Genomic DNA, 144,179 nt, shown 5'->3' on the forward strand with positions numbered 1-144,179 from the left:
TGATGATTATAACTGACAACTAATGAAAGTCCCAAATTCAGTATCTCGGTAAATTAGAATATCATTTAAGACCAATGCAAAAAAAGGATTTTTAGAAATGTTGGCTAACTGAAAGGTATGAACATGAACAGTATGAGCATGTACAGCACTCAATATTTAGTTGGGGCTCCTTTGGCCTGGATTACTGCAGCAATGCGGCGTGGCATGGAGTCGATCAGTCTGTGGCACTGCTCAGGTGTTATGAGAGCCCATGTTGCTCTGATGGTGGCCTTCAGCTCTTCTGAATTGTTGGGTCTGGCGTATTGCATCTTCCTCTTTACAATACCCCATAGATTTTCTATGGGGTTAAGGTCAGGCGAGTTTGCTGGCCAATCAAGAACAGGGATACCATGGTCCTTAAACCAGGTACTGGTAGCTTTGGCACTGTGTGCAGGTGCCAGGTCCTGTTGGAAAATGAAATCTGCATCTCCATAAAGTTCGTCAGCAGCAGGAAGCATGAAGTGCTCTAAAACTTCCTGGTAGACGGCTGCGTTGACCTTGGACCTCAGAAAACACAATGGACCAACACCAGCAGATGACATGGCACCCCAAACAATCACTGACTGTGGAAACTTCACACTGGACCTCACGCAACGTGGATTCTGTGCCTCTCCTCTCTTCCTCCAGACTCTGGGACCTTGATTTCCAAAGGAAATGCAAAATTTACTTTCATCAGAGAACATAACTTTGGACCACTCAGCAGCAGTCCAAAGGCGAGACGCTTCTGACGCTGTCTCTTGTTCAAGAGTGGCTTGCTTGACACAAGGAATGCGACAGCTGAAACCCATGATACGTCTGTGCCTGGTGGTTCTTGAAGCACTGACTCCAGCTGCAGTCCACTCTTTGTGAATCTCCCCCACATTTTTGAATGGGTTTTGTTTCACAATCCTCTTCAGGGTGCGGTTATCCCTATTGCTTGTACACTTTTTTCTACCACATCTTGTCCTTCCCTTCGCCTCTCTATTAATGTGTTTGGACACAGAGCTATGTGAACAGCCAGCCTCTTTAGCAATGACCTTTTGTGTCTTGCCCTCCTTGTACAAGGTGTCAATGGTCGTCTTTTGGACAACTGTCAAGTCGGCAGTCTTCTCCATGATTGTGTAGCCTACAGAACTCGACTGAGAGACCATTTAAAGGCTTTTGCAGGTGTTTTGAGTTAATTAGCTGATTAGAGTGTGGCACCAGGTGTCTTCAATATTGAACCTTTTCACAATATTCTAATTTTCCGAGATACTGAATTTGGGACTTTCATTAGTTGTCAGTTATAATCATCAACATTAACAGAAATAAACATTTGAAATACATCAGTCTGTGTGTAATGAATGAATCTAATATACAAGTTTCACTTTTTGAATGGAATTACTGAAATAAATCAACTTTGTCATGATATTCTAATTTTATGACCAGCACCTGTACTTCGTACACGAGAAAGTAAGAGTTTAACGCTGCACCGACTTTTTGCAGGTTTGTAAAATAAACATTTATCCCCACCTGTTGGCAGTGCTGTGCATGAACGAGTTCAAAAGAGCACGTTCATTGAAGTAGCTCATTTTTTCTAAGAACGGTGAACTTAACGTTACGTATTTGCAAGTTAAGAACTTGAAGGTCAGCTAGTTCAGTTTAATGTGACATTCTGGATCTGGTTTAGGTCCGCATTAAAATGTTTTGCCTTACCCTGTAATGTAGGTGTGGAGCCGAATCTGAATACGGTATTCGGATAAGCACAAATAGTGGATTTTTACGAATATTTATTTCGTACGAATCTTTTGCCATTTATTTGTATTCGGAAAAAATAATGTAAAATCGGCATTGTCTGTGTCTGCCTGCTTGTGCTTAAGCTGCACACCCGCTGACACGAGCACGCGGTCGAGCTCCGTTTCGCTTTTAGGAAAACGTTGTACTTTCCGAGGTCACTTTATATTTGTGTCACACGGTTGGAAAAAAAAAACGGCCGTTAATTTATATGTAAACTTGCACCTGTTTAATTACTTTTTTGACCGGGAGGATATTAGCATATATGGTTATAAGTGTTTGTTGCTGGGTATAACTCACTATTAAGTATATTTAAATAAAAGATGTCTTCATTTCATTTTTTTCAAGAACACTGTAATAGCCTAATATAAGGCATGCAAAATTGAAAAAGGTAAACTCATGGGTCATTTATTCTCACTCCTTAAATACAAAATTAGCTGAACATGAACTAGTTCAAAATTGAAATGGTGAACTATGAACGTGAATTTATTCCTTTTAATCTGTGTGAACTGAACATTGAGCTAATTCTTGTGAACTTGCACAACACTGCCTGTTGGCCTTATATATGGTGTTTTATTTGCTACGTACCTGTAACAGTGGAATGATTAACAAGTCAGGCTCAAAACAATCCATCCTCAGCAGGGAATCAGCAACGAAAGAGGAGGACAACAGGAAGAGCGCCCGAATATCGCGCCTAGCAGACAAGTCTAATCAATCCCTCAATCACCCATCAATCCAGAACCAAATCCAGGCGTGCAAAGCTTGTAGCAACTTACCCAGGATGATTCAAAACCGGAATTAATGCCCCAGGGGAATTCTATTAAGTAATGAATTAGGGGTCTCAATACTGATATGAATGAGAGATATCAGTTTTAGAGTTTTAATACATTTGCTAGTCTTTCTAATAACACATTTTCACTATGCCATTGTAAGTTTTGACAGGCAAAAGTGGCACATTTATCCATTTAAAATGAAATCTACAACACAATAAAGTGTGCAGGAAGTAAAGGCATATGTACTGTAGTTGCCTGTAATCTGCACATTTTGGGATGTGGGGGACACCAGAATACCCGGAAGAAGCCCACACAGGCAATGACCAAGAGCAGGTGTTGAATACGGATGTGTGAAGTAGTCTGGCAGTAATTCTCGCCACTACTCCATCCGCAGATTAAAGGTATAGATTTCAAATAAAGCCTGACCGGGACTGTTATTAGCCAGTCTTCAGTGGGCCAAAGTGTAAGGAGAGCCCTGGAATTCCCCTCTGACTGCAGGAAGCTGCCGACGTCGACAAATCTTTAGAGGGGACACACTAATCTCTGCTAATTAGCTGTTAAAATGCAGGGCTCAATGTGCAGGTCAATGCTAGTAAATATTGAAGAGGCATATTACGCCTTAGCTGTCGATACACTTTGATCCAAAGCGTTTTTCACCAAGAGAAGAGCTCTGCATTTTAAATGTGGCTGGTTCACAGGCGGCGTACATTCATTTAAAGAGGAACTAAATCTGAGAAGATGAAGTCTATCCATCAATTGACTCTTCATGTTACTACTGTATGAATGCCTTTCATTGCATGCCACACTTTGCGGTTACCTACTGTAGAAACTCTAGATTGGTGATTCCCAACATGGGGTGCACGCCCCACTCGGGGGTAATTAGATTTCTTAGGGTGGCAATTCAAGAATTTATGTACTGTGACAGATAGGGGGCGCTATCGCTCCCTTGAACCCTCAGACCAGACACCAGACACCACATAAAAGTCCAATAATTGTTTTTATTCGGACAATACAGTGCACAAAGCACCCTCCACTCCCCTATACTCATCTTAATACATAATTCGTCTACCTCCTCACTCACTCATGTCCGTCCGAAGCCGAATGCGCAGTCGCCTTCTGCGCAGCTGCCCGAAAAACCTTACGAGACCGACATCCAACCCCAACATCGTGGCAGGCGGCGGATTTACAGCCACAAAAATTCAAAGAGAAAGGCGACTTCGATTAAAGCTCTAGAGGCCTGAAAGGCGATTTCGACTACAGCTTGAGGCCTAATTACGCATTCTGATTCAATTACGCATTCATTCAATACACCTATATCAGGTTTGTAGTGCTTACTGTATACTTATTACTATTCCATATTGTACTGGAACATTCATCATTCAATATTATACTATAGGCCTGGAAAATTCATCAACTAACAGTACAAGCCTGTACAGTAACGAGTAAAGCGGACTACAATCATTACAAAACAACTTTTTCGTTACTTATCATTTGTTCTTCATACACTGCTGACACAAACTCGTGCCCGTTTCATCTTACATTGTCGATACGGGCTCTTTGTCTAGTAAATCAATAATCAAATACAATAAACAATAACAATCCTCCACTCCCAGACACATTGCCAGTCTTCCTCCCGACTCAGCTCACCCGTCTGGGATCTCTCACAGTCTTTTATAGTCCTTGACCCGGAAGTGCTTCTGATCCCTCAGTCCATGTGAATTCCCAGCACTTCCGGGTCAGGTGAAAACTCCTCTTCTTCATCCCGGATGTACGTCATTTCCTCTGTCGCTGTGACTAAGATGTACTTCCGGGTTATATGGAAAATAACAGTCCCTGCTCCTTCCTGCAGCGTCCCCTGGAGGCCCCCATGGTATCCAGCAGGGCTGTGATGTAAAACTCCACTGTCCATGATGCCCTGCTGGAACTCGGGGCACCTCTATGTTGCACGAAGGGCTCCACTTGGTGGCCTGGGGGTATTGGCCAGGATGAACGGCCGGCCATATCCCATTGTATGTTAAACAATTTATAAAATGAAAAAACAGAAATTCATTGTTAAAAATGATAGAAAAAAATATTTTTTATTTTTTACAGGGACATTTATATATTTATATAAACATAGAAGGGATGGTGAAGAACTCTTTAACTTATTATTTTACAACTGGCTAGGGTTTTTCTACTTAGAAATCATATTTTTAGCATTAAAAAATTATGAATTGTAACAATGATTATAAAATTTTGCAATATAGCCAAAATATAAAATAATCAAAATATTTCAGAAAAAGCTGTCATTAAAGTTATTTTATATTTATGAATATAACATCCCTTATTATATGTTTTCAAAACTGTATTTCAGTCAGTCATTGTCCAACCCGCTATATCCTAAAATAGGGTCACGGGGGTCTGCTGGAGCCAATCCCATCCAACACAAGGCACAAGGCAGGTCGCCAGCCCACTGCAGCAAAACTATATTTGCTGTATTTAATATTACTTCATATTATATTATTTTTTAACATTTTCTTAGTGATTTCTTTGTCAGTACTTCAACTATCTTTTCCCTCTTTTGTTTCCATGTTCTTTGGAAGCTTGTTAAGACCAAATTAATGACATTCTGGGCTTCCTCCACGTGAGTAGGAGTTCACTTTTTGAATAGGTAATAATAAGAATAAGGTATATGTTACAATGAGGGACATCATGATTTTAGAGAGGTCTAGGTGGGGCATAGCCAAAAAAAGGTTGGGAACCACTGCTCTAGATGAAGAACTCTCTCCGCCTTATGGATTTTTAAAATTTTGATATACTTTAGAGGGGGAATAGGACAGCATCTAAGGCAGGGCTCCCCAACTCCTGGAGGGCACCAGTGACTGCAGGTTTTCATTCTAACCCTTTTCTTAATCAGTGACCTGTTTTTGCTTCTAATTAACTTCTTCTCCAGGACGCTAGATGGCGGCTTCCCTGCAGCATAGCGGTGCCCCAGATTCCTACAGGGCACCACGGGATCTGGAATTCGGCTTCACAGCCCTGCTGGGTACCATGGGTGCCACCAGGAAATGCTGCAGGGAGACCTGGGAGTCTCTACTTTCTATATAGCTTATTTGGTTGTGCTTATTTACCTGTCTTTATATGGTGGCTGTGGTGCTTCGAGGGCACTATATTTATAAAAGAAAGGAATTAAAAATACCTTTTTGTACTTTTACCTTGTGTCCTGGACGTCTGTCTGTCGGGTTAGAGGAGCGACAGTGCCCTCTATTGTCACAATATACCATAGCAGTAACAGCGCACTGACACACTTGACTTGAGAATTCGTAGTTTTCCTCCTCTTTCTCTGTACGTTTATCATTCGTTTGCTCAGAGGTTGATGCGCTTGCTGCTTCCTGAGCGGCTCTTCTCTTCTCCACCCTAGCGCCCCGCTTCTTCTCTTCTTCCGTTGGCATCTTTTCACGTTAAAACTGATTTCACTGAAACTGAAGTCAGTGTAAGTGTTGCAATTACATAGTACGTTTTCTTTAATTTTTCACTTAAGCTGGCACTTAAGTTCTCAATCTGCCTCAAGAATAATTTAAGATATGAAGAGGCAGGGGAAGTGACGGCAAAGGTGGTTGGGATGAGAACGGCGCCGGCACACATGCACCGCATGGCTGCCCTGCTGGCTGCTACTGAGAGTTGATTCTTCAATAAAATAAAATAAAAATAAAAAGAGGAATAACTTTGGTGGTGAATCAACATCCCGAAGCAGATAGTAGACGTCACATAGTATATGTGTACCAAATTTCAGGTCAATAGGTCAAATGACTTGCGAGCTACAGGTGATTTAAAATCCTGGACAGACAAACAAACAGCCACGGTAGCGTATTATATAAGAAGATATACACGCAGATAAGTTCTCCTACGGATAAGTCGGGGCTTGATTTTACTGTATAATTTCTGGTATTTTATAATGTCAGTTGTATAAGTAGAATGCGGAAAACTCCCGTTATTGATCCAAGAGATTACGATATTCTAACGCCCACCTGAGAGAGTCACCACGGAGCTCACTGCCTTTATTTTCTCTGTATTATGCCTATTGTGCCTATACCTGAACTATTCCGAAGTGACGTTTGCACCGATTTGTGTTTTTTGTACCTCACACCCTCATACACCTTTATCGTAAGAGCATCCCTTATCTGTGATGGAGCGATCGATCAGAAGAAAATATGAAGCTGTTTTTTAAATTAAACGTCGTTGAAGTAGCGAAAGAAATTGGTAACTGTGCTGCTGCAACAAAATTCAATGTGTCTGAGAAACTGATGAGAGATTGGAGGAGGCAAGAAGATGGAGAAAAATAAATAAATAAGCGTCGTATTTTTGAACAGGCGTATAAGTCGTGGTATGATTTTATGATTGATTTTTTGGGTTTCAAGACCCGACTTATACGTGAGTATACACGGTATATATGTATATGTGTATATGTATATTATATATGTATAAGTATGTATATACATATATACTGTAAGTCAGGGGTCCTCAATTATAGTCCTGGAGGGCTGCCGTGGCTGCAGGTTTTTGTTTTAACCCAGTTGCTTAATTAGAAAGCAATTCTTGCCAATAATTTAATTTCATGGCTTGTTAGTTGCTTTAACTCTACCATGTCAGGTCATTCTCATATCCTAGATTTTCTTCCCCTTTCTAAGGATATCATCCAAATGATCTGAAGGGTAAAATGGATGAGTAATTCTCAGTCCTTCACTTTACTCTCTTCACTTTCCTTCCAAGTATTTAATTAAACCCATGCATGATAAATACACACAGAGGCGTTAATGGAAACAAGCTAAATGGAGAAATGCAGGTCTCTTTTGTCATTTGCATGTTACTGCTAATTAGGAGCAATTAAAAAACAAGAAAACAGCTTTTTAAGACTAAAATAAGCAATAAGGGTTCAAAATCTTAACAAGCGAGACCACTAAAGTGAAGCAGAAGTGTTACTGGTGCTTCTTATTAATTAAGCAATTGGGTTGGAGCAAAAACCTGCAGCCACTGCGGCCCTCCAGGACCGTGATTGAGGACCCCTGCTGTAAGTATATGTTGTCACACATGTGCGCATGGCAGGCAGCTAGAAGGACCAAAAGAAAGTAATTCCACACCAGGCCAGGGGGTGGAATAAACTTCTCTCTTTTATCCCTTCAGACCAAAGATGGGAAATTCTGCCTGGGACTGATGACGTCACTTCCTGTTCCGGCCCCGATGATGTGCCTTAAAAGCCAGACAACTTCCCTCTGTGAATTCAGTTGTGTTTTGGACTCGATCTCCACACTACTGTACTACCAATCTTCACTTTTTGCAGCCTTATTCAAGTATACGGGTGGCTGCCCCAAACCTTTTTCCTGTGTCGAAGCGTTTCATTTCACAATGTACAGGTATGTATAATATAATATAAGTATGTTTCCCTGTTAAGTTTTCCTTTATAAATCCCAATATTTTGAGCATTCTCAAGCTTTATAAATGAGGCCCTTGGACTGTTATCTCCTTTAGTAGTCCCATCTCCTGGCCCATTCCTTGAATTTATCTTTAAGCCTCGGGTATTTGCTCATTTTTCTGAATCCTTCAAAACATTTATAAATGATAAACAGCTGCAGTGATGAGTATGCAGTTTTGTGAAATTGCCCCTAAAATTTTGTCTAGTATGTCATGTCACGTTGAAATGAGATTTTAATGTGTTTGTGAAGTTTTTTTTGGAATAGAAAGCATGCATATCACTTCCTAAGGGTTATTCCACTGTCATTTCCCTCCGCTCCCCTCTACCACCGATCCCAAAGTTCCACAGCTCCTTCCACACGGGGCTCCACATGATGTCATTCCAATGCCTGCCTGCACATTCACACTGCCACTTCTGCCTTGGACCACTCATTTAGGAAGAGAGGTAACACCATCTGTGCTCAGTTTTCCCAGTTCCATAAGCCGATCCAAGCCAGGATCCTTTTTAAAAGGGTCAGCGGTGGCCACAAAACCAGACCAGGTGTGCTAATCACCAAGGATCTCACCTCTCGGATGACTTTGATTGTGCTACAGTATGATTTCCATCCATCTTCCAAGTCCACTTACACTGAGTAGGTTTGTAGAGAAGTTAGAGCATCAGGCACATGACAGGAACAATCCTTGACAGTCTTTGGCATGGCAAACAAACACACACACACTCACACACACACACACACACACACATGCAGAATCAAACACGCACGACAGCCAATTTAGCATCACAGATCCACATAACCTGCATATCTTTGGTCTGTTGAAGAATACTGAAGCACCCAAAGGGAACACACATGAACACAAGGAGGGCATGCAAACTCCACGCAAGGAGTACATGGAACATAAATTTCAGTCTGCTTACTGAGAAGCAGCAGAGTGACCACTGTGCTATCGTGCCACCTTCAGTATGATTTCAGTCATTTGCTTTGTCCTGAACAGGGTCACAGGGGTTGCTGGTGCCTATCACATATAGCACAGGGTACAAAGCATGAACAAACACTGCCAGGGCGCCAGTCCATTGCAGGGCAAACACACAGACACACACATTTGGTATTGCCAATCCACCTATCTTGCATGTATTTGGAGGAAACTGGAACACCCGGAGGAAGCCTACTGTAGGAGGAGAACAGGCATCCTGGGTGAGACGATGAAATATACACTACCTGGACAGGAGGCCAGAGCGACGAAGAAAGCATATTGGCCAGCGAACCAGAGAAATACCGTCATGTCTAGCCAGCAGGAGTTCTTCCATGCCCTGTATGCTAGGTGGCAGTGGTCCTCATATGGGAGCCCAGTCAGGACACCCATAGGGATACTTGAGAATTGGAGTGAAGAAGTGCAGCCCTGTCGGGGTCCTTACATGTCGACAGAGGGTACTGTCGGAGGCGGACCTCCCTACTTTTCTTACGGCCCAGAAGTGTTTCCCAGAGGATATGACGTGGCAATGGAAACACCCCCGGGTCCGACATAAAAGGAAGCCCGTTGCCACACCTGGTTGAATCAGAGTTGGGTGGCAGTGGGCAACATTCAGCTGGAGGATGGAAGGAGGAAGAATTGTTTGATTTGTGTTTGATTTATTGTATACTTGTGACACATCATCTATGAAGGTGTATTGAGAAATAAATATCCTTTATTTTATTTTGTTAATGTGTGGTGTAGTGTTGGGTGTTTCATTTGGGGTTCTCTGGTGTCCCATTGTGGTTACACTGCTCAGACACGGGGAGAACATGCAAGCTCCATGCAGGGAGGACTTGGGATGCAAACCCTGGTCTCCTTACTGTGAGGCAGCAGTGCTACCACTGCGCCACCGTGCCACCCACCTCAGTATGATTTGAAATACACAACTAAGAAGGTGAAAGGTTTTACCTTTTTATTAGTATTATTTGTGGCTGCCTGACGAGCAGTAGGAGTCCCGCCCGAGGTTTTTATCTTTTCTGTCTCTTGTCCTAACATTCCCACCTTAAGTAAAACATTCTAAAGCTGAAACTCCACATACAACAATAAATAATGCTATTGAAAATGTAAAACTAAAATCCGGTAATTCTGAGATTTTGATAACCCCTTCTTCTTGCAGACGTGCCGTTGACATGTAAAAAGGTGGCAAATGCTGTTTGGTTTTATTCACTTCTTTGACAGCAACACAGTGGGCAAGACATGATTTCATAGTTCACTTAAGTTATCCTTTAATTTAATTAAATTCAAAGAAAATGTAAAAATGTTGATATGAAGATAAGATGAATAATTATCCACAGGTCATTTTGTTTGGGTTGGCTGTACAAATTTCCTCGCGCACATGTGGGAACACGGTGGGTTCAGTTGCAGTTTACTCTCCAGTGAAGATGGTCCTGTGCTGATCTGCTCCTAGTCCATATTTACGATAACAAGATTAACTTTTAGTGTTATTGCAGCGCACCCCAGAGCTGCGGACTAGCAGCAGACCAAGACTGAGGCTAAGTGCTGGCGCAGTGGGCTTCTTAGAGTCGGAGAAGGGGAAAAAAGTTGTGTACTAAATTAGACCACCCATGAGCAGGTCTAACAGACGGAAAATGAATTCCATGCACAGACAGTCCATTAAAGCACACATACTATGTCATTTTAAAAATATGGAAACCATGTTTTATATTTATATTTGGACTAAAGTATAGCATTGGAATGGCCCTATACAAATAACATGCATTATTATTTATTATAGCGTGATACTCAATCAAACATAGTTAACTCAATACCATAGAAAAAGACAAGTGACACATGGAAATAGTTATATTGCATATATACAGCAGCCATAGCACCTGCACTTCAGAAGAGGTCACCCACCTGAAGCTAAGCATGGTCAGGCCCGGCCAGTACTTGGATGGAAGACCAAGCAGTTCCTGGGGATCCCAATGCCCCAGTGCGGTGACAGGGACACTGTGCAGTAAAAACAGTGCCATCCTTCAGATGAGACATAAAACTGAAGTCCTGATTCTCTGTGGTCATAAAAGATCCCTGGGTAAAGAGTAAGGTCCTGGTCATTCTGGCCCCCTAATCATCCCTCGATCTCTAATTGGCTAACTATCTCTCACCCCTTCAACAGATAATGTGCGATGAGTGTACTGGCACAAAATGGTTCATCCAGGGAGATGGATGCTACACATTTGTGGTGGTTGATATGGCTCCCCACTCACTATGAGTAGTGAGAAAAGTGCTATATACAGTAAATGTAAAGAATTATTATTATATAAGAAATAGAAAAATTCGGTACAAAATACATTTAACCATTAATCTTCAGTAAAAAAAGAAGCACAGTTGGTATCCCTAATTAAGAAATCACTTGGCTGCCGGTTCAGAAAGTGTACCGATTAATTTTTCCATAATGTGCTCCTAACTCGAGTGTCTTGAAGATATCATTGCAGTTGTCCTCCAGGTCTGATATGAGATCTCTCACCATGTGTATGATGTCGAGCTTGTGCTCTACTGTGAAGTTTCCACTATGATGAAACATTCTTTATGAATATTGTCCTGCCTCTGACTATGTATTTCATACACTTTGGAGACTGTTGGATTAATTTGGTTATTAGGAATATTGCTGACAAGTTTTAAGTCTTCTGTATTATCTACATAATTGGGAAATTAGTTAAAGAGAGACAATTATGCACCAGATACAGTTCTACTAATGTGTACCTCTACTAGTGGTTACTTTCTATATAGGGATTTCAATGTGCTTCTGTATGCTCAAAGTGAATAACGTCTACAATATCAACAGCAACCCTCATTTCAATCTAAAGTTGCTTAAAGATTGCAACTAATTTTTATTACGTGTACACAAGGATGTACTTTTTGCATGTTTCACGTGCCTATAAGTTGAGAGGAATGTTTAGCAGCATGTCGGTAATTGAGAATGGGTGAGACACCATTAACATGCAATCAGACAGCCTGAGGAGAAACACAACACTAAAACAAGACTAGCTGCAGATTAGTTAACCTCCTTAGCATTATTGTTTATTCCAGGAAAAATGGGCCAAAAACATTGAAAATTTTACAACAAGACAAAAATGTTATCACGTGGAAGAGAAACAGGTAATAGCAAAACTTCAACATAAAAACAGTAAGAAAGGTATGTCAAGTGTCTACTGTTGTACTGATGCAGATTTAGGACACATCCTTCATGCTTTGAGACAGTCAAAACGCACAGCCTGATGTTGCAATCAGGACAGTAAAAGTGTGTTATGGTAACTCATCAATATTCATGAGTTGGGCAGAACTTCCAACGGAACACACAATGACTAACAAAAAGCCAATAAGGCAGTTTTATGAAAAACTGAAATTGAATCATTGTTCATATCAAGTGATAGTGATGGCTATGTGATTTGGTCATCAGATGTGACACGAAAAGTGATAATATGGCACTGTATGATCGAACCACCATGATGTACCCGTTGGGGTTGGACCCCAAATCTTTTTCTTTGTCTTGTCATTCTCTTCCACACTACAAAATGCATTATTACACATCAACCAAAGTGTGACTCGGGATTAACCGTAATTGCACAGAATTTCTAGCCCAAGTCATGCTCAGTGTTAGTGCCAAGGAGGATAAACTATGGACTGATCTTGTTCCACTGTCCACTGAGACAGCACTTAAACCTGTGGATCATCTCCTCTTAGTAACATATGATTGGTTTTAGTCTTGATCTACTGCTAGTATGGTACGGTCTCAGTAACACTGCAACTGACCCAGTGTGTCTGTGGTCATAGAGGTAAAGTTGTGACCTTAATCAATAAAAGTAAACATGGTCACTCTGCTCTCTGTTTGCCCCAAACAAGCGCAACAAGCAGTGATCCCCTTTGTATGTAATTCATGGAAGGTTTTCTGCACAATATGGAGACAGTGTTTTACCATAGTGGAGTTTTTAGGCTGAGAAGTTCAAAAATGGACAGACTAATGTTAAGCCTGAAATAGGAGTGGGACAGCCAACCACAACCACTACAGATGAGAATATCGAGCAAGTTCATACCGTGATTCTGATGAACCAATGAGATTTTCAACCTCTGGTACACCTTCAACCCATAAAAAGCAGATCACTACTCGCTGCTAACTAATCAAGTTGGAAACTGTAACATCATGACCACAGTCATATCATATTTCCAGATGTGCGCGAGGAAAGCTGTACAATCAACCCAAACAAAATTAGCACAGAAGTGCAGATAATTATTAACTTGTAGGTCTTCTGATATTTGTGTACCCCAACGCCCCCTAAATGCTCCCTAAATTAGAATCTTGTATTCAGGTTAGGAATCTTTCCCGAAAAGTATAAATAGACCATTTTTTTCTTTAAACAATTCACCAAAAGCTTGCATTTACAAAATGGATCTTCCAGCCAATACATTAAATCATTCAAAACAGAGAGCTCTTTACAAGAAGCGGCAACACAAAAAAAAAAGTAAGAAATAAGAGTCACACTAACATAAGTGAGGCTTTCATTTCAAACGTCGAGCATAAAGTCACAGGAACCCTTGAAAGCAACAGTATGAGAGTTTCTGTAAAGTGTTGCATATTTTAAATAAAAACGTGAAAACAGGCAAAGGGAGAAGTGGCCTGCTTTGGGTCCACATGCAGCATGCATAAGGTTTAGTAGAACTGGTAAAGGTTTTCGTATACGACAAAGGCATTTGCTGCGTAAGGCGCTATAAAATGACCAAGTGCTTCTGTATTTTTTTGGCCTCCTCAATTCAGAGTCATATGAAGTATAATAAAAGCATCCCAAAGTTGTTAAAAAGTTTTTGGAAAATAGAAGAAAAAAATCATAAATCTGTGTATCGTAAAGCTTGCCATTTACCCCCTTTTAAGGCAATGATTTGAGAAAGCGTTTTCAGTGTTATGGCAGATCTCTGACTTTACAAAATTCAAATTAAAAAAAAAAGATTTTCTTCTGACTATTTCCACATGGGCCTCTGTGTTTTAGGCGTGGGTGGAGTTCGACTCAGTTCTCTTCCCTGCGCAAAAGATCGCTCCGAAAAGCTGCTCCCTTTCCGCGAAGGCTCCCGTTTGGGAGGAGGAGGAGTCTGACTGCGCTGCTCAACCCCGCTGCCAACTCGCATGCTCTGCACCCTCCTCAAGAAAAGAGGTGACTTTTCTCCATCTTGATGCACAGAAGTGGTCTTGCTAGCAGATTGCCTCAGAGGGCCGGTTCTTGTCAGGGTGGACTTTTTCGAAGGGGTAGGGGGATTCGAATCAGGGGCCAACTCCTTTTTGGTCCGTCGAGAGGAGGAGGCCACTGTATTCCTTGCAAACCTGGGCATGAAAGTTGCAGACTTATTACCAGATTGGTCCATTTTTGGAGATCTACCAGCCTCACATGCAGCTTGGTCTTGGGCCAAAGCCTTCATTGTGGCTCGACACATTTTTTCCTCCGGTTTGGGAATGTTTCGCACTGGCTTGGCACTGGGTTTTTTGACTGAGTTCTTACGTGGAGTAACCTCCTTGATCACCCTGGAGGAGGAACGTGCCGGTGATTCGCGATGGAACTTAAGACTTTCTGCAGGAAGACTTGCACGCCGAGGGGACCTAGGAGTGTGGTCAGCCTTTGCTGACAAATTACTCTTTTCTCGCTGGGGGCGTCTCATCTCAGCATTGCTGCTCTCCCTAACAGATAAACGTTCTGTTCTTTTTGTACTGGTTGCTGGACGGCTTGCCTTGGGGATGGGTACTACTTTTCGCATGTTCTGGCTTTCGGAAGGGTTCAGTGTCCTTACAGGTCTTGTGCCAGTAGCAGGGTGAGATCCATGGCCTTTTGACGATGCCTTCTCCTTACTCACTTTCTTCAATGCATTATCCTTCCTATCCACATTACCTGATTTTGAGGTCCTCGAGTCTCTCTGGTCCTCTGCATTGGATTGGGTGGCAGAGGGAACATTGCTTGATTCTGATGGAGAAATTTGATCTTTCGTGTTACTGGAATCCATAGTCTCTGTATCCATGCTCTCAGGAGCATCCACCTTGTCATCATTTGTCATTATCGGTTGTTCACCCTCTTCAGAGTAATCCAATGTTATGGAACAGTCAGTCTCCGTGCAGTCCACAATGTAAAACACTGGCCTCCTGCCTTCTAGTGGGGTGCCACAGGTGGTCGATGAAACATCCGTGCTGTGATTATCTTCCTCCTCCTTACGGGATGAAGATTTGGCGGTGGTTGAGTTCATATAATCATTATCCCTGTCATGAAACTGACCAGAAGGATTCAAATTTGGGTCTGAGATACTGGTGGCCCTCATTTTGTCACCTATCATCTCAAGGTCTGCAATCCTATGGTTCCTTAAGCAGTTATTGTTATTATTGGGCAGTGACATCGTGTCAAACGCTTGAAGCCCTGTGACTAAAGTGTGTCTTTCCACAGTAACGTTCATTTGGCTGCAGTTTGGAGCCGTTGTCTTTTGGGTGCTGTTTCTGCCTTGCTGCCAGCTATTGACAGTAACAGTTTGTTGGTTATTATTTCCACATGCATCTTCATCAGTCTTCCTTTCCTTGCCGTAACTAACAGAGGGAATTTGAAGTTCATTTTCATTCTTTTTCCAATGATGAGTTGTTTGGTTTCTATTTAAGTTTGGGCTGAACTGACCTGCCATTTCTCGATTGTCGTTTTTATAATCTAGCCATGGAATGCTCTTCCTTGAATGATGCCCACGTGACCGGGGAAGGCTGTTGAATCTGACTGGCTCCGGGGAAGCGGAGACTTCAAGGAAACTTTGCAGCTCTCTGTCTGCCATCACAGCAAGTGAATGCCTGGAGCGCCTCACGCTGGAAGTACGAGAAAGAGGACTCTGAGGCCGTTGCTGTAGAAAATCGAGAAGTCCTTCCTTTGTGAGCATCTGCACATCATTTTCACTACTGCTCCTACCAAAGCAGCTGCTCCGTTCACCCGCAGCCCAGGAGTGACGCTTCTCTTCCAGTTCTCTCAGTCGCTTCTGCCGTGCGATTTCCTTCATTTCCCATTCCCAGTTGTCCTGCAGAAGAAAGGAAGAAATCCAAAACAGAATTACAGACGCTGTTAATATAAAAAGCTCAAAAAAATTAAAGGAACACATTGAAAACACATCAGATCTCAATGGGAAAACAAATCCTGCTGGCTATCTCTACTGATATGGACTGATATGGTAATGTGTTAGGAAGGAAAGGATAGAACATTGTTTGATGAAAATGAAAATGATCAACCAACAGAGGGCTGAATTCAAAGACACCCTGCAAATCAAAGTAAAAAAATGATGCAGCAGGCAGGCTCGTTCATTTGGATGAAATTCCATTGCAGCAACTCCAAATCATACTCAGTAGTTTGTTTGGCTCCCACGTGCTTGAATGCATGTCTGACAATGTCTTAATGAGACGAAGGATGGTGTCCTGGGGGATCTCCTCCCAGATCTGGACCAGGGCATCACTGAGCTCCTGGACAGTCTGAGGCGTCAGATGGACTGAAACATAATGTCACACCCAGAGGTGTTCTATTGGATTGAGGTCAGGCGAGCAGAGCGTGGGGGCCAGTCAATGGTATCAGTTCCTTCACCCTCTCGCCACATGAGGCCGGGCATTGTCATGCACCAGGAGGAACCCAGGAGCCACTGCACTAGCATAGGGTCTGACAATGGGTCCAAGGATTTCTTCCCAATATCTAATGGCAGTCAAGGTGCCGTTGTCTAGCCTGTAGAGGTCTGTGCGTCCTTCCATGGATATGCCTCCCCAGATATATCATCACTGAACCACCACCAAACCGGTCATGCTGAACGATGTTACAGGCAGCATAACGTTCTCCACAGCTTCTCCAGACCCTTTCACGTCTGTCACATGTGCTCAGGGTGAACCTGCTCTCATCTGTGAAAAGCACAGGGCGCCTGTGGTGGACCTGCCAATTCTGGTATTCTATGGCAAATGCCAATTGAGCTCCATGGTACCAGGCAGTGAGCACAGGGCCCACTAGAGGATGTCGGGCCCTCAGGCCACCCTCATGAAGTCTGTGTCTGATTGTTTGGTCAGAGACATTCACACCAATGGCCTGCCTGCTTGAGGTCATTTTGTAAGCTCTGGTAGTGCTCATCCTGTTCCTCCTTGGCCAAAGGAGCAGATACTGGTGGGTCCTGCTGATGGCTTAAGGACCTTCTATGAGTGGCCCTGTCCAGCTCTCCTAGAGGAACTGCCTGTCTCCTGGAATCTCCTCCATGCCCTTAAGACTGTGCTAGGAGACACAGCAAACCTGGCTCTGAGGCTAAGGATCTGCGCTGGCATCCAGAAGGTTGCTGGTTCAAATCCCTGTCACTGCCAAAAGAGATCCTACTCTGCTGGGCCCTTGAGCAAGACCCTTAACCTGTAATTGCTCCAGGGGCGCTGTACAATGGCTGACCCTGCGCTCTGACCCCAAGGGGTATGGGAAAACTAACAAATTCCTAATACAAGAAATTGTATAAGGCAAAATAAAGAACAAAACAAAAAAACAAAAAAAAAAACCTTCTGGCAATGCCACGTATTGATGTGCCATCCTGGAGAAGTTGGACGACTTGTGCCACCTCTGTAGGGTCCAGGTATCACCTCATGCTACCATTAGTGACACTGACCGAATGCCAAATGCAAAATAAGTGAAAAAACAGATGAGGAGGGAAAAATGTCAGTGGGCTCCCTCCACTTGTTAGACCTGTTTTGGGGGTCATCTCATTGTTGCCCCTGTATTGCACCTGTTTGTTAATTTCATGCCTTTTTGGCAAAGCAGCTGAAACTGATTAACAAGCCCTATTTGCCCTACTGCTACTTAACGGACCAGGTCAAGCAGCCCAGAAGTTTCATTGACTTGAAGCTATACTCTGATTCAAAAGTGTCCCTTTAATTTTTTGAGCAGTATATTTATTAAAGCAAACATCTAGGTCAAGGTAAACATAACCATGACACTATATAGTTGAATGGGACTGCCTATTCACCACATTCACCAAATTTGGTTCAGCCTAAACCATATCTGCATGGATCACACTATACTAGACTAGTCCAGGAGCCTCAGTTTGCATTAACAACATTACTTCAGACAACTTCAAACTAGAATGTGGTACTCGACAAGATGCCCCCTATCTCCTTGGCTCTTTGCAATCGCCATTGAGCCATTGCCTGTTTACTTTCGAAATGCATCAGAGATAAAGGGGATTACCAGCGAAGATCTTGAATAGAAAAGATCATTATATGCAGATGATGTTGATTACTAACCGAGAATAAAGCGGATATGGACGCAGTTACACAGCGATGGGACCATGAGACATAGTGCGCAGGCACGTACAGCACGTGTCTCATAAACCACAAGCGAAGTGTGATCCACCGCGAATGAAGGAGTCACGGCCCAAAAACGAAAGAGCTCAACTAACAAAAATAAGACATGAAGCAACAACGCGCCCATAGCTAACGACTAACGACACAGCCACACAAAAAAGAGGATTCTGCGCTGCACCCCAGAGTCAAACGGAGGAGGCTACGGAGGCCCCACAGGTCCAAAAAGATAGTACGGAAGGCGCGGGAAAGTACGACAGGCGCAGGCGCCTACAATGGGTCAGGGTAATAAGAATAAACGAACTCTCCGTATTAAACGTATGGCATCCTCACACGTCCAAACCATGTGTCACAGCTCAAAAACGAAAGAGCTCAACTAACGAAGGAGTCACGGCTTAAAAACCAATTTGGGGGAGATGATCTATTTGGACCAGAGGCTCCCCCCGATACACTTAGAGGGATTAGGATTCCCACACATACACCCGCAGGGTATGCTGGAATCTGTAGTATTGTGGGGCAGTCCTTTTGGGTTCTGTGGGGGCTGCCAGGGGGAGCTGTCGGGATTAGTAATCCCTAATTTTTAGGGACTTTCGATTGACCCAGAAGTGCTTCCAGCGGGTTATGCTCTAACACAGAGATAAAAGGCGAGCTGGAGTCGGGTGTGGAGGACGGACAAATCTCAACTGGGAGGAAAAGGTTGTATTTGCACCTGGGATTTGTGTCTGTGTGGTAGTGTCTGGGGTTTGGGATGTTGCAACGCCCCCTACAGGTCACAATATTGACCTCAATCAATACTTTCCATCAGGGCCGGGACAAGGGTGAGGGAAACAAGGCACTTGCCTCGGGTGAAAAATGGAAAAGGGCGCCAAATTGATGAAAAATGAAAACTGATAAATTGCAAAATAAAAAAAAGAAGATAAAAGCCGAATGTATTTTGCAATGTTCGTCAAATACCTTAAGCCAACTGAAAATATGCATCAGATGCTCTCGCTTGATACTCTCGTGCATAAGTTATTTAATTGATTTGAAAAATGAGCAATCATTGCAACATGCTGAAATTGAAAGCATATTGAAACAAATACATTTTAAATTCTTATGTATGTTATCTACATGGAATTTAATATTGCAAGAAGTTGATAAAATATACAAAGCTTTGCAATCAAAAATGATAACAATAATTAAAACTTCATGTTTAATAGAAGGATTATATAATTCCTTGCAGCAAATGTGAGACACCATATGGGAAAATATTTTTTCTAAGAGTGAAAATTTGGCTTCAGAAATTGAATTATCTACAGATTTTGAAAACAATCGAAGAAAAATCATTAAATTAGATGATCAATCTCAGAAATCAGTTCCTTATAATGGTAAATATTTATTTACAGTGGAAATGAAAGGAGTAATAGATATTTTAATATCACAACTTAGATTGAGATATGAAAAACTATATGGGATTTCTTCTGATTTCGGATTTTTAACAGGTGAAAAATTAAAGTCGATGGATACAGAAAATTTAAAAAAAGCAGAATTCTTATCAGAAATAATCAGTTTCAAAAATCAGGCAATGACATTAATTCCAGACCTTAAAGCAGCTACAAGTTTAGATCTTTTAAAAACGATTCATGAATATAGTTTAGTTCAGTCCTATCCAAATTTAGAAGTTGCATTGAGAATATTCCTAAGGGTGGCACGGTGGCGCAGTGGTAGCGCTGCTGCCTCGTAGTTAGTAGACCTGTGTTCACTTTCCAGGGTCCTCCCTGCGTGGAGTCTGCATGTTCTCCCCGTATCTGTGTGGCTTTCCTCCCATAGTCCAAAGACATGCAGGTTAGGTGCATTGGCAATCCTAAATTGTCCCTAATGTGTGCTTGGTGTGTGTGCCCTGTGGTGTGCTGGCGCCCTGCCTGGGGTTTGTTTCCTGCCTTGCACCCTGTGTTAGCTGGGATTGGCTCCAGCAGACCCCCGTGACCCTGTAGTTAGGATATAGCAGGTTGGATAATGGATGGATGGATATTCCTAACGCTTCCTGTTACTGTAGTTTCTGGTGAAAGATGCTTTAGCAAACTCCAAATTATCAAAACATATTTAAGATCGTCACTTGCTCAAGAAAAATGATCAAATATGGCAATTTTATCAATCGAACAGGAATTGACAAAACAAATTCATTTTGAAAAAATAATTGATGAATTTGCTTCCCTAAAAGCAAGAAAAGTAAAACTTTAAAAAAAGATTTTATATTGGACATTGATTTAATTATTTATTCATTGTAATTATAGAAATTTTTGTTTTGTCTAAAGTATTATTGATGTTATTTTGTCTCTATAATTAAATTAAATTTCTGAAAAATTTGTAATATTCTAATTCATCTCATTTGTAGGGCGGCATGGTGGTGCAGTGGGTAGCGCTGCTGCCTCACAGTTAGGAGACCTGGGTTCGCTTCCCGGGTCCTCCCTGCGTGGAGTTTGCATGTTCTCCCCGTGTCTGCTTTTGTTTCCTCCCACAGTCCAAAGACATGCAGGTTAGGTGGATTGGCGATTCTAAATTGGCCCTAGTGTGTGCTTGGTGTGTGTGTGTTTGTGTGTGTCCTGCGGTGGGTTGGCACCCTGCCCGAGATTGGTTCCTGCCTTGTGCCCTGTGTTGGCTGGGATTGGCTCCAGCAGACCCCCGTGACCCTGTGTTCGGATTCAGCGGGTTGGAAAATGGATGGATGGATGGATCTCATTTGTAATATTTATTTAGTTTTTCTTTTGTTAAGGTTGGTGGGATTTTATTTTTAATACCGTGTTCCCCCGAAAATAAGCCCTACTCCGAATATAAGCCCTAGTCAAGATCGTCAGCTGAAAAGTAAGGTTTATACTTCACGCGATACGACGCGTGTGCCCGTAACATCCATTAAATTCCGAGGACACCTTGCCACAATATCTCTGAAAAGGATGTTTAATGATTACATCCATCAATCCGGGGATGTGCCCATTCCAGCAGAAACAAAATCTCTGGACGGGGCATCAGCTCATCGCAAGGTGAACACAAGCACACACACATACACTGGCATCACTGTAAGCTTCACCAAATCCCCAAACCTTCATGTCTTTGAATGGAAAACTGAGCCCACTGTGGAAACCCACCAGGAAAACATGCAAACTCCAGACAGGGATCACAAGGGACGTGACTCCCTGCGAGACAGCAGCGCTACCGCTCTACCACCGTGCCACCCAATATGTGTAACTATTAGCAGTATTCATTATTTAAACAAAGTTAACGATTTATCTGTAAAATGTAGCATACATACTTTAATGCATTTCATCATGAAAGTGATATCAAGTATAAATCTAAGAATTCTAAATGTGCAGAGAGCTGGAATATTATAAATTTAATATGTTCTGTGTGGTGATCTATGGCTGCTTGCCGCTGCTGTCAGGACAGGAGGAAGCCACAGCGATTAACAGCTGGGTTAGTTTTAAGGTGACGTTTACGACGATCTGCTTTAATGATAAAGTAAACTACAAGGTTAAATTGGACATTTCAAGTTTAAAGCTGAAATTTCCACTTTTATCACACAATAGACATTTTCATTATGTCCTTAATATTTTTTTCTCTATTATAAATATCTGTCTATATACATTCTATTCTATTGCTATTGTGAAGGTGCAAAAAAAAAAAAAAAAAGACGGCACAGAACATGGTGAGACTTTTAAAATGTATTGCGTCGTTACTTTGGGGAATATGCGACGCTTGAATATAAAAGGGGCGGCACGGTGGCGCAGTGGGTAGTTCGCTTCCCGGGTCCTCCCTGCGTGGAGTTTGCATGTTCTCCCCGTGTCTGCGTGGGTTTCCTCCCACAGTCCAAAGACATGCAGGTTAGGTGCACTGGAGATTCTAAATTGTCCCTAATTTGTGCCTAGTGTGTGTGTGTGTGTGTGTGTGCGTGTGTGCCCTTCGGTGGGCTGATGTCCTGCCCAGGGTTTGTTTTCGGGCCTGTGTTGGCTGGGATTGGCTCCAGCAGACACCCGTGACCCTGTAGTTAGGATATGGCGGGTTGGATAATGGATGGATGGATGAATGTAAAAGCTACAGTACATGAATAAATTTGTATGTCAGCATTTTGCTTCACCACATCAAACCGTTCATCAAACATCGAAGTACGCACATCGATCACGGAGGATCCTAAAAGTGGCTGGAATAGCAAGAAATTCAGGGTTTGAATGAGGAGAGTTATAACGATATTCCAGAAGAAGATGACATGAATGTATTTGGATAAATGTATATTGTTGTAGATGAATAAATATAAGAACATATCCCCTGAAAATAAGCCCTAGTGCATCTTTTGGAGCAAAAGTTAATATAAGACCCGGTCTTATTTTTTGGGGAAACACGGTATGTGCAATTTTATGTTCCTATTGCTATTGTACTATTACTGCGTTCTGTGATTTTTTTATTTAATACTTAATAAATGTATTTTGTTCTCAAAATCATTTATTTTTATTTAATTATTATTAGTAATAAAAAACTATATACATAAGGGTACAGATTTATCCTCCTGCCTCAAGTGAAAATACCTCTAGGCCCGGCTCTGCTTTCCATAGGCCTGTGAAGAAGTAAAGGCCCGACGGGTGTTGTTGTGTGCGTGCCTATGCCCTTCTTTCTTCCCTGAACCTAATTCAGCCAGGATCGGAGCATGCTTTGCTTCAAATACCTTAACTGCCTTGTTAAATCGGAGGCAGAAGTCCTGGAATATTCTAAAGCATTCATCCAGCTTCATGGTGTCTTTATCTTCGCAAAAGAAGTCAATGAGCGCAGCTCCCTCCATCTGCATAGTCTTCATTTGACGTTCCAGTTCCTCCAGGGTCTTGGCGGCACTCTGCAAGCAAAGCAAACAAAAGCAGACAATCAGTGAGTCCTGACACCACCTTCAGCAAACAAGATGTGGGCTCAAGGGATACTCGGAAAAAAAATCTATCTGTAGGGCTCCAAAAATGTCAATATTAAATGGAACAATAAAGGAGCAGCAGGAAGTGAACCACGCTGGCGACTTCCTACCCTGGCTGGCCATTATCTGTCAGAGGCTACAAAATGATAATAAAAAGATGGATAAATATATCCAGACTAATGGCAGGTGGCTGAATTCACCTGGAAATCTCCTGGAGGATTCAAGCCATCCAGTTTCAACGCTACAGATTGGCCATTCTAATAGTCGTATCAGTGAAGGGGCCTCATAGGACTGAGTGTGGTGTAAAATGTGAGTTAAATGGGGCGGTCAGGGCAAGTCAAATATTACTTATAGAGAAAATTTAAAAACAACAAGAAGTGATGGACTGCAAACTAATCCAAGACTGGTTCCTGTCTTGCGGCCTAATGCTGCCAGGGTGGGCTATGGCACCCTGCAATCCTGAACTGGATGAAACAGGTTTCTGCATCTTACATTCTTTGCAGTGCCTTCACAAAGTATTCAGAGCCCTTCCAATTTTTCACATTTTGTTAATAATAATAATAAGTCTTTACATTTATATAGCACTTTTCTCACTACTCAAAGTGCTTTTTGTAGTGAGTGGGAAGCCACTTCAACTACCGCTAATGTGTGTCACCCACCTGGATGATGTGATGGCAGCCATTTTTGCTCCAGTACACTCACTACAAATGTGCTGTTAGGTGGTGATGTGGAGAGAAATAGTTAGCCAGTTTGAGACAGGGGGTGAATAAGGGGCCAGAATGAGTGGGCCGTGGTGGGCAATTTAGCCAGGACATCGGGATACACCCTGCTCTTTATGAAGGATACCCATAGGTCCCGGGCCGTCTTACCAGCATCAAAGGATCCCGGGTTAAATTATTGCACTGGGGTCCCTGCTTTGATAGGAAAACAGAAATATACATAGACATCACAAGCATTGTGGGTCCCTGTGCTCCTGGGGCCCCTGGTCAGTGACCATACATGAAGAGGGCCCTGCAGGGGTCTTTTATAACCACAGAGAGTCAGGACCTCAGTTTAACGTCTCCTCTGAAGGACGCCACCACTTTTTTACAGTATGGTGTCCCCGTCACTGCACTGGGGTGTTGATATTCACATTCAGACCACAGGGTAAGCACCCCCTGCTGGCCTTCCAGCAGCAACCCAAGCTTTTCCCTATCTGGGGTGTCAAACTCTGGTCCTGGTGGGCCGTAGTGGCTGCAGGTTTTCATTCTAACCATCTTCTTCATTAGTGACCAGTATTTGCTGCTAATAACGTTAACATTATACAAAGTTACTGTCTGTTGTACCTGCATTGTTATCACTCTTTAATTTAATATTGTCTTTTATCAGTATGCTGCTGCTGGAGTATGTGAATTTCCCCTTGGGATTAATAAAGTATCTATCTATCTATCTATCTATCTATCTATCTATCTATCTATCTATCTATCTATCTATCTATCTATCTATCTATCTATCTATCTATCTATCTATCTATCTATCTATCTATCTATCTATCTATCTATCTATCTATCTATCTATCTATCTATCTATCTAATTAACTTTTTTTGCCTTAGTTTTAATTCACTTGACTCAGGCACCTTAGTTATTTCCTTTTCTTTAACTCTTTAGGGGTGGATGTCGACTTTTGTTGACATCCAGGGGCAGAGGTCAACAATCAACTGTAAACATCAACAGAATTCACTGGCCCTCTTTGCTAGGAGGACTGTTAGACTTGTTGACTTGATGTCGCATCTCTGCATGTACGTGAGTAGCACAGAATAAACGACATCTAGAATGGCATCAGCATCGGGTGAGCAGAGCGAAGCAACCGCGCAAGGCAAAATTCTCTGTATGTATTATTTATTTATTGTTTTGTTTTTGCATATTATTGCTGAATCGGACTCTGACTTATCGAACTCAGATTTTGATGCAAGCGATCTGGAAATCGAAAACGAAAGACAGGCAGCTGTTTCTTTTTTTTTTTTTTCTTTTTCAGAAAGTGCCTTTCAGTTTATGAGTGATGAGACAAACAGGTATGTAATAATTACGTATTAAGTGTGTGATTTTATATACTGTAGAGACTCATAGAACAAGAGTGACATCTCCCTATTATAATAAAAAAATCTTGGGACGAGATGTGACTTTTTGAAGAGACTTTTTGGAAGGAAGTCCCGCGAGATGGAGACTTTTGCCATGAGATTCTTTCAAGTCATGCCCTACTTACAACTATTTTCAATCAAGACCACGGTCATCAGGTGCATTCTGGCTGTAGCTGCCAAAGGATAAGGCAGCGGTTCTTAAACTGTGGGGCACGCCCCCCTGGGAGGGCGCTGAAGCTGTACAAGGGGGGCGTCGAATAAATGAACAAGACATCAAAATTAATTTTTCACATTTTTATTTCAAATTTAAATTTGCAAGCATATAATCACAATGAATGCATTATAACTAAAATTAAAATAAAACATTTCTAAGGCATAGATCTAATGACTAATATGTGCCTGCTTTAAAGTGCGAGACGTATCGGTACCTGTCGCGAACATTCAGGTAACAGTAGATCAGGTGATAATGCGGTGCGACTGCACCACATTGGCAACGTAGCCAATATTGCCAAATTGAGTTAAATAATTTACTGCGTATTGGGTTATTTTCATGATACAACTAACAGTGGTATAATATTTGTCGGACAAAAATACGTTCGTCTCGTGCAGATTTACTTCATCGGTGTCCTTGTTTATGAGATTTTTTAAAATTAAAACATATTTAATCGTTTCTTTACATAAAAAAATAATTAAATAAGAATAAATAATTTATTCTTTGTTTTTGGGATTAGAATTACGGTACTACCAAAAACGACACAAGGCATTTTAACAGTTATTAAAGCACTTTAAAAAAAAATAAATTGCAAATATTTAATCGAAGTTAGCCGAACACATGCAAATCTTATGGAAGTAAAAATGATAGGATACCGCGACACCGTACGAGTATCATACCTTTGTTAGTTGTATCATGGGTTATTCTCATCTATCTTATATTATGCAGGGGGCGCAGAATTATTCCAGGTAGAAAAGGGGGGGCGCGAAATACGAAAGTTTGAGAACCGCTGGTATAAGGCAAGTTCACGCACGGGTAAAACGAAAGAAATCTCTTAGTCCAAAAGTTTGTTTTAAAAATATTTAGTGAAAATTAAAAGCAAATATTTCACACAAGAATAAATAAAAAAGTAGTTACACACGAAGAATAAAAGGTAAAAAAAAAGAAAAAAATGTATCTTCTCTAAACGTAGCTTTTCTTGGGAAACTTTAGTTATTTCTGTACTTAAAAGTTCGTAATTTCTTCTTCTGTACGCCTTAAGTGTACGGCTCTGCACTTAAATAAGCGCGTTGTCTTATGACTTACTTCACACACTCAAAAGGCCCGTAGGCCCCTAGGCACGGTTTAAAACCATGTGCTCTCTACACCTTACACATGGCAAGGCTGGTCACTAACTGAGAATAATGTTTAGTCAGAGCTGTTAGAAATGGCAAGAATATACCAATACAATTCTACTAATGGGGGTTATAGGAACCTCCCATAGATTTTGCATGGTCATTTAGTAAGACATTTATGAATCTTATGTAACTAGGAAATTACACCGGCACTTAACCTGGACAGACAACAATTCATTAAAGGGCTTACTTATGAACACACACACACTGAAGATACAGTTTAGAATCACCCATTCATCTAAATATGGCAGCGAGAAATGATGAAGTCAAACGGATTAACGCGAAAATTGTCAATCAGTTACACGGCAAATTGATTAAATGTGTATCAATAGACTACGCTAAAGCAATTGATGGTGATGGTGTGGAAGATGAAGACATCAACTTACAATTTCCCGAAGAATATCTATAACCGTTAACAACGTCTGGTCTTACACCGGCAGAATTACTGTAGAAAGAAGGATGTATCGTAATGGTATTGCATGATTTATATCTGAGTGATGGGCTGTGCAATAGGATAAGATTAGTAGTATTAAAAATTGGTCAAACAATTCTAACATGTAAAATTTTAACAGGCGACAAGACAGGTAATGTAGTCCATCTTCAGGGATAACATTAGACGCCAAAGGAGATCTTGATATGCCATTCGTATTAAAACATTAACAATTTCCCGTTAGAATAGCTTTGACAATTAACAAATCACAAGGACAAACATTCGAAAAAGTCGGTTTATTTATTAGAGAGAAAGAAACGAAATTCACTCACGGGCAGTTATGCGTTGCGTTGTCACGATGTAAGTCCAAACACGGAATCAAAATTCAACGCGTTAATTCCAATTATTGTTTTAACTGAAGTTTTAAAGTAAAAGTGAAAATACATGCATCTGTAACAATTCCCTTGAAAATAACAATCTTTTTAAATTGTATATCTGGTTAACCAAACCCAGGGGTTGGCGAGCGAAGCAAGCAGGGGGCGGAGCCGTGTAGTTTGTCATAAATACATATTTTATGTTGATTTTTGTGTGAAACCATTGCTTTGTGTGCTTTTTGGAAAATTGAGTTTTTTGGAAAAATTTTCAGCTCTGTGAGAAAAGGATAAACAAAAAAGAGCCCTAAAAGAGTTAATTAGCAGCCAAACAATAATGAGACACAAAACAAGTCGCCTCACGACCAGATCACCTGTGCCCATCACACAATATCTGACAATAAAGAAAGGTGATGGTCTCAGTAAGGCTGATCTCTCAGCTCACCAAAACATCTTGACGGTGTTCTTAGAAAAAGTGTTGGAAATGTCTGCTATGGTAGAACGAGAGCAGCAACAAGCCGCGGAATTAAATAACGGGGTTAATTAAAGCAGAAAGAATTGTCTTCTCATTAAGAAACTGATTGAAGTGAAATTGGTTTGGAGTTTGAAGGCACAGTTCATCTGTTGGCTCGTTTCACATCTCATTTCTGTTTGGCTGTCATCTAATGAAGAAACAAATCAATTCAGAGGACCGAATCCTTAAAAACAGGGCTATTAAAATGAATGGAAAAAGAAGTTAATTAGCAGTGAAAACAGGTCACTGATTAAGAAGATGGTTAGAATGGAAACCTGCAGCCACTGCGGCCCTCCAGGACCAGAGTTCGACACCCCTGCCCTACATGGTCTCCCATCCAAGACCTGCCTTGTGCAAAAATCATTTCTATTCATTTCTTTCTCTCATTAAGCAATACTCGATATCCCGGAATGACAAAGTGGAAACAGAATTTTAGACATTTTTACAAATTTATTACAAACACAAAACTGACATATGACATTTAACGCAAGTTTTCACATCCTTTGCTATGAAACTAGGAGTTTGGCTCAGGAGCTTCCCATTCTATTGTTCATCACTGATATGTTTCCACATCTTCTTTGGGGTCCGACAGTTCAGCTGACTGCACGTGATTAGTAAAGGTGCACACAGCTGTCTGTAGGAGGTGCCACAACTGAGCAAAAACCAAGCCATGGCGCCAAAGGCATTTCCCGCAGAGCTTAGAAACACAATGGTGTCAAGGCACAGATATGGAAGGCTACAAAAAATCCCTGCAGCACTTATAGTTCTGAAGAATTCTCGGATTAGCCGGGTCCTACTACCAGTTCGTACCACGGTTTTCGGAGAGAGCGGCGCCCTTGATAGATCTGACAAAGAAGAGGGCCTCTAATGATGTGGTGTGGACTGATACGACGGACGCTGCATTCTGTAACTTAAAACAGGCTTTTACTTCAGCACCAATACTAAAAGCTCCTAATTTTTCTCTCCCTTTTACTCTCCAGACGGACGCTTTGGACACAGTCCTGGGGGCCGTGCTGAGCCAAAGCATTGATGGTGTTGAACACCCCTTCATGTACCTGAGCCAGAAACTGTTGGATCAGGAGACCAGGTATGCAGCGGTGGAAAGGGAAGCCCTTGCGATTAAATGGGCGATTACGCAGTTGAGGTACTACCTCATGGGCCGGGAGTTCACTCTGGTGACGGATCATGCACCCCTATAGTGGACGGCCCTTCACAAAGAGTCGAATTCACGGGTCACTAGGTGGTTTCTTGACCTCCAACCTTACAAGTTTTCACTAATTCATCGTAAGGGCTCTCTCCATGCTAATGCTCTCTCGTGCCCACAACCTCTAGGTGCAGGATGCCCGACTCAATGGGTCTGGGCTGAGGGGCGGGCCTTGTCACATACGTGCGACTAGGAGGCAGCTAAAGGGCCTGAGTAATTGTAATAAAACATCCGACCAGGGGGTGGCCTGGAAATCCTGCAAGGTCCCGGCGCCTCAGAAGACATCACTTCTGGTGCCAGCCCCTTTGTTGACGTCACTTCCAGACTAGAAGACATCACTTCCGGTGCCAGCCCCTTTGATGATGTCACTTCCTTTACAGGCCTTTAAAGCCTCCATCTTTGTCTATTATAATTAGTTCTGTTTTGGACTCTGTTCTATGCACATTGTGCTTAAAAATTTGACTTTTGCACCTGGGAAAACAATATACGGGTGGCTGCCCCACATCTTTATGATGCCTGTGTTGCATAATTGTCACACTATCTATCTATCTATCTATCTATCTATCTATCTATCTATCTATCTATCTATCTATCTATCTAAAATAAAAATAAAACTTCTTAAATATATACGCGTATGAAATGATAGGCATATAAATAGACAATAGAAACAGCAGAAAATCATACATAAGATAAAAATATCCACAATAATATCAAATCACTAATTCTGGTATTAGAAAGTGGTAACATGTTGCATGTTGATTAGCACATACAAATAAATATTTTACTGTACAATGCAGATGTGACAATAAGGTCCCTATAAACCTATAATTAAACAAAAGTAAAATGAAAATGTATAAAAAATTAAATATAACAATAAATCAAACTCTTAATACAATGATTGTATAGAAATTGCCAAGATAATGACAAAGCAATCAAAAATATTGAAATATTTTGAATATTAAATGAATTTTGAAAGCTGCTGTTCAGTGTTGCCACGAATCAGGCGCTACTGCCACCCCAAAGCTGCCAATCCCTACGGATGGCTGGCACACTTCCACTGACCTGGATAAACACCTCCGTCTGCTGTAGGAGCTCAGTGTCCTCTTTTATCTGCTTTTCTATTGATTTGGTTCTGGAGGACAATGATTGGAACTCAGCTTCTATGTTTTCCACTGAAATTCTGCCAAAGGAATAGACATGGTTATCATCTTGTGCTCTATGTCTGCTCAGATGGTTTTTAAATCTTTGTTTTATTGATCTTGCCAGCTTCTGAAATGACACCAAATGCGGTAAGAAATAGGGTTTTATTGGAGAAAACTGGGGCGGCACGGTGGTGCAGTGGGTAGCGCAGCTGCCTCGCAGTTAGGAGACCCGGCTTCGCTTCCCAGGTCCTCCCTGCGTGGAGTTTGCATGTTCTCCCCGTCTCTGCGTGGGTTTCCTCCCACAGTCCAAAGACATGCAGGTTAGGTGGATTGGTGATTCTAAATTGTACCTAGTGTGTGCTTGGTGTGTGTGTGTGTGTGTGTGTGTGTGTGTGTGTGTGTGTGCCCTGCGGTGGGCTGGCGCCCTGCCCGGGGTTTGTTTCCTGCCTTGCACCCTGTGTTGGCTGGGATTGGCTCCAGCAGACCCCCGTGACTTTGTAGTTAGCATATAGCGGGTTGGATGATGGATGGATGGAGAAAACTGGTTAGCTGTTCCAGACTGACATCCCAGCATTTAAGCTGTTGTCTCTTGGGTGACAGTCAGGCCAAATTCCAGCCATCCATCATGTCTCTCTGGCTGGACTAAGAACTCACCTGGCAGCATTCTGAACATGGAGCAGCTTCTGAGGAAAACCTAAGAGGTTCTCCTCTCTCTTCTGGGACTCCTGGGTAAAGGAAACAGAATGAACAATTACAAATTAACCACTTGCCTTACTCCATCTGCATAAAATGAGGAAAGCCACCATCCAGAGAGCAACTAGCAGACAGAAAGTGCTTAAGACTTTCAGAAGTAAAATTGTTATAAATGACATTGAGGCCTAATCATTGAGGTCTGAGTCCAATTCCAGGCCTAGTTACTACTTGTGCACAGGAGATCAACCAGGTGTATCCCAGGACTTCAGTACTTGTCCTGCTCTGACAGACGCAGAGAATTAAACCTGTTTAGTCTCGAGCAGAGGAGATCGCATGGATACCTAATCCAGATCACCAAAATCCTCAAAGACATTGAACAAGAAGATCCAGCAGAATTCTTTCAAATTAACAGTGACTCACATACTGGAGGACATATGTGGAAATTAACGTGGAAATGCATTTAGGACATGTTTACGCAAAGAGTTGTGGGAATCTGAAAGAAACTACAGAGAGATGGAGTTGAAGCAGAAACCTTAATAACCTTTAAGAAGTACCTGGATGAGATATTGGGACAGCTGAGCTATTAGCTACGCAAACAAGTGACAAGTGGACTGGATGGTCTCCTTTCGTTTGTTAAATTTCTTATGTTCCTACATGAGTGTGGAGTTTATATTTTGTTTCTAAGTGTGTGTTGTTTTTATTGGGTAGATAGATAGATAGATAGATAGATAGATAGATAGATAGATAGATAGATAGATAGATAGATAGATAGATAGATAGATAGATAGATAGATAGATAGATAGATAGATAGACTCCGAATTTCCTGCCATAACCCCAAGAAGTGTACACGAATGGGCTCTTTAGTAAACCAGCCTTCTGTTAGATTGGGTGAGCTCTGGCCCCAAGAAAACTCAACTGGATTAAGCAGATTTGAAATTAGATGGATGCATAGCTAAACAAAAGGGTGTAAGAAGAACTCTTGGAGAGAAATAAAACCTGTAAAGTGAACGCAGTGGGGCAGCAACTCAGCAAATCTACTGAAGAAGTAACGACAGAGAGAAACTGGTATAGAATTTGGTCAGGAGCACAAAACACCTTACTATCACATCCCACTTCTTACACCATCCGTGTAATCATCTGTAGTGTTGAGTGGCAAAATTTACCAAAGTGTTTTTCAGAACCAAATTGGTTGATTTTGCCAGTGACTTTTTCTCCAAACAATTCACTCTGCAGCTGGCTTTTGCAAACTTTTCTTTCCCAGTGTCCCATGATGCTATAGCAGCCATTTTGGATGTCTATGTCACTACCCAATCTGTGCTGATTTGTGTTGCACATGTGCAAAACCTTCATTCACGCATACTGTAAGTGGACTCCACCTCACACTTTATGGGACTACGTGATTTGACTTGTGCATGCATGAATAATGTACGGTGTATCCATGATGTTACTACCTGATTGGTACTCCAGCTGGAATTGCACCACGTATGTGCTGAAAATAAAAAAATAATAAACTTGCAGTGTTTTCATTTGGGGCGGCATGGTGGCGCAGTGGTAGTGCTGCTGCCTCACAGTTAGGAGACCCGGGTTCACTTCCTGGGTCCTCCCTGCGTGGAGTTTGCATGTTCTCCCCGTGTCTGCGTGGGTTTCCTCCGGGTGCTCCGGTTTCCTCCCACAGTCCAAAGACATGCAGGCTAGGTGGATTGGTAATTCTAAATTGGACCTAGTGTGTGCTTGGTGTGTTTGTGTGTGTCCTGCGGTGGGTTGGCACCCTGCCCGGGATTGGTTCCTGCCTTGTGCCCTGTGTTGGCTGGGATTGGCTCCAGCAGACCCCCGTGACCCTGTGTTCGGATTCAGCGGGTTGGAAAATGGATGGATGGATGTTTTCATTTGAGGTGTACATTAGCTAACCATAATGCAAATACTATAAAAATACTTCATTATTCCGCATTGTGTCTTTAGTACTGGGTTAAGCATGTTATGCTCCTTGATATGTGTTGGAAGACTGGGAAGTGACAGGGACAGCTGCCCCCGAGTATAATGCTGATCCCTTGCATCACAGTCTCTATGGGCGTTAGTCAAAGTGATAGGCAAATACGTGGGGCACAGGCAGGAAGAACACCTTGCCAATTCGGTTTCTCGGCTTGCCACCTAACTCTTTAAATTTAGACTGCAGAACTGACAGCTTGGCCTTACAGTATGTATGTCATTTGCTCCCACATGGACATGACAACTGGATCCACCCAGAGGCTATCCACCCTTGCATGGAGGTCTCCTACCTTTGCACCGATAAGAAATACACTGCACAAGACTCTCTGTCTCTGAGACAAACCTTCATCTCAATCCCCCCCCGTAATGATTGAGACTCTCACTATCACAACCTTTGTCTCGATGCATGCTCAATAATCCAGGTAAGGAAATCCTAGAAATTTGATTCTGTTCATCTGGACAAAGTTTTTAAGTGGGAGAAATATTTCGAGACTTATCCAAGTCTCTTCCTCAGTCTCAATTGACTGCAGGTTTCCCCAACCTTATAAACAGTACCTTTGCTTAATCACAGAAACTAGCACCTTTGACAAAGGGCCAGTTGATCAGTGATATGCAAATTGTCCACTGATTAGTAGACGTGTGATCCATTCATAGAGGGTTGAGGAATGGCTGCAATCACAGCATTGTAAGATGGAGCTAGCCTTCCTAGACTGTGAAATTTCCATCGTCAACGGGGGACATTTGAAAGTGGATGTGTACCGCAAACCCACACATACGGACCAGTATCTAAGGTTTGACTCTCACCATCCACTAGAGCACAAACTAGGTGTCATTAGGACTCTACAACACAGAGCTAACACCATTCCCACAGACTCAGAGGCCAGGGAAGCAGAAGAACACCACGTCAAAAAGGCCCTGAGTAAATGTGGATATCCCAGCTGGTCCTTTGTCAAAGCAGGGAGGACACCTAAAGAACGCTCCAAGCGATTCATGAGAGAGGAAGGACATCCACTGCCTAAGCGAAAACCCTTAGTGATCCCGTATGTGTCAGGAGTATCGGAACAGCTGAGTCGCATTTTCTCGACACACCAGGTCTCAGTGGCTTTCAAACCCCAAAACACGCTACGCTAAAGATTGGTCCATCCCAAGGATCGGGTCCCACGGCACAAACAGAGTAACATAGTTTACGCAGTTAAGTGCCAGGAGGAGTACTGTGAATTGTACATCGGGGAAACCAAGCAGCCACTGGCTAAGCGCATGTCACAACACAGAAGAGCTTCCTCGTCAGGCCAGGACTCCGCAGTCTATTTACATCTACAGGATAGTGGTCACTCCTTTAAAGATGAAGAGGTGCACATCCTGGACAGGGAGGAGTGCTGGTTTGAGAGAGGAATCAAGGAGGCCATTTACGTGAAAAAGGAACGACCATCTCTGAACAGAGGAGGGGGCCTAAGGGTACATCTGTCGCCATCTTACAATACTGTGATTGCAGCCATTCCTTAACCCTCTATGAATGGATCACACGTCTACTAATCAGTGGACAATTTGCATATCACTGATCAACTGGCCCTTTGTCAATGGTGCTAGTCTCTGTGATTAAGCAAAGGTACTGTTTATAAGGTTGGGGAAACCTGCAGTCAATTGAGACTGAGGAAGAGACTTGGATAAGTCTCGAAATATTTCTCCCACTTAAAAACTTTGTCCAGATGAACAGAATCAAATTTCTAGTATCACAACCTTTCTCTTTCTTTGGAGTGGTTTTAAGATGACCAGTTGGGACTCCTTGTGCCCACCTACCACCTCAGAGTTTTCAAAGTCACCAGCCAGTTCTGTAAGATCCTGAGAATGGTCTGACACATCTAACTCTGGGCTTAATGCCCCTGGGACAGTGTGCACCCTTAACCTTGTGCTTATGTCTGACTGTGACCCACCTACCTCAACCTCTCTGATCTGGAGTCTCCTCCTGCACCACCACAGGGATACACATCATCTCCATAAAGGACCTGTGAGGCAGCAGCCCTTACTACTGTGCTGCGATGCCATCTTTGGCTCAGTGTATGGTTGAAGTGGCAAACCCCTCCAGCTATTTATGGATCCATTTGTTTTTGAAGCCCTGCTTTGGAGGGGTGCTACACAGTATAATCGAGTCACACACATATGAAAAGGGTAAATACTGGCTTTGTTAAATTTAGTCTACCATGAGGCCTTTAATGAAGTGTCCCGCTAGTCCACTCTGACATACCAGGGCCACAAAGTGCAGCAGGTTCATGCCGGGTTTGTTTGCTCTGGTATCTGCCAGTTTCAGTAAGGATGACAGTTTGAATCCAACAGCATTGCCAGCGTATCCTCCCTGCGAATAAATAAAGAAGAGCAAATTAGTGAGCCCTTCTGCCTAAGACACCAAAGGGATGAACGAGAGACCACTTACCGAATTCATGATGTTCCCTGCCTGAAGGACCAGGTGCAGAACGGCATGGAGCTCCTCACAGGACATGAGTTCTGCAAAGAGTTAATTGAGAGGGCATCTTAAGGATTAAACAAAAGAAGAAGGCACTGCCAGAGACACATTATAAGTGCCAAGACTAGAAGGAGAGAGAGAAAGAAACAACTGCCAAAGAGAAGACCACTCGGTCAGACTTTGCCAACTACAGACTGCCTCTTTGGTCCCAAGCACCTTGCCTGGTTTAAGAAACCAAAGACTGCAACAAACCAAAGCCATAGCCACCTGAAATAAAGTTTGCTGTGTGACCCTGATTTGAATCGTTCAGGCTACATGTTTTCATATCTAACATTTTGCCTGGCTGGGATGCCTCGATGATGGAAGAACCGTGAGAGAGGCTATACCTCCCCTGGGACATGAGAATGTAGCCCCTTTGGATTGCCTCGAGGCCACGGGCTTGGAGCCTGGAAGCTCAACCCTGCTGGGGCCTGTGGCTGCTGCCAGTGGGTGCCTGGACAGTTTCAGAGCCCTGAAGTGCGGCCAAGAGAGGATCTAGGAGCTCATGCTGCAAGAAGTGCTGCCGGATGATCGTCAGGGAACACCTGGAGCGCTTCATGGTGCAGTATGAAAAGGGCCGCCTCACTCCATTCGAGGAGCCAGAGTCGGGAAGTGGAAGACAAAGCTTGCTGGAGAGGAGTGGAGGCGGCAGAAGAAAAGAAAGAAAGAGATGAGAAAAAGAAAAGCGAGAAAAGGACTGGGCATTAACTTCTGTGGAGAATTGTGGGCATTGTGTGCTGTGAAAAGGCAACAAAAGGAAAATAAAAGCGCCTGTGCTTTTGGACTTGTGTGGTCTGCCTGTCTGTGTTCAGGTTAGGGGGCTGTCCGACTTTACACCCAATTTCTCCTTCAAATAAAAATAATGAAATGTTATTAAATAATTCAAAATAATTAATGATTGAAATAGCTTTGCTAAAGTTGTTCTTTTGTTTGCTGACATTTAGCAGTGACCAACGAGTATTAGTTAAACGAACCGTGTCCATTTAGGTTACGTACTCTCTGGGGTAGTGATCAGCCCCTTGGCTTCTGTTAGACCACGGGTGTCAAACTCTGGTCCTGGAGGGCCGCAGTGGCTGAAGGTTTTCATTCTAACCATCTTCTTAATTAGTGACCAGTTTTTGCTGCTAATTAACTTCTTTTGCCTTAGTTTTAACAAGGGGGCTCCGCCCCCTGCTCACTTCGCTCACCTACCCCCGGCGTTGGGTATCCTGAAATACATTAGTCGAGCTCGTTCGTTTTGCAGCCGTGCCCGCTTTGCCCGCGGCATTTCAGACGCGCGTTGTAGGCGCCTGCGTTCATTGATTTTATCCAGGCGGGCTCGTGTTTGTATATCTGTCAGTCGAGCTCGTTCGTTTTGAACCTGTGCCTGCTTTGCTTCTGCAGTTTCAGACGCATGTTGTAGGCGCCCGCGTTCATTGATCTTATCCAGGTGGGCTCGTGTTTGTATCGTTGAGCTGTATTGTGTTTGAATTTGGTGTAAAGCGTTCAGCGGTTTGTACAATCCCAAGCAGCACATTATTCCTAACTTCACTCCACAGTAGTGCCACACACAATATGGCGGTGACGCCTGCGCCTTCACTCCGCAGTAGTGCCACTCACAATATGGCGCTGACGCCTATGCCTTCCGTACTATGTCGGGTTTCACTATGCTGTGTAGGCGCCTTTGCCTTTCGTACTTTCCCGCGCCTTCCGTACCATCTTTGTGGACCTGTGGGGCCTTCGTAGCCTCTTCCGTTTGACTCTGCGCTGCAGCGCAGAATCCTCTTGTTTGTGTGGCTGTGTCGTTAGTCGTTAGCTATGGGCGCGTTGTTGCTTCATTTCTCATTCACATCAGTTGAGCTCTTTCGTTTTTGGGCCGTGACTCCTTCGTTCGCGGTGGATCAGACTTCGCTTGCGGTTTATGAGACGTGCGCTGTACGCGCCTGCGCAGTACGTCTCATGGTCTCATCGCCATGTACCTGCGGCCATGCCATCCGGTTTACCATTCTCGGTTAGTAATATGGATTAACTTGACTCAAGTCCCTTAGTTGTCTCTGTTTCCTTAATTAGCAGCCAAACAATAATGAGACACAAAACAAGCCACCACATGACCAGTTCACCTGTGCCCATCACACAATATCTGAAAAATAAAGAAAGGTGATGGTTTCGGTAGGGTTGATCTCTCAGGTCACCAAAACATTTTGATGGTGGACTTAGAAAAAACAGAAAAGCCAACAGTTTTGGAAATGTCTGCTGTGGCAGAATGAGAGCAGAAACGAGCCATGGAATTAAGAATAAGCTTCTCATTAATAGATTGGTTGGAGTGAAATTGGTTGGAGTTTGAAGCTCCCATTTAGCTGGTCATCTGTTGGCTCGTTTCACGTCTCATTTCTGTTTGGCTGCCATTTAATGAAGAAAGGAATAAATTCAGAGGACTGAATCCTTATAAACAGGGCTATGAAAATGAAGGGAAAAGAAGTTAATCAGCAGTGAAAATTGGTCACTGATTAGGAAAAGGGTTAGAATGAAAACCTGCAGTCACTGCGGCCCACCAGGCCCGGAGTGTGACACCTCTGAGTTAGACTGTGTAATCCTTACAAAGGTAGCCACTGGGATACTAAAGCCCGACAGTAGAAGCCGTTCCTGGCTTTTTGCTTGGGTATTCTGAAGTGTAGCCCATTCAGGGGAAGCAATCTGAAGACCGATTGATACATAAGGGCTCATTTATACTTCATGCTCAGAATACGTACGCGCACACATCATGTCTGCCACGCGTTCCCAGCACCCATTTGACGTCCTCAGAAATTAACATGTGACGTCAGAGTCTCAGTTTACTATCTACATGTGACAAAAAGCTGCTTTGAGAATCCAACCGGATCGATGTGCATGCCTCGATGTTTGATGAATGGTTTAATGAGGTGAAGCAAAATGTTGACATACAAATGCATTCACTGTGCTTTTATATTCAAGCGTCGCAATAATTCCCCATCTTAATGACACAATACATTTTAAAAGTCTCACATACCATCTTCTGTGCCGTCTTTTTTTTTTGGCATCTTCACAACAGCATCAGAACGTACGGCGGCGTATTTGAGCCACAGAGAAAAAAATGAAGGACACGGTGAAAAGGTGTGTTTTGTGATTAAAGTGCAAATGTCAGCTTTAATCTCGAAAAGTCCACTTTAACCTCAGTCGCAGGTGGCTGGGTCGCCCCGGAGGACCGGAAGAGGGCTTACACCCTCTTAAGACAACGTGGGGGTGACCGCCCTGGTTCCTTTGGGGGCCACGGGTACAGGGCTGTGAAGCTCAACCCTGTAGGGGCCCGTGGTCACCGACAAATGGCGCCCCAATGCCTTGGGAGCCCTGGACCTCAGCACTTCCGCCACACCCGGAAGTGCTGGGGGGAAGAAGAGCAGGGACACCTGGAGTGCTTCTGGGGATGCAGCCGGCACTTCCGCCACACTGGGGCGTGTTGGTGGAAGATTGCCGGGAAACACCTGGAGCACATCCGGGTGATTATAAAAGGGGTCGCCTCCCTTCATAGGTTGACTTGAGTCGGGTGGAAGGAGGACGAAGTCTCTAGAGGAGGCAAGGAAGCGGCCTGAAGAGAGTGTAAGGCATTCGTAGTTGGCCTGGACTTATGGGGACTTTTGGGGTTTCAGTGCACTTTATTCTAAACTAGCCATGTGCGCCCAACTACGTTGCGCGTGTTAAAGTTGGTTGTGAATGGCTCCCTGTTTAAATGCGGCTGCCAGTTGTGAACTGGGCCCTTCGTTGCACAGCATTATGATTTTTTATAAGGGAAACAAAATTACAAAAGAAAACCCTTGGACATTGATTCGATAGGAACGGCCTACTCTGAATCACTGTCCGAATAGTAATTATGTGGTGGTGGAGGAGCATTTCTGCTTCTCTCCGTTCACAGTCCGTCTCGTTTTCACGACGCTGTCGTTTCCTCTCACGATCTCTTCTCAACCTTTCTCCAATCTCGCAGGTTGCTTTGTGGCATTCCAAAGAGTAAGGCAATATACACGGAGCAATGGTTGTAAAAGGGGGACACATAGGTATCCAGGCTCTTTAAAACATGAATATGGATCACTTCACTGAGCAAGCCATGGTACAACTGTGAGACGCGCGGCACTCGCCGGCTACAACGTAACAATAATAATTTCCGGAACGTGCTGTTACGTTGTCATTCATTTTACCCACTGTCTTTCTTTCATTCATATGTTACGTAGGCACGTACCTTTTATCTTCGGCAATGTCATTCTCTAACCAGGCCTCAGGAGCTAACCAGCGTAACACTGTCCACCACCCCTTTCGTTATTCCGGCACATTGTTGACATCCGTGAGTAACAACAACGTACTAAACTGGAAGGTGGTCTACACATGCGTGGAATTCGCGGACAAACAAAGATCAAGATCCAAATGAAGATTATATATAAAGATTAGTTAATTTAAAGCACAACAATTTGTTTAGTTTGAATGTCTGTGTTTTGAGGTGTGACTGGAGTACTACAGTCTTCAGTAGTATAAGCCTGGAGGAGATTCTTAATGCAATGCCTATGTTTTAGCTGTCTCTCTACTGCCATCTAGTGCTGCTTCTTCTAATTCATTCGCGGACAAACAAAGATCAAGATCCAAATGAAGATTATATATAGAGAGAGTAATGTATAATAAATGTGTGTTGGGTGACATGAAGATGTCCGCCTGTCTGTGTCTGGGCCGGCTTCCACACCTCGTAGTTTACTTAATCATTAAAGCAGACCGTCGTAAACGTCATCTTACAACCGACCCATTTGTTAATCGCTGTGTGCTTCTGGGGCTTCCTCCTGACTTGACAGCAGCAATCGCCACACAGAACACGTTACATTTATGATATTCCAACTCTCTGCACATTTAGAATCTTTAGATTTATACTTGATATCACTTTCATGATGAAATGCATTAAAGTATGTATGTTACATTTGACAGATAAATCGTTAATTTAGTTTAAATAATGAATATTGTTAATAATGACACACATAGGGGTGACACGGTGGCAGAACGGTAGCGCTGCTGTCTCGCAGTATGGAGTCACGACCTTCTGTTCTCTGCCTGCATTTTGCATGTTTTCATGGTGGGTTTCCACAGTGTGCTCGTTCGTTTCGTTCCAAAGACATGAAGGTGTGGGGATTTGGTGACGCTAAAATGATGCCAGTGTGTGTGAGTGCTTGTGTTCGCCTTGCGATGAGCTGATGCCCCATCCAGGGATTGTTTCTGCTTTGTGCCCGATGCTTGCTGGAATGGGCACATCCCTGGACTGATGGATTTAATCATTAAACATCCATCTTTTTCAGAGACATTGCGGCAAGGTATCCTGGGAATTCAATGGATGTTTCAGGCAATTCACAACACAGCGAAGCTGAACGTTTTCTCATCGTGATGATTTCTCGCACTGCCACCTGGTGGAATCTTCCAGATTTATGAAAAGTAGGGGAGCAAGTATAAACTGTACACCGCTTGTGTAGCAGTAGTGTCCGCTGGAGCAAGCGTCGCATCGCGTGAAGTATAAACCTGGCCTTAGTGAATCCTGGCAGGGACGACTCGTGAGCGGAGTGGCTTCTAGCCCCTGGTAAGGTATTGAAGTTAAGGTGGTCGGCCTTGGCCACTGTTGAAATATTCTTGCTTGGTTTTCTTTGCTGAGTGAATATTGAATAGGTAAGTTTTTGCAGGACATATGTATGAATCAAGGCTAACAGTTTACTGTTACTGATAACTGTTTACTGGTTTTCCAGTATTAACTTTGTCACCAATATAAAAAGAACCTTAGAGTTTAAAGTGCCTTTTCTAGACCCTTTTACACCACAAAACAACATTACGGGGTGCTGTTCATAAGAAAACTGCTACTAAAACCCTCTCCTGTGCCGTTATCTAGTGACCACTTTATCCTAGTTGGGGATATGCACACTTCAAGTATTTTTTTTTTACTAGAGGTCTTTATTTAAATACTAAATGACAAGCAGTCGCATGTAGAACTAATGTATGAAAACGCTTCCCAACGTCAACTAAACAACGGCATGAATGATATCTGGTGAATATCTTTGCAAAGCAAAACAAAAACTTTTGCTGACAAGTCAATTCACACAAATGGTTTCGCTCATTGCTAGAGCTATCTTATATATAAATGTCTACACGAGGAAGTGTGTGCGTCTGTCTGTCTGGCCCGGAAGTGCGAAGCTACAGCACAAAGCTCAAAGAGCCAGTAAGGCAGCCCCAAGTTCACAAGTCGGAAGAAGAAAGAAATGCGAGGCTACAGCATGGAGCTGAAAGAAAGCGACTCCATCGCCAAAGTGACACAGCCGAGCAAAGACAAACTCACTTAGCTGCTAATACGCAAGCGAGGCGAGCACATCGGTAAAACGAAACCTCCGAGGAGAGAGAAACTTGCTTAGCCGCTGATAGACAAGCGAGGCAAGCACATCGGCAAAACGAAACTTTCGAGGAAAGACAAACTCACTTAGCCGCTGATACACAAGTGAGGCGAGCACATCGACAAAACGAAACCTCCAAGGAGAGAGAAACTCACTTAGCCGCTGACAGACAAACGAGGCAAGCACATCGGCAAAACAAAACTTTCGAGGAAAGACAAACTCAATAGCCGCTGATACACAAGTGAGGCGAGCTCATCGACAAAATGAAACCTCCGAGGAGAGAGAAACTCGCTTAGCCGCTGATAGACGAAGGGGGTGAGCACGTCCACAAAATGAAACAGCCGACTCTGAATTTCGATTTTTTTCTGATGACTTCAATAGTTTCTAGGACCCCGGGCTTTTTACAGCACAGGCTTACACAGCTATTATAATATAAAAAGGCATTACAGGCAGTTAAAATGCTTTTGATTTATTGCATCAGAAAAAGAAATCAACTATTTATTACCTTTAATGGCCGCACGTATAACACTGATGTCATTCTGCAGGGAAGAGCAGCTAGGGAGAAATTCTTCTTTCAGCACCATGGCTTCAATACGCAGAGCAAAGCTGAGAAGAAAAAAGGACCACAGTAAAGCAGGGGTCTACTTGGTGGGTGAGAAGAAGCTGAACAGAGAGGGGCATCTGCCCTCCTTACCTTGGCACTTGGATCAGGTGGTATATGAAAGAGTCCACCAAAGTCAACTTGCTGACGTCTCCCTTAAATGCTTGCAAACTCTTCACCTAGAGGGAGGGCACAATTCTCTATGTCAGCATTCCATGGGTCAGGATTGGACATCAAGCTTGTCGATTATTCAAAATGAAAAAGAGTCCAGGACGGATGAGCTGTGCTGCCACCCAGTGGTGACAGGAACAAAAACATTTAAGAATATTCAAGATGGGCCAAGTGTGCACCTTATAATTTTCAGGCATTGGCCAACACTTTCAGCCTGACCGTACCAGGGTAACTAACCCCATTTATGTGTCATAGACGTGATGCCACAAGCCATTTTCTATTTAAAATGGTGGCACACTATCAGTGTTTACTTACTTATGCCTATTGCCCCTCTTGGGGTATGGGCCACTAATTCTCCAATTGTCCCCAGGTGTGCCATCTGCTTCCACGTCCTGGAGTCAAGTGTTTCTTAGCTGTCGTCTTTTGGTCTTTCCCTGGGGATTCCATGTGAGAGGGCTTGCTTGTGAAGTGGCCTGTCCAACTCCAACGTCATTGAAGACTCTCTTCCTTAACCAGCTCTTGTCTTGTTCGCTGCCATAGTTTTTGTTACTGATGGTATCAGACCAAAGAATTCTGAGGATCCTTCTCAGACAGGTGTTAATAAAGTGTCTGGACCATTTTGGTGGTGGTTGCTGGGGTCTTCCATGTCTTGACTGGAGTAGGACTGACTTCATGTTAGAACTGAAGAGTCTGACCGTGGTGGCGATGGAAAACTCCAATGTTCCCTAGACCTTCTTCAGTTAGAGGAAAAATACTCTTGTCTTGATGATCCTGGCTCTAACAATGGTATCTCTCCAATCCTGCTTGTTGAGAGTGATGCAAAGGTAGGTGAAGCATTCCACGTCTTTTAGCACTTTGCTTTCCATCATGATGGGGGATGTACTAACAGAACTGACGTTCAGGGCCATGCTCTTTTCTCTATGAGTGTTAAGTCCCAAACAAGTGTAACTGTCTCTGGTCTTTTCCTGCATCTCTTGTTGGGTGTGGTCCTCTAAGAGTCATTCAACTGTGTCCAGAGTGTCCATTACATCCCATTCCACTTCTGCACTGTGAATATCATCATAACCCGTTCTATTGCCAGCAGGAGGAAGAAATCTGACAGCAAAGAACCCTGCCTCACTCCTATCTGTACTTGGAAGGCATTAGTGAAATGACAACCATGACCACTGTGCAGTTCTCCCCCTTGTACAACAGTGAATTGACAATCATAGACCACCTTACAGATCTTCCTCTTCTACAAAAGTGAATTGTCAAGTATGGACCACCTTGAAGGTCATGGATCGTGGACTATCTTACAGACAGACCTCAGTATGTGCGTCTCGGGAACTGCAGGTCTGACATTGTGGTCAGCAGCACAGGAGCGCCGCAGGGGACTGTACTTTCGCTGGTCCTGTTCAGCCTATATACATCGGACTTCCAATACAACTCGGAGTCCTGCCACGTGCAAAAGTTCGCTGACGACACTGCTATCGTGGGCTGCATCAGGAGTGGGCAGGAGGAGGAGTATAGGAACCTAATCAATGACTTTGTTAAATGGTGCAACTCAAACCACCTACACCTGAACACCAGCAAAACCAAGGAGCTGGTGGTGGATTTTAGGAGGACCAGGCCCCTCATGGACCCTGTGATCATCAGAGGTGACTGTGTGCAGAGGGTGCAGACCTATAAATACTTGGGAGTGCAGTTGGATGATAAATTGGACTGGACTGCCAATACTGATGCTCTGTGCAAGAAAGGACAGAGCCGACTATACTTCTTTAGATGGCTGGCGTCCTTCAACATCTGCAATAAGATGCTACAGATGTTTTATCAGACGGTTGTGGCGAGCGCCCTCTTCTATGTGGTGGTGTGCTGGGGAGGCAGCATTAAGAAGAGGGACGCCTCACGCCTGGAGAAACTGGTGAGGAAGGCAGGCTCTATTGTAGACACGGAGCTGGACAGTTTGACATCTGTGGTAGAGCGACGGGCACTGAGCAGACTCCTGTCAATTATGGAAAATCCACTGCATCCACTGAACAGGATCATCTCCAGACAGAGGAGCAGCTTCAGTGACAGACTGCTGTCACCGTCCTGCTCCACTGACAGACTGAGAAGATCGTTCCTCCACCACACTATGCGACTCTTCAATTCCACCTGGGGAGGTAAACATTAACATTATATAAAGTTATTGTCTGTCTGTATACCTGCATTGTTATTACTCTTTAATTTAATATTGTCTTTATCAGTATGCTGTGCTGGAGTATGGGAATTTCCCCTTGGGATTAATAAAGTATCTATCTATCTATCTATCTATCTATCTATCTATCTATCTATCTATCTATCTATCTATCTATCTATCTATCTATCTATCTATCTATCTATCTATCTATCTATCTATCTATCTATCTATCTATGTGAAATCACATGGTATTCAGGATCATATGACATGCATGACAGTGACATTTGTCAAAAATAATTGTTTTTGTTGATGGATGTGTTGAACGATTGCTTTGTCTTCTTTTTAGAAAAAAGGGAGTTTTTGGAAAAATATTCAGCCCTGGGAGTAAATAAACAACAACAAAATTAGCCCTAAAAAAACTCAGCTGAAACTAAAATTGGAGGGCTAGGAGATCCTGAGGAGGTAACAGAAATAATTCAAACAGACATGGGCAATCTTCAGGGCAAACACTTGGAAAACGCACTTTAATGTAGAAAAGTAGCAAGTGAAAGAAGTGGGCAAAAGGAATGTCAATTATAAATACAAGATGGGAGACACTGAGTTACAGGAAGTGACCTCTGAAAAGGATTTAGGGGTTTATGTTGATGGAACACTGCGGTGGGCTGGCGCCCTGCCCGGGGTTTGTTTCCTGCCTTGCGCCCTGTGTTGGCTGGGATTGGCTCAAGCAAACCCCCGTGACCCTGTAGTTAGGATATGGCGGGTTGGATAATGGATGGATGGATGGATGTTGATGGAACATTTTCATTGACTAAGCAATGTGCAGAAGTGATTAAAAAGGCAAATAAAGCATTAGGTTAGATTAAATCCAGACACGTTATGTTCATATTATATGATACACTTGTGCAACCACATCTGGAATGCTGTGTGCAGTTCTGATCACCACACTCTACAAGAAAGACATAACAGCACTTGAAGCTGTGCAGAGGAGAACAACCAAGTGCATCCCAGGACTTGAGGACATGTCGTACTCTGGCAGAATTAAACCTGTTTAGTCTCAAGCAGATGAGACCACGTGTGGACCTAATGCAGGTCTTCAAAATCCTCAAAGACATTGATAGAGTAGATCCATCAGAATTTTATCAACTAAGTGGTGAATAACACACTCGAGGGCATCACTGGAAATAAAAGAGCAGTGCATTTAGGACTGAAGCCAGGAAGCACATCTTTATACAAAGAGTTGTGGGACTTGGGAACAAACCACCAAGACATGGAGTTGAAGCCGAAACCTTGAGAACCTGTAAGAAGAACCTGGAGGAGATATTGGGACAGCTTAGCTATTAGTTAAACATGTAAGCTTGATGGACTGAATGGTCTCATGTTGTTCGTCAAATTTCTGATGTTCTTTGAAAAAACCCAAATCATAGCACTTTCTTTAAAATTTCAGAGGAGGGTTGGAAATATTTAATAAGGAAACATGTTCCGGTCAGAATTATGGCTTATACTGGATAACAAGAAGAAGGAGGCATCATCCTTTTCCACATTAAAATGCCCATACCTGACTTTTTTAGGTTCATTTTCCCAAATATAATGTGATTCGTTTGTCACACACACCCCATGTCACACACGTGCACATGGGAGGCAGCTAAAGGGCTCGAAAGAAGGTCATCCCCAGTCAGACCAGGGGGTGGCAGAGTGCACTGACCCTTTCTCTTTTTTCCCCCGCAGACCAATTCCACCTGGGCCCCTTAACGTCACTTCTTGTTCCACCCCTGAAGACGTCACATCCTCCTTACGACTTTAAATCCCACCCTGTCTATACCAAACCTAAGTTCTGTTTTGGACTCTTGTCTGTAAAGACCATTTTTTCGCAACCTCTGCCTTCTATTTTTCAGCCATTTCCAAGTAAACAGGAGGCCACTCCAAACCTCTTTTTGTGTCAAGGCCTGGTTATTTATCACACACACCCAGCAGAACTGACAAGTGATACCAGCACTGCGTTTACACTCTCCTCACCCCTAATCCTCAGGAGTAACTGAACCAGAATCTGGAAGCACATCGGTTTACCTCTTCAGCCTCAGGAAGTGACTTCAGCAATTCCTTCAAAGTGTCTGCCCCATACTGCTCGCTTCTTCCCAGACGGATATCTTCAATAATGCACTCACTTGACCTGCAAAATGGAACGTCACTAGTGGGAGTGCAAAAGGAGCAAAACTTACTAACGCTGGGCATCATCTCCATTGGAAGCAGGTGCCCACTGACTTGAAACCGCACAGCTGCAAAGGCAGAGGTGGGTGACTTACTTCTTGAGCTGCTTCAGTAAAATGCCAACATTCATGCTTCTCTTGGAGTCCAGAATACTGACCTGATGGCAAAAAGAGGGCACAGAAATTAATGAAAAAGAACCAGGATCTTATTCCTTGATACCACCCAAAAACCCAAACAACATACTGAAACCCTGTCCAGCATGACCCTCACCAGCAGAACTTAGAACTCCCATTTTGATTCTGTCTTCCAGAAACCCACCAACAGAGAGTCACAGGGACAGAGTCTGATGACAGAGTTGGGGTCTGACCTTATGATAACGCGAAGAGGGTCCGGTTAGGGTAGTTAAGTTCTGAAAAATTATTAATCACCATTAAGCATTCCTAAACACACCATAAACAGCAACGAATGTTACACAAATCCCATTTTCTGCATCAATGCCCTCAGTCTCTTGGCATGAGGCTGTTGTAGTTGATAAATAAGATGTATAAAAATTGTGGTCTCCCCTCGACTTTCTCGTACACTAAGATATGGGGATGGATATTTGAGGAGTAAACCACAAGACAATGATTATATGTTTATATTATGTACATTAAAGAACCATCAACAACAAATCAAATCAAATTAATAATATCCTCAACAATTATTATAAAACTAAAGTTGAATAAATCGCACTCTGCAGCTGCATAAATAAAAAAGTACCACTTCCGGTTAGCGAAAGTAGCTCAAAAGTTGACAGAAATCTACTATTTGTACCTAATACCTGTATGCAGAATTTGGCTGACCTAAGTGTAAGCGTACCCAAGTTATCGTGTTTACATACACACAGACACACAGAGACAGACACACAGACATAATTCCAAAAAATATATTTTTGGACTCAGGAAGGTCTAAAAAGTCGGGATTTGTCAAAATCTCGAAGTCGAATTTTTGGACAATTACAATACTTTCCATACAAGAAAGGAAATCGAACTCAGTGAGGTCTAAAACGTCGAGATTCATCAAACTTTTGACACTGAATTTTTGGATGATTACTATACTTTCCCTACGAGAAAGTGAATATGGTAGGACTCAGGGAAGTCTAGAACGTTGAGATTCATCAAACTTTTGACACTGAATTTTTGGATGATTACGATACTTTCCCTACGAGAAAGTAAATACGGTAGGACTCAGAGAGCTCTAAAACATTGAGATTCATCAAAATCTTGAGGTCGAATTTTTGGATGATTATGATACTTTCCATACAAGAAAGGAAATCGAACTCAGTGAGGTCTAAAACGTCGAGATTCCTCAAACTTTTGACACTGAATTTTTGGATGATTACGATACTTTCCCTACGAGAAAGTGAATATGGTAGGACTCAGGGAAGTCTAGAACGTTGAGATTCATCAAACTTTTGACACTGAATTTTTGGATGATTACAATACTTTCCCTACGAGAAAGTAAATACGGTAGGACTCAGGGAGGTCTAAAACATTGAGATTCATCAAAATCTTGAGGTCGAATTTTTGGATGATTACAATACTTTCCTTACAAGAAAGGAAATCGAACTCAGTGAGGTCTAAAACGTCGAGATTCACCAAACTTTTGACACTGAATTTTTGGATGATTACGATACTTTCCCTACGAGAAAGTGAATACGGTAGGACTCGGGAAAGTCTAGAACGTTCAGATTCATCAAACTTTTGACACTGAATTTTTGGATGATTACGATAATTTCCCTACGAGAAAGTAAATACGGTAGGACTCAGGGAGGTCTAAAACGTTGAGATTCATCAAAATCTAAAGGTCAAATTTTTCGACAATTACAATACTTTCCCTACAAGAAAGGAAATCGAACTCAGGGAGGTCAAAAATGTCGAGATTCGTCACAATCTTGAGGTCAAATTTTTGGAAAATTAAAATACTTTCCCTATACTTCGTATATGAGATAGCAAAAATTAAGGATGTAACAAAGTATTGTAGGAGGAGAACAGGCATCCCGGGTGAGACAGGTATATACGAAAGCGTATTGGCCAGCAGACAAGAGAAATAACTTTGCATCCAGCTGGCAAGAAATAATGGACAGACCAGAAATAGCCAGGAATTGGGAGTTATTCCATCTCCCGTATGCTAGGTGGTAGTAGTCCTCATATGGGAGCCCAGTCAGGACACCCGCAGGAATGCTTGGAAATTGGCGTGTGGAAATGAATCCCTGTCAAGGTCCCTACGTATCAATAGAAGGCACTGTCAGGGGAAGATCTCCCTGCTTTTCCTATACTTCTGGACCTGGCATAAACGGAAGCCAGAATCAGAGGCAGGAGGCAGCGGGCAAAATTCAGCAGAGGTGGAGAAGCAGGAAGAATTGTTGGTTTATTGTGCTTTATTGTATTATTATGGCTTATTACTGGAGTGAGGTCTGTGAATATTATTATTTTATTTTTACTAATAACATGTGGTGCTTTACTGTGTATGTGGTTTGGGGCTCTCTGACTCCCCCTAGTGGTTACAGTATGTTCAAACAATTCCAATAATATTGCTATTGGAATCAATTGCTAGCGTAATGAGGTTCTCCTCAGAGCGTGGAAACCCCTGAATCGAACTTGGGCACACACCTCACATGGAGTGCAGAAAGCAACTGACTTAGCCAGCACACTCAAAGGAGAACTCCCTTGATCAAGTGGCTCATCTGGTCTGTGACAGCGAGTGGGGAGGGGGTCCCTTCTTTGAAGTGGTCTCATTTCTTTTTGATTCTCACTGCACTTCAGAGAGAGATCCTTATGCTGATCTCCAAGTTGTGACTTGACTATCAAGCTGTTTCCCAGGTACATCCTCTTTGCAGTTTCTGGCCTCCCCCATGAATGCAAGTACAGGTGGGCCTCAGGTTACAAACGTTTTCCATTTCTGAGGACATCTGTAACTCAATTTTGTATGTAAATCAAAAGTTGCCCTGAAAATGTCTGTTAATGAAGAGCTTGGCAAAAATTTATAATGTGTGAGTGCCACAGAGGACACACTGGAATCTCAGCTGGATGACGGCATGACTTCGGGATAAAATGGAAGGTGCCAGGGGATAAACGCGTAGAAGCTGGAGACCAAGAGCAGTTCCATCTCCCATACATTAGGTGGCAGTGGTCCGCTGGAGGTGACTTAACTTGGAATCTCGCAGGGGTTCATGGAAACTGGAGTCCGGAAGTGCAATCCTATTGGGGTCCATAGGTGCCGGTAAGGGGTGCTGTTAGGGGAGGACTACCCTGGTTGTCAAATAATCCAGAAGGACCCCCCACAAGTCATGCCAGGTCAACAGAAGCTGTTCCGGGTCCAATATAAAAGGAGTCCACTGCCTGGGAGGTTCAGAGTTGGGAGGCATCGGGCAACAATCAAGGTGGGAGGAGACAAAAAGCTTTATTGTTTGCATGTTTTTTGGACTGTGTTTCACTGTTTGGCTGCTTGTTGGATTAAAGAATCCATAAATTGAACTCGTGACTGTGTTGGGTATTATTGGATCTGGGGCAAGGGGCTCAGTGTTCCCCCTACTGGTTACAAATGTTTTATTACTTATTTTACATACAAATGTTTCGGAATTTACAGTATTAATATGATGACAATGAAGCAATATTAATTTTTAATCACAAATAATTTAAACAAAAATAAACAAGTATGTAAACCTTAACCCTTAAACTACCACATACAGTAGAACCTCTGGTCACGAATGTTTCCGAACACGTACAAATCGGGTTACGATCAAAAAGTTTGCCAAAATTTTGCATCTGTCCATAACCACACGCTCTGGTGGTGAACAAAAACACTGGCGGCCAGTTTCCCTTCCGGTTCGTACGCACCAATGATTTCCCATTCTCCGTTTCCCATTTTCTTTTGTTTGCGTATACATGGCCTAACAAAGCAGCTGATGTTTCAAAAGGAGTCACAATGTTAACCAAGCAGAAGCCTTAAGTGCTGGAAGAGGTGGAAAAATTGTTGCTAGTGTGGTTGAACGAGAAGGAACTTGCAGGGGATAGCGTAAGCGAGGCGATCATATATGCGAAAGCCAGAAAGATTCATGGCGATTTGCTGAAAAAAAAAATCCTTCTTCGAGTGGCGAAGGTGAGGAATTTAAAGCCAGTAGAGGATGGTGTGAAAAGTTTCTCAAGAGAAGTGGAATTTAATTTTTTTTCCCTCTGCTTAAAACTCATAAAAAAGTGTTTACAGCGAGCGGTTCGTAAGGGTCTAGCACAAACTCTTATAATGTTAGTTTTCTCTGTTGTTCAAGGTTTTCTCAGTGTTATTCAATGTTTTTACATTTAGTTTACTATTACACTGTGCATTCTATGGTATAATTAACTATTTTTGTGCTTAGAAATATATATATATTTACATACAGTTCGTGCGGTCTGGATTAATTGTATTTACATACAATCTTATGGGGAAATTACGTTCGGGTCGTGACCAAATCGGGACGAGCTTCGGAACGAATTATGGTTGTGACCAGAGTTACCACTGTACTTGGGGGTTAGTGCACCCCTGGACGCTAAATACTTTTTTGCTGCACTTTTTAAGGAAATGTTACAATTCACCAAGAAAAAGTGAAATTTTCATAGAACACATTTTTTTAATGCAAAGAGCATCACAATTACTGCAACACTGGTCATTTTGCACACTGCCAATGAACTGTAAAAACTATAAAAGACTACTGCAACAATATATTATTATATGTACAAGGTGCAACTGACGCCATTGATGAAATTCAGTAAATCACTGAGCCAGCTGCGCTTGAACTGGTTGCACGCAAACACACAGAGGTAAACGCTGATGCTTGCAGGCTAGTCTAGTACAGCGGCTGAATCCCAGGGACAGTGATGCTGATTCGCTAGGGGTGGCAGTGGTCATGAGCTGGCTGCTCAACTAATGTACAGCACTGACTGATCAGCTCCAGCATGCTGGCAAATTGCACTGGGAATCGACTATAGCCGGTTGCGGCATTCAACGAATGTACGTCGCCGAATATACTCTCAGCTCCAGCGTGCTAGCAAATTGCATTGGGAACTAACTATAGCTAGTTGGGGTGGTTAAAGGGTTAAGCCTAAACATCCTAAGTCCTAAGTTTTTGATAAGGACACGGAGTTGGAAAAAGGCGTGATGATGACAAGAAAACCCACCACTACGTGAAGATGGATCCCTCAGCAGAGATGTGCTGTCTTTGCTTAGAAATCATTCAGAGCGTCACCTCCCTCAATACTGTAGCTGAGATGGCATGGCTGTAATGTGTACTCATGCAGCATTCACGTGCTATCAGATATACAGTAAATATGAGTTTCTGAGTTGGAAAAAATTCCACATGAACGCCCTACAAACTCAGAGCTGTAAGTCGGACAATTTGGAGGAAACACAACTACAAGTGGTGACATAATGCTGACCTTTAACCGTAGTCAATTCTGAGCAGCCATACCACCTGTACTTCGGAAGACGTCACCCACCTGAAGCTAAGCGTGGTTGAGCCTGGCCTGTACTTGGATTGGAAACCATCTAGAACAAGCTTGGGTTATTACACGGTGAGAACAGATTTGGCTTCGTTGTATTGGGAATTGCCTGAAACACCCATTAAATGCTAAGGACACCTTGCCACAATATTTCTGAAAAGGACGGATGTTTAATGATTACATCCATCAATCCAAGGATGTGCCCATTCCTGCTAGCAGTGGGCATGTGGCAGAAACAATCCCTGGACAGGGCATCAGCTCATTGCAAGATGAATACAAGCACTCACAAACATACTCTGGCGTCATTTTAATGTCACCAAATCCCAAAATCTGCATGTCTTTGGAAGGAAACCGGAGCTCACTGTGGAAACCCACCATGAAAACATGCAAACTCTAGGCAGGGAACACCAGAGACGTGACTCCCTGTGAGACAGCAGCACTACTGCTAATAATGTGTAATTATTATTAGTATTCATTATTTAAATGAAGTTACGACTTATCTGTAAAATGTAACATGCATAGTTTAATGCATTTCATTAAAAAAATGATATAAAGTATAAAACTAAGGATTCTCAATGTGCAGAGAGCTGGAATATCATAAATGTAATGTGTTCTGTGTGACTATTGCTGCTGTCAGGTCAGGAGGAAGCCCCAGAATTACGTAGCGATTAACAAATGGGTTGGTTTTAAGATAACGTTTACGATGGTCTACTTTAATGATAAAATAAACTACGAGGTTAAAGTGGACATTCTGACATTAAAACCGAAATTTTTCACTTTTCACGACTTTAATCACAAAATATACCTTTTCACTGTGTCCCTAACTTTTTTTTCTCTGTGGTTCAAATACGCTGCTGTACGTTCTGATGATGTTGTGAAGGTGCAAAAAAAAAAAAGACATCACAGAGATGGTATGTGAATCTTTTAAAATGTATCGTGTCATTAAGATGGGGAATATGTGACGCTTGAATATAAAAGCACCACGAATGCATTTGTATGTCGACATTTTGCTTCAAGACATCGAACCATTTATCAAACATCGAAGCGCACACATCGATCCTGTACAATCTGCAAAGCGGCTTTCTGTCACATGCAGATAGTAAACAGAGACTCGGACATCACATTCCGACTTTATCACACTGTGCCACCCAACTTTTTACTGGTACTGCAATTCGCACATGTGTCGTGTTCATTTTTAATAATGTGCTCAAAGGTTGTGTCAAATGAACGCTGGGAATGTGTGGCAGCCATAATATGTCCGTGTACGCGTTCTGAGCATTAAGTATGAACCTGCCCTTACAGGCACCTAAAAGACCATTGCACCATTTGAATCTACCTAAAATTTGTACACTTTCAACTTCTACATTGACTTTAATGCATGTAGCAGAGTTTGGTAAAATTCCAGAACCTTTCCACAATTTCGTCAAACTTGAGACAAAGTGAATTTAGTGGAGATCACTTATCGCTAATGCTGTCATCCTGGGCCAGTAACATCACTTCAAGAGAGTCCCAGCAAATAAACAAACTGATTAAGAAAGCAGACTCAGCTATGGGATGCCTTCTGGACCTGCTGGCGGTAGTAGTGGAGGAGAGAAAGAAGACAAAACCGATAGCCAGCTTGAACAATGCTGCACATCCTCTCTATAACTCACTAGCATTGAGGGCCTAAACACAAGTGTGCCAAGAAACGCTACTGGGGGTCTTCCACCCCTATGGTAATACGCCTTTATAATGCCTCATTGTGACTGCTGTCTGATTAGTAGCCAAGTCTTTTGTAATGATTGTGTGTGTTTGAGAACAGGTTTTGTTATTGTTGCTTGTTCTATTATTTTTTTGTTTCTTGAGCTTCAAAATTCTATTGATCTGCTATCTATCTGTCCTGGGGTCATCACATTGACCCAGCAATACAATACCGTAACATCGGTTTCCCTCCATGGTGTTTTATTTCAGGCAATTCTTAGAGAAAGAGAAGCCTGGCCTATGCACTTTAAGCTTTTGGTCGCCATATCTATTACCCAAAAAAAGCATTATGGATGTATGGCAATGTGAGGAGGCTGATGCACATCATATACACCATCTAATGGCTGCCACTTCCACTCACCTCTTCCTTCCCATTCTGTAAGGCCGTCCAGGAGCCACGGGATCCCTGTCCCGATGAAATGCCAACAACTTTGCTGTCCTCTTGATGCCCGAAAAGCTCTTCAATGGTACGCACATCAATTTGGTAATGAGGCCGGCGAGAGGCCAAAGTCCAGATGTTGGGCTTGCCTCGCACTTTCTCTTCAGGAATTGTCTTCCAGAAGAAGCTCCGCACCCTCCTCTTCTTGAACTGACCCGTGTCTGCCCTTCCCTGACCAGGGGGAAGCAGCGGAGGGGGCGGAGGTGGAGGGATCCCAGGTGGAGGAGGGGGAGGGGGGATCCCCGGGGGTGGGGGTGGAAGAGGTGGTGGTGGAGGCAGATGTAGTGGAGCGGAAGGAGTAGAAGATGGAGGAGGGGTGACTCCGATGGAAGTTTCCGAGACAGAGGGATGTCCAGGCATCAATACGGTTTCTGTCTGCTCACCATCGCAGTGTATCGGCTCGCTGAGCAAGGACAGACAGTTCATAACATACATTCTACTGACCAGCGGTCAAACAGCCAAGGCAGGACAGCAGGGCACGGAGGAGGAGGAGAAGAAGAAGAAGAAAAAGGATAAATCATCACCAGAGTAGGGGCTCCAGCAGACATTGTCAATTTGGGGTTCATTAGCTCTGTGTGATGCAAGTTGAGAATCCAGTTGGCGCCTCCTCGCAGAGACCCTGCAGTCAAAAAGAGAGAAGAAGTTACCAAAAAAGCAGACATCTCTGAGAACCACAAGTGTCCATTACAACAAAACCCAATGCACTCTCGCCTGGTCGTCTGTAACATTAGGAGCAACTTCAGAATTGGCAAGAAAGGACCATTTCAGAAAACTCATTACGTTCTCCAAAATAATTCTTTTGAGGGGATGGAGTGTGACGTCCTGATGCCTGCAACCTCTGACACCAACCTCTGTTGGGACATCTAGTAGTTTGTTACCAAGGATGGAGTAGGGCAAGTGAGGAGACAACAACAGATTTTTAAGGGTGGCAAAAAGTGCAAAAGTCCATATTGATTAAAATCAACAGGTGCAGAAATAAATAAGTAGGGATCAAGAGGGAAGTGTGATCAAAAATGAAAATACCTTTATAATCCCAAAAAAATGATTCCATGTAGCATTCCAGTCGCCCTCCCATCCAATATGACCCTCCAAATTCTACAAAGCCAACTGAACCAGATGCAGGAGGAATATTACAGGCTTGAAACTTCCAAAGGCGACCTACAAATCAAAACTCTTTGTGGGGAGGAAGAAGCCTCCCGTCAGAAGATAAGTGAAGCAAAGAGCCACCATGAAAAGCAGGAGAAGCTGATCATCAGTGCCTGGTACAACATGGGGATAGCACTGCAACACTCCAGTGCAGAACTGGAAACCTCGTCTCTAAATCGCCCCTTCTTGACCACAACCCTAGCGACCTCATATTCAGCGCCACCCTCGCACCGCATCATCACTGGACTGACTGACCGCGTTTACCCGATCCAGTGACCCTCTCTGGTCTTCTTTGCTTTCTCGCAGTAATCTTGCAAACCTGATGCTACTCGCCCAGGAACTTGGCCACATTATCAGCTCCTTCACTGGCTTCCTCAGTCAGTACGAAAGGAGACGTAACTGGACACTTCATCCCCCCCCTCCGCCCCTTCTGACGCTCAGAAGGTTGGATGACCCTTCCTTGGAAAGGAGTGGTCAAGACCAGGGATTCTCTATCTGGTTTCTCCACATGTGCGTTCTTCAAAACTCTCTTTGCTCCTCTCTCTTTTCTCTATGCTTTGAACTCCCCTCCTTGCCACTGTTATGAGCTAAAGAGCTTCCAAGCACACAAAGTCTAGAGGGCTACTCCAAATAAAAGAAGTGGCAGTTCAGGGTGTGGTGTGTAGATGGGTGCAGAATTGACTCAGAGACAGGAAGCGGATGGTGATGGTGTGAGGAACCTCATCAGAATTGGCTGAGTGGACGACCTGCAGGGGTCAGTGCTGGGGCCGCTGACATTTTTAACACAACAATCACTGAAGCCTACGAAAAAACTCGCAATCCCGACCTGCTCGTCGTACCTCATGTTGTGTGTTTGCTAACCCTCCTGTTCTTGACATGTGATGCTTGATCCTCCTCTTAGCAATTCCTTCCTTTAATTTATTTGTGATGCACATTAAGCTTACTGGCCTATAGTTACTCAGGTCAGCCCGATCATCTTTTTAATATAACTGGATAATACATATTAGCCTCCAGACTTTAAGGAATTTCACCCATGTGCAGAGATTTGCATCAGGGGTTTATATTTGCACTCACTAACCCCCTTAAGCATTCGATAATAAATGTTATGGTATGTAGTTCTGGTGATTTGTTAGATTTTAGCATTTTTAATCTAAGCATCACTTCTCCCTCTACAATTTCCAATTTGTAATTCCTTAGTAATCCTCATTACTTTTAGGAGGTGTTTTGTGATGGTTGGGCCCTAGGGTGGGCAAAATTCCCCTTTATACTCTATTATGTAGACTTTAACTTCATCAGAGTTTGCTGATGATAAGAGTGGTGTCCAGCAGGGGTCAGTGCTGAGGCCACTGCTATTTTTAACACTAGAATCACTAAAGCCTATGAAACAACTCAGAATCCTGGGCCACCTTAAATTCTTTCGCACCTCTCCATTAGTGTTGTTTGTTTTGTAAACGTGTCGACCAACACAAGCAGCAAGCAGCCTGCTATCCCATCCTCACATCGCCACAGCTCAACACGGGCAAAAAGTAATTCTAGAAAGTGCTCGGAATCGAACCGCCGACCTCTTGATTATGAGTCAGCAGTTCTTACAGCTGCAACACCCAAGCGGTCACGTTAGTATTGTACTCTAACTGAAGCCTGCAGCTAATAGTTGGGGGCAGGCTGGTCTGGGGTGAGGCTTTTTTGGATAGGGCATAGGAGATCTATGCCTGCTTCTGTGGCACATTTGTTTTGGAAGCCCCAAACTCCTTTTGGTCATATTTTTCACTCCATCTTACAACATTTGTGATGTTCATGAGAAGGACAAAGGATATAAAAGAAAAAGCTTGACTGAGGCAATTTCCTTCAGAGAAGGCAACTTTACTACTCATCAAAAGGAGCTTTCTTTTCTTGGCGTCTCCACGGCTTTTGACAATGTCTGTCATGAGATTACACATAGGAAGTAAAAATGTTAGGTTTGAATACACAATGGGTGTTCTGAAAATCGAGAGTCCACCTTATGAGAAGGATTTAGGAGTCGTGGTGGACTCTAAGCTATCGACTTCCAGACAGTGTTCAGAAGCCATTAAGAAGGCTAACAGAATGTCAGGTTATATAGCGCCTTGATGTGTGGAGTACAAGTCACAGGAGGTTCTGCTCAAGCTTTACAACACACTGGTGAGGCCTCATCTGGAGTCCTGTGTGCAGTTTTGGTCTCCAGGCTACAAAAAGGACATAGCAGCACAAGAGAAGGTCCAGAGAAGAGCAACTCGGCTGATTCCAGGGCTACAGGGGATGAGTTTTGAGGAAATATTAAAAGAGCTGAGCCTTTACAGTTTAAGGAGAAGAACATTAAGAGGAGACCTGAGTGAAGTGTTTAAAATTATGAAGGGTGTTAGTCCAGTGGATTGAGACGGTGACTTCAAAATGAGTCCAACAAAAACACGGGGACACAATTACAAACTTGTTAAGGGTATTTTTCGCACAAACATTAGAACGTTTTTCTTTACACAAAGAATGATAGACACTTGGAATAAGTTACCACGTAGTGTGGTAGACAGTAAGACGTTGGGGACTTTCAAAACTCGACTTGATGTTTTTTTGAAAGAAATAAGTGGATAGGACTGGCGAGCTTTGTTGGGCTGAATGGCCTGTTCTCATCTAGAATGTTCTAATGAGATTGTGATTTATAAAATGTTCCTCAATGTAGAGCCAGCTTTACTATTTAGCCGAACTAAGCAGTCATCGAGGGTGGTGGCATTTCTTTAATCAATGGAGACCCTGAACACTCTGACTGAATACAACTGCCCGACTCCCATTACCCTATTAGGTTGTTTAAAATCATTTTGATGTACTTGCGGTATTTGGTCTCAACGTCTGACAACCTTTACATGCCCCTTAGAGGTGGTCTTCCGAATCTCAGGATGCACCTTGTTCAGCCCACTCAGAGGCTCTCCGTACAACAGACACTAAGCTTCTTACAATCACTTAGCCAGCGGAATGCTGTACAATGTCATTAAATAAAGACATAATGTTTTTACAACAGTGCATGAAGCCAGTATACTTAATGTCAAGGCTAAAGACACTTTACATTGTAACTAGAAGAGTGACGGAAACAGTCATAAAGAAAGAATAAATCACAATTTATAAAACATTACAATTACATAACAGACCAGCTGCAATAAAAAAAAAAAAAAAAACTATATATAGGTACTACATATATTGTGGCAGACGACCAGGGACCCTGCCCCACCGGGACGCCTGGAGCAGGGAAAGACCAGGAGAGGGGCAATATCTCCCCTGGGTGCAAAAGGGCAGCCCCCCTGGATTCCATCAGGGGACACGGATACGAAGATGGGAAGCTCAAGCCTGTGGGGGTCCATGGCCACCACCAGGGGGCGCCTGGATGGATCTTGAGCCATGGAGGACAGAACTTCTGCCACACCAGGAAGTGCTGCTGGAAGACCATCACAGCACATCCAGGGTGGGATAAAAGGGGCAGCCTCAATTCATTCTGGGCGGCAGAGTCGGGAGGACAAAGACAGAGTTTGCAAGGGAGGAGTGGAGGTGGCTGAAGAGTAGTGAAAAGGACTGGGTTTGTGGATTGTGCACGATATTGTGTGTGGTGTTGTGAATAAACAGTCTGTATTTTGGACATCGTGAGCCTCAGTGTCTGTCTGTGTCCGGGCTATAATTCACAATATATTATATATATCCATATTACTAACCGAGAATGGTAAAACGGATATGGACGCAGGGACCTGCCTGCCCATGGACGCAAAAGACGTACTGCGCAGACACCAACCAACGGAAAATAACAAATGAACGCAAAAGACGTACTGCACATGCGCCAACCAACGGAAAATAACAAATGAGGACGCAAAGACGCAGGGACCTGCCTGCCCGTGTGCCTGTGGACGCAAAAGACGTACTGCGCGGGCGCCAAGACGTACTGCACAGGCGCCATGCCCCCCTCCAACCAACGGATCCAACCAACAGAAAATAAGAAATGAGGACGCTAAAGAAAAAATGACTCAGACGCAAGTGCAAACCCATGGCACACAAAACAGAGGATTCAGACCCACGCCCGCCACACAAAGCTCCCCTCCACTAACAGAAATAAGAAATCAGGCCACGCGCCCCTATAAGAAATGATGCAACGCGCCCCTACCACACAAAAAAAAAGCAGTCATTCGCAAGCGCAAACCCATGGCACACAAAAAAGAGGATTCACACCCATGCCCGCCACACAAAGCCAGCCTCCACTGACAGAAATAAGAAATGAGGCAACGCGCCCCTAGCACACACAAAAAAAGGACTCAGACGCAAGTGGAACAGGACAGGCTACGGAGTCCACAAACGGTCACACATCAAGCCCAACATATTACACAAAGCCAATTGTGTTTTGAAAAACGGCAAATACTACGCTGGAAGCATTCGCCTGCAACACGCATATGAAATCAACGTACACACTACACAGCTAATTCCACACACTTCTAAAAAAACGCATACATAAACAACAACAGACCGGACTACAATACATATTGAAAACACATTGCAGTGATAGAATTTTAACAGGACAACCACAGATAACACAGGCGCAACACCTGATGGGTAATAAGAAGAAGAAACGAACACTCCGTATTACACATACGTCATCTAAACACGTTCGAACTTTACAGCATAGGTCAATCTCATTACAGTGATGCACTATTAACCGTACAACCAAAGAAAACGATCCTATTAACAGTAAGTGCGATCCTCCTTATTACTTATCCATATTACTAATGATGAAGAACAAACAAGTACTGAATTCACCATCACGGGTACAAAATGATACGGCTCGAAACGTCGGCGCCTACAACGCGCTTCTGAAACCGCTGAAGAAAAAATGTCTCGGCTCCAAAAACTAAATGCTCGACTAACACAGTTACAGAAACGAGCCCAAATGGACAGATACAATGAGCGTAGATGCATGCAGCGCGCGTCTCAAAGTACTGAAGCAAAGCAGGCACGGGTTCAAAAGGAAAGAGCTAGGTGTTTCTCTATGAACATGAACAGTAACAATGCAAGTGACATCCGTCTTACAAAACTGTTAATTATAGATGAATGTACAATGGCGTCCAGTCACTTACTCAACACGATTGATAAACTTCTACAAACGTTGATAAATAATGATATTCCCTTTGGAGGAAAAGTACTTTTATTAGGAGGCGATTTTAGACAGTGCTTACCTATTGTTCCACATGCCATGCGCTCAGCTATTGTTCAGTCCACTTTAAAATACACGGACAATTGGCATCGCTTTCAAAAGATACAATTGGTTCAAAACATGCGATGTCCAGATCCAGAATATAACAATTGGTTATTACAACTGGGAGATGGGACCCAGACCAATACAAATGGAGTTCACCCAGATATTATTACAATTTCTCAATCCTTTATCTGCGACGACTTAGTTACGGAGATATTTGGAACAGCTATCTCATTAGACCAAATACCCCTTTTAACACAACGTACTATATTATGTCCAAAAAATATTAATGTTGTTCACATAAATAACCAGGTCATTGCATTACTTCCTGGAGAGGCACAGCTCTTTCTAAGCTCTGACAAAGTTTACTCTGATGACGACAATGACCATCTTAATTTACCCTTACAATATTTGAACACTATTAACCCAGCCGGATTACCACAACACAATCTTCACCTTAAAATCGGAACAATAATCATGCTATTAAGAAACCTTAACACTAAACAAGGTTTATGCAATGGTACACGTTTAGTCGTCAACACCATGACACACAATGTTATTGAGGCAAAAGTTCTTACAGGATCAAATGCTAACAACACTGTTCTGATTCCTAGAATTGACCTTACAAGTTCTGACCTGGAATTACCTTTTACACTTAAACGGCAACAGTTCCCCATTAAACCTGCATTTGCCATGACCATCAACAAATCACAAGGCCAAACCATGAACAAGGTTGGCATCTACCTCTCTGAGCCCGTATTTGGACATGGACAATTTTATGTGGCCTTCTCACGATTTCGACGTTCATGTGACGTTAAAGTTAAAGTTGTAAATGATCCATGCCAAGGAAAACTCATTCAAGGACAAGTTACCATCTTTACTAATAGGGTTGTGTACAAGGAAATTTTCCAATAAATCTTTACAATGTGCCATCAACTTTACTCTTTCCTTCCTATATGCATCATATACACCTTCACAGTATGATATATCTCATACATACATCATGCTATTTGGAATTGACCAACACCAGGGGTTGGCGAGCGAAGCGAGCAGGGGGCGGAGCCCCCTAGTATATATATATATATATATATATATATATATATATATATATATATATATATATAACTTGTCAGCCTTCATAGACAAAGATTCCAGGACAGAAGCTTGTACTGAGTATAGCATGACTTTAGTTATTATAGATATTGTGATATATAATGCCAAAAAGTTAATGATAAATTACCTGATCTGTCTATATGTAAAAAAGTTTCCCAATATGTGAAGGTACAGTATATGTGCTCAATTATGTTGAAAGCAAATTTTGGGTTAGTAATATTTGTCATATAAATATAAAAAATAATGTTTGGGCCTAGTCAGTACTCAAATTAGGAGACCATCTAGGACCATCTAGGAAAACCTTGCATTTGCTGCTGGAAGAAGTGTTGGTGTGGCCAGCAGGAGGCGCTTACCCTGTGGTCTAAATGTGGGTCCTAATGCCCCAGTGCAGTGATGGGCACACTGTGCTATAAAAATGGCACCGTCCTTCAGATGAGATGTAAAACCGAGGTCCTGACTTTCTGTGGCCATAAAAGATCCCTGGGCATCCTTCAAAAAGAGTAGATTGTATCCCGATGTCCTGCCAAGGCCTGGTCATTCTGGTTATCCCCTAATATCCCCTATCTCTAACTGGCTAACTATCTCTCACCACTTCACCACCTAACAGTTAATGTGTAGTGGGTGTACTGGTGCAAAAATGGCTGCCGTCACATCATCCAGGTTGATGCTACACATTGGTAGTTAAAGTGGTTCACAATAGATAGATAGATAGATAGATAGATAGATAGATAGATAGATAGATAGATAGATAGATAGATAGATAGATAGATAGATAGATAGATGGGCAGCACGGTGGCACAGTGGGTAGCACTGCTGCCTCACAGTTAGGAGACCTGAGTTCGCTTCCCCGGGTCCTCCCTGCGTGGAGTTTGCATGTTCTCCCCGTGTCTGTGTGGGTTTCTTCTGGGTGCTGTGGTTTCCTCCCACAGTCCAAAGACATGCAGGTTAGGTGGATTGGCGATTCTAAAGTGTCCCTAGTGTGTGCTTGGTGTGTGTGTGTGTGCCCTGTGGTGGGTTGGTGCCCTGCCTTGCGCCCTGTGTTGGCTGGGATTGACTCCAGCAGACCCCCTTGACCCTGTAGTTAGGATATAATGGGTTGGATAGATAGATAGATAGATAGATAGATAGATAGATAGATAGATAGATAGATAGATAGATAGATAGATAGATAAAAGCACTATATAATTGACAGATAGATAGATAGAAGGCACTATATCATAGATAGATAGATAGATAGATAGATAGATAGATAGATAGATAGATAGATAGATAGATAGATAGATAGATAGATAGATAGATAGATGAAAGGCACTATAGATAGATAGATATGAAAGGCACTATATAATAGATAGATAGATAGATAGATAGATAGATAGATAGATAGATAGATAGATAGATATGAAAGGCACTATATAATAGATAGATAGATAGATAGATAGATAGATAGATAGATAGATAGATAGATAGATAGATAGATAGATGAAAGGCACTATAGATAGATAGATATGAAAGGCACTATATAATAGATAGATAGATAGATAGATAGATAGATAGATAGATAGATAGATAGATAGATAGATAGATAGATAGATAGATAGATAGATATGAAAGGCACTATATAATTAGATAGATAGATAGATAGATAGATAGATAGATAGATAGATAGATAGATAGATAGATAGATAGATATGAAAGGCACTATATAATAGATAGATAGATAGATAGATAGATAGATAGATAGATAGATAGATAGATAGATAGATATGAAAGGCACTATATAATAGATAGATAGATAGATAGATAGATAGATAGATAGATAGATAGATAGATAGATAGATAGATAGATAGATAGATAGATAGATAGATAGAGTATATTTTTGATGTTAACTTCTGACATTTTCTTAACTTGACCTTGCTCTTCCTTGTCCTTTCAGTTAATTTATAACTGCAGATGGCTTGGTCTGTAATTGTGATGGCTTGTAAGCTTTGAACAATAATAAATCACACTACAGGAGGCACAAAAGACCCATACAAACCTTGAATGAATGACACTCTGGAAGAGCAGCTCATCATTCTGGGAAAGCCTAGCCACCTGAACCCAAACAGCACCATAAATAACAGAAGATGAAAGAGACGGAGGAGTGAGAGTCCTCCGGGCCCCCATTTGAGCAGAACACTCCAGTCAGGCGCTTCACTCCACCGCCGTGCATCCTGCCTCCTTCCTCGCAGCTGTTTCTGTCATTCTTGTATTCAAGTGTTCTGCTCTTTCTGCCCCTTCCTTGTTTTTTCTGTTTTTTTTTTTTTTGCTTTTAACAAGGGATGGATATCAGTAGTCATAAAGAAAAAGACAAAAAGACCGAGAAGACCCACATTGGCAGACAAAAGGCAAGAACAGACACAGTGTCGAGGGGGTGATCATTCACATGAGCCTGCAGGGGCCAAGCAAGGGAGGATCACAGAAGAGGGCTGTAAAAGAGGCCCATGTATTTGTCCTGAAGCCATCAACCTGATGAAAGATCTGTGACTCACAGACCTGTCAACCTCTGCCATGTCACCTTGTCATAATCTGCCTTATAAGATTAATTATTTTTCCAACTGTTCCTTCACTTCTAAAAATTATATGAGAACAGCTTTTGTGGTTTCTGATAAGAAACTTATAGTTATATTCATCTTTTGCATCCATTGTTAAAACTGGTTCACATTCCCCCACAGCACCTTGTTGTTTTCCTTATTGACACACCGACTGGTTGCTAAGTTTGTCATATTAAAGGTGGCTGAATCTGTTCTTTTCTGTGGCTGTTCTAATTGGTCTCTATGCAGCTTTTAGTTAATTCAAAACGCTGCTGCAAGACTTATTACAAGAACTAGACAATACAAACACATAACTCCAGTTCTCATGCCCTTACACTGGCTCCCAGTTAAGTTTAGGGGGGATTCAAAATCCTCTATCTTTAAATGGAAAGCTTAGGCATCACAGGTCGATAGACGTCCGATGGGGCGGATGCCTGGGTCTCATGCCCAGCCGGAATGCCCAGAGAGTGGAAGGACCAGGAGTGGAGCAGTATCTCCCCTGGGACACAAGAGGGCAGCCACCCTGGTGAGTGTTGGGACCTGGACATTTGCTAAGTCCTGGACTGCAGCACTTCCACCAGACCAGGAAGTGATGCAGGGAGGTCATCAGGGAGCACCTGAAGCACATCCGGGTGAACTATAAAAGAGGCCGCCTCACTCCATTCGAGGATCCGGAGTCAGGAGGCAGTGGACAGAGCTTACAAGGAGAGGAGTGGAGGTGGAGAAAAGGAGAAGAAAAGAAGGGACTGTGAGTATTTCTAGCTGATTGGCAAACTCTGTGAGGTGCTGTATATGAAAGATAAAATAAAAGTGTGTGTTTGGACTTCCATGTTGTCCTGGTGGTCTGTCTGTAATCGGGCTGATCTTTCCACACTGATTACTTACTTTTGACATTTACATTCATTATTACAATTTCTGTTTGTATTAAACGGGGTGGTCTGGACAGACCCCAACCCTTTTTTAATCTCTCTCTTACTTCTTATTTTACATCAGCTTACTGATTATATTCTTGTCCAGATCATTTACATATATTAACCCTTTGTAGATGATTGTTGCGAAATCACTTCAAACCGCTTCCAGCCTGAATGAAGCCGAGGTGACATATACGTTGTCACACACACATGTTTAGGAGACAACTAAAGGGCTTGAGTACATGTAATTCCACGCCGGACCAGGGGGTGGCGAAGTGCACTAATTCTCCCTCTCGATCTTTTACAGACTTTCCAAAACCTCAATCAGTTCATGTCTGGACTCCAACCAAGACACTTCTCTCAAAGAAATCAACCCATTGCAGCCAGGCATAATATATGCCCCAAACCTTTTTAAGTGTGTCGAGTCTGATCTTTCACATCCCCAAATCTGCATTCTTGCCACCAAGTGTATTACTGTGGAGGTCAGACCCAGCCCCAGATGCCTGAAAGGACCGGGAGTTGGTCTATACATCCCGCCCTGGATGTTGAGGGGACCACGGGGAAGGAGCAAGGAGGCTCAAACCCACTGGGGCCCGTGGTCACCGCCAGGGGACGCACCGAGAGTCATGGACCCCAGGAGATCGACACTTCCGCCACATCTGGGAAGATGGAGGAAGGAACTTCCAGGGACGCTTCCGGGTGCAAGGGCAGCACATCCACCACACCAGGAAGTGCTGCTGGAAGAGTGTCATCACATCCGGGTGGGAGTAAAATGGGCCACCTCACTCAGATCAGGGAGCTAGAGTTGGGAGCAGGAGCAGGACAAAGCTCCCGTGAGGAGAGGAAAGGCGGCCCACGGACACTGAGAGAGAAGCCCGCGAGGAGGGTGATTGGTGCTGGCAGCACTGTGTGCTGTGTGGACTTTATTTGTGTAAATAAATGTGTGTTTTGTAAAGTGCTGGTGTTAGTCTGATGGTGTTCAGACCCGTTCTCACAACTCTCACCATGAAGCATCTCAGCTCGAAAATTTGCACTGCACAGAAATGGCGAGGGGGTGACAGAGAGAGAGAGGTCAGCAGGAAGTTCTCGGCTCACAGGATTCAGAAACTGTCTCTGCGTGGCTGACTAAAGGAAATCTGCTATTAGTCTGCACTACAGGGAGCGAGATGTTTGTGACTGACCAGCATCAGTTTACCACAGTACAAGGCTTGGAATGGAGATACTTCAAGGTGTGAGTCCTATAACATCACAAGAGGTCCGAGGCTTCTTCACACGGATGAACTTCAATGCGGGTTCTAAGCATTTACTGTTTCACAGTCTGTGTATTTTCGCTCACCTTTACCATTCCTAATACTCTTCACCTTCTCCTTGACTCTTTTTTTTGTCATTAAAACATTGAAACAAACTCTTTGGTCATCATTCATCTTTTCTGTCAACAATTCGCACCAATTGCCTGCACAAACAGTTACCTGGCATACGTCACAACTCTTATGCCTCCCTTCTTGCAGGCTGCTGAGGATCTTTTTGGGGTGGGCTGCATAAGCCCCCCCCCCCCAAACCCCCACACCTGACACCATGCATATCCTACTAGAGACAAGCAGCACAACAGCACTACTCCGCTGGACCCTTAACCTGAAAATTGCTCCAAGGGGCACTGTACAATTTCTGACCTGGCACTCTGAAACCGAAAGGTCATGCAGAAAGACAGTTTCCCCTTGGGGATTAATACAGTGTACCAAATACCAAAAATAAGAAGTGCCAGTGTCACTATGACCTGCAGGTACACAGGAGTCACCTGGCACCAAATCACACCCCCAAAGCAGATTACACAGCTCCCACCCGACGTGCCATTGCCTCCTCACCTTTGCCACTCTTCTGAAGGATCCGTGTGTGCCAGGGCACCTGTCCGCCCTAATGTGACAGCTCCAGTGTTTTGATGTGTCATCCTCAGTGTGCCTCCCAGGTGGCCATGGCAACCATTCCAGCTCACACTGTCAGCTCAGGCCACCTGATCTGCCATCTGCACCTGTTATTTATTTAGCAACTGAGGAAACGCGATGAGATGCGCCACTCAGAGCACACGGGCCAGCAGAGAGAACCCCCAACTCACTCTGCCCGCTCTGAGGTAAAAAGGAATTAAAAGCAATCGAGGGCTCCTCTGGCCCTCTTCTGTTATTTCCTCTATCACGCATTGCACTCTCATTATTCTAAGGGCACCCATTCATTCTCTCGATTGGACACCTGGCGTGAGGGATTAGAGAGCTGCATCCGTACACTCAGAGGGGCGGAAAGCTAATGAGGATGCACAAGAAATGAAAAACGTGCCAAGGCAGAAAAAAAAAGCAAGCGAGCAGAACCCAAAAAACAGAGAAATCCAGCGGCAAAGCGATACGTGAGAATGGCAGTCATGTGACGTGGAAGGCAAGGAAATGCAGAAGAGCCTTGGCATGTCTGACCAGTTTGGTCATAAATAATAATAATAATACATTTTATTTACATTGCACCTTTCCCATGTTTATAGCGTTTGATCATCGATGATATAAGCTGTATCCTGATTGCTTATTTCCCATTTGTTCACAGGCATGACAGTTTTTAAAAAATTTTTATTCGTTCATTGATGTTCCATCCTTGCATTTCTTTTAACACACTTGATTCAATTCCAGGGCCACAGGGAGCATCAGCCAACTTTAACAATTTCAGACATAAGGCAGGAACCAACACCTCAGAAGGGGCCACTCGAGAGTCACCGATTGATCTACCCTGCATGTCAGGAAGGATAACAGAGTACCTGGAGAAAACTGATAAAGTTTGAACCCAGGACCTTCAAGCTGTGAGTCCACAGCACAAACCACTTTGGCCAGGGCTAAGTATATTTCCTTTAATGTCTTTGTGTTTGGACCAGATTAAAGTCACCATTTAAGCAGGTCAAACATCTATGGGGTTTGACCTTCTTCTTCTTCTTTCGGCTGCTGCCGTTAGGGGTTGCCACAGCGGATATCTTCCTGTCCTCATCATCTTGCTCTGTCACACCCATCACCTGCATGTCCCCTCTCTCACCACATCCATAAACCTTCTGTTAAGGTAGGGGTGTCGAACTCCAGGCCTGGAGTTTTCATTCTAACCGTTTTCCTAATCAGTTTTCATTGCTAATTAACTCCTTTTCCCTTCATTTTAATAGCCCTGTTTTTTAAGGATTTAGTCATCTAAATGTATTCCTTTCTTCATTAAATGACAGCCAAACAGAAATGAGATGTGAAACGAGCCAACAGATGACCAGCTAAACTGGGATTTCAAACTCCAACCAATCTCTTAATGAGAAGCGGATTCTTGCTGTTAATTAAACCCATTATTTAATTCCATGGCTTGTTGCTGCTGTCGTTCTACCACAGCAGACATTTACAAAACAGTTGATTTTTCTGTTTTTTCTAAGAACACCGTCAAAATGTTTTGGTGACCTGAGAGATCAACCTTACCAAGACCATCAGCTTTCCTTATTTTTAGATATTGTGTGATGGGCACAGGTGAGCTGGTCATATGTCGGCTTGTTTTGTGTCTCATTATTGTTTGGCTGCTAATTGAGAAAAAAGAGGCAACTAAGGGGCCTGAGTCAAGTGAATTAAAACTAAGGCAAAATAAGTTAATTAGCAGCAAAAACTTGTCACTAATGAAGAAGATGGTTAGAATGAAAACCTGCAGCCACTGCGGCCCTCCAGGACTGGAGTTCAACACCCGTGTCTTAGACCTTCCTCTTTTCCTCTTGCTTGGCAGCTCCATCCTTAACATCCTTCTCACAATATACTCAGCATCTCTCCTCTGCACATGTCCAAACCAACGCAATCTCGCCTCTCTGACTTTGTCTCCCAACTGTCCAACTTGACCTGACCCTCTAATGTCCTCATTTCTAATCCTGTCCATCCTCGTCACACCCAATGCAAATCTTAGCATGTTTAACTCTGCCACCTCCAGCTCTGTCTCCTGCTTTCTGGTCAGTGCCACCGTCTCCAACCCATATAACATAGCTAGTCTCACTACCGTCCTGTAGGTTATTGCTGTTTTCTTGCAAATGAAGGCTTGGTCATCCCTTGCATTGAATTTGAATGTTTGCATTGTTTATGAACATCGGTTTCACATAGGCAGTGACCAGACTAGGAGTTGAACTCAAGTCTCTAGATTTTTGAGGTAGTGTGCCACTTTTGTATAATTATCTACCCACTGGGTCACTGACTCTCAAAGCTGGGCAGGCATACACTATGCAGTTTTCTCGATGTGTTACGACATCAAGAGATTGGGTACCCCCTAACACTTATCGACTCATTGGTTCTAAAATTTGATTGGAAGCAAACACTCACTGTGTGATTTTACAGGCTCACAAAGCCTTTTGAACAAGACAGGACCAGCGGGTGGCTGGGCAATTTGACAATATAAAGATAATATATTTTGTTTCACTTTACTGATAGGAGGCTTCCAAACCACCTGTTTAAGTGACACAGATTCATTTGAATAATTTGATTTGTTTGGATAGGATCTTGGGCTGGAGGTGGTGAAGAAGAGAAGAAAACCTTTTGGGGTTTTCTAGTGAATGAATCACAATATACTGCATAATCAAATAATTTATACATAATTAGATGATAAGTTAGAGAACTCCTATTGCCAGAAATAATCCAGTTTGAGAATCAAATAAACAAGAATTGTGCACCTCGTTCTTGGGTAATGATTCTGTTTGACAATCAAATAAGAATTGTTTGACTTATTTGTGGATAATGATTCAGTTCAATAATTAAATAAATGAGAATTGTGCACCTTGTTCTTGGGTAATGATTCAGTATGAGAATCGAATGAGAAGCGTTTGACTTGAGCTTGGATAATGATCCAGTTTGAGAATCAAATAAATAAGAATTGTGCACCTCATTCTTGGGTAATGATTCTGTTTGACAATCGAATGAGAATTGTTTGACTCATTCGTGTATAATGATTCGATTCAATAATTAAATAAATGAGAATTGTGCACCTCGTTCTTGGGTAATGATTCAGTTTGAGAATCGAATGAGAATCTTTTGACTCGATCTTGGATAATGATTCAGTTTGAGAATTGAATAAATGAGAATTAATTGTGTGACTCGTTCTCAGTTAATGATCCAGTTCAATAATCAAATAAATGAGAATTGTGCACCTCGTTGTTGGGTAATGATTCAGTTTGAGAATCGAATGAGAAGCGTTTGACTTGAGCTTCGATAATGATCCAGTTTGAGAATCAAATAAACAAGAATTGTGCACCTCATTCTTGGGTAATGATTCTGTTTGACATTCGAATGAGAATTGTTTGACTCATTCGTGTATAATGTTTCAATTCAATAATTAAATAAATGAGAATTGTGCACCTCGTTCTTGGGTAATGATTCAGTTTGAGAATCGAATGAGAATTGTTTGACTCGATCTTGGATAATGATCCAGTTTGAGAATCAAATAAACAAGAATTGTGCACCTCATTCTTGGGTAATGATTCTGTTTGACAATCGAATGAGAATTGTTTGACTCATTCGTGTATAATGATTCAGTTCAATAATTAAATAAATGAGAATTGTGCACCTCGTTCTTGGGTAATGATTCAGTTTGACAATCAAATTAGAATTATTTGACTCATTCGTGTATAATGTTTCAATTCAATAATTAAATAAATGAGAATTGTGCACCTCGTTCTTGGGTAATGATTCAGTTTGAGAATCGAATGAGAATCGTTTGACTCGATCTTGGATAACGATTCAGTTCGAGAATTGAATAAATGAGAATTAACTGTGTGACTCGTTTTCAGTTAATGATCCAGTTCAATAATCAAATAAATGAGAATTGTGCACCTTGTTGTTGGGTAATGATTCAGTTTGAGAATCGAATGAGAATCGTTTGACTTGAGCTTGGATAATGATCCAGTTTGAGAATTAAATAAATGAGAATTGTGCACCTCATTCTTGGGTAATGATTCGGTTTGAGAATCAACTGAGAATCGTTTGATTCGATCTTGGATAACAGTTCAGTTCAAGAATTAAATAAATGAGAATTCTGTGATTCCTTCTCAGTTAATGATTCAGTTCAAGAATCAAATGAACAAGAATCTCGCACCTTGTTCTCGCATAATGATTCAGTTTGATAATTGAGAATCAAATAAATAAGAATCATATGGCTCTCTCTTGGGTAGTGATTCAGTAAATGATTTGTAAAGGAATTTAAGTAATGAGATATTTATAAAGTGTACTAACCCTCCCCTATTTTGTTTCTCTTTACGAGAAGGTGGCATTTGGTGCCCAGGTGCTCTCTTGCGTATGGAAAAATCACCTTGGATAAAAGAGCATTGGAATCATCGGATGGAAAGATTCTGCCATATGATTGGACAGCCAGCACAGACTCCACTATAGTATGTCCAGGAGGGGGTGGGCCGCTAGTTGTTCGAGATCTCCAGGGTGGTCACTGTGTTCAACTTTGTCTTTGACTTTTTCTTTTACAGTTTTAATCTCCTCTATTGTCAGTCAATTAACTGATGTTTAATCAGTTTCTACCTTGTTTTAACAGATCTGCATCAATATCTGTACCAGTTCTGTATTTACAGTAGTCATTAGTATAATCTGTACTTGTTTTTTAACTGAGAATTGTTCACAGCGCTCTGCACCTCCACTCAGTGGAGAGCACCATACAAAAACAAGTTATATCGCAATGCTGATGTGATCACTGCTGACCCATCTGGAGCTCTAGGCGGGGTGGAGAGACGTAGACCCTTGTCGTCTATAGCAGGCTAGTTGGTATTATAAAACTTCGATGACCCAGTGCCTGGGGTGAGCCCTACAATAGCACAAATGGCATCCCTTTGTGCATATACCACAGATTTTTGGGAGTTACGCCACTTGGTGTTTGGAGTGCACCCACTTTTACTTTCATAATGGATAATGATGCCTACTCAGTATCATTCAAGTTCGACGAGCAGGTGGGGAGAATTTGCCTCGGGCTTACTGTCATTGATGCCGCCCACTCATTGTCATAGGTTTATGAATAGTTAGGGGTCCGAGGCCCTCTCAGTGTCTGGAGCTAGCACTCCTTCAGAAACACATATGGTCCCCCTATGAGTACATACTGTGGTCATTATTATCATATTTCTACAACCCAGTGGGCGGGATGGGGTGGGGCTTCCTCTTCAGGGTCCGAATAGCCCACGCCTTCAGAAACAGAAACTCCACCCCTTTGTGTACATACCACAGACATTATTATCGTAGTTCTACAACCTGTTGGTGTGTTTAGGGTCCCAGTCCCCCTCAGTGTCCGGAAAGCCCGAGCCTTCAGGAACACAGTTGGCGCCCCTTTTTCTAAATTCCATGGAGATTATTATCATATTTTTACAGTCCTATAAAAGGTGCCCCTCAGATGGCAGCACCCTAAACAGCCATCTGTGTCACCTAATAGATTGAGCAGCTCTGTATGTGATCAATTATATTACGTTTTAAATTTATAATTAATTTAGATCACTTAGCAGTGATCTGTTTTTACGTTGACATTTAAGGGTCTTTTTCTGTTCTCAGGGTCTAAAAAGCCAAATTAAATCCATTGGGGTTCCCTGTAGAGAATTTACTTAATATTTTAAAAAATCAAGGTTATTTATTTCGTTATTGTGTATTTTTTTCATGCGGTATTAGCTGAAGATCACAACCTTGAGTTATTCTACTCTCAGATCCTGAACTGCCGCACCAATTCAATAAAAAGGCCGCATTCCGGCAGTGATGTCCGGCTCCTTTACCTTTCCCAGGCCTCTCTTATCCTCACCCCACCAGCCCGCCCTCGTTTCTTTTTCTTTTTCCTTTCAATGCTTTTCTGCAGGTAACAAGCTGAACAGCCGGAACTTGCAGTGAGTAAGCAGCTTTAATCACACAAGGGGTCTACCGGATCTCATTTAAATGGGTGACCCTTTAAGCCAGTGTCAATTTCTCCTCCATCATTTGTCAAGCCATTCATCCACTTTCTATATTTGTGCTGTCTGTTAGGATCAACTTGCCGTTTAATGTGGGGTTGATGTCAATCCTACCACATCAGGTGCAAAACTGAGGGTCCTGTGCTGTAGGAAGTGCCGGGGCATAGTGACTGGTACGGGCCTCATTAATAGCTGCCAATCACCCTTTTTAATCTGGCTTATGCCTTTGCCTATAGTGACTTACAAAACTAGGATGTGTTACAGTTGATATTGTTTAACGGTCAAGTCAACAAGTTCAGGGGTCTCACAGTGGAACTTGCACGGACAACATAGAGGTGGGTTCAAAATCCAGCGCCATAGCCTCTACGCCACACTGAATCCAACTTGACAACTCTCTGCCACCATGGAATGATCACAGATAAATCAAATGACTCTGCCCGTGTTTGATGCCATAGTGAGAAACACCCGAGGACACCGACACAGGCTGATTGGCACCTGGGAAGACAGACATGAACTGATTGGTAACTGTGGGCATAGATGTACGCAGATTGGAACCTGAGGTCACAGACATGGGCTGATGAGCACATGAAGGTACACACAAGGGTTCATTCACGTCTGGTGGCACACATATTGACCTAACCCTAACCCTAAGCCTAAACCTAACCCTGAGGGCACAGGCACAGCCTGATTGGCATCTGAGGACAGGGACACAGTCTGATTGGCCCCAGAAGAGACAGAGCTGGACTGAATAGCATTTGAGGGTACATACAAGGGCAGATTGGCATCTGAGGGGACAGACATAGGCAGACTAACACCCGAAGGCATGGACATGGGCACCTGAAGACACAGGTGCAAGTTGATTGGCTTCTGAGAACACAGACATGAGTAAGCACCTGAGGGCTCAGACATGGTCTGATCGGCACCTGCAGGCACTGAAGTGAGGTGATTGACAGGCATTGGCATAGCACCTGAGGGTACAGAAATCAACTGACTAGCACCTGAGTGCACAGACTTGGAATGAATGGCACCTGAACGCACAGAAATAGGGTAATTGGCTTCTGAGGGCACAGACATTGACTCTGTACCAGAAGGTACAGACACAAGTGGGTTGGCATCTAGGGGCACAGATATGGGTTGCTGGGTGTCTGAGGGCACAAAGATGAGTGGGTTGGCATCTGAGGGGACACACACGGACTGATCAGCACATTAGGACACAGACAGAGGCTGACTGGCACGGTTACAAGTATGGCCTCTATGACGGTGCCGCATGAGTTGACCCAAGCGTATGGCTAACAAAGCTCATTGTTTAATTGCTTGCTTGCTCTCCCACACCTGGTATCCTTCCACGGGGATTTACTTTTGGTGTAGTGCAGGAAATGCACGGAGGAAGCGGAGCCAGCTGGGTGAGGTGCTGTGAGCAGAGCTCAATGTGGCCCACCGTCTTTAAGTCCCTGAAGATTCCCTTAATGGCTTTTCATTTATAACAACAGTGCTCACCACAGCACTTAGAATGCCAGGCGCTATATAACAAAATGAAGCATGGACGGAGTCTGTCAGTTAACAGGATGTCCTTCTTCTGTCAGACAGCCAAGTCCTATTCTCTTTACTTAGCCAGCATCACCTGACAAGCCATCAAGAAACCTGCTAAACCGGACTGTCCACGTGCGTGTAGCCGGCCTGTAAACTGGTGAGCTCACACAAGCCGAGCTGCACCGACAGGGAACGCAATATGGGGCATGGCAAGCACTGTACCCTGGCAAAGGGTTAGTGATTAAAGCAAGGGTTTGGTGGTGTTGGGCACCGGGCGAGACAGTCTGGGGAAGACTGGCTTTGGGCAAATGTGCAGCTTCTGGAAGAATTCAGTTAGAGAGTAGATGGGGCAGTCTGAGAAAGGGTTGGGGGGGCAGACAGGTTGGATAATGGGGTACAGGGTTTGGGGGGGGGGGGGGGTCAGGGGAGTAGGAGAACATGAACTAGAGCTCCACAGCCACCTCCTTGGACACACCGGTAGAAAATTGTCAATGTTTTCATCTTGACCACCTGAGAACAAGCACCAATCTGAAACACACTGAGGGTCTTGACGGATGGCAACCCAAGATACACTTCACAACTTGTGAAGATTAATAATATTCAGTTCATCACTGTGGCCTTATGGAATATTATTCTTTCATATGCAATAGACAGTATAGACTTTTATTTGTAGATTGTTGTCCATTCATCCATCTTCCTAACCCTCTTACTGAGAGCAGGGTCACAGGGAGGCTGCAGCCTACGCCAGCGAGCATTGAGCACAAGGCAGGAACAATCCCTTCATGAGGTGCTAGTCCATCACAGGGTGAATGCGCACACACACACACACACACACACACACACACCAGGGGCCAATGAAGCATCGCCAGACCACCTAACCTGCATGTCTTCAGACTTAGTGAGGAAACCCACACAGACAAGGGCAGAATATGCAAACATCACACAAGGAGCACCTGTTTTTAATTATTATCATCATCACCATCATCATCACTTTGGTACACTCCATGCATTTCCCTTTGTCTTTTTTCTAGAGAAAAGCCAAGCAAAATGACACCTTTTATTGGCTAACTAGAAAGATTACAATATGCAAGCTTTCGAGGCAACTCAGGCCCCTTCTTCAGGCGAGATGTAATCTTTCTTTTTTCTAGAAATGTGTAAGAAAATATTTCTGGGGTTTTGGCAGGAGAAAGGGCCAGGAAGTTGATTGCTCTGCAGAAACTTCTAGAAAAGTGGTGGCAAAATTCTTACTTAGACACCTGATGGGCTTACTGAAGGGGTTCTTAAACTTTTTCATTTGAGGACCCCGAATAAGAAGCTCAATACCATACTGGGACCCAAGAAGAGTATTAATATTACGATGATGACAGTGGTGCCCTACATAAATATGTAGAAGCTGCCATTATAATGAAAACAGTATACTTCTGAAACAGAATCAGGAAAACTTTATTAATCCCAAGTGAAATTATTTATATTACAACTGTACAAACAGACAAAAGCACAAGTAACATTAAGAGCAAATATAAAAATCGGAAGTGGTCTCCCCTCAACTTTCTCGTATACTCAGATATAGGGATGGATATTTGAGGAGTAAACTGGAAGACAATGATTATATTTTTATATTATGGACATTAAAGAACCATCAACAACAAATCAAATCACATTAATAACATATTCCATTCATCCATTCATCCATTTGCCAACCCGCTGAATCCGAACACAGGGTCACGGGGGTCTGCTGGAGCCAATCCCAGCCAACACAGGGCACAAGGCAGGAACCAATCCTGGGCAGGGTGCCAACCCACTGCAGGACACACACAAACACACCAAGCACACACTAGGGCCAATTTAGAATCGCCAATCCACCTAACCTGCATGTCTTTGGACTGTGGGAGGAAACCCACGCAGACACGGGGAGAACATGCAAACTCCACGCAGGGAGGAGCCGGGAAGCGAACCACAGGTCTCCTAACTGCGAGGCAGCAGCGCTACCCACTGCGTCACTGTGCCGCCCATATTATATTATATTATATTATATTATATTATATTATATTATATTATATTATATTATCCATCCATCCATTTTCCAACCCGCTGAATCCGAACAGGGTCAAGGGGGTCTGCTGGAGCCAATCCCAGCCAACACAGGGCACAAGGCAGGAAACAATCCTGGGCAGGGTGCCAACCCACCGCAGTATATTATATTATATTATATTATATTATATTATATTATATTATATTATATTATATTATATTATCTATCCATCCATCCATTTTCCAACCCTCTACATTATAACACAGGGTCATGGGGGTCTGCCGGAGCCAATCCCAGCCAACACAGGGCACAAGGCAGGAAACAAACCCCGGGCGGGGCGCCAGTCCACCGCAGGGCGCACACAGCACACACACACTAGGAAGAATTAAGGATCGCCAATCCACCTAACCTGCATGTCTTTAGACTGTGGGAGGAAACCGGAGCACCCGGAGGAAACCCACGCAGACACGGGGAGAACATGCAAACTCCACGCAGGGAGGACCCGGGAAGCGAACCTCAGGTCTCCAGGTCTCCCAACTGCGAGGCAGCAGCGCTACCCACTGCGCCACCGTGCTGCCCTTAATAACATATTGAACAATTATTATAAAAGTAAAGTTGAATAAGTCGGACTCTGCATGAATTAAAAATTTGCCATGATAATTTTATTTTGGCAAACAATTCAGGTAAATAACCCCTTTCAGTAAGCAGAAGTAGGTCAAAAGTTGCAAGAGACTTTACTAATGTGTGTAATGTAATAATTGGACACAAAATTTAATTTACATAAAGCAAAAACGTTCTGAAATACGTATGTATTACCATTTGAACGTCACATGGAAAATCGCGATTATCTCGAAAACTGGTTGTTTTTCAAAAAAATGGAAAGTGACAAAAAATGCTTAAAATGTGGTGCTTTGCCATAATATGATGTGAAATTATCAAATTTTTTATATTTTTAGGGAAACGTTTCAGGTAAAGTACCACTTCCGGTTAGCAGAAATAGATCAAAAGTTTTGTACTTAATACTTGTATGCAAAATTTGGTTGACCGAAGTGAAAGTGTACTCAAGTTATTGTGTTTACATACACAAAGACACACAAACAGACACACAGACATAATTCCAAAAATGATATTTTCAGACTCAGGGAGGTCTAAAACGTCGACATTCAACAAAATCTCGAAATGGAATTTTTGGAATATTTTCCCTGTACTTCAGAAAGTAAAAAGTATGCACGTAAAAATGTAAACAAAACATAAATATCTAAATAAAGTCCAATAAATCCTCATTCACTAAGCTCCACAGGTATGTCTTTTTTTGGCTGCTCCTGTTAGAGGTTGCCACAGTGGATCATCTTCTTCCATATCTTTCTGTCCTCATCATCTTGTTCTGTTACACCCATCACCTGCATGTCCTCTCTCACCACATCCATAAACCTTCTCTTAGGCCTTCCTCTTTTTCTCTTCCCTGGTAGCTCTATCCTTAGCATCCTTCTCCCAATATACCCAGCATCTCTCCTCTGCATATGTCCAAACCAACACAATCTCGCTTCTCGGACTTTGTCTCCCAACTGTCCAACCTGAGCTGACCCTCTAATGTCCTCATTTCTAATCCTGTCCATCCTCATCACACCCAGTGCAAATCTTAACATCTTTAACTCTGCCACCTCCAGCTCTGTCTCCTGTGCCACCATCTCCAACCCATATAACACAGCTGGTCTCACTACCGTCCTGTAGACCTTCCCTTTCACTCTTGCTGATACCTGTCTTTCACAAATCACTCCTGACACTCTTCTCCACCCACTCCACCCTGCCTGCACTCTCTTCTTCACTTCTCTTCCACAATCCCTGTTACTCTGTACTGTTGATCCCAAGTATTTACACTCATCCACCTCCACAGGTACACGGTAATGAAATACACTAAGTACTATGCACGTGAGTATCTTATAAAATCCCTAGTACAGTAGACAGTAAGAGCATACTGAGTACTTCACATAATAACATTGCACATTATGAGAACAAAAAGTTATTCATGTGACAAGAACAGACAAGTTATTGCACATCTATGTAGCTGAACATGTACTGGGATATCCATAGGAGAAAAAGGGAACAGCTTATAGTGTGGATGAGTGACAAGGACAGGGAGGAAGGATTTCCTGTGACGTTCAGTGGAGCACATTATGTTACTACTGGAGACACTCCTCTGTCCAACCACAACACTATGAAGTGCAGCCCTCCATAAGCTTTCACCCTTCAAAGTTCTGGGCAGTCCTGCAACATCTGGAGAAGACAACAGGCGGACTGCTGCACTCATCTCTGTCGGCTGATATCTGAAGGGTCTCCCCACAGAGCCTGTCTATGGACTTCCTTACCACAATCTAACTATAAAATTTGTGTTGCTCTTTTTTTGTCACTGTTGTGGCGCTGAGGTGGCACTGCAAATGGAATGATCTTTCCACAGTACAATTGCTCTGACAATCCATGGGGCTAACCCTCTCTGTTGGGCACTTGTCGACAGACACCAGCTTGCTCACCACAAACTGCAGACAACAAGCGCGTCTTTGTAGACACCAAAATGAAAGAGACATCTGATCTTGATGGGCACCAAAGGGAGTGTCAAAATGTTAGCCTCAACAAGTGCCACTTCCAGTCTGAATGGATGCCAACACAAGACACCAGTCAGGCCTTAACTGGCACCACCCAAATACAGCCTGCCTAGCCACACGGAGAGACATTACTGGTTTCAGCAGGTGCCATCTGAAAACAGAGTACGCTGTAACTTGAGACGCTCCAGGCACAAAATGAGCACACACTACTGTACACACGTAACCAGGCCTCAGCTGACAGACAGAAATGCCAGCTTCCTCATATGCCAACCTGAAACACATTTACAGCCTCAGTTGATGCCAAAATAATGGCGCACTTCAGACTTCAAAGGGCATCAAACGCTAACAGATTTTTTTTTTTTAGCTGAATAGATGCCAAAGGAAAACCCAGGCTAAGAATTTGCAGGACAGCACACAGACGGAGACTCTCCTCTTCTGGATCCACCAAGTGTCAGCTTGGAACGCACGGCCAGCTCTGATAGATGCCAACTCAACATAACACCCCAGGTCTTGATTGGTACAGACTTGTTAAACATTCTCACCCTCAACAAACTGCAAACAAAATTTGCAAAGCTAAAAGAAATACCCAAACTTTCAGGCACCAAATCAAAATTAGCATTCTGGGAATTTGGGGTTTTTGAGAACTGTTCGTTTTCACGTTTCTGACGTCAAAGAATGTAATGCTATAAATATGGCAGCAGTCGCTTAATACTTTATTCCTTGATGGATACAACATCCTTGTGAACTTTAGTGGAAATCAGCTTCTTGTTCGAATAGGCCCTAGTGCAGTAGTAGGTGTGACACTCGATGTCACCAAAGCAAAACGTGGCAAGTGAAGTGTTTAGTGGGACAATGGCGGCATGGATTGGTAGTGTAGCTGAGACAAGGGCATGAGAATGAGCTGACATGGAGCATTAATGGGGGAATTGGTTAATTAAATCGAGACACCAGGGCTGCCATCCCTCATTAACAGCCTCTGGGTGTTGTAAGAGCTGCGCCTACAAGATCGGAGTGAAGGGAGAGATGGGAGGAAAAGAGAATAAGAGTAAGAAAAGCAAATGTCCGAAAGTCAGCGGGGGAACCTGAATTAGAGAGGGACAGTCGGGTGGAAGTCTCCAAGAGATGGATGAAGGTTGCCGACCCATAAGTTGAATGGGGTTCTCCCGGTTAAGTTTAGGGCAGATTTCAAAATCCTTCTTTTAACATATAAAGCATTAAATGGCCGAGGTCCGGCTTACTTGTCTGAACTTATCATGACTTACAAACCAGAGCGCAAATTAAGATCTCAAGATGCCGGTCTGCTTATGGTTCCAAGGATTAATAAAATAACAATGGGAGGTTGAGCTTTTAGTTACAGGTCTCCTAAACTGTGGAGTGGTCTGCCTGCTACTATAAGAGATGCCCTTGCGGTCTCAGCTTTTAAATCCTGGCTGAAGACTCACCACTTCAGTTTAGCACACCCTGACTAGAGCTGCTGATTAACTGTACAGACTGCATCTCTGTTGTTAGTCATTAGCACTAAAACATAAGTAACATGATAGTTAGAATTGGATACTAACCCTCACCTATTCCGTTTTTTCTTCTTGGTACTCAAATGTGGCACTTGGTGCCACGGCCCACCTGCCAAGTTGTTTTGCCTGCCTAAAGTAAAGTCATCCCTGATGGAGGGTCGCAGGAATCATGAGAAAGAGGGGTCCTTTCATCAGATTGGCTGGCCCAGCACTGTTTCAGCCATGGAATGGCCACATGGGGGAGGCAGCTTGATGGATGAAGTCTCCAGGAGTCTAAAATTATCCAAATCTTATTATGTGATATCATCTACTGTTAAATTCTGCTCTGTACTTCTAAAAAATTTTTATTTTTTATTGAGGAGTTGTTCTGTTCTGTGTACTGTATTGTATTGTATTGACCCCCTTCTTTTGACACCCACTGCACGCCCAACCTACCTAAAAAGGGGTCTCTTTTTGAACTGCCTTTCCCAAGGTTTCTTCAATTTTTCCCTACTAGGTTTTTTTTGGGAGTTTTTCCTTGTCTTCTTAGAGAGTCAAGGCTGGGGGGCTGTCAAGAGGCAGGGCCTGTTAAAGCCCATTGCGACACTTCCTGTGTGATTTTGGGCGATACAAAAATAAATTGTATTGTATTGTATTGTAATCAAGCCAAGCTGACCATTGGAATGAGCAGGAGAAGATCAAGACGTCGATGGAGGAGCCAGGGAGTACAGCACCGTCTGAGAGGCTCTGATGGGCGGGAATCTGAAAAGACTGGCGCCCTGGGCGTCTTGAGTTTGCTGATTTATTGCTGAGCGGGGACAGAGGGGACGGGAGGTTTACTGGCGAAGAAGAAACTACGGCTGACTGTGATTTTCAATGTTTTATTTATTTATTCTCCTATTGTTTTTAATAATAATAATAATACATTTTATTTATTTGTAGGCGCCTTTCTAAACACTCAAGGACACCGAACAATAGACAAAACGCAGATTATAAATAATAAGTAACATACAAAAGTTAAAATCAGACAGAGCAATTGTAATCAGAGAGAAAAAGCAGTCTTAAACAAATGAGTTTTAAGTTTAGATTTGAAAAGTGAAAATGATTCAATGTTTGTAAGCTCAGATGGTAGTGAGTTCCAGAGCGACTGAATGCTCAGCTCCCCGTAGTGGTAAGAAGGATGGAGGGGACAGTCAAGTGGATGGAGGAAGAGGATCTAAGGGTGCGGGAGGGAATGGCAACATGGAGGAGGTCAGACAGATATGGAGGGGCAAGATTGTGGAAAGCCTTAGAAGTTAGTAGGAGAATTTTGAATTGAATTCAGAACTTAACTGGAAGCCAATGAAGCTGCTGCAAGACGCGAGTGATCTGGTGAATAGAGGGGCTTCTAGTAATGATGCGGGTGGGCAGCTGAATTCTGGACCAGTTGAAGCTTATAAAGAGATTTGGGTGAAAGACCAAAGAAAAGGGAATTGCAATAATCGAGATGAGAAGTGACAAGCCTGTGAACAAGGATAGCAGAAGTGTGGGGTGAATACGATTAGTGTTACACAAGTGGAAATATGAAGTCTGGGAGATGTTATTGATGTGGGACTGAAAGGATAAAGTACAGTCAAGGATGACACCTGTGGGGAAGGGGAGACAGAGGAATTATCAATAACAAATGAAAAATGATCAGTTTTGGATAATGTTGATTTTGTACCAAGGAGGAGAACCTCAGTCTTGTCACTATTTAATTTAAGAAAATTTGAAGAAAACCAGGATTTGATTTCTGCTATGTAATCAGTAAGTGAGGAGGGTGGAAAGGAAACAGTAGGTTTGCTACTGAGGTAGAGCTGGGTGTCATCAGCATAAGAGTGGAAGTTAATGTTATATTTATGAAAGATACTACCAAGGGGAAGGAGGTAAATAAAGAAAAGGAGGGACCCCAGGACAGAGCCCACCTGAAGTTAACAGCGATGGGCTGGGATGTGAAAGTTTTAAGCTGAACAAACTGAGTGCGGCCTGACAGGTAAGATCTGAACCAATCTAGTGGAGTGTGGGTAATGCCAAACGAAGATAATCTATTGAGAAGAGTGGTGTGACAAATAGTATCAAAGGCAGCACTCAGATCAAGGAGGATGAGAATAGGAATTAAACCAGAGTCAGCTGCCATAAGGAGGTCGTTAGTCATTTTTGTAAGTGCCGTTTCTGTACTATGGAGGGGACGAAAACCAGACTGGAACTGTTCATACAGATTACTTTGAGATAAATGAGAATGAAGTTGAATAGCCACTATTTTTTCAAGAATTTTGGAAATGAAGGGTAGATTAGAAATGGGACGAAAATTGCTGAAATTAGTCGGATCGGGGGCGGCACGGTGGCGCAGTGGGTAGCGCTGCTGCCTCGCAGTTGGGAGATCTGGGGACCTGGGTTCGCTTCCTGGGTCCGCCCTGTGTGGAGTTTGCATGTTCTCCCCGTGTCTGCGTGGGTTTCCTCCGGGCACTCCGGTTTCCTCCCACAGTCCAAAGACGTGCAGGTTAGGTGGATTGGCGATTCTAAATTGGCCCTACTGTGTGCTTGGTGTGTGGGTGTGTTTGTGTGTGTCCTGCGGTGGGTTGGCACCCTGCCCAGGATTGGTTCCCTGCCTTGTGCCCTGTGTTGGCTGGGATTGGCTCCAGCAGACCCCTGTGACCCTGTGTTCGGATTCAGCAGGTTGGGAAATGGATGGATGGATGGATAGTCGGATCGGCAGCAGGTTTTTTCAGTATTGGGGTTATTGCAGCAGTTTTAAAAGATGAAGGAACAGTACCAGTAGTGAGGGAAGAGTGGATTATAGCAGAGATAAGAGGGACCAGAGAGGGGAGGCAGGCTTTGACCAGAAGTGTAGGGAGGGGGTCCAGCTGACAGGTGGATGGCTTAGGGCTCATTTATACTTCACACTCAGATTGCGTACGCGCCCGCATCATGGCGTTCTGAGCGTTCATTTGATGCGTCCTCTGAGCAGGTCCTCAGAAATTAACGCGACGCGTGCACGAGTTGCAGAACCAACAAAAAGTCGGGGGGGCGCGGTGTGCTAAAAGTTGGAATGTGACATCAGAGTCTCTGTTTACTATCTACATGTGACAGAAAGCCGCTTTGCGGATCCGACGAGATCGGTGTGCGCGCTTCGATATTTGATAAATGGTTCGATGTGGTGAAGCAAAGTGCCGACATACAGATGTATTCATGGTGCTTTTATATTCAAGCGTCACATATTCCCGATCGTAATGACACGATACGTTTTAAAATTCTCACATACCGTCTTCTGTGCCATCTTTTTTTCTAGGGCTTCCTCTGCTCCTGACAGCAGCGAATCGCCAGCAATAGATCGCCACACTGAGCACATTAAATGTATGATATTCCAACTCTCTGCACATTTAGAATCCTTAGATTTATACTTGATATCACTTTCATGATGAAAAGCATTAAAGTATGTATATTACATTTTTACAGATAAATCGGTAATTTCGTTTAAATAATGAATACTGTTAATAATTACACACATGGGGTGACACAGTGGCGGAGCGTTAGTGCTGCTGTCTTGCAGGGAGTCACGTCGCTGATATTCCCTGCTTGGAGTTTGCATGTTTTCCTGCTGGGTTTCCACACTGTGCTCCAGTTTCCTTCCAAAGATATGCAGATTTGGGGATCTGGTGCCGCTAAAATGACGCTAGTGTATGTGTGTGCTTGTATTCACCTTGCGATGAACCGAGGCATCGTCCAGGGATTGTTCCTCACTCATGCCCAATGCTTGCTGGAATGGACACATTCCTGGATTTAATCCATAAACATCCTTTTCAGAGATATTGCGGTAAGTTGTCATCATAATTCAATGGGTGTTCTAGGCAATTCACAACACAGAGAAGCCGAACATGTTCTCACCGTGATAATATCTCGCACTGCCGCCTGGCGGATTCCTCCAGATTTACGTAAAGAACGCGCGCAAGTATAAACACTTCAACGCTTGTGTAGCAGGAGCGTCCGCTGCAGCATGCGTCGCTTCGCGTGAAGTATAACTCCGGCCTTAGACTTACAGACAAGATCTGAGATTTCTGAGAAAGCAGGAAGCTAAAAAGAGGAAAATGAGTGAGTTGGTGGGTGAAATTCAAATGAAGTCCTGGAGGAATCCGTACAAAGAGACTTATGAATCTTCTGGATTTTTTCATTAAAAAAGGACATAAGGGAACTGCAAAAATCAGTTGAGTAAAGGTGAGAAGGTAAAGAATCTGGGGGTTGTGTGATATTGTTAAGTAGTGAAAACAATGACTTGGTGTTTCCATCATTGGAGGAAATAATGAGAGTATAATAGTTAGATTTAATGATCTGCTCACTGAATGCGATTTATTGGAACTGCACAATGACACGTTAAGTTGTGTTCTTCTTGTAGTAAACTTGAACTTTTGCTCTTGTTGTGTCCACACTTGCTACCTGAAAATCCTCAGTCTACAAACTACAAGATGCCTCGACAAGGGACAATGCCATGTGTTGCTGGCCCAGTAGAAATGATTTTTGGTGGCTTTGGCGTTATCTTTCGTTTTGTTCCTTTGGCGATGGTCACTCAGTTCTTCTTGTCTTCCTCATTTTAATACCTCACTCCTCCTTTTCATCTCATCTTTTGGCTCCCATGATTTCTTAAGCTCAATATCCTTCACCAATATTCAAAAAGAGTGCAATAAAAGTGCAAGGAAACACTGAGTTCATCATCTGTAATACCACGGGTTCATCACACCCATCTCATTAGCTGGGAAATTCTTTGCGTGAGACGGACGGCAAGCAATTGCACCTTCACAAGTCCCCCTCTTGACAAAGCCATGCAGAGTGGCCCCTCAAATGTTCTTATGGCCATCAGGTGAGTGTAACCATTTCTGCATTTCACTCAATTTTTTGCTGGTTTTCTGGGCAGGTTTTTGGGCATCTTGGCAACTATCCAATCGAAAGGCAAGGAATTGATTTTTAAAGTGTATTTTGTTCTATATCATTTTCTGAGGAAGCCACACACTTTTACCATCTTTCCGTGATGCCATCTTAAATTCGACACACGGTGCCATTTTGAGATTTTTGCGGAGGTATCTTCCCAGAATTCCCCAAGAACGTGTGTCATGTGACATTATCAGGGTGACCCTATAAGTGGTTGTATTTATATGCCATTTAGTCATCCATGTTTCTTGTTATTGTTTCTTCTAACAGTTCTTCTAATACTTCTCTTTGTCCTCTGATTTTGAGTCGTATTTAGCATTTTGAGCTTGGCAAAAGATTGATTTGTCTTTTTAGTAATGATCCCTGCATGCATTTTTGACCTTGCCTCGTCAGGTGAGGTCAGGTCAGGTTGGGAAGCCTGCACTGGTACAGCACATTGCCACACCCAACACATGACAAACCAGCTCTGGATCCCAGTTGGCATCCCCCTAGGCAGACACACAGCCTAGTCCCACCCTCTGGAAATGATCTGCCGCAGCCAGGTGTAACGTGTGCATCCCCTTGGCCTGGTCCAGCTGCTCGAGTCCTCAACAATTAGCCGAGTGACCCTCAGGGAATCGTCCCACATGGCCGTACTGCTGTACCTGCCGCTCCTTCACAATGCAGGAAATGTGCCTCATTTGGGGCTCCATGAGCAACACAAAGTCAAACCAGCGGTAGTCAAGGATTCTCAAAAGAGACACAGTACTGAAGGAGTCCAGTCTTCATCTCAGGTCACCGGATAGCGTCCATGTCTCACAACCATATAGCAAGACAGGAAGCACCAGGACTCGAAAGACTTAGACCTTCATCCTTTTACAGATATCAGGAGCGCCACACACCCTATCCAGTCACCTCATGACCCCACCATGCTCTCCCAATCCATCTACTGACATCACAGGAAGAGTCACCAGAGACATGAATGTCACTGCCGAGGTAAGTAAATCTCTCGACGAGGTCGTTACTCTCTCCACAGACAGACACACTGCTGATGGTCGTGCCCATCTCTTTCAGGGCGGATGTCAACTTTTGTTGAAATTGAGGGGTAGAGGACAGTAATCAGCTGTAAACTGTGACAAAACTCGCCGTGTCATTTCAGTTCGATTGTCTTTCCTAGAAGGAAGGTTAGCTTCGTTGTTTTGACTTCGATTCTCGACCTCCCAGTGGTAACAGGGACTACTAAGGAGAGATTTGGAAATTGTAGATAGAGAAGTGCTGCTCAGATTAAATAGGCTGAAATCAAACAAATCACCATCACCATATAATATTTATCATAGAGTTCTTTAGGAGGTTAGTGAAAGAGATATACTGTAAACCCTTGACACATATTTTTAGAAAGTTATTCAGCAGTGGGGAAATTATATAAAACTGGAACCCCCCCCCCCAGACAACAGATAACAAAGGTGCTAATATAACTAAGTCTCATTCTTATTTCCTATAACGTCATCATCATACTGGGCTGAATATTCAAAGAAGAAGCATTACTTAACCTGCATGAGAAAAGGCCGTGGTCAAGTTATTCATAAGCTGTTTGGCATTAAATACACACACGCAGAGGCGGTAAAGGCGCCAGCTCTCCAGACAGATGCCAACGCTGTGCACAGATGGTGCTGAACATTAGGGACTCTCCCTCTACAGTCCGTTCTCACCTCCGCCTCCAAGACACCCGCCTTTGTTTGTACTTGCCAGAGGGCTCGGCTTGGTGCCACTTAAGCTGTGCGTCTTGCTTGTTGGAAGAAGATTTGGCCCTTAGGCAGCCTGGGGAGTCAGGAGCTCATCAAATGAAATGATGCAGTCGGGACTCTTAAAAAATGGACACCGATTCTGACCTTAATCTGCACCGACCATGTAGTCTGTGCTCTTTCTAGAATCATTGCATTGAGGATTTGAGAGTGGAGGGGGATCTGAGTATGATAGATAGATAGATAGATAGATAGATAGATAGATAGATAGATAGATAGATAGATAGATAGATAGATAGATAGATAGATAGATAGATAGATAGATAGATAGATAGATAGATAGATAGATAGATAGATAGATAGATAGATTTGAAAGGCACTATATGATAGATAGATAGATAGATAGATAGATAGATAGATAGATAGATAGATAGATAGATAGATAGATAGATAGATAGATAGATAGATAGATAGATAGATAGATAGATAGATAGATAGATAGATAGATAGATAGATAGATAGAGATACTCTCCTCCACACCTCCCAGCAAGTGTTGTCCACCTCCTCCCGACTCTGGCTCGCATGCTGGGTCTTCAGCAGTCCTTTATGTTCATTCTTGACCTGGAAGTGCTTCTACTCTTCCGTCCATTTGACTTGCCAGCACTTTCGGGTCAGACCGAGAATTAAAGTTCTTAAAATCAGCCCGGAAATGCTTTGGGGTTTACATTGTCATAATCCATTAACACTTCCAGGCTAGGTAAGAATTTGTTCTCCTAAAAATCTTCCCCTGGTGGCTCCCAGCAGGGCTGTGTTGCCGAACTCCAAGTCCCATAGTGCCCTGAGGGAATCCAGGGCACCGCTGCAGTTCAGGGAAGCTGCCATCTAGTGTTTTGGAGGAGGCAATGTCCTACAAAAGCTGCCTTCCCTGTCTTTCAATCTCAGGGGCATCCCGGCAGGGTTGAGCTGCCGGCCGTCTCTCATATACAGTATATAGAAATTGTCAGCCTTCATAGACAAAGATTCCAGCACAACAGCTTGTACTGAGAATACCATGACTTTAGTTATTATAGATATTGTGATATATAACATCATAAAGTTAATGATAAATTACCTGATCTGTCTATGTGTAAAAGAGTTTCATAATATGTGAAGGTATGTGTGCTCAAGTATGTCAAAAGTAAATTTGGTTCAGTAATATTTGTCATATTAATATAGGTAAAAATGTCCGTGCCCAGTCAGTACTTGCTGCTGGGAGAGGTGTTGGTGTGGTACCCTGTGGTCTGAATGTGGGTCCTAATGCACCAGTGCAGAGATAGGGACGCTATGCTATAAAAATGGCACTGTCCTTCAGATCAGACATAAAACTGAGCATCTGACTTTCTGCAGTTATCAAAGATAAAAAAAAAGAGAAAAAAGGCTCTTTTTGATTTAAGATAATTTTAGTAGTTGTAATGAACTATATTAATATGTTTGTTCACCTAACGTAATTTTTTGCTTTACTTCAAATTGAAAAACCTTGCTGTTGCTTAATGTAACTTCTTCTATTTAGTCTAAAACAAAAAATCGCTTTGGAGACCTTGCCGTCTCCGACCCCTGTGATGTCACGTCCGGGCTCACACCAATGGCAGAAGACCTACATGAGCCCGACCCCTTTGACTTCACTTCCTGTCTCCCCCTTTAAAAGCCTCCACCTTTTCCCTATTCCCACAGTTCTGTTTGGACTCGGTTTTGTGCACATCAGTGCTGTATTATTTTGAAAAGCAACTTTGCAGCCAGGAAGCCAAATTATACGGGTGGCTGCCCCAAACCTTTATATGACTCTGCCTCGAGTTTGTGACTATATATATAGAATTTAAGTTGGCATTACAGTGAATACAATAATGGACATAATTTTAATTTGAGTTCATCCATCCATTATCCAACCTGCTATATCCTAACTACAGGGTGACGGGGGTCTGCTGGAGCCAATCCCAGCCAACACAGGGCGCAAAGCAGGAAACAAACCCCGGGTAGGGCGCCAGCCCACCACAGTTAATTTGAGTTTTTAAAGACATTTGGTTTGAGCTAAATACTCAAATGAATTAAGTTTACTCAAATACTTTTTAAATTTTGAAAGAAATCAATTAAATTGCTTGTTACCTTGTGAAGTAATTTATTTAGGTTGATCCAACAAAACATTTTTTACAGTGTAGATAGATAGATAGATAGATAGATAGATAGATAGATAGATAGATAGATAGATAGATAGATAGATAGATAGATAGATAGATAGATAGATAGATAGATAGATAGATAGATAGATAGATAGATAGATAGATAGATAGAAGGCCACTGGGGAAGCTCCCGCTGATTGTAAGCGTCAGGTCCGGCTCTGGTCAAGAGTAAAGGGGTACCTGCCACTATATACAATGTCTTATCAAAAGTTCTGGGTTGCAGAATGGATTCATTAAATTTGCATTATTCCTTATGGGAAAATTTGATTTGTAATACAAAAAATTTCTGAGCACGAGTGACTTTCTGGAACGGATTAATCTCGTGAACCGAGGTTCCACTGTACCTCGACAAGCAAATTCAGGAGGATACCAGTGATGTGTCTGCATTCAGAACCAGTGGGAGATGTTGTGCAAAATACCGTAAGTGATAAGTTTGACTTAGTCATTTAGCTTATTATTAAAATGTTTAGAGCAACCATCAGCTTTGTCTTCTTAGGCAAATTTATTTTCCTGCTTCTTATCATATGCTTTGTGGGATTAAAGATCAGTCCCCCCGGTGCAGGCTGTTTACAGATGACATTGTGTTGTGTGGCACCAGAAAGTGGAGAGAAAGCTGGAAGAATGGAGAAGGGCTTTGGAAGATAGAGGACTGAATATAAATGGGAAGAAGAAGACAGAATATTTGAGGTTTAATGAAGATAAGGATTCAGAAGTTAGCCTGCAAAGAGAGCTATTGAGAATAGCGGATCACTTTAAATACCTAGGATCAGTGGTAGACCAACATGGAAAACTAAATGCAGAGATAGCCCATAGAGCGCAGTGTGGATAAAACAACTGGAAGAAGGCATCTGGAGTATTATGTGTTAGAAGAATTAAAGCAAAGGTTAAAGGTAAGGTTTGTAAGACAGTGGTAAGGCCAGCAATGATGGTTGGAGCTGAGATATGGTGGGCAATAAAGGGAGTTCAGTAGAAGAAGTTGGATGTGACAGAAATGAGAATATGGAGATGGATGTGTGGAGATATAAAAAAGGACAGAATAAGAAATGAGACAATCAAGTGTACAACAAAAGTGGGAGAGATGGCTAAGGCGGTGGCGCAGTGGTAGTGCTGCTGCTTTGCAGTAAGGAGACTGTGGAAGATTGTGGGTTTGCTTCCCGGTTCCTCCCTGTGTGGATAGCGCTTTGAGTACTGAGAAAAGCTCTATATAAATGTAATGAATTATTATTATTATTACAGGAAAGGAGGCCGTGTGATGAGGAGAGACAATGAATAGGTGGGCAAAAGAGTGATGGGAATGGAAGTCCAGGGGAAGCAAAAGTGAGAGAGGCCAAAGCAAAGGGGTTGTATAAACAAAAAGGGCTTGACTGGTGAGGAGGTGCAGGACCGAGCTGTTTGGAGAAGGCTGATCAAGCACATTGACCTCACATAGAAGTGGGAAAAGATGAAGACTAAAAAGAAGAAGAAGAAGAAGAATTTCCTATCATATGCTCAGCGAAATTGCTTAACTAGAAAAATCCTGCTTCTTGTAGTCTGTGAGAATGCCTTTGTGCCAGGTATTGCCAGCGTATTTGGACCAATTGGCCCTGCAGTGTCCTCTTTACCCCGATGTGTTTGTGTGTGCATGTGCACACTGAACTGCCCAGTTTAGCAATGGGCGTTGATGGTCATCACCCGTATGAATATGAGGACCACCTGTTGTTCAAAGAGCTAAATTTAAAAGAAGTGGTGAGGCAGCCTTCTGCTGTTATGCAACTAAAATCTGGAATAGCTGAACGATGGAAATTCGCCAGGCTAATAGATAGATAGATAGATAGATAGATAGATAGATAGATAGATAGATAGATAGATAGATAGATAGATAGATAGATAGATAGATAGATAGATAGATAGATAGATAGATATGAATGGCACTATATAATGATAGATAGATGAGGTGCCATTCTGTGCCATCACCACCTGATCAGGGTGCCATGCAGTCCCTCCATTGATGGATCGAAGGTCCACATGACCCTCATCATCTAATTCTAACACGTGAAGCCTGAAAGCCATGAGGACTGATTGAGATCAATTATGTGAGGTAGAGTGCCCAGTGGGGTCTGGGTGGTCTCGAGGCCTCAGAACCCCTGCAGATTTTGTTTTTGTTTTTTCTGTCCTCCCTGCCCATCTGACCTTACTTTATTCTTGGTTACTTATTATTGCCAAACGTGATTTTTATTTTATCTTGTAAAGCACTTTGAGTTACATCATTTGTATGAAAACGTGCCATAGAAAGAAATGTTGTTGTTGGTTTTGTTGGTTTTAAATCTCATGTTTTTCCTGGTTGAGCTCACGTGTCACACACCAGTGACGAGGTCCGAAAGGTCTAAGACTATTTGGCATCTGAAACGTAGCCACAGTAATTAACGAAAAAGAGAAGAGAAGATCCCATTTAAGAGGGTATCATTTACAAGACATGACTCTGCATCTCCGTTTTTATCCACCACTGAGGAGTATTGAACTAAATTTGAAAAAAGCCAGCGAGAAAGCCTACGTGTCCTCCTGGTGCTTCTTTGTGGAAGAGAAGCCAGCAGTCTGATGCTCTTCTTTGGTTTAAATGGCTGGATGTTGATGATCATTGTTCCAGTTGTTTACTGGCCTCACGTTGAGGTGGTCAGTGCTGCCCACCCTGCGCTCAGTGTGCGGTTTGAGTCGTGCCTTGTGTGAGTCCTGTCGGTGTGATTGTGGCTTGTCCTTTGTCACGTCAAAGCCATTTCCTCCTAATCCTGAGGTGTTGTTGTTTCAGTTTAGGCTGTTCATAGCCAGATGAGGATCCGGAGCAGTGGGTGGTTGTGAGGTTCTCACTTTTACTTTGCTTTTTAATCTCTGTGCCTGTATTTCGTCAGAAGATGATGGTGTCAGAGGGTACCTCAATGACGTGATGCCATTTGAGACAACACCAGGCACCGGCACTGGAACCAGAAAAACTGGTGACAACAACAGGCAGTTCACCAAGACTGTTCAAAATCACATCAAGTGGAGATGTCCGGGTCTCTGATGTCTGACTCTCCACCACACTACTTGGTCACTCATTCCAGGTATCTGTGGTTCTCTGTGTGAAGATTAACTTCCTAATGTTTGTGTGAAATTTCCCCTTCACAGGTTTCCAGCTGTGTCCCCGTGTTCTCGAACTCATTTTAACAGTCACCGTCTTGATCCACTGGACTAATTCCCTTCATAATTTTAAACATTTCACTCAGGTCTCCTCTTAATGTCTGCTTGCTTAAACTAAAAAGGTCCAACTCCATCAGTCTCTCCTTAAAGCTCATACTCCTCAGCCCTGAATCAGCCGAGTCGCTCCTCCTTGGACTTTTTCTGGCGCTGTTATGTCTTTCATTTGTTTGATTGATTTTTTGTAACATGAAAGGTGCATAAACTTGCATAATCTGCTAGTCATTAGCAGGTTTGTGTGAATTTTAGAGACATCTGCACACATAAAGGAGAATTCTGGGATGGCCCCACCAAAGTATTCATGCCAAAAATGCAAGTGTAGGACAAACAATCACACACCCACAAACACCCACAAATACACACTTTAAAGAGCATTGACACTGGCTGTTACACCCTGGACCTCCTGTACACAACATATACATAGACAGCACTTGCATAATCACACACTGAAGCACACCATACACACATCCACTACCACCTGTACATACTGTTAATGTTCCAAAAGCTCACTAATAATAAACATTGAAAGATCAATCATGTATGTATATACACAGAACACAGACGAGCACAAACATCTACACATATTAGGGCACACACAGATATGCACCCCATAAACACAACACACAGCACACAGAAGCACACATACAGAAAACAAGTACCTGCACAAACATATCCATTACACAAACACCTGTACACATCAGCCCATCAACCACAAGCACTCACACAGACATAAGCATATCATTTGCCTACGGGCACAATTACAGGTAGGCACACATTAACATATTTACATCTGAACGGGCACCTGTGCACACACACGCCATCAACACAAACACACCCAAGCACACGTGAAAGATTTCAAGCATTCATCCTTCATTTCTCACATACACACAATTCTGAAAAAGAACATAAAAATACTCAAAGCTCACAATGTGAAGTGTCATCAATATTCATGAGTCTCTTTGTTTGTACTGCGAGAGACACCTGGGCTTGTCCTCCTCCTGCACAGCAAGTCATTTAACTTGCAAATGGAAGGCAACGCAAACAGCAGGCTTAGGAGCCTTCTGATGTGCTGGAGTACACACCTCTGATGGCAAGTCTCATAGATAGATAGATAGATAGAAATGAAAGGCACTATGGGATAGATAGATAGAAATGAAAGGCACTATGGGATAGATAGATAGATAGATAGATAGATAGATAGATAGATAGATAGATAGATAGATAGATAGATAGATAGATAGATAGATAGATAGATAGATAGATAGAAAATGGAATATAGATAGATAGATAGATAGATAGATAGATAGATAGATAGATAGATAGATAGATAGATAGATAGATAGATAGATAGATAGAAAATGGAATATAGATAGATAGATAGATAGATAGATAGATAGATAGATAGATAGATAGATAGATAGATAGATAGATAGATAGATAGATAATTTTTTTAATATTAAAACAACCTTTATTGTGAACATAAGAAACAGTAACATAACAATATACACAGTCAAATGACAAAAAGCCAAATTTCAGAATAAACAAAAGAGTCATACATCAGACCCCCACTACTCCCCCTTTACACTCCTCCTACTCCACACATTAATAGATAGATAATTAATTTTTTTTTTATTTTAAAATAAACTTTTTTTTGCACAATAACAAAAAACATTAATACAGCAGTAATATGCAGTTAATAAATATGTTGCATTACTCCACTACTGTTGCCCTGTACACGCCTCCTACTCCACACATAAAGTTACAGAATTGTTTATAATAAATAAGTAAATCACAATTTGTTGATTATACCACTACTCCCCTGTACATGCCTCCTAATCTACACATAAATATTAATAATTGTCCATAATAAATACACATTTCATAATCAGTGTACTGTTCCATTACTCCCCCTATACTCGTCTCCTACTCCGTACATCACTCTCCATTATACACACAGCACTGTATTCCCCAGGACGTCTTCTGTTCTGCGCTTTCAACCATCCAGCATTTAAATACTTTGAAGGACATTTAAAGAAGTCAGCACCCAGTCACCAACTTCTCCCTCTCAACAAAACACAAACCCCCCCAGCACCCATAAATCACAGAAGGTCTGTATGTCTCCAATGAGGTGGTAGTAAGTGAATTCCAGTTTCAGATAGATAGATAGATGGATAGATACAGTAGATATAAAGGCACTGTATAATAGATAGAGGGCCGCAAGGTGGCGCAGTGGGTAGCGCTGCTGCCTCGCAGTTGGGAGACCTGGGGACCTGTGGTTCGCTTCCCGGGTCCTCCCTGCGTGGAGTTTGCATGTTCTCCCCGTGTCTGCGTGGGTTTCCTCCGGGCGCTCCGGTTTCCTCCCACAGTCCAAAGACATGCTGGTTAGGTGGATTGGCGATTCTAAATTGGCCCTAGTGTGTGACTGGTGTGTGGGTGTGTTTGTGTGTGTCCTGCGGTGGGTTGGCACCCTGCCCAGGAATGGTTCCTGCCTTGTGCCCTGTGTTGGCTGGGATTGGCTCCAGCAGACCCCCGTGACCCTGTGTTCGGATTCAGCGGGTTAGAAGATGGATGGATAGATAGATAGATAGATAGATAGATAGATAGATAGATAGATAGATAGATAGATAGATAGATAGATAGATAGATAGATAACATTACACACACATTATATAACACCTTTCACATCTATCTATCTCACACAGTGCTTACTTATCCAGCTAAGAAGTCATCATACGTTATATGTACTGTTTACGTATCGTCACACACGTGTGCATGGGTGCCAGCTACAGGGACCAAAAGAAGAGAATTCCACGCCAGGGTTGGGGGTGGTGGGGTGTCACTAAACCTTCTTATTTTATCCCCGCAGACCAGACAGAGAAAATTCTGCCTGAGTCCGAAGACGTCACTTCCGGTCCCGTCCCCGAGGACGACGTCACTTCCTCTGACCTCCCTATAAAACCTGACTTCCTCCCTCCACTGTTCAGTTCTGTTTCGTCTCAACTCTGTACTCTATTGTACTGAAAACTTTGCCTTTCTGCAGCCAAGGTCAAGTACACGGGTGGCTGCCCCAAATCTTTTTTTGTGTGTCGAGGCTATTCATTTCGCAGTATTTACTTATTTATTCATATTTATTTGCATGTCTTCTTGTTGGTATTGCAGCACTGTCACTATTCTGAGCAAACATGCCAGTAGGAGTTTCAAGGTTATCTCTGAACATGCCCATAATGGTGACCTTGAGCCTGAGCACTGATAACTCAGACAGAGAGGACAGCACCGAGAAGGCACCACATCTGAAGTGTGCCTGAGGAGAAGGCTGCTGTCTTAAAACAGATATTAGTTTTGTGTGAGCTACTGCTTGACAGTGCATGACAGCATCAGAAAGGCTACTCATCTCAAACAGCACAGTTGTGAAAATACAACAGAAACGTAAATTCTGTTTTCAAAGGTCTGGAGAAAGCGGTGACCCTCTTAACACACAGAGGTTTTCACTAAGAGGAACACTAATACGCCACATTGGTTTTTGTGTGCGTCATTTCTGAATCTTATCCTTGCCAGTGGCTGCTCCATATTCAGCAAGGCCGTCATGAACTTCTGGAAGTGCGGAGTTTTCTCTCGAGGTGACAGACTCAGTGCTGATCTCGAGGTTTTACCCTTTGGTCTGAAGGAGTCGAGCAGGAGGGGTGGCGTGGGCAGTGGGAGGAGGGGGGCAATGGTAATGACGTGAATGAAGTCTCACATTCTTTTTATCTTTTTCACACAAACAAGACTAAATAAATTACAGTATAATATGTGACGACTTACTCAACAACAGGAGAAATGTCCACCTAGCAGCTGTGAGTCGATTACTACAAACAGCCCCAGGTCTGCTATGGTAGCCACTGCCCTGGACTGGAAAGTACAGAAGAGTTTACAGCATTAGCAAAAGAGAAGGGACGAGTCCAAAGTCTAAGGGTTGGCAGCAGATTGTGCCCTGGCACACCTGACCTGCTATTACTGTTCCAAGAAAGATGAGATCTCGCCATTCTTCACATGATTTACGATACATGCTTGAATTAATCCAAAATAAAATAGCAATGACTTGAAAAAGACCTAAAACATTGTGACCAATGAGTCCGCTGCCTTTATGTGAAGCTCTGTGCAATTCTTATAGTTATGTCTCCTTAGCTGCGGTGGGTTGGCACCCTGCTCAGGATTGCTTCCTGCCATGTGCCCTGTGTTGGCTGGGATTGGCTCCAGCAGACCCCCGTGACCCTGTGTTCGGATTCAGCGGGTTGGAAAATGGATGGATGGATGGATGGATGTCTCCTTAGGAGAGGCAAAAGCAGAATGGATGAAAAGGGGCCATTTATAAAACTTTGCATGGATTTGAGAGTGAAGTCCAAAAAAACAGGAAAATGCGCACACCAGAAACAAAAACAGATTTATTAAACCTGCCGTATGCACATTTCTACACAATTTACCCTTCATAAAACAATCACCTTTTAAAAATATGTGCGTCGACCGGACACCGAAGAATCCATATATGAAGTATGCTAATCGAACAGATACATGTGCACTCACGATGCTGCAGAACTTTATTGGGTGGTACAGCAGCATCCCACCCTGATACAATACAATACAATTTATTTTTGTAGAGCCCAAAATCACACAAGAAGTGCCTCAATGGGCTTTAACAGGTCCTGCCTCTTGACAGCCCCCCAGCCTTGACTCTCTAAGAAGACGAGGAAAAACTCCCTTGTACGGAAAAAATGGAAGAAACCACAGGAAAGGCAGTTCAAAGAGAGACCCCTTTCCAGGTAGGATGGGCGTGCAGTGGGTGTCAAAAAGAAGGGGGTCAATAAAATACACAGAACAAAACACAAGTAATCCTCAATACAATATAAAAACAAAAATATTACAAGTATGAAGCAGAATTCAACAGTAGATGATATCCCATAATATGATTTGGATTTGTTTAGAGTCCTGGAGACTTCGGCCATCAAGCCGCCTCCCCCATTGGCCAGTGCTGGGCCAGCCAATCTGATGAAAGGACCCCTCTACCCCACAATTCCTGCAATCCTCCATCAGAGATGACTTTACTTTAGGCAGGCAAAACAACTTGGCAGGTGGGCCATGGCACCAAGTGCCACATTTGAGTACCGAGAAGAGAAACAGAATAGGTGAGGGTTAGTATCAAGTTATAACTATCATGTTACTCATGTTTTAGTGCTAATGACTAACAACAGAGATGTAGTCTGTACAATTAATCAGCAGCTCTAGTCAGGGTGTGCTAAACTGAAGTAGTGAGTCTTCAGCCGGGATTTAAAAGCTGAGACCGAAGGGGCATCTCTTATAGTAGCAGGCAGACCAGTCCACAGTTTAGGGGCCCTGTAACTAAAAGCTCGACCTCTCATTGTTATTTTATTAATCCTTGGAACCATATGCAGACCAGCATCTTGAGATCTTAATGTGCGCTCAGGTTTGTAAGTCATGATAAGTTAACAGATGTAAGCTGGACCTCAGCCATTTAAGGCTTTATAACTTGGCAGGTGGGCTGTGGCACCAAGTGCCACATTTGAGTACCGAGAAGAGAACAGAATAGGTGAGGGTTAGTAACAAATTATAACTGTCATATTTGTTATGTTTTAGTGCTAATGACTGACAACAGAGATGCAGTCTGTACAGTTGATCAGCAGCTCTAGTCAGGGTGTGCTAAACTGAAGTAGTGAGTCTTCAGCCGGGATTTGAAAGCTGAGACCGAAGGGGCATCTCTTATAGTAGCAGGCAGACCAGTCCACAGATTAGTGGGGTCCTGTAACTAAAAGCTCGACCTCCCACTGTTATTTTATTAATCCTTGGAATCATAAGCAGACCGGCATCTTGAGATCTTAATGTGTGCTCAGGTTTGGTAGTCATGATAAGTTCAGACAAGTAAGCCGGACCTCGGCCATTTAATGCTTTATATGTTAAAAGCAGGATTTTGAAAAATGCCCTAAACTTAACCGGGAGCCAGTGTAAGGATTTAAGAACTGGAGTTATGTGTTCGTATTTTCTTGTTCTTGTAATAATTCTTGCCGCAGCATTTTGGATTAACTGGAGGCTGTATAGAGAACAGTTTGAACATCCAGTGAACACCGCATTGCAGTAGTCAATCCTGCTAGACATACTGATGTATCGGGACCCCCACCTCCTGCATTCAAGAGCATCTGGCCGTGCTCTGCAACTGTGGGTACAAGATCACGCGCCTCTCCTCTGCGTTCTGAGGGTCCAGGAAGGGCATCTATCTACTGGCACATGTAATGACATTATGGCTATTACGATGAATAGCACAGGCCATATCAAACACTGAGGGTTCAGCACCATCATATCTGCCCAAGCTACGAGAGGAAGTCAAGCTAAAGTTAGAGAATGGGATTGATCAGGAAATGGAACAAACCTTCACAAAACTGATCATGTCATTTCTCAAAGTGGTCTCCACCCTTCTCAATGCACTTGCACCACCTGCCAGCAGAATAAAAGGTTTGGACTTGTCCTCGTAACCATTCGTGCAACCGCTTTCTTCACGTCACCATCTGTCTTGACTCGATTACCACCCAGATGAAACCCAAAACTTCGATCATAAAATCAGATCCTGACTTGTACGCCTGCTCAAAAATACGACGCTTATTTATTTATTTTTTTCCATCTTCTCGCCTCCTCCAATCTCTCATCAGTTTCTCAGACACATTGAATTTTCTTGCAGCAGTGCAGTTACTGATTTCTTTTGCCACTTCAACGACTTTTCATTTAAAACGAGCTTCATATTTTCTTCTGATTGAACGCTCCATCGTAGATAAGGGATGCTCTTACGATAAAGGTGTATGAGGGGGTGAGACACAAAAAACACAAATCAGTGCAAACGTCACTTCAGAATAGTTTGGGTCTTACCGTGTGGTCACGAAGGCACAATATATAGAAATAAAGGCCGTGTACCCCGTGGCGACTCTCTCAGGTGGGCGTTAGCATATCATAATCCCTTGGACCAATAGCGTGAGTTTTCCGCATTCGACTTATACGACCGACATTATAAAATACCAGAAATTATACGATAAAATCAAGCCCCGACTCATCCGCGAGAGAACGTAAACGCGAGTATACACGGTACTTGCATTTTTCTTTGTTTCCTGATTGTGTCTGCATATACAGTATATGCCCCGTGTGTTCTATGGGTGGTCCTCCAAAAAAGAGGTGGGGACACCTGCCAGTCACTACCAGGAACTGCCCTCCCGTTCTATAAATCCAGAGGGTCTCCCACAGCTCCTGGTGGTTCATTTTGGGGCTTTGGTGACTTGAGTGCTCTTGTTGCTTATGGTGATTTCTTTGTCCTTTTTGACGTTCTGTTCTGATTTTTGGGATTCTGTTTTTGGACTTTGTGTTTTTAGGTAACTCCATTTGGTCATTGTGCTCTTCGGAGCTTCACCATTATTTCTTGTTGTGGAGAATAAAGCCTTTTTTATTTTTAATGACGTTTCACCCACTCACCACGGACAATTTAGGATCGCCAATGCAAGTAACCTGCATGTGTTTGGACTGTGGGAGGAAACCCACGCAGACACGGGGAGAACATGCAAACTCCACGCAGGGAGGACCCGGGAAGCGAACCCGGGTCTCCTTACTGCAAGGCAGCAGCGCTACCCACTGCACCACCGTGCCGCCCTATGTGATATCATCCATCCATCCATCCATTTTCCAACCCGCTGAATCCGAACACAGGGTCACGGGGGTCTGCTGGAGCCAATCCCAGCCAACACAGGGCACAAGGCAGGAACCAATCCTGGGCAGGGTGCCAACCCACCGCAGGACACACACAAACACACCAAGCACACACTAGGGCCAATTTACAATCGCCAATCCACCTAACCAGCATGTCTTTGGACTGTGGGAGGAAACCGGAGCACCCGGAGGAAACCCACACAGACACGGGGAGAACATGCAAACTCCACGCAGGGAGGACCCGGGAAGCAAACCCGGGTCTCCTTACTGCAAGGCAGCAGCGCTACCCACTGTGCCACCGTGCCGCCCTATGTGATATCATCTACTGTTAAATTCTTCTCCGTACTTTTTATTTTTATACTGAATTGAGGATTTGTTCTGTTCTGTGCATTGTATTGTGTTGTGTTGACCCCCTTCTTTTTGACACCCACTGCATTCCCATCCTAACTGGAAAGGGGTCTCTCTTTGAACTGCCTTTCCTGAGGTTTCTTCCATTTTTTTCCCTACAAGGATTTTTTTTGGGAGTTTTCCTTGTCTTCTTAGAGAGTCAAGGCTGGGGGGCTGTCAAGAGGCAGGGCCTGTTAAAGCCCATTGCGGCACTTCTTGTGTGATTTTGGGCGATACAGAAATAAACTGTATTGTATTGTATTGTAAATCTCTTGGCACATGGCCGAGTCTCGCGGGACGTGAAAGTGTCTCTCTCAAAAAGTCACATCTTGTCCCAGGATTTTTTTATTATAATAGAGAGACAAAATGAGGCACAACATGACTAGCAAAGTGGTGTCCATCATACAATATCTGAAAAAAAGGAAAGGTGAAGGTCTCAGGAGTGTTGATCTGCTCAGGTCCTCAGAACAATTGACCAGCGCTCTTAGAAAAAAGAACATCAACAATTTCAGAAATGTCTGCTATTGTACAATGAGAGCAGCAACAAGCCATGGAATTAAAGAACGAGTTTAATTAACGACAAGACTCAGTGACTCATTAAGCAACTGGTTGGAGTGAAATTTGATGTTTGAGGCCCTGACTTAGTTGGCCTTCTGTTGGCTCACTCACTTCACATTTCATTTCTGTTTGGGTGCCATTTAAGGAAAGAAATGAAGCAATTCAGGGGAACAAATCTTAAAAAACAAGTCAATTAAAATGAATGGAAAAGGAGTTAATTAGCAGCAAAAACGGGTCACCAATTAAGAAAAGAATGAAAACCTGCAGCCATTGCGGCCCTCCAGGACCGGAGTTTGAGACCCCTGATCTATGCTGTTTGATTAATGGCTGCTGTCACACGCCTGGGCATAGGGGACGGCTAAAGGACCCTTGAGACTGCAGTTCTACCGCCACCCCAGGGTTGGCGCTGTGTCCTAATGCCTCTCTCTCTCTTCCTCTCTCTGCACACAAGGCTGATTGACAGTTGGGACACCTCTGACATCACTTCCAGTGTCAGTTCACCTGGACCCGCCTCTTCCTGTCAGAAGGGCCCAAATCTGGAAGCTCCGCCATTTTGGGACGGTTTTGTCCTGAACTTGTGTATGAAGAGGCGACGCTACCAATTTTTGTGCATTTTTTTGAATCTTGCTGCCATCTTGGCACCCCAACTCTTTATCGTTGTCCCCTCTTTCTGTTACACTGTTTTATCTCATTGCCTTTAGAGCGGGATCAGGGCATGGAAAGAAAAAGAAACACGTGAACGTGTAGGAGGCCAAACGGGGCTTGAATCAGAAACAAATAATAATAATAATAATACATTTTATTTATATAGCGCCTTTCCCATGCTCAAGGCACTTACAGAATATAAGAAAGAACAGCTGGGGATTACAGTATATAGCATTGTACAAACCAGATAAATAAATAAAGAAGATTGCGACAGTAAATTCAGAGAAAAAATAAATAAATAAACGGCAGTGCTGTCTGTTTGGGTCTGCGTCTTGGTCATCCTCACAATGCTGTTCATATTTAATACAAGTTCTGGATGAAGCTTCTCTCATCGGAGTTTTGATTGCTCCATTATACGTATATTACATTGGGGGTTGTGTGATATGGGAGGGGGGGTCCCCACTTGGAGTGACATATGTGCTGTTCTAAGTGAATCAAAAATGGTTACAAATAATTCCAAAATGAGTTTACGACGCTACACACATTTGGGACCAATTGACACAGGTGGTCCATCCTCAAAGCGATGCCACAGACAATGACAGTGACGCTCTGCCCTGTGCTGGCTTTCCATTCCTTCCTTCCTATGCAATTCCAGCTTGAACCAAAGGATGACAACATGCAAACTGTTTGGACATTTTGGAATAAAAAAAATGACCCAAAACCAAGAGAGGAGCCCACTGCACCTGGCAAACTCAGAGCTGATGACGCCAGGGGAAAAAAAAATGATGCCAACATGACGTCCAAAATCTATTCGTTAATTTCCTTAATGTGTTTCTTCCTAGTGATCACTGTGGGAGTCGGGGAAAGCAGCCCTGGATGGGATGTCTACACTCACATAATGCCAGGGTTCAGCACCCACCCAGTGGCCACTTTATTAGGTACAGCTTAGTGAGTAACCGGTAGGAGTTCTTGTTTGCTTCCTGGGTTAAAACTTTCTACTATGGCACTTTGGTGTGCTAAAGCTTTGGAGTTTGGCAGGCAGTGGGTAACATCACCATATGAGTTGTTTAAAGAAGACTGAGACCTTTACTTGTACACAATGATGAGTCTCGAAAAGAGCAATTACCATTTAGGAAGTATTCAGTAGGGGGTGGCACGGTGGCGCAGTGGTAGCGCTGCTGCCTCGCAGTTAGGAGACCCGGGTCCTCCCTGTGTGGAGTTTGCATGTTCTCCCCGTGTCTGCGTGGGTTTCCTCCCACAGTCCAAAGACATGCAGGTTAGGTGGATTGGCGATTCTAAATTGGCCCTAGTGTGTGCTTGGTGTGTGGGTGTGTTTGTGTGTGTCCTGCGGTGGGTTGGCACCCTGCCCAGGATTGGTTCCCTGCCTTGTGCCCTGTGTTGGCTGGGATTGGCTCCAGCAGACCCCCGTGACCCTGTGTTCAGATTCAGCGGGTTGGAAAATGAATGGATGGAAGTATTCAGTAGGTCATAGATGTCATGACAGATACAACCACCAGGGGGCAGCACCACCATAACAGTGATTCCAGTCGGTTTTAGAAGACCCTCCGCTCACCTCCATTCTAGTACCTTCTACTAGTGAAGAGGTGAGTTTTGGTGAGTTGGCTTTGGCAGTGGATGAGATTAGGAAGAAATCGTAAATGTGAAGGGGGGGGCGGAGCTTGCATATTTCTTCGGTATAAGTTTATATGTAGCATTCTATGTAGTTTTTTGTATTCTTTGTACGTTTTTGTCAGTGTTCATGAGAATAACATCTGAACGCTTTGCAATCACTGCAGTTTTTCTTGTCAGGTGCTTCCTGACTCACCACTATGAGAAAACCCTCACATATGATACACCAATCGACTAGTCTTGATGTCTAGTTATGCAGGATGGATGTAAAGCTTTTTTGGTTTTCTCTCATATGTTTGCCCTCTAGCCCTGAAAACCCACCATTTTTTGTCCATTTTGGACAACATTACACCCTTATGATAAAGAGTAAAACAATAGGGTGTCTTCAGCAAAAATGATCAGAAGTCCATGAAGTTCTGCATGCCACCTCAACCCCCCTTCCCCACCAATCCACTCTAATTAAAGCATAAGTGTCTGTGTGTGTATCTGTCCTGGTGCTGTGTCTCTGTCATTCCAAAAGATGACACATCACAAACATTTTTAGAAATACAATACATTGCATTTGTCATTCCAACAGATGGTGCATCACAAACATTAGCTCTGCTTTTACAAATCCCATTCCAAATGGCATATAACACATATACATACGCATTGCATTTGTCATTCCAACAGAAAGCGAATCACAAACATTAACGTTTCTTTTATGAATCCCATACCAAATGACATAAAATTATATATATGGCATATAACAACTGAAAGAGGGCACAGTGGCGGATGTTTGCCGAATGGCAGACCAACCACAAGCATTACCTGGTAGGTAACCACCCACACAATTCAGGTCGTTGAGACTCAGACTATGAAGGCAATGAAAAAAAAAATGTATATATATATATATATATATATATATATATATATATATATATATATATGCAATGCATTTGTCATTCCAACAGATGGTGCATCACAAACATTAGCACTGCTTTTACAAATCCCATACCAAATGGCATATAACAGAGACATATGCATTACATTTTTTCATTCCAACAGAAGGTGCATAACAAACTTTACCACTGCTTTTATGAATCTCACACCAAATGGCATATAACACATATACATATGCATTGCATTTGTGACTACAACAGATAGTGCACAACATTTTAATAAAAAGAATGCATTGCATTTATTATTCCAACAGGTGGCACATCACAATCACTAACACTTCGTTTATGAATTCCATACCAAATGGCATATAACATTTATATATATATATATATACTGCGCATTGCATTTGTCATTCCAACAGATGGTGCATCAGAAACATTAGCACTGCTTTTACGAATCTCATACCAAATGGCATATAACAGATATACATATGCATTGCATTTGTCATTCCAACAAATAGAGCACTGCAAACATTTTTAAATAATAAAAATGTATTGCACTTATTATTCCAACAGGTGGCACATCACAAACATTAGCACTGATTTTTTGAATCTCACACCATATGGCAAATAACAGATATATATATATATATTCATTTATTGTATTTGTCATTCTAACAGATGGCGATTCACAAACATTAGCACTGCTTTTACCAATCCCATGGCACAAGACAGACATGCATACACATTGCAAACATTAACATTGAGGTCTACGTTGATTACTTAGATTTCAACCCATCTCAGCACAGCTAACCTCTAACCCTCTTAGAGACTCTTCCAGAAGGTTAAAAATGACAGTTTTCAAACATAAGCATGTGGGGTATCATATTAAACTACATCATGGTCAGTGATTATGAAGGTGACCCTAACTTTGGTGCTGTACTTGGCCTCTAGCCCACTATGGACTCTATCAGAAGGTGACAATGACAAATTTCACTTACAACTGAGAATATTTAAATTGAATCACATAACTAAATATTTGATCCAACTGTTTTTATTTATTATGCACCTCTACCTTGTGAAGTCTGTCATGACATTTCTTATGAGCACCCCGGATTATGGCGGTTTACGCTAATTCAGAGTTGTTGTCAGCTGTCTTGAGGAGACACACAGGTAAACATTTCAATGTACTGAGAACACCTGGTGATCAACCTGAACTTGAACTTGGGAAACGCGGGGTCTGTAAGGACGAAGGTGTGAACAATCCCAGGGGGGTGAGAAATGTGTGTGAACCTGGGATTCATTTAGGAGACGTGTGCCACGGCTGCCAGCTGGGAATGGTGCCAGCAGGTCCAACATCAAGAAAATGTGAAAGACTTTAGAAAACCTCACTGAATGGATTCGCTGAACTCCTCCTCGTTCATTACAACAAAACGTTTCTCACAGAAGCGGCTCTGAGGGACGACCATAAGCCCTGTAATTGCCCGGGTGCCCCATCCCAGCCTCTGCTCTCCTCTCCACAGGAAGGCACTTCAAAGAGCTGGTTAATGGTGGGCAGCGCAGCGTTATGTAAGATGAGAGGTCAGCTGTGGCACTCGCTGAAAGTGAATCAGAAAGGCAGGCGGTGCTCCCAGAGATAAAGACACCTGCCACTGTAAGAAACAGGTGCACCGCTGTATAGACTCACACCTGGGGTGCTGAGGTGGGGGGGGGGGGGGGGCATAGCAGGTGGACTGAGCCGAGGTGGGGGGAGCACTGGGCTTGAGAAACATAGAATGGCAGCAACAGACTGCTAAAGAAACTCTGGAATTAAAGGGCAATAAAAGTGACCTGCAGACTCAACAGACACTCCAAGAAACAAACCCTGATAAGTGGAAAATAATAAGGAGAGAACTGCGCTGGCCAAAGAGCACCCGCCATGTCACCAATCACAGAGTCCGACCACCGGACAAGCAGCAAGGCGTTCAACTATAAAGGGTCTTACACAGTGAGCTCAGTCATTAGAGACAGACAGACAGACAGACAGACAGACAGACAGACAGACAGACAGACAGACAGACAGGAAAAAATCAGGAATCAGTGTCAACTACTGCTGTAGAGCAACAGATCAGCAGACGTCAAAGGCACTATATAATACAGATAGATAGATAGATAGATAGATAGATAGATAGATAGATAGATAGATAGATAGATAGATAGATAGATAGATAGTGTGAAAGGCACTATATAATACAGATAGATAGATAGATAGATAGATAGATAGATAGATAGATAGATAGATAGATAGATAGATAGATAGATAGATAGATAGATAGATAATGTATATTTTTATTTTTTTAATTCTTTATTAAGCAAAAAAACAGTAACAACAGTTAAACATCAAATTAAACACAGAAAACAGAACTGAAGCTCATCATAAAAATATAAACCAAAAACAAAGAAAGACACTAAGCAAAAACCACATAATTAATTCCAAATAAACAGCACATGCACTTCCCCAACACCCCATATACATTTAAAAATATCAGCGCCATCAAAACGTTCACAATATTCTACTGTTACTCTGCTTTTAAATAAAACCTTAAACATCAGTAATGTATCAGTAGTTGACTTACTCTTCGCTTTATTTCTTGTTGTTTTCCAAATTAGATGAATTTTTTCATTAGTCTTTATTCAATAGAATAGCAAGACAAATATAAAACTTCAATGTAATCATTTAACACATGCTATAAAGTGAACTGTGTTCCTAACAATATACACATAAATAAACATTTTTCCCTTTCCTAAAATAAATTTCATGATTCACACATCTTGTCCCCACACATATAATTAATCACCACCATTACTACCCCAGTACACACCTCCTACACCGTGTTCAGACAATATCTAATATCTAATATATATTTTATATATATATATATATATATATATATATATATATATATATATATATATATATATATATATATATATATATATATATATACATACACACATACATACAGGGTGGGCAATAGTAGGTTTAAATTTGTTCGTATGGAAAAAGACATGTAGGTTATGATCATTACAATAGCTTTATTAACTCAATATCTTTAAGAAGAAGAAAAAGACAAATAAGGACATGTAATACAAATAAATAACACAATATTTAATAAATAATTATACAAGAATAAACTCAGCCTATCACATACACACAACTGTTTACTTACTTCTGCCCATACATTACTTCACCATTACTGCCACAGTACATGCCCTATACTTTGTACACAAGCTCAAAAACAATTCCTTGAGAATTTCAGAAATAAACCAAAATCATGTTTAACAAACACCAATAATTTCCATATATAAAGAGTAAATGACCCTTCCCACTGTGTTTTGTACTCCGCCTACATTCTTAATATATGTTATCAATTTAAAATTAGCTCAACCTCCTGAGTCAATTAGATAGATAGATAGATATGAAAGGCACTATATGATAGATAGATAGATAGATAGATAGATAGATAGATAGATAGATAGATAGATAGATAGATATGAAAGGCACTATATGATAGATAGATAGATAGATAGATAGATAGATAGATAGATAGATAGATAGATAGATAGATAGATAGATATGAAAGGCACTATATGATAGATAGATAGATAGATAGATAGATAGATAGATAGATAGATAGATAGATAGATAGATAGATAGATGAAAGGCACTATGTGATAGACAGATGTCACGACAGCTCCACTCGTGTATTCGCACATTCCCTTCTGTCCCAGATGTCGCTTTCACTGCGCACACACACACACACACACACACACACACACACACCTATGCTTCTCTCTCTCTCTCTCTCTCACACACACACACACCGGTGCTTCATACACAAACTCCCATCACGTGACCGCATTGCCCAATTCCCCCCATCCCTTATCCTGTTCCACATCCTTCTGCTCCACTAATCGGCACACCACCAGCACCAGCGGGTCTATCAACTAACATTGCAAAGCAACTACTTTGGAAAATTCAAAGGTAAAAAACAAAAAGTTCGTGGCACATCTATACCTAAAATGTTTAAAACATATTTACCACCTGAAACATAAAAGGTGGCCGATATTTTGCATCCAGTCAGGCAATTCTTGCCAGTGCGACGTTAACGTCCCGTACTCAGTGATTCGAATTTTGCAGTCGCGCGGGGTCCGCAGCCTCCCCGAGCAGCACCGTGCTGATGGTATTAAGCGCGTTTAAAAGTGTGCGTTCGATATCAGGTAAGTCTAATAATAACAAGTATGACTTGACAATGATAATGATGATGATGATGGGCATTCTGCGTGTGGCCCTTTCGCTTCTGAACGTCGTGTGATTTGTGCCCGCCACCCTCAGAGCACACATTGGCATAAAGCGCTGAAAGGCACCTTTGAGGAAGGCGCGGACGCGTCCCACCCATCAGACGCCTGTTTGGTGTACAGTGGATTATTTACCCATCGTATTACAGTTTTAATTCTCGTTATTGTTTGCACCGTTTTGCTAATTGTCTGTCACTGAAGAAGAAGCGACGCTGTAGCTCCGGGCTGCCGTTTCCATGCCAGTCATGTAGCCGAGGACGGAACGCCACAGGTTGCTCGGATCGGCGGCATCTTAAACACAGGCACACTTGTCTTAGTTTTGTGGGGCACCCGCACCCCTTGTGGTCAGAATGAATCAAGCGACAAGTGGATGCGCCCCCTTTCTGTCTGCAAACTCTCTGGGTGACGGATGTAAAAGCGAAGCCGCAGTTCCCGTGGCTGGCCATCGCCGGCAGTCCCCGTGTCACTTGGACGTGAACCCTCAGCCTTACCCGATCGGGACTTTCACGTCTCCTCCGCCTATATAACTAACCTCTTCTCCAACTGAGTGACTCTTTCGCACTTCCTTGCGGTCTCCTCTTCCACCCGTCCGTGTCCAAAGGTGGATAAAGCACGGAAGGAGGTGTTCGCCTTTCTCACTTCGAGCGAACCTTATCTCGTTCTCATCGGGATGTATTCAGCAGTCATCTGCAGCTGTATGAAAATGCAGCCCGTAATATTCAAACGGCTGTGGAGTCCGCTTATCTTGGAACAAGATACATCCAAGACATACATGCGCACACACACACAGACATAAACAGAAGCACTGCCTGTCACTCCCAGTGATGGATTCGAAGTGCGACCCAGAGGACCCACAAAAACCAATCCAGCTGTGCTGACCCGCTTTGTACGGCGAAACAAAAGCGACGCCTCCAATCAACTTACATGTGCCATAAGCGTATGAGGGAGCGGATCGACAGGCGAAGAGCGAAATCCAAAATGCCAGCTTGTTCTGCGTTCACCTCCAAGAGCGACGGCCACCCAAGCGACGTCTGCGCAGCGGCACCACCGGACCAGTAACGACAGATCCAGCGTCGCACTACGCCTGCGCAAATGTACAGGTGCTCCGGACGAGGACCCCACCCGATGAGCGCCTAAAACGGCGCAAGCGCACAGACGGACGCCTGTCTTCACTCGCTCGCTCTCCAAAGTTGTCTTGTGAATAGCACGGGCTGTTACGACTCCGTGGGGACAGGAGGAGCACAGGACAGGACCCCCAACCCACACACACATACACACAAAACCGAAAGCTTAATGTCTTTACACTTATTTTACGATCGGTAGATTGTACGTTAACGAAACTGCTGGGAAGACAGGCAAGAGCTCCTTTGTCTTTAATAGACAGATGGGCCGACTTCGCACTCAGCACAGCGACACACTCGTGAACTCAGTTTTACTATGCGGGACAGTTGGGTGCTGGGGCTTTACATAACAAGGCGGGAACCCAACCTGGACGGGACACCAGGCCATTACTGGGCACATCCGAGCGAGGTCAGTCCAGAGCCGCCAGGCGTCTTAAGCGATACGTCTTTGAACTGGAAGACGTGCACGTGGGGAGGCGTAACAACGCCACATTGAAAGCAGGTGAGCTGGAATCGCCAATGGCACTATATAATAAAAGATATGAAAGGCGCTAAAAAAGAAATAGATAAAGACACTATAGAATAGATAGAAATGGAAGGCACTATATAAAAATTAGAATGGATAGAAATGGAAGGCACTATATAAACATCATACAAAGACAGTATATAATAGATATAAAGAAAGGAAGCTGCGGTGGGTTGGCACCCTACCCGGGATTGGTTCCTGCCTTGTGCCCTGTGTTGGCTGGGATTGGCTCCAGCAGACCCCCGTGACCCTGTGTTCGGATTCAGCGGGTTGGAAAATGGATGGCTGGATGGAAGAAAGGAAAGGCACTATATAATAGACAGAAATAAAATTAACAATATGAAAGGGTTACAAAGGCAACATATAATAGATATAATGAAAGAAAAGGCACTATATAAAAATAATACAAATGCACTATATAATGAATAGAAATGAAAGGCACTAGATAAAAAGGATACAAAGACACTACGTAATAGATATATAGAAAGGAAAGGCTCTATACCATAGAAATAAAATTCACTATATAAAAATATACACAGGCACTACGTATATAATAGATATATAGAAAGAAAGGGCACTATATAATTAAGGATATGAAAGGTGCTAAATAATAGATAAAAAGGCACTATGTAACAGATATAACTGAAAGGCCCTGTATAGAAGGGATACAAAGGCATTATATAAAAGATACATAGAAAGGAAAGGCAGTATATAATAAACAGAAATAAAATACACAATATAAAAGGTTACAAAGGCACTATATAACAGATATATAGAAAGAAAAGGCACTATATAATAAAAGAAATGAAAGATATACATAACAGATAAAAGGCACTCTATAATAGATAGAAATGAAAGGTACTATATTAAAAGTTTACAAAGGGACTATATAAGAGGTGATGGACAGGTTGACAGATGAGATTAGACAGGAGTCCCCGTGGCCTGTGATGTTTGCTGATGACATTGTGATCTGTAGTGATAGTAGGGAGCAGGTTGAGGAGACCCTGGAGAGGTGGAGATATGAGAGGAGAGGAATGAAGGTCAGTAGGACCACCAAGACAGAATACATGTGTGTGAATGAGAGGGAGGTCAGTGGAATGGTGAGGATGAGGGGAATAGAGTTGGCGAATGTGGATAAGTTTAAATACTTGGGATCAACAGTACAGAGTAACGAGGATTGTGGAAGAGAAGTGAAGAAGAGAGTGCAGGCAGGGTGGAGTGGGTGGAGAAGAGTGTCAGGAGTGATTTGTGACAGACGGATATCATCAAGAATGAAAGGGAAGGTCTACAGGATGGTAGTGAGACCAGCTATGTTATATGGGCTGGAGACGGTGGCACAGGAGACAGAGCTGGAGGTGGCAGAGTTAAAGATGCTAAGATTTGCCCTGGGTGTGACGAGGATGGACAGGACTAGAAATGAGGACATTAGAGGGTCAGCTCAAGTTGGACGGTTGGGAGACAAAGTCAGAGAGGCGAGATTGTGTTGGTTTGGACATGTGCAGAGGAGAGATGCTGAGTATATTGGGAGAAGGATGCTAAGGATAGAGCTGCCAGGGAAGAGGAGAAGAGGAAGGCCTAAGAGAAGGTTTATGGATGTGGTGAGAGAGGACATGCAGGTGATGGGTGTAACAGAACAAGATGATGAGGACAGAAAGATATGGAAGAAGATGATCCCCTGTGACAACCCCTAATGGGAGCGGCCGAAAGAAGAAGAACAGCAGAAGGCCGCCTCACCACTTCTTCTCAGTTTAGCTCTTGGAATTCTAAGCAGATGTCATGCCATACACATCATTACATGTGCCAGGTGGTAGTGGCTATCCACTCAGAGGCTGGCATCTTATGCCTTGCCCGGACACTAAGGAGAGGAGGCACTATAAAGCTGTGCATGATCTTGTGCTTTCAGTTGTGGAGCACATGCAGGAGGCGGGATCTTGACGATTCAGGTGGGAGTGGCTACTCTACCAGCCAATGAAGTCCTACAAGTCGATTAGCATACACCATATATGGATGTTTCAGGGCGATGTTCATGCATGCACATTTAGAAGGTGATTGCGGTTCATAAAAGGTGAATTGCATAGAAACGGCAGATTTTATAAATCAATTTTATTTTATTTTTTTTTGTCATGTGCCTTTTCCTGTTTTTTTTTTTTTTTAGTCTTGTGATAAAATAAATCAAATGAAACAGATTAAGGGTTGGGGAGCCTCCCTGTATACTGGTCATAGGTTCCAGTTTGCTGGCAACAAGGTCAAAATCACAACATTTGACAGAAGACACAGGGGTCAGGAAGCTTTTATAGAGGGTGTAACAGAGGCGCTATATTGTGCCTGAACCGGCACAGACTGACACGGAGGCACGTGTAAAAATAAATAAACTTTTTATTTTCTTCACCAGCACAACACAGTCCCGAAACAACACAAGCACTAAACACTTCTTCGCCTCTCTGGTACCACCACTCCTCCCGTCAAGCTTCGTCCTCTTCCTCCCGACTCTGGCTATTGAGTGGTGGTTGCTGGCCCCTTTTATAGCCCACCCAGATGTGCTCCAGGTGCTTGATCACCTGTTTCCAGTTGCACTTTCGGGCAGGGCTGAAGACTAATCCAGCCAGGCTCAGTGACCCATGCGGCCACCCCAGATCCCAACAGGATTGTGGAGAACTCCATCTCCCATGAAGCCCTGCGGGAAGCTGAGACACCACTGTCAGCCAGGGAGGCTGCCACCAAGCGTCCCGGGGGAGGTATTGAACAGCCCATGGTTGCTCCCCTGGAAAATACATCGAGTGGGCGTCCAGGCCGGGCATGGGACCCGGCTGTCCGCCACAAGAGACAAATCAAAATAGCGGATGTGACGACGATGGAGAGAGCGGGAGACGACGTCAGAAGTGGAGGGACGGAACTGAAGTCATCAGGACGGGACCAGAAGTGAGGTGACTCCATGGGGCCCGAACGGAGCGTTTACTTTGTGGTGTGGATAGAGGAGGAGATCGGCACATTCGTTGAGGTGCGGGTTTTTTTATTCTGCTGTCTTTCGGTAGATGAAAAGGAGAGAAGATTATTACTACCATGTTCCAGATCCCCATTTCTTGTAGATAGATAGATAGATAGATAGATAGATAGATAGATAGATAGATAGATAGATAGATAGATAGATAGATAGATAGATAGATAGATAGATAGATAGATGTGAAAGGCACTATATAATAGATAGATAGATAGATAGATAGATAGATAGATAGATAGATAGATAGATAGATGTGAAAGGCACTATATAATAGATAGATAGATAGATAGATAGATAGATAGATAGATAGATAGATAGATAGATAGATAGATAGATAGATAGATAGATAGATAGATAGATGATGAAAGGCACTATATAATAGATAGATAGATAGATAGATAGATAGATAGATAGATAGATAGATAGATAGATAGATAGATAGATAGATAGATAGATAGATAGATGTGAAAGGCACTATATAATAGAAAGATAGATAGATGTGAAAGGCAATAGATAGATAGATAGATAGATAGATAGATAGATAGATAGATAGATAGATAGATAGATGTGAAAGGCAATAGATAGATAGATAGATAGATAGATAGATAGATAGATAGATAGATAGATAGATAGATAGATAGATAGATGTGAAAGGCACTATATAATAGATAGATAGATAGATAGATAGATAGATAGATAGATAGATAGATAGATGTGAAAGGCACTATATAATAGATAGATAGATAGATAGATAGATAGATAGATAGATAGATAGATAGATAGATAGATAGATGTGAAAGGCACTATATAATAGAAAGATAGATAGATGTGAAAGGCAATAGATAGATAGATAGATAGATAGATAGATAGATAGATAGATAGATAGATAGATAGATAGATAGATAGATAGATGTGAAAGGCACTATATAATAGATAGATAAGAAAGGCACTATATAATAGATAGATAGATAGATAGATAGATAGATAGATAGATAGATAGATAGATAGATAGATAGATGTGAAAGGCACTATATAATAGAAAGATAGATAGATGTGAAAGGCAATAGATAGATAGATAGATAGATAGATAGATAGATAGATAGATAGATAGATAGATAGATAGATAGATGTGAAAGGCACTATATAATGGATAGATAGATAGATAGATAGATAGATAGATAGATAGATAGATAGATAGATAGATAGATAGATAGATAGATAACAAAGCAGAAACCATTCCTAGACAGGACACCAGACCATTACTGGGCAGCACTGGGAATTCAAATGGCGGATTTATGGCTTACAGTACCACATTATAGCCACTAGAGGGCAACTCTGCCTTCGGGAAGTTATGGTGGCAGTCGTACAACGATGTATTTAATCAATGTTTTATTGTAATTAATTTACAATTTGAGTAGAGTTCTTTTCCTATTTCTATAATGTGAGCTGCAACAGGTGAAGTGGCTCGCTCAAGGAGGTAGAAGTGCTACGGTTTGAAGTCTGAGTAGTCAATGTAGACGTCTTTGACATATGGGTTGTCCATTTGGTCTGATATAATAATATACACCTGATCCCTTCTCCTGGCGGCGGCCTTTTCCTCTTTGGATAGAGCTGCTCGTTTTCATTGCTTCCTCATGCCATTGCTCATCAAACTGACCACCCTTATAATCAAAGTGTTTTGCTGGGAAAATATGTTGGTGGTTCCTACCACATTTAGAGGCTCCAGCCAAGGCTTTGGTTTCCTGCATTGATTTATCATTATTTTTACTCATCTATTGCTTACCACATGAAGTTATCAGTCATTAGCATTGCAGCTATAAATCCTCATTCACATGGACTGAGTGGGTGGATTAAAGTCACTACCATGCTGCTGTTGCTGGTGTATAACGTTCAATAGCAAAAAATCAATTTGAGTTTTTTGACCCTCTTCTACAGTACATGTTTTTCCCTATTTTTAATTTTTTTCTTCCTTGTTTATAAACAGTGTACCAATGCTTTGCCTTCGGGCTCTCATCCCCTAACCTAACCCTAACTGTACATGTACATCTCCGTGGGTGCAGCGCCTTAATCACACGCTGCAGGAAGCCGATGAAGCAATTGAGAACAAGTGTGGGTGCGACTCGCCCCAATTACCTCATCAACTCCCTTCGGTCGTGCAATCGCGCCCATGGAGACAGACACGGCTAACCGGATTTTAAAAACTAGCCATATTTTTTTTTTGAAGCCACGGACCTGCTATACCACAACGACACCCTCGACCAAGTAGGGAAACGCAAGCAAAACCAGCAAACTGACGACTCGCACGCATAATAATTTATATCACCAAGCTGTTATTATAACGTTCATTGACGTGGCAAACTTATTTAGACCTCACCGTGATGAATTTGATACACGGACCGTATTTTAAGGGCACTTCCCGGGTCCTCCCTGCGTGGAGTTTGCATGTTCTCCCCGTGTCTGCTCTGGTTTCCTCCCACAGTCCAAAGACATGCAGGTTAGGTGGACTGGTGATTCTAAATTGTCCCTAGTGTGTGCTTTGTGTCTGGGTGTGTGTGTGTGTGTGTGCCCCCTGCGGTGCCCTGCCCGGGATTTGTTCCTGCCTTGCACCCTGTGCTGGCTGGGATTGGCTCCAGCAGACCCCTGTGACCCTGTGTTAGAACATAGTGGATTGGACAGTGACTGACGGACTGTATTTTAGTTGCCTTTTCAGAGGGCCCATACTGCGTATTTGCACTGAAGAACGTTTCTGGTTATTACATCAGTTACCTGTCGTCACCTCTCAGTGAACAGGCTGACAGGTTAAGAATATCTCAGCTAAGCTTCACTCTGTCATGCCTGCTATGCTGGAAGCCATTAACAGACCGGCCAGGCATTCCCATTTCGTATGGTGTGGGTTCACATGCATAAGACATGACCGGTTTTGCCAACACAAAAAGTCAATTTGCAGCAGCGTCCGATTCTCCTAACATAATCAGAGCAATTGACTGCACTCACCTAGCGAGAATGAAGCTGCTTTTATTAACTGTGAGCAGTGACACTCCATTAATCTGTGGTGCCAAGATGTGTCTGGGAGATGTTGCGTCCCTATGACCTTGGTCAGCATGTGATTCATTTATTTTGAGGTAAAGTAGCCTGGGCAGACTTGATGGTGCTGTACGTGGTGGCTGGCTGGTTGGTAAGTTAACTGGTTGAACCCTCAGTGTTTCAAATGGCCTGTGCTATTCATTGTAACAGCAATCACAACAACAACATTTATTTTTATAGCACATCTTCATACAAATGATGTCGCTTAAAGTGCTTTACATGATGAAGAAAGAGAAAAAAAGACAAAATAAATAAGAATTAAAATAAGGGAACACTAATTAACATAAAATAAAAGTAAGGTCTAATGGCCAGGGAGGACAGAAAAAACAAAAAAAACTCCAGACTGCTGGAGAAAAAAATAAAATCTGCAGGGGGTCCGAGGCCACGAGACCACCCAGCCCCCTCTAGGCATTCTACCCAACATAAATGACCTCAATAAGTCCTCATGGTATTCAGGGTTCTCATGGAAGAATTTGATGATGATGACGGTCACGTGGACTTCTGGCCTTTAATCCGTCAATGCAGGAACATCACGGTGCGTTGATCAGGTGGTGGGGGCGCAGATCAGCAACACAGAAAACCGGAAAAAGAACGGAAGAGAAAGTAGGGCTTAGTATGGATTATGGAGCCACCATGAATAATAATGATAATTAAATGCATATACAGAGTATCAGGGTTACACTAAAATGAAGCTCTGAGAAAGCCATGTTACAATGACGGGTTGTAAGCTGTAAGTGCCCCACCATATCAGCCTGGCGAATTTCTATTGGTCAGTTATTCCATGTTTTAAGGATGTGCAGGACTGCAGTAAGTACAGAGGAATAAAACTTATGAGCCACCACATGAAGTTATGGGAAAGAGTAGTGGAAGCTCAGTTAAGAAATGAGGTGATGATTAGTGAGCAGTAGGATGGTGTCATGCCAAGAAAGAGCACCACGGATGCGATGTTTGCTCTGAGGGTGTTGATAGAGAAGTTTAGAGAAGGTCAGAGGGAGTCGCATTACGTCTTTGTGGACCTGGAGAAAGCATATGACAGGGTGCTGAGAGAGGAGCTGTGGTGTTGTATGAGGAAATCGGGAGTGGCACAGAAGTACATAAGAGTTGTACAGGATATGTACGAGGGGAGTGTGACCGTGGTGAGGTCTGTGGTAGGAGTGACGGAGGTGGGATTACATCAGGGATCGGCTCTGAGCTCTTTCTTATTTGCAATGGTGATGGACAGGTTGACAGATGAGATTAGACAGGAGTCCCTGTGGACTGTGATGTTTGCTGATGACATTGTGATCTGTAGTGATAGTAGGGAGCAGGTTGAGGAGACCCTGGAGAGGTGGAGATATGAGAGGAGAGGAATGAAGGTCAGTAGGACCACCAAGACAGAATACATGTGTGTAAATGTGAGGAAGGTCAGTGGAATGGTGAGGATGAGGGGAGTAGAGTTGGCGAAGGTGGATAAGTTTAAATACTTGGGATCAACAGTACAGAGTAATGGGGATTGTGGAAGAGAAGTGAAGAAGAGAGTGCAGGCAGGGTGGAGTGGGTGGAGAAGAGTGTCAGGAGTGATTTGTGACAGACGGGTATCATCAAGAATGAAAGGGAAGGTCTACAGGATGGTAGTGAGACCAGCTATGTTATATGGGCTGGAGACGGTGGCACAGGAGACAGAGCTGGAGGTGGCAGAGTTAAAGATGCTAAGATTTGCCCTGGGTGTGACGAGGATGGACAGGACTAGAAATGAGGACATTAGAGGGTCAGCTCAAGTTGGACGGTTGGGAGACAAAGTCAGAGAGGCGAGATTGTGTTGGTTTGGACATGTGCAGAGGAGAGATGCTGAGTATATTGGGAGAAGGATGTTAAGGATAGAGCTGCCAGGGAAGAGGAGAAGAGGAAGGCCTAAGAGAAGGTTTATGGATGTGGTGAGAGAGGACATGCAGGTGATGGGTGTAACAGAACAAGATGATGAGGACAGAAAGATATGGAAGAAGATGATCCCCTGTGACAACCCCTAATGGGAGCGGCCGAAAGAAGAAGAACAGCAGAAGGCCGCCTCACCACTTCTTCTCAGTTTAGCTCTTGGAATTCTAAGCAGATGTCATGCCATACACATCATTACATGTGCCAGGTGGTAGTGGCTATCCACTCAGAGGCTGGCATCTTATGCCTTGCCCGGACACCGAGGAGAGGAGGCACTATAAAGCTGTGCATGATCTTGTGCTTTCAGTTGTGGAGCACATGCAGGAGGCGGGATCTTGACGATTCAGGTGGGAGTGGCTACTCTACCAGCCAATGAAGTCCTGCAAGTCGATTAGCATACACCATATATGGATGTTTCAGGGCGATGTTCATGCATGCACATTTAGAAGGTGATTGCGGTTCATAAAAGGTGAATTGCATAGAAACGGCAGATTTTATAAATCAATTTTATTTTATTTTTTTTGTCATGTGCCTTTTCCTGTTTTTTTTTTTTTTTAGCCTTGTGATAAAAAAAATCAAATGAAACAGATTAAGGGTTGGGGAGCCTCCCTGTATACTGGTCATAGGTTCCAGTTTGCTGGCAACAAGGTCAAAATCACAACATTTGACAGAAGACACAGGGGTCAGGAAGCTTTTATAGAGGGTGTAACAGAGGCGCTATATTGTGCCTGACCCGGCACAGACTGACACGGAGGCACGTGTAAAAATAAATAAACTTTTTGTTTTCTTCACCTGTGGGACATTTCTTCCCCGTAATCCCCACAGGCACAACACAGTCCCGAAACAACACAAACACTAAACACTTCTTTGCCTCTCTGGTACCACCACTCCTCCCGTCAAGCTTCATCCTCTTCCTCCCGACTCTGGCTATTGAGTGGTGGTTGCTGGCCCCTTTTATAGCCCACCCAGATGTGCTCCAGGTGCTTGATCACCTGTTTCCAGTTGCACTTCCGGGCAGGGCTGAAGACTCGTCCAGCCAGGCTCAGTGACCCATGCGGCCACCCCAGATCCCAACAGGATTGTGGAGAACTCCATCTCCCATGGAGCCCTGTAGGAAGCTGAGACACCACTGTCAGCCAGGGAGGATGCCACCAAGCGCCCCGGGTGAGGTATTGAGCAGCCCATGGTTGCTCCCCTGGAAAATACATCGAGTGGGCGTCCAGGTCGGGCATGGGACCCGGCTGTCTGCCACAAGAGACAAATCAAAATAACGGATGTGACGACGATGGAGAGAGCGGGAGACGACGTCAGAAGTGGAGGGACAAAACTGAAGTCATCAAGACGGGACCAGAAGTGAGGTGACTCCATGGGGCCTGAACGGAGCGTTTACTTTGTGGTGTGGATAGAGGAGGAGATTGGCACATTCGTTGAGGTGCGGGTTTTTTTATTCTGCCGTCTTTCGGTAGATGAAAAGGAGAGAAGATTATTACTACCATGTTCCAGATCCCCATTTCTGATAGATAGATAGATAGATAGATAGATAGATAGATAGATAGATAGATAGATAGATAGATAGATAGATAGATAGATAGATAGATAGATAGATAGATAGATAGATAGATAGATAGATAGATAGATAGATAGATAGATACTTTATTAATCCCAATGGGAAATTCACATTCTCCAGCAGCAGCACACTGATACAATAAACAATATTAAATTAAAGAGTGATAACAATGCAGGTGAAAAACAGACAATAACTTTGTATAATGTTAATGTTTACCCCCCCGGGTGGAATTGAAGAGTCGCATAGTTTGGGGGAGGAACGATCTCCTCAGTCTGTCAGTGGAGCAGGACATTGACAGCAGTCTGTTACTGAAACTGCTCCTCTGTCTGGAGATGATCCTGTTCAGTGGATGCAGTGGATTCTCCATGATTGACAGGAGTCTGCTCAGCGCCCTTCGCTCTGCCACAGATGTCAGACTGTCCAGCTCCATGCCTACAATAGAGCCTGCCTTCCTCACCAGTTTGTCCAGGCATGAGGCGTCTTTCTTCTTAATACTGCCTCCCCAGCACACCACCGCATAGAAGAGGGCGCTCACCACAACTGTCTGATAGAACATCTGCAGCATCTTATTGCAGATGTTGAAGGATGCCAGCCTTCTAAGGAAGTATAGTCGGCTCTGTCCTTTCTTGCACAGCGCATCAGTATTGGCAGTCCAGTCCAATTTATCATCCAGCTGCACTCCCAGATATTTATAGGTCTGCACCCTCTGCACACCTCTGATGATCACTGGGTCTATGAGGGGTCTGGGCCTCCTAAAATCCACCACCAGCTCCTTGGTTTTGCTGGTGTTCAGGTGTAGGTGGTTTGAGTCGCACCATTTAACAAAGTCATTGATTAGGTCCCTATACTCCTCCTCCAGCCCACTCCTGATACAGCCCATGATAGCAGTGTCATCAGTGAACTTTTGCACATGGCAGGACTCCGAGTTGTATTGGAAGTCCGATGTATGTTGGCTGAACAGGACCAGAGAAAGTACAGTCCCCTGCGGCGCTCCTGTGTTGCTGACCACAATGTCAGACCTGCAGTTCCCGAGATGCACATACTGAGGTCTGTCTGTAAGATAGTCCACGATCCATGCCACCAGGTATGAATCTACTCCCATCTCTGTCAGCTTGTCCCTAAGGAGCAGAGGTTGGATGGTGTTGAAGGCACTAGAGAAGTCCAGAAACATAATTCTTACAGCACCACTGCCTCTGTCCAGGTAGGAGAGTGATCGGTGTAACATGTAGATGATGGCATCCTCCGCTCCCACCTTCTCCTGATATGCAAACTGCAGAGGGTCGAGGGCGTGTTGAACCTGTGGCCTAAAGTGGTGAAGCAGCAGCCTCTCCATGGTCTTCATCACATGTGATGTCAGAGCAACAGGCCGGAAGTCATTCAGCTCACTAGGACGTGAGATCTTTGGGATGGGGGTGATGTAAGATGTTTTCCAAAGCCTCAGGACTCTCCCCTGTTCCAGGCTCAGGTTGAAGATGCGCTGTAGAGAACTCCCCAGCTCCAAGCACAGACCTTCAGCAGTCGTGGTGATACTCCATCTGGACCCGCTGCTTTGCTGGTATGAACTCTCCTCAGCTTTCATACACAATAGAGCTGGCTGACTGTCCCTAATCGCGTGTGTGTGTGTGTGTGACAGCCTGCATGTATTTTTACACTTGAATCCACAAAACGTTTTATAAATAAAGCCCCCGAATGTGTCGAAGACTTATGGTCTATTTTAAAGTGTCACGTTTTACATTTTTTTTGACAAAATGAAATTCTGTAGGCTTATTGTTCAGTGACCATTGTGACACTAGAGGGCGCTGTCCCTCCTGTAACCCGACAGACAGACAGACAGACAGACAGACAGACAGACAGACAGACACTCACTGACAACACGAGTTAAAAGCACCAAGATTTGATTTATTTCTTTGATATTCTTCACAATGCTCTCTAGTCACCACAGCCACAGGCATTAAAGCACCACACACCACCCAGTTATTACTTTTCTGTCCTCTCCCTCCCTCCCGACTCCGGCTCGTCTGCTGGGTGTTTCCCAGTCCTTTATATATTGTCCGAATGGAGATGGAGGATTCAAGTTCTTTGACCAGCCCGGAAGTACAGTGGAACCTCGGTTTGCGAGCATAATTCGTTCCGGAAACGTGCTCGTAGTCCAAAGCACTCGTATATCAAAGTGAATTTCCCCATAAGAAATAATGGACACTCAGATGATTCGTTCCACAACCCAAAACTATTCATATAAAAATGATTAATACAAAATATAAAGTAAAAATACATAAAACAAATTAACTTGCACTTTACCTTTGAAAAGAATCATGGCTGGTGTGAGTGACTTTCTAAACTCTTGTGGGATTGCACCCAACGGGACGACACGCGGAAGAGCGTCCCAAAGCAATCGCAGTCTCCCAGCGCTGTAGCAGTTCGCCGTAAAAGCGAATCCGAAAAGATCGTGGACATGCTATAAGCGCCTGCCGTTGATGGGTGATACAAGGGACATTATAAATGCGCAGGGCACAGTATTACTTGGCCACGACCCTGCCTGACTGCTGTGTCTGTATAGGAGAGCGGCAGATCCCGCTACAATAAATAGCCACGCTGTTGCTGTTTCAAGCTGAATAAAGCTGGTGTTGCTAAAGTACTGAGACTCAGCTTCATGTTTTGGGGTGCAAGATGGGGACTCACACGTCACAGCACACACGCGCGTGAGCACACACAGTCACAATGCTGTAGTAAACAGTATACGCTCCTAAGGATGTTGACTATATGAGTGAAGCACGCCGACTCAGACAGAGAATAGGAGATGATTACCCACAATCCCGCAGAGAGGGAGAGAGAGAGAAGAACCATCAGCTCAGTTGTGATCACATGACGCTCAGCAGACAAACTACTCGTATTGCAAGACCTCGCTCGTTTATCAAGTCAAAATTTATTAAAAATTTTTGCTCGTCTTGCAAAACACTCGTAAACCAAGTTACTCGCAAACCGAGGTTCCACTGTACTTCAGGGTTTCCACCCTCGTGATCCCCTAGTACTTCCGGGCTACGTGAGAACTTAATCTCCCATCATCTTCCCACAACGTCCCCTGGTGGCACCCACAGTACCCAGCAGGACTGTGTTGCTGAACTCCTAGTTCCATAGTGCCCTGCGGGAATCCGGGGCACCGCCGCAGTCCAGGGAAACTGCCCTCTAGTGTGTGTGTGTGTGTGTGTATTTCTTTTTTACCAAACTTAGTTTTCTAAACAAAACACAGAACTTGGGAAATAACACATCACTTAATTAGTCCAGGAGTCTAATTAAAAACAGAAGCTGGTTGGAACAAAAACCTGGACTGAGGTTGGGAAACACTGGGTTACAGTATACCAGGTGGAATCCCCAAATATTTATCTGCCTGTTTGTGTTTTCTTCCCAATATATCTCTCTATTAAATAAAAAAAAAAAATCCTGGGACGAGACATGACCTTTTGAAGTGAGACACTTTAACGTCCTGCGAGATGAGACTTTGTGCCAAGAGATTTAACCAGGCCCGCGTCCGGAAATAAAAGACAAAGAGTAGATGACAAAGTAGAATGCCGTAAAGAATTCAAAGACGTTGGCGCGGTACACATGCAGAGCAGGTTAGAGATAATGAAAGTACGAAAATTCGAAAGTCTCAAAAAAATGATGGTAAAGATCGCATTAGAGCAAACAGAAATTATTACTCGGTGAAATAATGGAACAGTGAAAAGAGATCGAATATATTGTTCGGATTTAAACAGTAAGTCAGAGACTTGTGGATTGTCTAATTCGTGTTGCCATCAGGGAAAAGTAGTGTTTCTTCCCAATGAAGCGGCGTATCCGCGAGAATTAAAAGATTTGTTGTTTGGTGAAAGTGAAATCCCGCAAGAGAAAATTTCAAGCCCCGCGAGAGAAGACTTTATGCAAAGAGATTTGGAAAAATCCACCCACATCTAAAACATTTACAACCACGTACACGGTTCAGTCATTTCTCATTCGTGTAGAGAGAAAGAAACGATAATCACTCACAGGCACTTATACGTTGCGTTGTCACGATGTACAGTAATTCCAAACACGGCATCAAAATTCAATGCGATATTGACGGAAAGGTAAAAGCGAAAAGAGATGGAATACAAGGACAGAGGTGATACGACACAAGTATGTAGATATTGCTCGGATTTAAACTTTAAGTCAGAGACTTGTTGATCGTCTAATTCGTGTTGAATTCCAATGAAGAGGCGTATCCACGAGAATTAAAAGATTTCTGTTTGGTGAAAGTGAAATCCACAGACGCGAGCGGCAGAGACGTGGGTTCTATTCAATAAGGGCGCGCACAAAAAGGCGACATTCAAAAGGGCGACCTCAATTGGGCGCGGAGAATAAAAGCGCACATAAATAAAAGCGATCTTCAAAGGGGCAACCTCAATTGAGCACCGAATAAATAAAGGCGAGCTTCAAAAGGATGACCTTCGGAGCGAATTAAATTAATTGTCCTTGATTATGCTAATAGACCGCATCTCGAATATCTACGTGGCATTGCACATAATCTACAGCTTCAAGTGTAACTTGCTTTCACCTTTTTATACATTCAGTCATTGCCTTAATCTAATTTTCTGTAATTTTGAAAACAAGGAAATATAGAGAGCTTTAGAAATAGTTCGTTAGAAGTTCATGCATTAATTAATTGGAAGTTTTAATATTCTTGCTTTCACCTTTTTATACGTTCAATCATTGCCTTTATCTAATAAATTTTCTGTAATTTTGTTGCGTTTGCTTTTATTCGCCGCGCCCAATTGAGGTCGCCCTTTTGAAGGTCGCCTTTATGTGCACGCCCTTATTGACGGATACCGAGACGTGAAGTGAATGGCGTGTAACGTAATCGGGGGGGGGGGGGGGGGTTCTCTCATCAACAGCGCGTAGCGCAGGCCGGGGATTTGGCAAGCGAAGCAAGCGTTGGGGGGAGAATCCCCTTAGTACAGCCTACTGTATATATATATATATATATATATATATATATATATATATATATATATATATATATATATATATATATATGTATATATACAGTGGTGTGAAAAACTATTTGCCCCCTTCCTGATTTCTTATTCTTTTGCATGTTTGTCACACAAAATGTTTCTGATCATCAAACACTTTTAACCATTAGTCAAATATAACACAAGTAAACACAAAATGCAGTTTGTAAATGGTGGTTTTTATTATTTAGGGAGAAAAAAAAATCCAAACCTACATGGCCCTGTGTGAAAAAGTAATTGCCCCCTGAACCTAATAACTGGTTGGGCCACCCTTAGCAGCAATAACTGCAATCAAGCGTTTGCGATAACTTGCAATGAGTCTTTTACAGCGCTCTGGAGGAATTTTGGCCCACTCATCTTTGCAAAATTGTTGTAATTCAGCTTTATTTGAGGGTTTTCTAGCATGAACCGCCTTTTTAAGGTCATGCCATAGCATCTCAATTGGATTCAGGTCAGGACTTTGACTAGGCCACTCCAAAGTCTTCATTTTGTTTTTCTTCAGCCATTCAGAGGTGGATTTGCTGGTGTGTTTTGGGTCATTGTCCTGTTGCAGCACCCAAGATCGCTTCAGCTTGAGTTGACGAACAGATGGCTGGACATTCTCCTTCAGGATTTTTTGGTAGACAGTAGAATTCATGGTTCCATCTATCACAGCAAGCCTTCCAGGTCCTGAAGCAGCAAAACAACCCCAGACCATCACACTGCCACCACCATATTTTACTGTTGGTATGATGTTCTTTTTCTGAAATGCTGTGTTCCTTTTACGCCAGATGTAACGGGAGATTTGCCTTCCAAAAACTTCAACTTTTGACTCATCAGTCCACAAGGTATTTTCCCAAAAGTCTTGGCAATCATTGAGATGTTTCTTAGCAAAATTGAGATGAGCCCTAATGTTCTTTTTGCTTAACAGTGGTTTGCGTCTTGGAAATCTGCCATGCAGGCCGTTTTTGCCCAGTCTCTTTCTTATGGTGGAGTCGTGAACACTGACCTTAATTGAGGCAAGTGAGGCCTGCAGTTCTTTAGACGTTGTCCTGGGGTCTTTTGTGACCTCTCGGATGAGTCGTCTCTGCGCTCTTGGGGTAATTTTGGTCGGCCGGCCACTCCTGGGAAGGTTCACCACTGTTCCATGTTTTTGCCATTTGTGGATAATGGCTCTCACTGTGGTTCGCTGGAGTCCCAAAGCTTTAGAAATGGCTTTATAACCTTTACCAGACTGATAGATCTCAATTACTTCTGTTCTCATTTGTTCCTGAATTTCTTTGGATCTTGGCATGATGTCTAGCTTTTGAGGTGCTTTTGGTCTACTTCTCTGTGTCAGGCAGCTCCTATTTAAGTGATTTCTTGATTGAAACAGGTGTGGCAGTAATCAGGCCTGGGGGTGGCTACGGGAATTGAACTCAGGTGTGATACACCACAGTTAGGTTATTTTTTAACGAGGGGGCAATTACTTTTTCACACAGGGCCATGTAGGTTTGGATTTTTTTTCTCCCTAAATAATAAAAACCATCATTTAAAAACTGCATTTTGTGTTTACTTGTGTTATATTTGACTAATGGTTAAATGTGTTTGATGATCAGAAACATTTTGTGTGACAAACATGCAAAAGAATAAGAAATCAGGAAGGGGGCAAATAGTTTTTCACACCACTGTATATATATATATCCATCCATTTTCCAACCCGCTGAATCCGAACACAGGGTCACGGGGGTCTGCTGGAGCCAATCCCAGCCAACACAGGGCACAAGGCAGGGAACCAATCCTGGGCAGAGTGATATATATATATATACATTTAAGGTCATGATTTCCTCCACACTAGAAATAGAAGACAAGAGGTATTGGATTAATAAACGCAGGCACCATGTCCCTGCAGTTCTGATGATCGCACTTCACTCTTTTGTCTCTGAAGGTTTTTGTGATGAATGTTTTTAGCTCCACTGCATCCTCCGGGTGAGGAAAGTAAGCCATCACACCGCATCATGCCGTGACAGCCGGGGCAGCCAATCTAGCCTAAAGGTGAGTAGCAAGCCCTCTCTGGGGGTCCTCCTGCTGAAGCACAAATCAGCTTGGTGCCACGACGGCATCTGGCGCTTCCCGCTGCGTTGTCATTGTCATTATCCTGTGACCACAGCAGTTTGTGAAATGAGATCTTTAGAGGACGGCGGCTCTGGGACCCTCGGGGGGCGGTACGAGGATCTGCCCTCACCCTGAGCGATAAAATGAAGTTGAAGTAAGGTGAGCCCCTCATCGGATAGGAAAGAGAAGGTCACTGGGGGGTGAGGAGTGTTCATAAAATGGAGACACTAAGGTATCAGGGGAAATTAATGTTGTGGGGGGCATCTACACATAGACCCCTTTGAATAATAAAAAAAATGAGACATAGCAGGCTGAGCGAACAGTCCGAATGGCACAAGCCACACTCAGAAATCCCGCACACTGCGTGAGATTTTATTACACAGTGAGGCCATTGCTACCTCCTTGATATTTCACTACAACCTGAATAATATTTACACCGTAAACCTACAACAGAATACATGGATGGATTCAGATTTAATGATGCGAATTGTGGGCAACATGGGGCCGTATTTATATTTGGCCCATTCTTTCATACTGGCCTGGAGCAGAACTACACGAGTCGAAACGTTTTGATTCCTGCGTGATAAGTGAATAGAATCCACTTTGACTTCACTTCAGATTCTTCAGAAGATGTGTACTTACTATGGTGGCACGGCGGTTGGCACTGCAGTCTTGAGGATGCAGTGTCCCGAGTTTGGTTCCCACACCCGTTTGATGGCTGTGTGGAGTTTGCACGTTCTACCTGCTGTGGCCTGCAGGGGGCGCTCTTGGCACCCAAACCCGACACAAGTTCAGCACACACGTTTATTTATATTGTTTCAAAGCACCAAACATAATGAACACAATACTTTTGTTTCCCTACTTCTTCCTTTCTCTTCTCGCTCTTCTTTGCTTTGTCCTCCACCTCCCGGAGTTGTGGCTGCTGTCCTCGTTTATAACGCACCCCAGAAGTGCTCCAGGTGTTCCATGACCTTTATCTGGCAGAACTTCCAGATGTGGTGGGAATGCCATAACCAAGGGCTCAATGGGACCTGCAGCACCCCCTGGTGGCACCAGGCAAACCCAACAGGGCTGCGCCAAACTACAAACCCCTGTGGAGCCCTGCGGGAGTCTGAGACACCACTGCAACCCAGGAGGGCTGCCATCTAGCACTCTGGGGGAGCTAATGCCCCAAATATGCTCTCTCCCGTGATCCTTCCACTATGTGGGTGTCACAGCTACGCAAGGACACTGGCCGTCCGCCACACTGCAGACGTAACAGGTGAGGGCACTTGGTGATTTAATATGAACGTGCATGAGGGGGGCCTGCTATCTACAGTGGGTGCAAAAAGTAATCAGACCCCTTCAATTATTCGAGTTGTAGATTTATAAGTGTTTTGAGCGTGGGGAAGTTGCTATATAAATAAAATTTATTATTATGATAATGAGTTTTAAATTGGCGGCACGGTGGCACAGTGGGTAGTGTTGCTGCCTCGCCTTGCAGTCAGGAGACCTGTGGTTCACTTCTCGGGTCCTCCCTGTGTGGAGTTTGCATGTTCTCCCCGTGTCTGTGTGGGTTTCTTCCCACAGTCCAAAGACATGCAGGTTAGGTGGATTGGCGATCCTACATTGTGTTTGTGTGCCCTGTGGTAGGCTGGCACCCTGCCCGGGGTTTGTTTCCTGCCTTGCACCCTGTGTTGGCTGGGATTGGCTCCAGCAGACCCCAGCAGATGGATGGAGTTTTAAATCAAATTTGCCATTTTTACCCATCAATCTACACTCAATAACCCATAATGACAAAGTGAAAACATGCAAGGTTTGCAAATTTATTAAAAGTCCATCCATCCATCCATTATCCAGTCCGCTATATCCTAACTGCAGGGTCACTGGGATCTGCTGGAGCCAATCCCAGCCAGCAGGAAACAAACCCCGGGCAGGGCGCCAGCACACCACAGGGCACACACCCACACACTAGGGACAATTTCAGATCGCCAATGCACCTAACGTGCATGTCTTTGGACTGTGGGAGGAAACCCACACAGACACGGGGAGAACATGCAAACACCACGCAGGGAGGACCCGGGAAGTGAACCTGGGTCTCCTTACTGCGAGGCAGCAGCGCTACCACTGTGCCACCGTGCCACCCTATTAAAAGTCAAAAACTGAAATCAATTCAGACCCTGAACAGAGTACTTTGTAGAAGCCCCTTTGGCAGCAGTTCCAGCTTCAGGTCATTTTAGTGAAGTCTCTACGAGCTTTGCACACCTGGATTTTTGCAGTTTCTCCCATTCTTCCTGACAGATCATCTCCAGCTCAGTTAGATTCGATGGGAAGTGTCTGTCAAGCGCCATCTTCAGGTCTCCCCATACATGTTCTATGGCGTTTAAGTCCGGGCCACTAAAGGACACTCACAGACTTGTCCTGAAGCTGCCACTCCAGCGTTGTCTTCGCTGTATACTCCAGGTCCTAGTCATGCTGAAAAGTTAACCGTCAAAACCTGCTATAGCCCCCTGGCGGTGCCCATGGACCCCAACATGGCTATATCCAACTCCAACTCCCATGAAGCCCTGCGAGAGTCAAAGGCACTGTTGCAACCCAGAGGACCTGCCATCTAGTGTTCTGGGGGAAGTACTGTCCTGACCAGGCTTACTCCTCCAGGCCTCCCAGCGAAGAGGCGTCCTGGCCTGGCAAAGACCCTGGCAAAGACCCTGGCCGTACTTGACAGTATTGTATATACTATTATACACACACACACATATATATATATATATATTGTCAAAAAGACGAGACATACTCAAATAAAGGTTTGGGGCAGCCACCCGTATAATCTGGTATCCTGGCTGCAAAAGTTGTTTTATGTAAATCAACAGCACTGGTGTGCATACAACTGAGTCCAAAGCAAGACTGAGGAATTAGGACAAAGGGCAGGGCTTTAAAGGGGAAGACAGGAAGTGAGGTCATAAGGATCAGGGATGAGGGATGTGTTCGTTCTCCATTGGTTCGGGCCCGGACATGATGTCAGAGGGGCCGGATCCAGTAAGGTCTCCTTCCATTGGCTCGGTCCTGGAAATGATGTCACAAGAGCCAGGTGGAATCTCCCGGGAATGGTCTGCAGGCAAGAAAGAAAAAGAGTCGGTGCAGTCTGCCACCTCCTGGCATCTCTCAGAACTGCCGTCACTCAAGCCCTTTAGCTGCCTCCCATGCGCATGTGTGTGACTATATATAATATATATATATATATATATATATACGTATATATGGTTGAAATAGTTTACTGTCAAATAAATGCAAAGAGTACACGACACGTGTTTCGCCCTCATTCTGGGCTCATCAGGTGTACACACTCCACTGCACTCCCTCTCGGGTTATTTGACAGTAAACTATTTCAACCATTCTATGATCTGCTCCTCACAAACTGAGGGCACCGTGGCAGATGTTAGCAGATTACTGGCCAACCACAAGCGTTACCTGGTAGGTAACCACCCATACAATCAGATTGTGACACAGACTACGAATGCCGTGAATATATATATATATATATTATATATATACACATACATATACATGCAGTACTGCACACACATATTATATATATATATATATATATATATATATATATATATATATATATATATATATATATATATATATACGCACACATGTATGTGTGCAAAGACCCCAGCTGTACTTGACAATATTGTATTATATATATATATATATATATATATATATATATATATATATATATATATATATATATATATATATATACACACACACACACACACACACACACACACACATACTGTATATATATACTGTATTTATATCTTGGGGGAGACAACATATTCAGAACATTGGATCCTCTGACATGCTGGTTGCTAGCATCCCTGTGTTGTGTTATCCATATGGACAGCCGTAAGGCCTGCTGGGAGCTGTAGTCCCTTAGAGCAACCCTGTTGGGTTTCATGGGTGCTGCATGGCACTGGAAGTACTTCTGGGTCTGAGCTACTCTGCCTCACCCTGGTAAGATGGAGAAGAGCCGAAGCTCACCTGGGAGGAATGAAGCAGTAGAAGAACAGAGAGAAGAAGAAGAAGGAGGAGAGAGAATTGTGTTTGGCATAACGTCTGGAAGCCTGTTGAAGGTATTCAGTCAAATAAATTATTATTATTATTTGAACCCGGAACTTGTGTCTGGGGTTTAGGGCTCTATGGCACCCTCTATGGGCCACTAGACATGTTTAGTTTTGTTGCCCCAGAACACCATTTTACCACATCAGAGAGACTCGGCTTCTCCCCTCTTTAACATTTCAATTCTTTTTTTTTTTTGAAGCCGGGTGACATAATGACCGCCACTTGTTCCCAGATAGCAGCACAAATCACACAACATCTGGCGCTCCGTGCAGCTGTCAAAGAAAACCAAAACCTGAAATGAATGAATGAGAACTGATTGACGGTGTAAACTCGATTTGGCTGCCAGGCTGCGTGTCTCGCTGATTATCTGATGTGTGTTTGCGGTGACCTTGCCAGTCCTCGGTGACACTGCTGTGCTGTTAAATTGCTTTCAGTTTTAATCCGTTTGTTCCGGCATTTATTGTTATAGCGGTTATGAAAATGCAATACATCACGACCACATGGCACTGACTGAACACACGCTTCCCACCTCACATGTTTAGTTGCTTACCTGAGAGCTTTGTTGCTCTAAATGGCGCCCACGCCCATCTTCTAAGGTTTCAAGCACAGCAGCTCAAATTGCAGTCGGACTCTCTGGATTTGTCCTCTCATAAACACAACCCATCCACCATGACAGAGGGCTGTGAACCACAATGCACTTCTAACCCCTCGGACCCCCACCCCCAGCCCTAGCCTTTTGTCCCCTTCCTCAAGTTTTGGCTTCAGCTCCCACCACCTTACTGCTGCACTTTGGTCTGCACGCCGTCTCCATGGCTCGGCCGCACGAAGCTCTGACTTCCTCCCATCTTGGAGCTGAGGCCCCGTTTGTAAGCTGGGACTTCACTGCTCTTCTTTCTCCTTACTGGATTTTCTGCAAAGTGTCCATTGTGACAAGGCCTGGGCTCGTTCTCTGTGGGCTTTGCATGTTCTCCCCGATTTCACAAGTTCTCTTTCTACTTGACTCCCACATCCTACATACTTGGGTTTAGCTGGAAAAATAGTAATAACAATAATAATTCTTTACATTTATATAGCACTTTCTCACTACTCAAAGCGCTTCAGTGAGTGGGGTGCCACTTCCACCACCAATGTGAGGTGAGGTGACATTTTTGTACCAATACACACATCACACATGAGCTGTTAGGGTGGTGATGGGGTGAGAGGGAGAAAGAGACAATTAGAGATAGGGGGCTTATTAGGGGGCCAGAATGACCCAGTGGACAATTTAGCCAGGACCTTGAGATACGCTCTAATCTTTATGAAGGATGCCCAGGGGTCTTTTATTGCCACAGAAAGTCAGAACATCAGTTCTTTATCTCATCTAAAGGATGGCACCATTTATTTACAGCACAGTGTCCTCGTCACTGCACTGGGGCATTGGGGTCCACACAAAGACCACAGGGTGAGCGCCCCCTGCTGGCCTGACCAACACCTCTTCAGGTAGCAACCCAAGCTTTTACTAGTTGGTCTCCCGTCCAAGTACTGGCTGGGCCCAAACAAGCTTAGATAGATAGATAGATAGATAGATAGATAGATAGATAGATAGATAGATAGATAGATAGATAGATAGATAGATGTGAAAGGCACTATATAATAGATAGATAGATAGATAGATAGATAGATAGATAGATAGATAGATAGATAGATAGATAGATAGATGTGAAAGGCACTATATAATAGAAAGATAGATAGATGTGAAAGGCAATAGATAGATAGATAGATAGATAGATAGATAGATAGATAGATAGATAGATAGATAGATAGATGTGAAAGGCACTATATAATAGATAGATAAGAAAGGCACTATATAATAGATAGATAGATAGATAGATAGATAGATAGATAGATAGATAGATAGATAGATAGATAGATAGATAGATAGATGTGAAAGGCACTATATAATAGAAAGATAGATAGATGTGAAAGGCAATAGATAGATAGATAGATAGATAGATAGATAGATAGATAGATAGATAGATAGATAGATAGATAGATGTGAAAGGCACTATATAATGGATAGATAGATAGATAGATAGATAGATAGATAGATAGATAGATAGATAGATAGATAGATAGATAGATAGATGTGAAAGGCACTATATAATAGATAGATAGATAGATAGATAGATAGATAGATAGATAGATAGATAGATAGATAGATAGATAGATGTGAAAGGCACTATATAATAGAAAGATAGATAGATGTGAAAGGCAATAGATAGATAGATAGATAGATAGATAGATAGATAGATAGATAGATAGATAGATAGATAGATAGATAGATAGATAGATGTGAAAGGCACTATATAATAGATAGATAGATAGATAGATAGATAGATAGATAGATAGATAGATAGATAGATAGATAGATAGATAGATAGATGTGAAAGGCACTATATAATAGAAAGATAGATAGATGTGAAAGGCAATAGATAGATAGATAGATAGATAGATAGATAGATAGATAGATAGATAGATAGATAGATAGATAGATAGATGTGAAAGGCACTATATAATAGATAGATAGATAGATAGATAGATAGATAGATAGATAGATAGATAGATAGATAGATAGATAGATAGATAAGAAAGGCACTATATAATAGATAGATAGATAGATAGATAGATAGATAGATAGATAGATAGATAGATAGATAGATAGATAGATAGATGTGAAAGGCACTATATAATAGAAAGATAGATAGATGTGAAAGGCAATAGATAGATAGATAGATAGATAGATAGATAGATAGATAGATAGATAGATAGATAGATGTGAAAGGCACTATATAATAGAAAGATAGATGTGAAAGGCAATAGATAGATAGATAGATAGATAGATAGATAGATAGATAGATAGATAGATAGATAGATAGATAGATAGATGTGAAAGGCACTATATAATAGATAGATAAGAAAGGCACTATATAATAGATAGATAGATAGATAGATAGATAGATAGATAGATAGATAGATAGATAGATAGATAGATAGAAGTAAGGAGACCAGGGTTTACATCCTAGGGGTTCTCCCTGTGTCTGTGTGGGTTTTCTCTAGTGTTTGTCACTAGTGTTTGTGTGTCCTGTGATTGACTGGCTCCCTGTCCAGGGTTTGTCCCTGCCTTGCACCCTATGTAAGCTAGCATAGACTCTAGCAGACCCCACGACCATATTCAGGACAAAGCGGGTTAGAAAATGACTGACTGACAAGCCAATGGTGACCAACGCTTTTCAACGTCCACATGAGGCGGACAATGGGGAAGAAAAACATGTCCCTTTAAACGTCAGTCATCCGGTCATGTGCTATGAAAGTGCCATATACAGTAACTGCATTTTTTATTAAAATATTGTTAAACAGACAGTCCGGCGTCGCGCACACTCACGTCTCTCACACAGGAGCCCAATTTTTCAACCCCGACTTCGGGTTGAGTGAAGGTGCGGAGGTGACACGGTGGACCTGGGGGACGTGCAGCCTCCACAAAGACGAGGGGCTCGGCAGTGTGGATTGTGGGTCTTTTTTTATGCGCTGCTAAGATTTTACAGAAGTCACTTGAAGGAGCTCATGAAGTTCACGTATGCCTCCACTGCACACTGACGATTTTTCTTCATTAAGTTTCTGTTATCTTGTAAGTGTTCTTCATTTCAGTCGCCTTTGACGAACTGTATACTGTACCTCGTTGCTCTGTCGGTGACATTCACTGTAGAGAACGCGACAGAAGGCTGCTATTAGTGGCTGCGTTGTGCCAGATTGCCTACAACGCCCCCACGACACCGTGTACCCACCAAACACACACACACATACACATCACCCCTGGCTGGCACCGTTTCATCCAAATACAATTCGTTATACTGTATGTCGGTGATGTCATCCCCTTTACGTCAAGCTTTTTTTTACTGGAATTTGGAGTAAGGGGGGGGGGCGAACGGTCGGTCGGTAAGGGGGTGTCTTTTGCTTCAGGCGATCAAAGCGTCTCCGCCGCTCCGACGGGTTACTACCTGCCTGCCTGCTTAACCCCCGCACTGCTCAGTGTCTTATAGCGGGGCCGCTCCTGTCCTTTGATCCCGTGTTTTATTACACTGCATCAGGTCTTCCACGGATCTGCGACATTCCTCCCTCCGTTGGCTTCACACGCTGTGTACGTTTTGTAACGTGCGGGTTGATTGAGACCACAATCACAGACTAGGAAATGAAAACTGTCACCTTCACTCATCAAACATGTGAGGGCGGGCTCTAGCGAGTACTGCTTCTTGATTGGTGGATCGTCGGGAAACGTTCGGCCATTAAATGTCACATTTACAGCTGCCACGTCAGGTGCAGGCACCTGGTGATGAATTTTAAATTTCTTGTATGTAGAGAAAAGCCAAGCAAAATGACACCTTTTATTGGCTAACTAGAAAGATTACAATATGCAAGCTTTCGAGGCAACTCAGGCCCCTTCTTCAGGCAAGATGTTGCCTGAAGAAGGGGCCTGAGTTGCCTCGAAAGCTTGCATATTGTAATCTTTCTAGTTAGCCAATAAAAGGTGTCATTTTGCTTGGCTTTTCTCTACATTCATAATGGCTAACACGGTACAACACCCTAGTACTACAGATTTCTTGTATGAAAGCGCCGTTATTCTGGGCGACTTTTGCTTTCACTGGGGCATGACGCGCAGTGGCACCTCTGAGCATGCGCAGGAGCAACTTCGACGTTTTCTCATTTCAGGGCTTACCTCGCGTTGTGCGGAGGGTCACTGAAGTAAAAAAAAGAAAAAAAACAATAAATGAAAAAAATAATTACATGAATACATTAATAAATACACAATTACACGAAGACTTCATGAATATATTAAAAAATAATCAACAAAATATATTTCGTGACACATTTAAGTATTTATATACAGACTTCATGTTGTTATTTATTGACACATTTCGCAGTACTTTTACTTATTTTTTATTTCACTTTTTCTGAAGTATTCCTCCATTCACACACACACACACACACACACACACACAAAAGGCCAATTTAGCATTGTCAATTCATCTGACCTGCATGTCTTCAGGGTATGGGAGAAAACTGGGGCAGTCGGAGGAAACCCACACAACCACAGGGAAGGCATGCAGACTCCACGCAGGGAACACCTGGGCAGCAGCGCTAGAACTGTGCCACCCATCATCGGTAAATAACGGCTGAAATAAGCAAAACATGAGGAAAAGAGGGATGAAAATAAGGAGGACGATGATGATTAACAAATTAAATTAAAAAACTACATGTTTATACATGTTATATAAATGTTTGCTGCAGTCCAATAAAACTTAAGAAACCCAGTTTTGAAATTTCTGGTGTCAAGCTTTTCATCATTCCCTGTCTGCTCCCGTGACCATTCTGCATATTTTTCATCCATCCATCCATTTTCCAACCCGCTGAATCCGAACACAGGGTCACGGGGGTCTGCTGGAGCCAATCCCAGCCAACACAGGGCACAAGGCAGGAACCAATCCCAGGCAGGGTGCCAACCCACCGCAGGACACACACCCACACACCAAGCACACACTAGGGCCAATTTAGAATCGCCAATCCACCTAACCTGCATGTCTTTGGACTGTGGGAGGAAACCCACGCAGACACGGGGAGAACATGCAAACTCCACGCAGGGAGGACCTGGGAAGCGAACCCAGGTACCCAGGTCTCCCAACTGCGAGGCAGCAGCGCTACCCACTGCATATTATTATTATTATTATTATTATTATTATTATTATTATTATTATTATAATAGTAGCCAGCACACAGTACGACCCTAAACGACTAAACGACCCTGTACGACTGACAGTAGATGTTCAGAGGTGTGCTGTGCTGAGCTCCGCGCTGTAGAAACCCCGAGAACATAGCAGGGGGAGAACAAGAAGAACAAGCACGGGAAGGCACTAGAAGGCAGTCGGCCTCACAGACAACAACAGCGGATCACGGAGAGGGACTCGACACGCGACAGCGGACGATGATCAGAGACACTGTGCTGGCGTGAAGTGGGAGTCCCGAAAGCTCAGGCACCAAAAACAATTCCAAGGTTGCCCACTAGAGGGAGGAAACACGCTCAAAATACCCCGACTAGAAACAAAAACGGCCGAAACGAATCCTGATTTAAAAAAAAAGAGGTTTATTTTCCCCCAGAAGGTTATGCAAACCCCAAAGCTCTAAAGAGCACAAGGACAGCCTGAAATAGCAAGGAGATACACAGTAAACAAAGTCCCCAAAACGGAATACAAAAATTGTGGTTGCAAACAGAGCAGAGGTTCAAAAATATCAATAAGCATGGTATCAGAAAACAGAATTCAAGAGGTGCAGTCAAAAAACAGAGCACAGGGTCAAAATTCCAGAAAACAAAGCAATAGCACATCAACTCACCAACACACTCTCCAATCCCAGCGCATTCAAGGAGCCACCGCCAGAAACTGTGGGAGGCCCCGCCCCTTAAATAGGGTGGAGGGAATCTCAAGGCAGTGATGGGCAGGTGGTCCCGCCCCTTGGGGAACCACCCATAAAACACATGGGGCATTACTTAGGCCTACGCCCCTTTTCCAACATACAAATAGGAAAACGTACGTAATAAATAAAATGAACAAATACAAATAACTGACATAAAGTTAGACAAAATAGATGCAAAATATGAATTTGAACCCCAGCATGGGGGAAAGTGCTGGCTGAAACATGACACCTGGCTAGTTTAAGTGACTGTCATTTTTGCTTGGCGCTTCCTGCAGCTTTGACACTGAGAAGGTGATTCTGTTTGAAATACGACTGTGAACAGATTGTAGATAGATAGGCAACTAAAGCATTTTTTGAACACAATCCCTTCATTTCAGGGGCTCAAAAGTAATTGGACAATTGACTCAAAGGCTATTTCATGGGCAGGTGTGGTCAAGTCCGTCGTTCTGTCCATATCAATTAAGCAGATAAAAGGCCTGGAGTTGATTTGAGGTGTGGTGCTTGCATGTGGAAGATTTTTGCTGTGAACTGACAACATGCGGTCAAAGGAGCTCTCCATGCAGGTGAAAGAAGCCATCCTTAATCTGCGAAAACAGAAAAAACCCATCGGAGAAATTGCTCCAATATTACGAGTGGCAAAATCTACAGTTTGGTACATCCTGAGAAAGAAAGCAAGCACTGGTGAACTCAGCAACGCAAAAAGACCTGGACGTCCACGGAAGACAACAGTGGTGGATGATCGCAGAATCATTTCCATGGTGAAGAGAAACCCCTTCACAACAGCCAACCAAGTGAACAACACTCTCCAGGGGGTCGGCGTTTCGATATCCAAGTCTACCATAAAGAGAAGACTGCATGAAAGTAAATACAGAGGATGCACTGCAAGGTCCAAGCCACTCATAAGCCTGAAGAATAGAAAGGCTAGATTGGACTTTGCTAAAGAACATCTAAAAAAGCCAGTACAGTTCTGGAAAAACATTCTTTGGACAGATGAAACCAAGATCAACCTCTACCAGAATGATGGCAAGAAAAAAGTATGGAGAAGGTGTGGAACAGCTCATTATCCAAAGCATAGCACATCATCTGTAAAACACGGTGGAGGGAGGCAGTGTGATGGCTGCCAGTGGCACTGGGACACTCGTGTTTATTGATGATGTGACACAGGACAGAAGCAGCCGAATGAATTCTGAGGTGTTCAGAGACATACTGTCTGCTCAAATCCAGCTAAATGACGTCAAATTGATTCATGATACAGATGGACAATGACCCAAAACATACAGCCAAAGCAACCCAGGAGTTTATTAAAGCAAAGAAGTGGAAAATTCTTGAATGGCCAAGTCAGTCGCCTGATCTTAACCCAACTGAGCAGGCATTTCACTTGTTGAAGACTAAACTTCAGACAGAAAGGCCCACAAACAAACAGCAACTGAAAGCCGCTGCAGTAAAGGCCTGGCAGAGCATTAAAAAGGAGGAAACCCAACATCTGGTGATGTCCAGGAGTTCAAGACTTCAGGCTGTCATTGCCAGCAAAGGGTTTTCAACCAAATATTAGAAATGAACATTTGATTTCCAGTTATTTAATTTTGTCCAATTACTTTTGAGCCCCTGAAATGAAGGGATTGTGTTCCAAAAATGCTTTAGTTGCCTCACATTTTTATGCAATCTTTTTGTTCACCCCACTGAATTAAAGCTGAAAGTCTGCACTTCAACTGCATCGGAGTTGTTTCTTTTAAAATTCATTGTGGTAATGTACAGAACCAAAATGAGAAAAAAGTTGCCTCTGTCCAAATATTTATGGACCTAACTATGCGCATCACTTAACAATATACGTCACATCTCTGTACTCAATGATGGAGCAGTGACAATAAAACTGGATGATGTAACATCTGTCAGGTGTGATAATAAAGTCTACGATGCTCAATCTATCATGGCCACCTCAGAAGTATAATATAACAGTACAAACCACCTTGTTCTCACCCAGCACTCCTCACCAAGTGCAGGCGCAGAGCAACGTGACAGCTCTCAAGGTAAAATGAACAATAGATTGCACCACTCATTAAATACAGAACTATTACATATAAGGATACAGATTTGTTCAAATACATCAAAAACAAAGTAGTAATTAATATAAATGCAGAATAGCAATATACATAATTCATTTAATTGTAGAACCATGGCCACATTGTAGAAAAAGACCCATACAAGACACAGTCAGAGTCCTGGAGACCTCGGCCAACTAGCTGCCTCTCCCTATTGGCCATTCTACAGCCAAGTTAGTGCTGGGCCAGCCAATCAAAGGACTTTTCCACCCAGTGATTCCAGTGCTCCTTTAGCTGAGATGACAAACTTGGCAGTAGGGCAGTGGCACTAAGTGTCAGATGAAGATACAGAGAAGAGAAATAGAATAGGGGAAGGTTTGTAACAGTTTATAAATTTTATATTTCTTATATTTTAGTACTAATGACTAACCATGGAGATGTATGTAGTGTGCACAGCTAATCAGCAGCTCTAGTCAGGGTATGCTAAACTGAAGTTGATTTTAGCGCTGATGCTGAAGGGGCACCTCTTAGCAGGCAGATCATTCCACAGTGTGGGGGCCCTGTAACTAAAGCTTGGCATCCAACTTTTATTTTAGTAGTCTTTGGAATCATAAGCAGACCAGCATCTTGTGCTCTTAATGTACGCTCAGGTTTGTAGGTAATGATAAAGTATAGATAAGTAAGCAGACCTTGGCCATTTAAGGCTTTATATGGTATAAGGAGCAAATCTGATATCTTCCCTAAACTTAACCGTGAGCCAGTGTAAGGACATGAGAGCTGGAGTTCTGGGTTTGTACTTTCTGGTTCTTGTAATAATTCTTGAATTAGACTCAAAGTTGAATAAAGAATAATTTGAGCAGCCTGTGAGCATCGCATTACAATAGTCAGTCCTTCCATCCATCCATTTTCCAACCCGCTGAATCCTAACTACAGGGTCACGGGGGTCTGCTGGAGCCAATCCCAGCCAACACAGGGCACAAGGCAGGAACCAATCCTGGGCAGGGTGCCAACCCACCGCAGATAGTCAGTCCTACTAGAAATAAATGCATGAATTTCTCTCTGCATATTTTGAAAATGCCTTAATTTTACAACATTGTTAAGATGGAAAAAAAACATACTTTGGATTGTTTTGTAATGTGTAATGTGTGCAAAGGCTGCAACATAACAACATGTGAAAGTGCAGGGGTCTGAATACTGTCTGAGTCATCTGTACACCTGTCACTGACTGCTGTCCCGTGCAGGATTGGTTGTTACTTTGCACCCAGTGCTGGCATAGGGTCCGCATCCCACCCTAACCTGAACTGGATGAGGTCAGGTTGGCAATGAAGAAATGGACAAGTCCAGAAAATGCCTGGTTGCATAATGCTTAGCACTGTCTCACAGACGTCAAGGACTTGGATTGAATTCTTGACCAAGTTTGTTTCCATGTCCGGGTCGGACAGTAGAGTTGAGATTGATACGAAATAGAAATGTTTCGGATGTAGCATTAATTGCTGCCCCTACCCATCTCACCGCTAAAAGTGGATTAAAAGACTTTAAAAAATACATGGTTTAAATAGCGAGAGCTAACCCCTCTACAAAAAGCCAGCAGCACTCACCTTGGCTCGGCTCCTTCAACACATAAGACCACCCCAGGTGTGACGAGGACGAAGTCTTTGAATTCCACCAAATCCATTAATTTGATTTATTTCTCTTCTTGACAAGTTGAGTGATGACTACTGAAATTCCTGAGTTTTTTCCTCTTTTAATTTCAGGCCCCCTCATCATAAAACTTGCCCTATTCATACTGTTTCTCTTTGATAATATGAAGTGTTATTTTTTATTATTTATTAAAAACTATGATTGAAGATTTGATTGAAGATGCAGCTCTGATCTTCCTGAAGCACCTTAACATCTCAGCTTCTTCACACGATGCATACTGAGGATGCCAAGTGAGAGAAACAAGAGCTCTTTATGACAGTATGGATCACAGAGATCGGTCATTCAAAACAAAACGGCTATCAGCGTGGAAGTAAAACAGAGTTGGAATTTAGCAGTTGTAGCCACCCTTGCAGAATTAGCCGGATATTGGGGATGTTTACGGCCTAGAGAGTAAAACCCAGTCCTGCCTCATCTGCATGTTCTCCTCCCAATCACTTCTATGCTGTCCATGCCCATTTTGATCGTGACCACCATATCATTGTCTGCAGCCCCACAATTTATTCTACTCTGTTTCCGTACGTGACCTAGGGAGGAGTTTCAAACACGTTAATGCTTACAAGTCATACAGTCAGGTGGACGTTCAGGCTGTGTTTTTTAAAACATGAAGCAACCAACTAGCTGGCATCTTTGCTACCATTGCTGAAAGAACTTGTTGTCCCCACTGGCTTCAAATGGACAACAATTATCAGGGTCTGAGACGACAAAAAGACCACAGATTGGTGGTATTTACTCCAGTTGTGATGAAGTGCTTTGAGAGAGACTGAGACACCCTACACAGAATATTCCAGATAGTTCTGATCTCCTCCAGTTTGGATACTGTCATATCCCCTTGGCACATCTGGATAATAAAAGACTGTTAAGCCAGCGTCCTGTTTGTAGACTACAGCTCAGCATTTAATACTGACGTGCCAATCAAAGCAGGCCAGCAAACTCCCCAATCTGGCGCCACCCTCTCCAACTGGATTTTCGACTACTAACCAACGAACCTCAGAATGTGCGGACTGGCAGCATCAACACGTATACTCCACAGCATAGTGGGCTGAAGTCCCCTTTCTACACGCCTTATCACCTCTGACAGCTCAGATTTGTCAAGTTCATGTGCTGAGGACATGACCATCATAGGCCTGAACACCAACAATAATGAAGAGTCCTACATGTTGATTCACCAGTGCTAAGACAACAGTCAGACCCCTAATGACTTCAGAATCAAAGTGGTGGCTGAAGACTTCAGAAAACATAAGGTGGTCTACACTGGAGAGAATGCTGCGGAGATGGTGCCCATCACTGACGAACTCAGGTTGGCACAACACATTTCATCTCTTGTCAAAAAGGCTCATCCTCACCTCTGCTTCCTCAGATACCAGATGACAACTCACATTTCTCCTTCTGTGCTCATGAACTTCTACAGGTGCACAGTGGAGTCCATCTTCACCGGCTGGCTGCATCACATCTTGGTATGGCACCTTTTTGGCTCAAGAGAGGCATTGCATAGCATGGTGCACAATGGTGGATCTACCATCAGGGGGCCTTTTTACCAACCAAAAGGTGATGATACAACAAGCTAAATTTTACAAGGCCGACCTTGACTCACTTAATGAAATCTGCGAATTGAAACGACTAAGGTGGATGCTCAAATATTTGCAATCTGAAATGACAAACCAATCCTCTCACCCACCTCCTGGGGGTGATGAAGTAATTGAGTCTTATGCCAAAATCAAGTGAGAAGTGCTGCACTGCATTTACGCTGCGTTTTGAAAAAAGGTAGGACCAACTCTCAGTTAAGGAGCAAAGTCACCCAGGTGAAGGTGGGCAGTTCTTTGTGTTTAAATTATGAAGAAAGGCTGACAAAGCAGGAGTTAAACAACAAACCTCTGATCCTGCTTTGTGA

At 43.1% G+C, this 144,179-nt stretch overlaps 1 protein-coding gene and 1 long non-coding RNA gene across 2 annotated transcripts; both read right to left on the bottom strand.

Annotated features, from left to right (window-relative positions):
* Nucleotides 1–12,821: 12,821 nt before the first annotated feature.
* On the bottom strand, nucleotides 12,822–110,760 carry fhdc1 (FH2 domain containing 1). Its single transcript, XM_028802686.2, has 12 exons — nucleotides 110,558–110,760; nucleotides 54,737–55,433; nucleotides 47,218–47,279; nucleotides 46,982–47,084; nucleotides 42,682–42,767; nucleotides 42,493–42,593; nucleotides 35,527–35,597; nucleotides 35,341–35,448; nucleotides 31,073–31,143; nucleotides 30,339–30,456; nucleotides 23,021–23,185; nucleotides 12,822–16,043 (listed from the first exon to the last, which is right to left on the bottom strand). Exons 2-12 carry the CDS (start codon nucleotides 55,247–55,249, stop codon nucleotides 13,977–13,979), a joined length of 3,465 nt encoding a protein of 1,154 aa, XP_028658519.1. The 5' UTR covers nucleotides 55,250–55,433; nucleotides 110,558–110,760; the 3' UTR covers nucleotides 12,822–13,976.
* On the bottom strand, nucleotides 25,651–26,381 carry LOC127527934 (uncharacterized). Its single transcript, XR_007935119.1, has 2 exons — nucleotides 25,867–26,381; nucleotides 25,651–25,759 (listed from the first exon to the last, which is right to left on the bottom strand). It is a non-coding gene; the product is annotated as an uncharacterized LOC127527934 (long non-coding RNA).
* Nucleotides 110,761–144,179: the final 33,419 nt, after the last annotated feature.

This window comes from Erpetoichthys calabaricus, chromosome 5, assembly GCF_900747795.2.
Source record: "Erpetoichthys calabaricus chromosome 5, fErpCal1.3, whole genome shotgun sequence".
Lineage (NCBI taxonomy): Eukaryota > Metazoa > Chordata > Cladistia > Polypteriformes > Polypteridae > Erpetoichthys > Erpetoichthys calabaricus.

What these genes read in the sequence shown, in the direction of transcription:
- fhdc1 (XM_028802686.2), bottom strand. Translation starts at nt 55,249, where the DNA reads ATGTATGTTATGAACTGTCTGTCCTTGCTCAGCGAGCCGATACACTGC. An exon ending in AGACGGAGGTGTTTATCCAG is followed by an intron (nt 23,186 to 30,338) that starts GTCAGTGGAAGT and finishes CTTTGCTTGCAG; the next exon opens with AGTGCCGCCAAGACCCTGGA. An exon ending in GATTTAACAAGGCAGTTAAG is followed by an intron (nt 16,044 to 23,020) that starts GTATTTGAAGCA and finishes TTTCTTCTGCAG; the next exon opens with GACAACTGGGAATGGGAAAT.